General features: G+C 40.4%; 7 protein-coding genes across 9 annotated transcripts; 5 read left to right on the top strand and 2 right to left on the bottom strand.

Annotated features, from left to right (window-relative positions):
* The first annotated feature begins 23,506 nt into the window (after positions 1-23,506).
* On the top strand, positions 23,507-46,730 carry SSX2IP (SSX family member 2 interacting protein). Of its 2 annotated transcripts, XM_005151026.3 has the most exons (15): positions 23,507-23,604; positions 23,925-24,051; positions 31,482-31,615; positions 32,224-32,390; positions 32,649-32,849; positions 34,657-34,767; positions 35,756-35,891; positions 37,517-37,592; positions 37,670-37,841; positions 40,034-40,184; positions 41,668-41,804; positions 42,243-42,416; positions 43,941-44,052; positions 46,102-46,222; positions 46,424-46,730. In XM_005151026.3, the coding sequence occupies exons 3-15, from the start codon at positions 31,573-31,575 to the stop codon at positions 46,500-46,502; spliced, it is 1,680 nt and encodes a 559-aa protein (XP_005151083.1). In that variant the 5' UTR covers positions 23,507-23,604; positions 23,925-24,051; positions 31,482-31,572; the 3' UTR covers positions 46,503-46,730. The 2 variants fall into 2 exon arrangements, with proteins under 2 accessions (XP_005151083.1, XP_030906648.1); XM_031050788.2 differs by lacking the exon at positions 32,649-32,849 and having other exon boundaries at positions 46,424-46,665.
* A 4,665-nt stretch (positions 46,731-51,395) lies between these two features.
* LOC101869887 (vitellogenin-2-like) lies at positions 51,396-75,185 on the top strand. The gene is made up of 35 exons (XM_013129546.3): positions 51,396-51,465; positions 51,577-51,597; positions 51,705-51,856; positions 53,526-53,777; positions 54,316-54,477; positions 54,568-54,716; positions 55,227-55,377; positions 55,500-55,657; positions 55,737-55,902; positions 56,795-56,920; positions 57,246-57,464; positions 58,421-58,638; positions 58,798-58,895; positions 59,175-59,299; positions 59,410-59,511; positions 60,168-60,287; positions 60,374-60,563; positions 63,031-63,124; positions 63,234-63,419; positions 63,932-64,076; positions 64,198-64,420; positions 64,495-64,670; positions 65,060-65,761; positions 66,251-66,301; positions 67,195-67,284; positions 68,301-68,513; positions 68,608-68,750; positions 69,153-69,291; positions 69,822-69,957; positions 70,371-70,557; positions 70,873-70,964; positions 71,293-71,390; positions 72,134-72,293; positions 73,767-73,928; positions 74,845-75,185. Exons 1-35 carry the CDS (start codon positions 51,396-51,398, stop codon positions 74,961-74,963), a joined length of 5,595 nt encoding a protein of 1,864 aa, XP_012985000.3. The 3' UTR covers positions 74,964-75,185.
* Positions 75,186-80,123: 4,938 nt separating this feature from the next.
* LOC101870055 (vitellogenin-2-like) lies at positions 80,124-103,957 on the top strand. Its single transcript, XM_005151028.3, has 35 exons — positions 80,124-80,163; positions 80,519-80,539; positions 80,731-80,882; positions 82,762-83,013; positions 83,161-83,322; positions 83,499-83,647; positions 84,066-84,216; positions 84,323-84,480; positions 84,560-84,725; positions 85,458-85,583; positions 86,664-86,882; positions 87,270-87,487; positions 87,605-87,702; positions 88,126-88,250; positions 88,912-89,013; positions 89,614-89,733; positions 89,833-90,022; positions 90,363-90,456; positions 91,240-91,425; positions 91,620-91,761; positions 92,529-92,751; positions 92,844-93,019; positions 93,280-93,606; positions 93,980-94,027; positions 94,189-94,275; positions 95,338-95,550; positions 95,643-95,785; positions 96,836-96,974; positions 97,684-97,819; positions 99,170-99,356; positions 101,321-101,412; positions 101,879-101,976; positions 102,060-102,219; positions 103,361-103,522; positions 103,645-103,957. The coding sequence occupies exons 1-35, from the start codon at positions 80,124-80,126 to the stop codon at positions 103,758-103,760; spliced, it is 5,178 nt and encodes a 1,725-aa protein (XP_005151085.2). The 3' UTR covers positions 103,761-103,957.
* Positions 103,958-104,169: 212 nt separating this feature from the next.
* Positions 104,170-109,330, top strand: CTBS (chitobiase). The gene is made up of 7 exons (XM_005151240.3): positions 104,170-104,362; positions 104,723-104,861; positions 105,859-106,067; positions 106,686-106,857; positions 107,392-107,489; positions 107,943-108,104; positions 109,027-109,330. The coding sequence occupies exons 1-7, from the start codon at positions 104,231-104,233 to the stop codon at positions 109,210-109,212; spliced, it is 1,098 nt and encodes a 365-aa protein (XP_005151297.1). The 5' UTR covers positions 104,170-104,230; the 3' UTR covers positions 109,213-109,330.
* A 2,031-nt stretch (positions 109,331-111,361) lies between these two features.
* SPATA1 (spermatogenesis associated 1) lies at positions 111,362-128,932 on the bottom strand. 2 transcript variants are annotated; one of them, XM_031050780.2, is made up of 13 exons: positions 127,603-128,932; positions 126,583-126,689; positions 123,029-123,146; positions 120,943-120,996; positions 120,522-120,849; positions 120,159-120,410; positions 118,752-118,878; positions 118,549-118,609; positions 117,838-117,955; positions 116,749-116,874; positions 114,760-114,929; positions 112,740-112,838; positions 111,362-111,904 (listed from the first exon to the last, which is right to left on the bottom strand). In XM_031050780.2, the coding sequence occupies exons 1-13, from the start codon at positions 127,636-127,638 to the stop codon at positions 111,809-111,811; spliced, it is 1,692 nt and encodes a 563-aa protein (XP_030906640.1). In that variant the 5' UTR covers positions 127,639-128,932; the 3' UTR covers positions 111,362-111,808. The 2 variants fall into 2 exon arrangements, with proteins under 2 accessions (XP_030906640.1, XP_030906639.1); XM_031050779.2 differs by lacking the exon at positions 116,749-116,874.
* Positions 128,933-128,967: 35 nt separating this feature from the next.
* Positions 128,968-132,803, top strand: GNG5 (G protein subunit gamma 5). The gene is made up of 3 exons (XM_005151242.4): positions 128,968-129,237; positions 130,284-130,439; positions 132,561-132,803. Exons 1-2 carry the CDS (start codon positions 129,157-129,159, stop codon positions 130,407-130,409), a joined length of 207 nt encoding a protein of 68 aa, XP_005151299.4. The 5' UTR covers positions 128,968-129,156; the 3' UTR covers positions 130,410-130,439; positions 132,561-132,803.
* Positions 132,804-133,696: 893 nt separating this feature from the next.
* Positions 133,697-139,867, bottom strand: RPF1 (ribosome production factor 1 homolog). The gene is made up of 9 exons (XM_005151029.3): positions 139,582-139,867; positions 139,439-139,495; positions 138,411-138,491; positions 137,874-137,969; positions 137,042-137,195; positions 136,411-136,493; positions 135,308-135,489; positions 134,948-135,074; positions 133,697-134,121 (listed from the first exon to the last, which is right to left on the bottom strand). The coding sequence occupies exons 1-9, from the start codon at positions 139,732-139,734 to the stop codon at positions 134,080-134,082; spliced, it is 975 nt and encodes a 324-aa protein (XP_005151086.1). The 5' UTR covers positions 139,735-139,867; the 3' UTR covers positions 133,697-134,079.
* Positions 139,868-142,157: the final 2,290 nt, after the last annotated feature.

Genomic DNA, 142,157 nt, shown 5'->3' with positions numbered 1-142,157 from the left:
GAAAAGCAATGCAGCTGCACATGTCTTATTCCATTCAGAAATTGGGATACAACTGTCTTCTGGTTCGAGCTATGTAAGTTGTGGATGCAATTTTATACTTGACTCTGCATAGGTGAGAGCTCCCTGGGGGAGGATGAAGGCAATCGCCAAAGGTGCTTCACAGCAAATCTCCAGCACCAAGATATCCCACCACTTCTGTACCTCTACTCATCTTCTCACACAGTCAGTGCCAGGAAAATACCCAAATTTGCCATCTTTACACCATTTTATAGCCAGTAAAATTGTGAAGGACTTACTGAGGTGAAATATGAAATTGTCAGTGTAGAGGGCTACTCTTATTAACTAAACCTGATGCTATCACCTCTTCATTTGTCTGAATGGGAATGGGCCATCCCAGTGGTGCTGTGGTTGTTCACAGCCTCAGCTGCCGTGTTTAGGGGCAGCAAGACCAGGTACTGGCATTCAGCACCCAGGCATGAGGGTAGGAAGCTTATAGAAATAATAAGAGGTGACACCTCAGTATCCTTAGGGATTAAGCTAAGGGTTGCCAGACAGGAGTCTTTTATGGATGACAATTCATTTCTCTCTTGTCTCATCTCCTCTTGCCCTCTGTCCCTTCTCACCCTTTGCAGCAGCAGCAAAAGCTGCAAAGTTGAAATGCAAAGAGCTTTCAGCAAGTAAAGCCAAACGTTGACTAGAAGAGGTGCCAGGGATGAGATAACACTTGGATTTGCTAGGAGCAGTTTGTCCTTCCTTGTGGCAGTCACACCGAATATTTTGACTTGCTACAGTAATTTCCTGTGTGCTGGTATACACTGGTTTGATACAAATGGTAGAAACAGGCTCCATCAGGAGCTGCCCTGAAGGGTTGTTGATTCATTTAGTCCCACAATGGAGATTGAGCGAGCTATTATTTCAGAAGGCAAGCTGGATCCAGCATGTATTTGTATCAACACGCCAAAGATGACACAACCAGTGCCTCACCCAGCCCAGCAAAGTGGGGTTTTGCTAATGCTTTGTTTGGTCTCCATGTTTGGCTGGGAAACAGGCAGTGCTCTTGTCATGTGTTGTCTTTATGAACAGTGAACTAAAAACACGCTGCAAGGAGGTGGCACTGCTCTGTTCTGCTCACTTGGTTTCTGTGCGCTCTCTCCTGCATAGGTTAAAGTGGGAGATGTAGCTGTGAGGATGAAGACCTCAGGCTTGTGGAGATGCCGCAGTGACTGGGGTGCCAGCCCATCAAGTGAAGCTGGGAGCTCTACACAATTCCTGCTGTATTTTGGAAGGAGAGCTGGTGGGTGGCATTGCTGATGGGGTACTGATGGTCCTGGTCAGACAGTGTTCAGTGTCCGGTTCCCACCCACATGTGGGGTCTTCACAGGTTCCACACCAGCACTCTCCTGGAGAGCCCACAGGCACGAACACATCTTTCCAATTAGGAGGTTTTGTGTCTCTTGTTTTTAAGGAACATTTTTGACATTGTCAAAGTTGAGGCAACCGGAGCTTTCTTTGATCCAGGGGTGAAGTTGACTCAGCTCTGCTTTGCCCAGTTTTATTTAAAGACCATGACTACCACTTCTGAAATGTTACTTGTGAATGCTATGTTATTACATTATCTGCTTTTCCATCTGTTAAATGCCATGTTCCAGCAGCAAAAATACCACTGTCTGACAGTAGCAGCTGTCAAAGGTCTTATTTAGTCATCTTCAAAAAGTAGTAAAACCTGATACCATCAAAGATAAGCCAAGTTTGTTACAATAAAATTTTCTTTGGATGTGATGTTAGGAATGTTATTATTTATAGTCACCCTGGCTTTTTACTGCTTAATAGGAGGGAGGTTGTACACATCTATAATTTTAAGTACAATTATTTTCTTATTCCTGGTTTAAACACTGTCACATTATTGTTTATAATGTGTGTACAAAATGTTGTTTGGGTCAAACCCATCTTCCACTGTCTGTGTAACCCAAATGACTTCATGACAGCTTGTGAAGCATGAGATATCCTTAACCAAGTCCTGCGTATCACTTAGAAGTGAAAATTACAGTTGTGTAGTGAATAGTGCACTTAAATATGAGTGATAATTAGGACAACAAACTAAATGGAGTATTGTTTATATTAATTGAGTAGTTCTGAAGACTTCTTGAAGTCAGGGGTCCCATTAATAAGCATCATCTAATGGACTGTATTTCCCTGGGGATTCCCAGCCCCAACCTGACACAAGGAAACAACCAAAGAGGTTCTGCAGTATTGCAGCTCCACAGTGCTGCACACAGACCAGCTGTATGTCTGTAGGAGGCTTGGGCAGCCCCTCCATGCTCGTGGCTGCTCTTGCACCTCTGTTCCCATGGGCTCAGCACCTGCTGGTCCTTCAGCCTGCCTGGAAAACTACTGAAGAGCACAGTTCTGAGCACAGCCCAGCAGGGGCAGGGGTGATGCTGTGGTGCCCACCACCTGCCCTTGGTGCACTCCACATAGAGGCACAGAGGTGAGCGGTGCCTTACAGCAGCTGGAAGACACATCGGCAACACCAGCAGCTCTCCTGGCACTGCACGGGCATCTCACTGCTCAAAATCGGGGATGTATAAACACTGTGTAGAAGAAATACATGCTTTAGAGCTAAAATCCTAAAACATGAGAGGAAGTTTTGCTGGGGTGGTGGCAACAACTGCAATCTGCTGCCAGGTAAGGCACTTTTGTGGTGTGGGGCTTGTTTGTTCTGTCCTTTTCCCCAGTAGCACTAGCACCCTTGCTGCTGCCACGGGGCGGGTGGCAGGAGCCACGCTGGATGGCACAGCACGTTCCCTGCATGGTACACAGCGCTCCTGGGCCACCCAGCGCCCAGGGCCTGCTGGGATGGCCCAGTGCCTTGGCAGTGTCATGGTTTGGTGCCCACTGGCCATGTGCCATCCCAAGGGCTCCCTCTCCACTCTGGGGGCTTCCCCATGCAGTGCTGATTCTGCCCAGTGCCTCAAGCCCCTCAGTGGTGCTGGGCAGGGGGACGATGGGGTGGTTGAGGGGAGGGCAGTCAGAGCAGTGGGAAGATGGGGGCTGTTGATAAAACTTCAACCACCAAACCGGTCTGGAACCATGTGATTTGGCACAGCACAAGGAGCTGTAGCTAACAGCACAAAAGGTGAATAATTGCAGGTCATGGCATTCACCCTCCCTATTTAAAAATAATTAAGCTCTGGGTGAGGGCAGGCAGCTGCAGGTTTGGGCTGCCTTCATCCCCCTGGCAATGGCTAACACAGCACTGACGCCTGGCAGGACGTATCCTCCAGCAGCCCCCTTTGCCCAGGGCGGGGCCACTCCAGGGTGGCCTCACTGTCCCCTGTCCTGATGGTGGGTTTGGAGGGGATAGGTGCACAACATGAATACCAAGGGTCCTTCTTCTCCTGCTGCTCATTTCTCCACCTGAATTGGCAGAGGGGGATGTAAAGCTGCAGTATGGGGTAAGTCACAACCGCTTGTGCCTACCTCAAGGAGATGGTAACCAAAAGGGCAGGAAGAGAGAACAGCAAACTTTGGCTTAAGACAGGCATGCCCAGGCTGGCTTTCTGCTGTGCTGCTGCCTTGATTCACTTCCCAGGCCTTGGGGCCAGAGCTTTAGAGGGGTTTGTGGGCTAATGGACCTGTCTTTAGTTCTGTAATTGAAGATAACAGGTATGTTTAACTAAAATGAAACACCTAAATGCTGGGAGCGGGGAGTTTTTATAATGCTAATGAAGGAGAAAGCAAAAATAAAAGGGCTGGTTTGCAATTAGAAAACTGTAACCTATATAGAACTGTATCTTATCGCGATTGTCTTATCTAATTTTACATTCTCCTTCAGTATTTGTGAGGTGCAGCATGTTCCTACAAGTGAATGTGTCCTTGAAAAAGAAACAGTAGCTACTGCAAGTTATTGCAGAGGGCTTGGACTGAACATGAGATCTCAGGGATATTGCTAGTAAGTCTAGAACTGTTGACTTTGGGACTGCTGCTGTGTGTTTTGAGCGAAGGGTGTGTGTGAGTCTTGCTGTCAGTCGGCAGGGACAATGCTTTGGTACAATTAATGTGGCACCTCAAAGCCTGAATCATATAAGAAGGAGGCTGAAGCTAAAACAGAAAGGAATGAAATCACCAGTGTTTGCTAAATGCTCCTTTCCTCTGACTGCCAAAGGTCTTTTGATTCCTTCCCTATTGGAGTATAAATGTCTACTGGATCTTCTCAGAGCTGCAGCATCATTGGCCGGGAAAACTAATTATTTTCTTTTGTCTTCCGAATTATTTTTTTTTCCATTTCACTGAGCAACTCTTCGCATACCCCCCACTGCCTTTGTGTATGCTTTTAATGTGCCTTTCCTGCACAGCTTGCAGAGGTGCCTCCCCAGCTAATCTTTTACAGCAACCAGTGATGTTGCATAGACCTTCAGCATTGGTAAGCTTGGGGAAGAGGTGAAGTCTGGGATGGTGAGCAAGGCATAAGGTTGCTAAAGCATGGGGGGAGAAAATGCTGCCCAATGGAGCAGCAGTTGAAAGCCAAGGAGTGCATTAGAACAGACCTGGGAAAGGCTGATGTCTCTGTTGCTTCCTTTGTCTGCAGTAGGTGGAGAGGTGAGGGATGCAGCAACCAACAGCTCAAAGCAAGTCCACCGAATACACAGCATCCTCAAAGGCTGCATAAACTACCCAGGCAGGCAAATTGCCTGCTATGAAGAGCAACTCCAGATTAATGGGGAAGCCCAACTAGTGCATGGAGGGGCTGTCCAGAGCTAAAGAGCAAGGCTGATGATAAAGCACATTGCCAGGTCATTTGCTATCCTCTCTTTGCAGGATTAAAATATTGCATACTGAGCTAAGGTTCACAGCTTTGTCATGTAGGTTTGAAAAGTGTTCAATACATCTTATGGTTAGTACTCATTCTACTACCCAGGGCAGGTCACACCTAGCTAGCAGCTGTTTACGGGATATAAGCATTCACTTGGCTTGGAGTTGATTGATGGCAACTTAAAATTAGACAAAGTTCTTATTCTACAAGACTCCATGTTTCCCTTTTTGTCTGCATTGTTCTTTCAAAGATCCCTGTGTAATTTTTCTACATTGTCTTCAGTGTCATTCTCTGTGCCTTTCTTTTATTCATTTCCTTCTCTTCTTTCCCATGACAAGTTTTTAATTTCTTCTATAAGCTTATAGGCTTTCTGTTCCTCTTTCTAATTTCTTTGCATCAGACTGATTCTTCTGTTCCCATCACCATATTTTCATGCAGCCCTTTCTTTCCCCAACACACATCTCTTTGCCTGCCTCAGATTCCTGCCTGTGAATCCCAGTGGCTTTGGGCATCTGGTCCAGGTGGGGATAGTGAAAAGATGAGGGAAGCCTTGCATTTCAAAGAAGAATAAAGTGCAAAAATAGAAAAGGCTATCACAAAGCAAAAAACACCCCAAACCCCAAAGAATAAAACCAGCCCAAACAAAAAAACAAGCAGTGAAAAATGGGTCACAAACCGAATAGAAAACAGTGATGTTGGGCTGTTGCAAGGAGAAAAAAGAAATTACATTTATGGCACAATTGCACCTGCAGCATGGGGTATCTTGTTTTGCTTGACAGTGGGAGGCCACATCCAGGACACTGGGTTGAACTTTCTGGGTAAACTGGCAGGTGCCCACAGGACAGCAACACACCTGGCAGCTGTAGAAAATAGGACCAATGAGGAAGGGCTGAAGGGGTCAAGCTGGGCACTAGAACTGTCCCCCCTCAAGGGAGGATAAGCACCATTACTGAGTGTTTTAAAAGAGATGAGTGTGCACATGGAGCCTCCAGGTATGGTTAGGTATATTGATTTAGACAGAATAATCTTAGTTTTTTTTCCAGTGCTGTGTTCTGAGGCTTTCCTGTGTTATTATTGCAGATACCCAGTTGAGGCTGTAAAACTTTCATCCTTTTTGTTTTGCAGGATGAGGTGGGAGGAAGGTAGGCTGGCAGCCACAGCACAAGCCTTCACAACCACTGTTCCCAAGCTCCACTTCTGGTTCCACTGCCAGCTCTGAGCAGTGTTATCTGCAGGTAATAAGGTTACACTTCCTGTCCTTCTTGAAGGGTTAACAGCTCTCTCTCCTGAAGTGGGCTAAAGTCTCTGTGTGAGTGGGACGAAAGACCTCCAAGTAATGTTCTGTTGCTGTTAAGAAAGCATGAGGAATAAACTATTCTGGCTCACACATAAATATTTGTTGTTACAAACAGGAGCAAGGATAACTGGAGAAAATGTGAAAGACTCATGATTTTACGTTGTCTTTTAAAGTTTGCTTTCCTGGGATGAAATATCTTTTAAACATTTCTATGGCAACCACAGCACTACAAACCCCAAATCCGCTTCCACTCAGTTACTTTGATGAGCTCTGAAATGCTGGTTAGTCATTGAGTTTCAGTGGCTGCCAGTGTTTTAGCCAAAGCACACATCTGCATGAGTTGGTTCTGCTTCTTTCTTTGACCAAGTTAAAAACTAAACCAGACCAAAATGAAAAAGTTATGGAAATGAATGCCAGGCGCTTACAGCAAGGGAGATATAACCTGGTTTATTATTAAAAGATAGCTCCAAGCATCCAGGGAGTGCTAGCCCACTCATCAATTAAAAATCACCTCAGGACCATGAACGATGTTGTGCACTATAAACTCCCATTTCAGGCAGAATGATTATAGAAATCAGCTTAAAACAGATACTAAAAATAGCAGGTTAATAACTATCAGGCTTGGTATATTAGGAAATTAGAGATTTTCCTGCTTGTTTGTAGTTTTTTGACATGAAGAAATGGCATAGTTCACAAATCTCTCTGGGGCTGAGAGCACTGCCAGTGCAAAGCTGTGCTGGAAAATCTGCAGAGATTCATGACTGCCAGTAGCAAATCCTGTAGGAACAGCAAAGGCAGACTTGTGAAGAGTCATCTCCTCAGAACCAGGCCTGGGAGTGGCAAGACCTGGAATGCCCTGGTCTTTCACCCGTACCTTATAGCTGGAGTGAAATGAGATAAAGCTATGAGGAGCATCCTGGAAGAAGAGGGTGCTAGTGCAGGAAACCCTTCCTGCAACCTGGGAGAGCATGGGCACTGTGGTTTTGGTGGTGCAGAGCAGTCTCCTACGGCTTTCTACAGTCCCAGGTGAGGTGTGTCTGGGTTTTCCCACCAAGGGGGACACAAGCTCTTTTGAAGATTAAAGCAAGCAGAAGGTGAAGAGGATCTATGGACCATTGCCACCTCTGAGGCAGAACTGTTCCCAGAAGCATATTTCCAAGCACTTAGTTCGGTTTAATTTTAAATTACTCTCACTGTGGCTTTCCGTTTCCCCCAGAAGTCTTGGTTCATTAGGTCCATTAGTGCAATTAGGGATTCAACACAGCAGGCCACTTAAAAAATATCAGTCCAAAGGGTGTTTCACTGGCAGTTGATGTGACTTTGTGACTACACTCCTATTACATGGGAAAAGCTCCATGCACAAATATGAATGCCGGAGTGTTCTCCCATGAAAAAATGTGAGTCTTGATGTGGCACTGTGGTCTGATGGCAAAGCAGAGCTTGCAAGGCTCTACATTACAGCTGGGCTCTGTGGCAGAGCATCCTGAGTGTCTCCCTGCCACCTCAGGCTCAGCCCTCACACCCTGGGAAGATCATCCACCCCAGAGGAGAAAACATGGTCCCTTATCTGGAGGCAGAACACAAATAATGAAGAAACAGAGGCACTGCCAATTGGTGATCAGCATGGCCCCACATCCCCAGACTGTGCTGCTGAGTTAGTAGCATAACACACAGCTGTCTGCTGGAGGTGGTAGATGTGTACCATGAACCAAATCCTGCCATGGCTGCTCTTGGAGAGCAGGGTGCCTGGGAGTGATGTGGGAAGCAAGTTTCAGCCTTACTTAAACACCAGTTTTCTTCTCTCACCTGGAAGGGAACTGGTCAGGTTGTGAGGCAGTGCTGGCATTGTTTGGACCAAGCTGTAAGCCAGGATTGAGTTATTTCTTGCTGCATGGATTTGGAAGAGGCACATTCTCTATGTTGTCCCACTAATAAACTTCTGCTGAATCAGACAGTGCAATGAGAGGAAAATCGCTTTTCTGGGAAAGATTGATAGCATATGCTACAGTTGTTATGGGAATGTTGCCTTTCTTTGGACAAGTAGTTTTTGTTTGGTAATGTGGGAGATGATCATGTTCCACTTTTAGATTTCAGTATGGAATAAGATAAGACAGCATCTCTTGATATCAGTGGGAAATGAGCCTATTAATGCCAGACAAAATTTGGGCATGGCAAACCATCCATATGCTGCAAAGGATTATACCACCCTCTCTAAGTACTCTTCTAGTTAGTTCCTTATAATCCAACATGCTCAAAGTAGAGGCAGGCTGTGATGTGTTTCTGGCACTCGTGCAAGCAGAAAATCCTGTTAGGAGCTTAAAGCTGCCTAACCCATTGACTGCTTGTTACATGCTCAGCACCATCAATCACTGCCATGCCACAGCAGCTGGGGAAGGTGCAAGTGTGCCAAAAGTGTTTTGGCAAGCAGCAATGCCATCAGGGCTCGTGGCCACAGTTCAGAGGAGGGGGTTTACTGCAGTGGTGAAATCACAGCCCCTGGGCAGCCGCCTCACCCACACCATGGATGAATGCCTTTGCGGGAGATGTGGCTGAAGGGGATGTACAGCTCCACCCTGGCCACCACATTTTACAGCCTGGTGTGTTAACCTAGACCTTGCAGGGTTTCTGCTTGGGTTAATATGCAGGAGCATGAGCTACGGCAGCTGTTTGGCTGTTGGCAAAGGGACAGCACATATCTCTGCAGCAGCTATGGCTCCAAGGGCCCCAGTTATGTCCAGCTGCTCTTCAGTCAGTAACCAGTGTGTGCAGAGTATGCACCTTCACAGGGCTGTACTGACTCTTCAATTAGTTGAACACATAGAAATATTTCAGAGTTTAGAGTATTTTTCTCATACAAACTTTATTAAATGGAAAAAATTCTTCCTTAGACCATCTCACCCATCACATCCTCAGTCTATCCAAACTGCTGTCAGTCACCACATCCCAGTGCATAAACCTGGCCAAACAACTTCACCTTGCACTGTGTATGCACAGTGTTACATGGGCTGTTGCCCCCCTGCCAAAGGCTGGGAGCAAATCAGAGCTAAGGAGAAAGGGATAAAGCACTTCATTAGAAAAAAAAAAAAATCTGGTGAAGTTTCTGACTGCAAAGGCTTCTGCTATAATTAAAATGCAGGTATTGGAATTTCCTATAAACATTCAAAGACACATTTCAATAAACATTCCTTAAAAAGACTTATTTTATAAAATCTTTCAAAAGAGAAATCATGCAACAAAAAATGGCCCACGGTCCATTAACAGGTTATTTATTTTTCTGTTTCATTTAGCTAAAAGCACTGCAGTGTAGACCAGTTCCTAAGAAAGTGTAGACTGTTGCTGTTGGATTGCTGTCAGCCTTGCTGAGCACAGGAACTGAACGTCACAGCCTTCTGACAGCTTTGCAAATGGATGCATCTCCTGTTGCCATGGAAATGGACCTGAGCTCACTGAAAGCTGGATATCGGCTCTAAAGTCATCACTCCTTATACTGAAAATATGTTGGGGTGATATCAGTTAGTAGTAGTAATAATAACAGCTTGTGGAATATAGTCTTTGCCAGTTTTATTTTACGGTAGTGTTATGTTCCTGTTTGTATGTGAATTATCTGGTGAAATATAACCCTCCCATTTATTTTGTACTTACTGACCACAGTGTTGCAGCTGTTAGATACCACCCAGACCCAGCAACACTAAGAAAATGGATTTGAGGAGCAGGATTGTTTATTTTAACTATCCAGGCATATGAACACAACTGACCATTTCTTTTATCATCAGTGTGTTGTTGCACAACCATTTTCCATTAGTCCTGAAGTGTTTGCTTGATCCATTGCCATTACAATATATGCTAAAGTTCGATATAATTATGTCCCACATTAACGTCCTTTCATTTTGCTGTGTTCAGCAATCTCCAGCTTTGCCCTAGTTTCACAGAGTTCTTAGTTGTGATTAAAATGTTTGCCTCTAGCTTCATAGTAACATCTTGCTAATCAAACAATACTGGCAAAGAAAATTATGCTATGCAGATAAACTTGACCATGAGAATTTATACTGTAAAAAAAATCAGGATTTTAGGGAATAACTGTGGCTGTAGTCACAGGGTGAATGCAGGGCTGCAAACAAAGAAAATAAGAGATAAAAGTAATCTTCTCAGCCTATGGTTTTGTGGAAAAACCTACACTTATCAAGAATCCTGCAAAAACAATATGCCAGTATTCACCTTGTGATATTTTAATAGGCTGCTTTTTAATTGTTTACCTTCATCAAATTAGCAGGAGAGTAATTTTTTTACTGTAATATCAGCTCTTGAGAAACAGTATTGTACACCAGAAACTATTGTGATTTTTTTATTACTGTGGCACATTAAAATATGATCTTGAAATGCTTTTAAATCTGAGCAGCAGTCATATTGATATATTATAGGAAAATGAGATGTATGCTTTTAATTCCTGGGAAAATCTGCTCCTCTTAAGAGTTTGTGCAAATATTTTAGGCTTAAATAATGCTGAAATGAGCAGTCTGTTCATTCAAACTGTCCACCTTAATTTCTATACTTACGGTGTGCTTATTTTTATTTACCCATCAGCTGTTTTCTAGGTAGATAAAGGGGATTTGGGGCTATTTGCTTTCAAAATGTCCTTTGTCAATCCTCTGTCAAGTTAAAGAGAAAATTTGGGAACCATTTTAATCCATTTCCCAAAATCTGGCTTGTCTTCTTCTGGTGCCTAGCAGCACTAAATTATTCCAGAGGAGGGCCAAGAAGGTGATCAGGGGACTGGAGCACCTCCCATATGAAGACAGGCTGAGAGAGCTGTGGCTGTTCAGCCTGGAGAAGAGAAGGGTGCGTGGAGACCTCATAGCAGCCTTCCAGTATCTGAAGGGGGCCTACAGGGATGCTGGGGAGGGACTATTCATTAGGGACTGTAGTGATAGGACAAGGGGTAATGGGTTGAAACTTAAACAGCAGAGGTTTAGACTGGATATAAGGAAGAAGTTCTTTACTGTTAGGGTGGTGAGGCACTGGAATGTGTTGCCCAGGGAGGCTGTGAATGCTCCATCCCTGGCAGTGTTCAAGACCAGGTTGGATGAAGCCTTGGGTGATATGGTTTAGTGTGAGGTGTCTCCGCCCATGGCAGGGGGGTTGGAACTAGATGATCTTGAGGTCCTTTCCAACCCTAACTATTCTATGATTCTATGATTCTATGCAGAGTGTCCTGCTATATTTGTTTTAAAAGGTGCCTAAACTTTGTCCGTTATAGCTAAAAGGAGCTCGGTGGAAGAGATCAGGTTTGCACATTCAGAAAAGATGCTGGTAATGAAGGAAGATACTGCTTCAGTAGTAAAAGTCTTTAGGCATGCAGCCAAATTCAGGTCTTACATTCTTCCTTCAGGCCATGCTTGTGAGACTCAGGGTTATTTTAATTATATTGTTTCTTTCCAATAGATTTGAAAGCACTGCTCTCAGTGACAACTCTTTTCAGTCTCAGAGGCTAAGTAAAGGATCTGATGGTTAGCTCATTTCTGAAGAATCTTCTCACAGCCACTTTTGTATGGGAATTGTATTTTAGAGTCAGAATTGCAGTTTAGAGATCTGAGCTGGTGCAGACTGCCAGTCGCAGAGTAGGGTTAGAGTTCTCCAAGCCAATGCCAAATCAGCACAGTCACTTTAGGTACTATTTACAGGCACCACCAAACTAACATACGGTCTTTGGATGCTTAGAAGACATTGAGGAATACAGCAGAAAGAGTGATCTCCAGAAAAGAGAGTCAGTACAGAGCTCTGGGAAGAGTCTTTCACAGGACTTGTCTCTTTTTCAGAATTATCTGAAACCTGCATCCTTTTCCTCACATTATCTCCCAGTTTCAGTTTGAATTAAGTCAATGGAAGATCCCCCACCGACTTCAAAGCATCAAAGTTTTGGTATTTAGATGAAAATCACCATGAAGGATAACAATGCAATATAAACACTCCTGTTATAAATGCAAATGTAAATAACACTCTTTTATAGCATTTATTTAAATCCCTGGGCACTGGTGGAAAATAGGTCTCCAAATAACCTAAATAGTTTGGCACATTAAACTCTCAGCCTTTGCAAATATTGGTAGTGTTTCAAAGAATGCATTTTTAAGTGAGCAGTAAAAAGCAATTAGGCATGTAATTGTTGTTTTAGTGATTTAAGCCAATTCCCACTGCAGTCAGTGGGAGTCTACATTTACATCAATGGGGACTGAGTTGGAACCTTATACATTTGAAGAAAGGTAAGGAAAAAGAAGGGAGGATCAAAATTGTACAAAATCAGAATTGGGAATTTCATAAGTCTATATAAAACACACAAAACATTTTACATGGCAGACATCTTTTGCTAGGCAGAAAGCAACTACTAACCACAACTATTAGAACAGGCAGATGGAAAGCTTTGATATATATTTTATGGTGTTACTTTGATTGAAAGTAAAAGCTGTATTTTTTTTGTGGAATTTGGAAAGAGAAACTACTCAGAACATTTCCAATTACTTGTGAGAATGATGGATGGTGTACCTATCTACACTGCGGAGATCTGAATTCATAGAATCATAGAATCATAGAATAGTTAGGGTTGGAAAGGACCTCAAGATCATCTAGTTCCAACCCCCCTGCCATGGGCAGGGACACCTCACACTAAACCATATCACCCAAGGCTTCATCCAACCTGGTCTTGAACACTGCCAGGGATGGAGCATTCACAGCCTCCCTGGGCAACACATTCCAGTGCCTCACCACCCTAACAGTAAAGAACTTCTTCCTTATATCCAGTCTAAACCTCTGCTGTTTAAGTTTCAACCCATTACCCCTTGTCCTATCACTACAGTCCCTAATGAATAGTCCCTCCCCAGCATCCCTGTAGGCCCCCTTCAGATACTGGAAGGCTGCTATGAGATCTCCATGCAGTCTTCTCCAGGCTGAACAGCCACAGCTCTCTCAGCCTGTCTTCATATGGGATGTGCTCCAGTCCCCTGATCATCCTCGTGGCCCTCCTCTGGACTTGTTCTAACAGTTCCATGTCCTTTTTATGTTGAGGACACCAGAACTGCACACAATACTCCAAGTGAGGTCTCACGAGAGCAGAGTAGAGGGGCAGGATCACCTCCTTTGACCTGCTGGTCACGCTCCTTTTGATGCAGCCCAGGATACGGTTGGCTTTCTGGGCTGTGAGTGCACACTGCTGGCTCATGTTCATTTTCTCATTGACTAACACCCCCAAGTCCTTCTCCGCAGGACTACCATGAATTTCCTTTTTGCCCAACCTGTAGCTGTGCCTGGGATTGCTCCGACCCAGGTGTAGGACCTTGCACTTCGCATGGTTAAACTTCATGAAGCTGGCATCAGCCCACCTCACAAGTGTGTCAAGGTCCCTCTGGATGGCATTCCTTCCCTCTAGCGTACCAACAGAACCACACAGCTTGGTGTCATCGGCAAACTTGCTGAGGGATTCAGGATTCTAAGTATTTAGTTTCCCCCTTTGTTGATGTGCAAATACATAATGACTGTGAAGATGTACAATTCAAAACCAAGTGACTTGGATGAATTTTTAAAGTTTTAAGGTGTCAAGAGTATATATAGTATGTCTGAAGGGAAACACTACTATTCTTGTTACAAGATTATAGTGTAATTTTACTGCATTATTTTTTCCCCTGAGGTATCGCAGCATCTCATTTACAGTATTTTGTTTCCTGCAGAAATGAGAATGCAGCAGATACTTTAGTCATTATCAAGTCAGGGTTAGGTTCATTGCTTCAGCTAAAATCTAAATGGAATAGCAGAATATGGATGCAAATTAAATACTCAGAGGTCTGGTGGAGTAAACACTCTCTTTCTTTTCAGTGCAGGAGAGGCAGTGGGCATTAAGATGACCAGCCTGGTGTGAATGTGTGAATGGAAGCTCTCCATCTACAATATAAAGGTGAGACTAAACTGAAATATTTCAAATCATATTCTCCTCTCAAAATGCAATATTTTCAAAATATAAATCATGGCTAGTAAGGAGACGTGATGCAGCTCACTTCAGTGACATAGGTAAAATAAGCTTCCAAGGATTTATAGCAACCTAAGTATTACTTCTGGTGATATATAAAGCCACACACAGATCTTCCTCTAGACAATCAGAGAAACCAAGCAGAACATAGCTGAAAGGATGTATTAGGAAACAAAACAGCATAGCTGCAATGATGTATTACAGTTGGTTTGTCCTCTTTCATCACAAGAACAGGGCCTTTAGATCAAATGTGTTTGCACCAAGGCCAACTATGCCCTTCATAGAATTACTTGCCAACTGCAGTAGGGCCTCAGAAAATTAACTTTTTAATTATTGGACATTACAAAATGTATTTTACTCTCTCCACTGAAGTAAAAATACACCCCATTTTCAAAAAGTATTATTTCCCACCACCCCGCCAAAAAAAGGCAATGAACAGAGCATGAGGTGCCCGAGCAGATCACACTATCCCCCTCAAACCCTGGGGAAGCAGCGCTTTGAATTTTGCTGACTGACCACTGGATGCCACTATTGTTCCACTTAAATTAAGTGTAGCGTTACCATCTTCCGATTCGTTTACTACCCGTGAAGACAGGAGCATAAATAGCACCAGTATACGCAATTTTCTGCAGAAAATAAGCGGTAAGATTTGAAATGATTAATGGCTTTTACTGTGTTTAGGCATTTGACTTTCCTCCTTGCTCAGAGCCCATTCTCAGCAGGAATCACAGCACCAGTCTCTCCCTTCAAAGTCTTTGGCTGGCTACCCCCATCTTTTGTCTCAAGAGAAGCAATTTCAAATCCACATTCTGGTCATGTAGAATATTTAGGCATTATTCAGGAAAAGAGAAGACATTAATGACATAACACTGGCTCCCAACAAATCGAGACAAGATCTGGGCAGCTGATTGGGCAAACAGCTAGTGAGTGGCTCATTCTCCCTCTGGCCCACAGTACTGTGCTCCCCAGCTGACGGAGGCTGCAGCGGAGCTCAGAGCCTCTTTCAGTAGTAACCTTGGAGTTGAATGTCAAGATGACCTTAAGACTGGAAGAAAGCAATTTGAAAAAGCAAAATTTAATACAAATAGGTGTTTTTACCTTGCTTTTAAAAGGTTTTACTGTTTTTAACATGATCCGGTCTGAAAAGAGACCAGTTCTGCCTCTGCTGAATCATGGGACATGGATTGCAGTATTTCTCACCATCTTCAGGTGTGGCTGTGCAGCTCCTCAAGATCTATGATCTGAAGCTCACAGGAAAACCCTGTGGTGCTCAGTACATGGTGCAGTGCTGAGGTGTTCCCGGGACTGCACTATGGTTTCGCAGCCTTCCCTCCTGTAAGGAAAGGGCTTTCCATTCACCTTTGTGCAGCACTGTCCCAGTGCTTCCACCCACATCCTGTGACACTGGATGTGGTATTATTTCATGGTGGTACTTTCCGTGGTTAAATTACCACTTGGCACTGTCACTGAGCCCTGCTCTAGTTAATAGAAAGTGTGAGCAACGATGATGCTTATGAGTCCATCTCAGCTTTTCTTCAGGCGTTCTTCTGTGTGAGCTCTCTACACACCAACACTATTCGTGCTTGCTGTCTGTGTCATGCAGCCACACAGTGTTTTTTTCCTTTCCAGGAGACAACTCTGTTAGGAAGGAATAGATGTTCTCCTCTTAGCTGCTGTAGTTGATATTCCAGAGGCAGTCACCTCCAGCCAGAGGTGAAGACAAAAACTGTTGGTAGTAATGTCTTAAGTCCTCTCATCTAAAACTTCACAGTAAATCTTATAATTATGTTACATACTGGCACCTAACTGTAGCACTAAAAAGTTTTTCCCTTTTCTATAGACTGTATCAATGGGAAATATAGGCACTTTTTTCCTATGAAACACATATATTCCAACTTCTATTGGCAATTTCACACACACACACACACAATACTGGATGTTACCAATTAAAATCAAGATTGCTTTATTCTAGCTGAGGGATCCCTAACCTAATTTTGTAACTGCCTTTCAAAATCACCAGGGACAGGTGACATTTATGTGGATATGGAAACAAAAATGACAGTGTAATTTATGATCGTACCTAAATCAACTTTTCCCTGTGGCTCATATTTTTTCTTTTGCAATTTTCAGCAGTTGGAGTGATTTTATTTTTTTACTATGGGTTCCTCTGTGCTCCATCCCAGTTTCTAAAAAGATTTCGGCTTCATTTCAAAAAGGCACTCTAAGATCTTGTATATCCAAGCACACAATGTAGAATAACAGTTTTCATTTAAAATGGACCTGATATACTAGTAATCTAAGTGTGCTAGTAGCACAAGTCACAGCCTGTACAGTGACTGAAGACATACACACATTAAGTGTTGTTTCTATAGACATTCAAAAAATTAACCTAAGCTAACAGAAAGGGATGTTCAGGTGTTTGCTGGAATGCAATCCCTGATAATACTATGCAAAAATTATTTCACATAAGGATATTTTTAAAGATCCATTTGCTGGCGTCAATCTGTTTTAAAAGCAGCTCACTTTATTTCTTCAAGTAACAGAAAACCTTTCTTAAACTATTACCCAAGAGACCACTAAGAACAAGTTACTCATCGTGGTCTTTCCCGTTCTGGACAGAGAGCTATTATGCTAGCTGTATTTCTCATGTTTAAACTGTGTGTGTGAGTGAATGAGAAGTTTCTTTGTGCAGGTTTCAGATTAAGAAATAAGGAGAAAGCAGTTCACGTTACCAAAATCTTATTATCTTTAAACATGTAGGGTTTAAAATATGTTCTTTTCTTTTTTTGGTTTTGTCTTTGCTTTTTTCTTGGAGGCATAGTGTGAAGGAGGTATGCCAGCTATCTGCAGAGACAGCATGTCTTGGCAGAGCCGAGATACTGCTCACTTCCATACTGTTGCCCTTAAAATTTATTTTAAACAGGGATTTTGTTTTTAAGATACTAACGTGAATATTGAATTTTTGCAAAATTATTTCTTTTCAGCTGGTAATCTGTCTTGACACTTTTTTCTATCAGGTTATGGTACTTGTGCACATGAAGTTTAAATTGTATGTTGGCACTCGTGCGTCATGAGCCCCACTGGGAGTGATGTAGAATCACATACACAATTGTTTCCTTACACTTTTGCTGAGCTAGTCCTTAACCAAGAAAATAAAGGATTTCAATGTGTCTTTCAGCAGTAAACTCACCCTAGCTCAGACTATACTCAAGCGACATTACATGAAGCACCTCTCTTGGAAGAGGCATTGTTTGAAACCTAGTTACAGCTGGGGATGCTTAAAACCCAGAGTATCAGCTGTGTTCACCATGGATAACTGTATTTTAATTGCTCTGCAAGCTAGTTACAGACAAGCTAAAGAGAGATTGTTAGGTTATGTTCATTTTCTGACTTTCAGTGTTACCTCGTGAGTCTCAGACTGAAAGGACTGTGCTGTGGTAAACTATAATTCTAGAAATTTTATTTCCCTAAATATTTTACTGTATGGCTGAGAATGGCACTACACAAAAAGCTTTAATTTGAGTCTTCTGATGTGTATAATTCTTTTTACAGTCAATAAATGATGCTGCAGTAAATTTTCTCATGGAAGAAGACTATACTTGCACACAGCGTCACTCTGAGTAACTCCAAGGCCTGTTCTGGTCCATAGGATTGCAAAATATATGGCAAACTCCTGTGAGAGTGTCAGGAGCATATTTCTATTGAAATTCGATGTCCTAATGACCTGAAATTTGAGCTAAAAAATAAATTACAGTCCTTGGCTGTGGAATGGGCTTTCCTGAAAACATATTTAACACTTTGACGCCTCAGTTCCCATGTTTAAAATTATAACACCACTCCTTCTCCTTGTTATGTGATAACCCTTCAGAGTTTGGGATTTTCTGAGTTATTTTGAGATGCGGAACAATGGCACAGATGTGTTTATTTGCTGACAATGAAAAAAGGTCCTATTTTCATGACTGGGGAGAGGTCAGGTAAACCAGAGACTGTTCCTGCGGACACCATACTAACATTCTTCATACACCACTTTCACCTGAAATGCTATTTTGCTGCTTTTCGCAAGCTGTGGGACCTTTCTTCACTTCCCTGATGCTACTTTTTGCTCTTCCCTCCTTTAAAAGCATATTACAATAATTGCAAACATTTTTGAGTGCCTTAGTGTTTGGTAACGCCACTTACCCAACTATCTCAGCAGCTGTCCAAATGAAGAACAGTTAAATGCAAGAGATTCAGTGACATTTAGCCCAGCCTGTAGTGATATTTCATGCGTGTGCGATGTTGAACAGATTTTTGTGAAGTTTTTTCAGATGAAGATTGAAGCAGACATGCAAAATATTGCACATATTCTCTGATGATGGTGTATGTGTAGCACAGGACAGGGTGGGAAGAAGAACAACTGTTTCATGGCACAAGTTGCTATAGCTACTAAGATCAAAATTTTCATGAAGTATCTGCATCACTAAAACCCTTGAACACAGATGAATTAAATGGCATTGTCTACGCTGCTTCATGAAAGTAGAAACAGTGTGAAAACGGTTAAGCAGTGAACCTGAATTGCTGCAGGCATTGTAGCCATCTGATAACCTTCTCCAAAGGTATTTGGGTAAATACAATAAAAGCTTACCTGGTGCCTGCCTCCCAGAATGGAAAGGAAAATTTGGGTGCTATATTGTGTGGAAATAGTTAAATGAGTTATCTGCTCCCATCTTTAACCAGAAATGAAGTTGCAGAGACACAAATGTGAGGGTGTAGCACCATGAAAGGGATAAATGATCTTACACTTACTTCACCAATACTAAAATTGGGAAGTCCCATTCCTCCCCCCATTCTTTCTTTTCCCTCTCTCCTGCCCTGGATTGTCTGGTACTGGCTCTAGCATATGTTGGACTTACTCACTTTTCCAGATCATAAGGACTTTTATTCACACAATTCACTTGCTAAGCTGTTGAAACACTAGCCCAACAACAAAAAAAAAAAATAGTAAGCTGAACTGACTCAGATGAGGCCAATAAAAACCAGTGCCTGTGCAAAAGCATGTAGACATGTATGGGGAGGAGCAGTGAAACAGTGATAGCCTGTGGTTTAGTTGGCATCTTGTCACTCACCCTGAGGCACTCTTGTTCAAAAGTTCTGTCTATAGTTTCTTTGCTGCAGAGTCAGCATCCTTTTTGTGTTACATTGCTTTGGATCCCCAAAGCTTTGTTTGCTTTCTGTGGAAGTGGTCTGGCACAAAGCCTTGGGTGGGGGATGCTCTGACCAGACAGCAAAACCATCTCATCCCAGGGATATTTCTGTGACTGTTGATGTGCTTGGTCAAACCCGTGGAGAAAGATAGCCACCTTTTCTCTACATTTTTGTAACCTAATAGGAATTAGCCTGAAATCTCACAGTCCAAGTGTAAAAGCAGAGGGAACTCTGGATGTCTTTTAGATACTGATCCAAGTGACTCCCATGTAGTAATGCAAAAGAGGAAAGGAGGGACATGACCACACAGGTGGGCTCAAATATGTAAAGCCTACCTAAATTCTGCTGTAGATTCCTGTGTCTTTGGAGTCTCCAATGGGCTCTGGAGGTATCTGTTAAGATCACCACACAACTGGAGCTTCTAATGTATGAGCTGGAACTGAGAACAGACATTAAAGAACAGACCTTACCAGTGCTCCGCACAACCCACAAACTGGCTTATGAGGTTATTTTTCTGCATCTCCACAAAGAGATGTGAAAACTCTATGAGCTGGGCTTTGCTGAGATGCAGTTCTTACATCAAGAGACAATAAAGGAGTCACCGGCTGCCACTGGCCTACTGCATAACAGGATCAGACATTTTAATGAGCTTTTGCTAGTCCATGGTTCATCAGCCCTGCTGATTTGTAATGAAGCAGGACACTGCTATAGAAACCATGCCAACAAAAAGCATTTTTGAATGTACTTAAGAAGATGAGTTTGAATTGAAATGCAAACAAACTGTGGATCAGTCCACCTCTTCCTGAATTGTAGGAGCCTGTTTGCCCTCCTGTCCATTTTACAGTTTAATCCATCCTGAATGTAAGTTTTAAGAGGTATTCTGTATATTTCATTTCCCAAAGCAATGCATTTCCTCTGGTTCTTTAATATTTTCCCATTATAATACTTAATCCCACTTTTTAGCAAAGAATTACAAAGAAGAGTTTATAAATACATCTTCAAAAATTCTCTAATAATTTATTCTACAGTTTATAAAGGAAATGGGACTAAAATTAATTTTAAGGATAATAGTTTATATCACATAGAGGAAAGGCTATGAAATAACACACACACACACCCCTTTTTTTTCCTCCTATAGTGCTAAATCCTAAAGCAAAATAAAGTGAGTCTCCAGACAGCTCCATCAAATAGATATAAGTAAACCCAGGTAAAGAAGGAAAACACTGTTTAAGGAGTTGAACTTTTAAGGCTGGGTTAGTGTCAAAGACCTGATATCCATTACAGGATCTTTATGACGTTACTCAAGAGAGCACAAGATATTATCCTCTACTGTATCGCTCAGGAACCAAAACTTCTAATGACACTACCCTTTCCCAGCACCAAAAATCCTACCTATATGCCACCTTGTTATGAACCACTTTGGAAAAGTGCATTTTAATTCTCACTGTGCTTTGTGGAAGACTGTTATACCAAATTTGTGCATTATCAACAAATAACTGTCTTGGGCTACAGTTTTTCTTAAGGTAGAATTTCCTCTGTCACTTGCTTGAATGTATCCCACAAAGACTTCCCCTTTCCTGGCCAGCCCTTAAAAAGAAAACATAAACAAAACCCAACCTATGATGCACAGCAAAGTGCTTGGGGAGTTCTCTTTTGAATCAACTTCATGAACAGCTGTTAAGATCAAATGGACAAAGGGAATTCAGCACCACCCACTCCATGTATTATCTTTTAAAGCCCCAGGACCTTAATCCTTCCCATGAACAAAGTCTGTTGTCCCATTTGCCATTACCACTAACGTATTCTGTGTGAGTCTGTTTCCTCTTGCAGAGTGCACCTGCAGCAAAGCTAGAGTATAAAGGGCCAAAGCCTCTGCTATTAACCTGAGTCATAAAATGAAACATTCTGTGCTACAAGGACTTATTTCCCATGACCTAAACAACTCTAAAAAGAATGTAGTTATCAAAAATATTTATTACTGATCTTGCAAAAGTACTAAAAGCCCAAACAATAATCACTATTTCTGCAAGCTGCTGGAGTCTGCTTCCTACACAGCAAGTGCCAGACACTTTACTAAACATATATATGTCTTCTGGGGAGATGTCTGCCCATAAACAAGAGAAATAACTTCCAATCTTGATGTCAAAAATATATTTCATTCCCGGAAGTTAAATTCTGTGAGAATTTTGAAAGGCTGTTTTTGACTTTGTTCAGTGTTTTTCCATTCTCAAGCTGACCTTTGAAAATCAGGAATGATGAATGAAAAAGAATCCAGAAGCAGAGCAAGCATCATGTAAGAGATGTAAGAGGTTTATCACAGCGACATTAGTGGCAGGAAAACCTACAAGACTCATTTTCTTTCACTATTCCATTTCTTCTTGAATGTCACAGAGCATCACTGTCCACTTGGTGATGGTAACAGTGAAAATGCGGCCTGTATCTTGTGTTACCATCTTCTTCCACTGAAAATACAGAAAAATAATCAAAATTTGCTGACTTAGGTGAATAACTGAATTTATGAAAGGGTATATAAATATATAATCTATGAAAAATAAATATGTAATATTCCAGTTGCTGCTGTTTATCTGTGATGGTGGCTTTCCAGTCATAACAGCCAATCCATCTACTGCATTTTCAGCCTCTTTTCTGTCAATAATTGTTTTGTTATTTCTTGCCCTGTAACATCCTAGCTTTTGAAATATTGACAAAAATATTCCTCAATCTCTTCACTTCACCTGTGGTTAGATGTTTGCGGTTATTTGCACTGGGTCCTCCAAAGGGATACTCTCCTAAAAGCTAGATGTAAAGAGAACACTGGACCAATAAAGGTTATTAGAGAAAATGTAAAGAAATGTAAAGAAATATATAGAGAATTGAGCTGAATATTCTTTAAAGACTCATTAGTCATTAGAAATTAAAATGTAGTAAAAATGTTATTTTACTCAGCAGAACCTGTTCTGGTAACCTCATCTTAAAAAAAAATAAAAAACAAACAAAAAACCCAAACAAACAAACAAAAAAAAACACAAAACCAAACAGGATAAGGTTGATTTTATTGAAAGCTAGTATTAACCTGGAAAGAGATTAGGATTAAAATTTCAGATTGGGAAAGGCAATTTAAAAACTGACCTCTTCTGCACCAAAATATAGAGACATGTGAGATGTCAACAAACTTACATCAACACAGAAGACTGAGAATCTTGTATTCTGGGTACACATACATATGATTGCAGAATTTGGTGTACATGGCTATGAAGGTGGTAGGTGTCAACCAAAACCAATGAGGATGTCATTGACTCAGTGAAGGCTGCAGTCTTGCAAACCCCAGTAGTGAAAGTAGCCAAATCCTATGGGTCATGATTACTCAGTTGATTTTAATGAGTTCTATTGGGTAATTTTATAAGAAGCCTCACATATTAATTGAGGTAATGCTAGACAATTTAACAGGTGTTACTGGGGCAATAAGGCATGTTCCAGACAGCGTGTCTTGGTGCTCCTTCACCACCACTGCATGCCACAGAGGGCTCTCAGGCACATGAGGTCTCCCACACGGAGCCATTTTTACGATGTCTGGGCACAGCTTGCTCTGGGTGAGTGCCAGGGATTCCTGGTGTGAGCTGATTGCTCAAATCAGCAACACCTTTGTTTCAGACAGCACCGAACAACCCTCCACATCAGCTGTGAAGGTGTCTTCTTTAGACTGTTTTACAGGAATGTTGTTTTCGAATAACAACATGACACAGAGAAGGACTTCTTAAGCTTTTATCTGCAGGCACTGAAACTCCCTGCGGGGAGAAAAAAAATGCAGCAACAAACAGTCAAACGTAGGGGCTAATCTTTAATGGCAGATTCTTTCAGAACTTGTGACCAGTCTGTCCTCTGTGACAGGCGATGTCATTCTGAGCAGAGCATTAGGTAAGGAGACATCCCTCCATGTACTCGCCGGGCAGCAGAGGGCCCAGGCCCCATGGGGACTTCTCGCCGCCAGCCCCTGCAGGCTCCCACCTTCTCCTCCCCTCACCGTCGACTGATGGCGGGGCAGGTGCGGCCATAGCGGCGCCACAGCCCGCCGGGGCGGTGCGGGCCCTTGTTGATGGTCTCCTAGCAACTGCTCTGCCAATGGGGGCAGCGCTGGGGCGGGGTCACGCTGGGGCAGGGGGTTAACCCCGCGGGGCCCGGCGAGGGGCCGGCGTGGTGGTCGTGGCAGCTGTGGAGCGGAGCCGAGCAAGGCAGAGTGGAACCCGCTCGGAGCCGCCGCTGTGCTCCTCCCCGTGGTGTCGGCAGCAGCCGCAGCCGCAGCAGGTGGTGCTCCGCGGATGGGTGCGCGGATCTACTGCTCACCGGTGCCTCGTCAGGAGGGTTCCGCGGGGCTGCGTCCCGCCCGTGAGGCGTGGCGGGTAACGGGCGCTCTGCGGCGAGCCACGAGCGGCAGGAGCCGGAGTTACCGGCGCTGCGCTAGGCTCAGCTCTCCCGGCCTTGTGGCAGCCCGGAGAGGGCCGGCTGAGGGAAACGCCGGTTCCGCGGTCTGTGCTCGCCCGGGCCGGGGAAGAGCTGCGTGCGGCTGGGGAGCCTTTCTGGCTGCGGCGAGGGGCTGGATTTTGACGTGTGCTCCTTCTTACTAGGCTCCGGCTGATCGCAGGGACGAGTGAGAGCTGGGTTAGCTGCTTGGGTTTGCCGGCTGTCTGCCCGCTGGAAGGCCTAGCGATTTGTTGATCTCTGTGGAGCTACAAGCGTCAGATGTTCTAAGAGGTGAGAGCTATAAAGCTTTCTACTGAGTTAGTGAATGTATGATTGCTCGGGTTGAACTGGTAGTTTCACGTCAGAGTAGAGGTTCTGTAAAGAATTCTGTGTCTCGTCTGTTTAAGAATATTTTTTCTTAATTACATCAAAGCCTTTTTCAATTTGACAATCAAATCACAGTACAAGGTCTGTTTGTATTATTATTGCACTCCCTATTTATGTAAAGCACTACTGCTTTCTGTGCTGTCAATGAAATAGTTACATGGGGCTCCATATGCTACAGAGGCGTGGTAAGAATTTTAGGGCAATAATTTAAAAATGGAGGCATGCAAAGTAAAATGTGAATGTATTAGGTAAATTTTGATAATGAAGGTGGGAAACCTGAAGACACGATTTCATAACATTGTTGGAGATTTGAGAGTGTTTCTGGGGAGAAGATGGTTCATGTGGTTTTGCGAGGAGAAAACGGTGGTACTAATACAGAATTATGGAGTGGTTATCCTTTGGTCTTGAGAGAGCATAGGAGAGTAATAGGCTCATGGGGGTCAACATCTTATCTGGAAGTGCATGGCAGCAGATGTAAAGAAAAAGATTGTAAGTACAGGTTTGTTGTGCTGTGATGTTTTTATCCATCTATCCTTTTAGTATATCACAGTTTGGAGCTAAAAGATTTCTGAGCAGAGGTTGCATCTCTTTAATAGCTGCTGATAGGTGGTTTTCAATGAGTTGGAGACAGTTTATGTTTAGCATTCACAGCACTTCATGGTGATTTAAGTCCACAGTTTAACTGTTTTATATGGAAAAAAGCTCTTATTTTCCAGTTGTTGCACTGAATGTTTCCTTTCATTCTGCTTAACAGTTGTGTTATAAGAAGCAATGGATAATTATTTTCTGTATGTTTGGCCTATTTATCTAGCTGCTTTCTCTTGTAGCTGAAAAGTTGTAGCTTACTAGTTTCTTGCATGAAAGCATTGGTTGACCTTCTTGCACCATTTTCAGGTCTATTATACAGGGAAGGCTGTACCAGTGTGTGATATTTTGGCTGGGGAAGCTTAGTATTCTTAGAGACATCATGGTGATCTCTTTCTGTTCTCTGTTCCAGTGTTCTTTAGCTGTTATTTCCAGAGGGCTAATCGTAGTGACCCTGGGATCTCTTCCTGTATGATAATACTTAACTGGGGCTGTTGGTTTAAGTAGCTAACAGAGTTGTCTTTTTTATTGTTTGTGCTTATGAACATGGAATTTCAACTGCTGATTTTATTGTCTGTTTGCTTAGTCTGCAGTTCTTGTCACTCAGTCTGGCTTTTATTTTTCTGCATAACTCTGTACAGTACATGAGCTTTCTTACTAATCTACTCATCACCTTTTTAAATTTACTGAACAACAGAGATGCCTGCACAGGCCCCTCTGTCTCATTGGAACTTGCAGATTACATATTTCCATACCCTTTCCTTGCTCTTCTTTAACTTATTCTTACACTTTGCCCTTCCCCATCCATAACTGATCATTAATAAAAATCCCTTGACCTCTTAGCTTAAGAGGTTTTGGTAGGAAACTCTGTGAAAAGCTTTTTGGAAATTCCTTTATGCTGCTTTGCCCAGGTATGTCGGCTCTTTTTTTCTTCCAGAGCACTGTGGTGGATGTGCTAGTGTGTGTGCATTCCAGAGAGGGTATGTTGACCACCAGTCCTATTTGTTTGCAGTTTACTAAGTCTGTTCTGTGATGCTTCTGTTTTGCTCAATAGAAATCTAGAATTTACATGAAAGCCTTTCCTTGAATTCCCTGGCAATCTTTATAGAGAAATTAATTGCAGATTAGTTAATCTTCCATTCTATGCCTGATTTAACCTACAGGCTATATGCTACTGAAACATGAGTTTCACAATGTCTCAGATCTGGAATAGTAATTTGGGGCTCTGCCCAGTAACTGTTATGAACTTTAGGAACTAAGGTTGTGGTTTGTTTTGTTGGTTATTGTTTGTGGAGCTCTTTTGCTTGTTTGAGTTTTTTTTTCCCCTTCTAAAAACCTCCTCTGCTTGCAGAGACATCCAAGCTTTTAAAGTTTGTCCAGAGTTAATCCTGGTGCAGGGGAAAGGAAGAGGAACCACAGAAGACAGTTCCTGAGGTTTTTCTTGTGGGTAGCAAAATGTTCTGGTCCAGCTACTTGTAGTAAGTGGTTTGTGAACGCAAACAGAGTAATGCAGTTCTGAATATTAACAAAAATAGTGCTGTTGTTTAGTAATAAGGAAATGCCATGTGTTAGTTCAAAATGGGGTAGGAATTTGGGAGCCACATGAAATGTTTTCATGTGTTTCAACTGTTCCCGTGATTGTATTAACAGGATTTCAGTCATCTGTGTTTGTAAAAGATAGAGTTGAATCTTGAGGTAGTAGATCAGATTATGTGCCTTGCAATCTGAGTATCTGAGCCAATGACAGGACAGGCATTGAACACTGGCTTTTATCAGATGTGAGAGTATATTCTTGTGTGGTTATATATGTTGAGATGATCAAATAAGATTTTATATTCTTAATCTTTATTTTTTATTTTGCTTTGTAAGTAAAACAGAAATATAGTTGGGATTTTCTGAGTATGATATGCTCAGAATGCAGCAGAGACTCAGTACCCACAGGCTGGGTGGTTGACTTGCCTTTTCACATTACTTCTGGCAGCATGAGAAGTTTAGCTGGAAATTTGAGACTACTGAAAGTTCCCATTGAATGTGGCTAAGTGGAGGGATTTCCCCCACCCTCATTTTGCAGTTAATATAATAACAATGAAATTGCCACAGTCTTGTAAATGTGGAAGGAAAGATCCAGGGTCTTGCTTGGATTCCAACACCCATCATTAAAATTACAATGTTAAATAAAGGTCACTAAAAGTCTAATAAATTTTTAGAGGAAGATATTCTTTCAACTATAGTTATCACTGGATATAAGCCTATTTTAGTGCCAAATGTAAACTGTGTTATTAAAACAGCTGTAGAGAGAGTGAATGTCAACTCTAGGGAGGAAATGCATGGACTTTTATGGTGATCACATGAATTAAAGCAAGTATATATCTTATGACTTTGTCAGGGATAATATCTGTAAGCCTACAGTGTCATGACTGGAGTGTACCCTAAATTTACATAGACTGATATGCCTTTGTCTACCCAGATAAAAGCCATCTGTAAAAGGTATCTGGATTACTAGACAAATGTAAAAGCTTTAAGCAGATTCACAGCTCTTTTTGGGATATAATTTTTAGTAGAAGGAATCATATCACCTTTTAAGTAAATGCTAACTATGCCACCTCCCACCCCCAAATTTTCCAAGTTGAGATGTATACATGTGTCAGCTTGTAGTACTATTTGAAATATGCAGAGAAGGAATATTTGACAATTTGGTACTTTTTACATTTTTTTTCAAAGATATTGCACTGTTGGGGGAAGGTAGAAACCACCTCTCTAAAAATTATCTTTCCCTATCTTCTCTGCACTGGGGGGTGAAAAGTTTTCTGGGTTACCAGATACTGCATTCCCCATTTGTGTCACACCCTGTGTAGGTTCCAGATGATCAGATGGTGTAACATGATCACAGCACAATGCTGTGACAAGGGATTCTCTTCTGATTGTCTGAATGAGTTTTTACAAACCCAGTTACAACTACTCCTTTTCAAGTTCAAGCATGATATCGAGAAACTCTTAAGTATGCTGCATTGTGTAAAGTGTATAATCCTACTTCTTACTGCTAGTGATACCCGAGTTGTGATACGGTCTAAACTCAGGCTTACTTAATCATATTTCTGTCTGGAATCTTGGTACATTCATTGTCAACCCCTCCCCTGTCCCCCAAACCACAAACCAGTAATTTTAAGAACAGCTCCTTTCAGCTCTCTGGGTTTGTGAAATGTACTGTTTTTGAAGTTTAATCTACACTTGTTCCCCAAAAGAAAGATGTATCTGTTAGTGAATCATGTAGGAGTTTGGAATTATTCCTGTAGGCTTGTGTCAAAAAATTCCCCAGGTGTCTTTCTAAGAATCAATTTCTAGTATGCTATTACCAAGAGTTCTGTGTGTTTTGTGTTTTTTTTTTTTGTTGTTGTTTTGGGCTTTTTTTTTTTTGTTGTACTTCACTTGTTCCAAGAATCATTTGAATGCCTTGGTTTGATTACTGCTTCCTTGGTGTGAATCAAGCTCTGTTATTACTGGAAGTACTTTGGGGAGGCCTGTGTTCATGGTTTTAGATTTCTGTTAGATTTTTTTTTTTACATTAGCGTGAGATGCTGGGAAAGTGCTTCCTGCTTCATGTTTTCCCAACCAGGATTTGAGGAGGGGAAAACACAAACAGAACAACACAAAACCCCTCAAACAAACCCACCCCATAAAACCCCCACAAAGCTTTACTGGTTTTGTTTGAAGTTTTTCTATATTAACTAAGATAGCCTTGGAGATCCCTAAAGTACTTCTCAATTTTATGTGTTTCATTATCCCATAATTTCACAAAATACTGCTTCAGAGTAACACATTTTCCTCTTCTACATGAGTATGTTCCCTGGTACATTACCGTGGTTAAAGAGAGTGCTGTAGGGTACTAAAGGTTCAGGGTCCCTTCTGAATACAGTGTATCTAAATTAATTTTGCATCCAGGCTGTCTTCATCAGGAATGCTTGTCTTCAGTTCTTGCATACTTCAGTGAGGCTATATTGAGCTGTGTTGCTACAGAGGAACTGCCTAAGCTGGGAAGGAAATATAGCTAGTGGATCTTAATCACTAGATAGCTTTAGAGGTCATTGCCAAGGTCCTGAACTGGCAGTAGAAGTCATGTGGAACTGATGAGATGATCTTGGCATGGGACTAAATGCTTGTAGCATTCCCTTTTGTGTCTGACATGGGATTATCTTGTTCTGCACATCTGAGCTTAATTTTAAATACAGTATATAAAGATGATTCAAGTACAGAATGCAGACTACTCTCTGAAATGATTACTGCTTCAAAGCTCCTGTGCTTATTTGACACAGAACAACTTCAGGCACTTTAGGTAGTGGGTTAACAGTTGAAGGAAGCTTGAGTTTGTCACTTTCAAATAAAAAAAAAAGAAATTGTTGAGGGTGATTTTTAATCTGATGTATTTTAAAACACTGTGCAGTGTACTGCAGGGGTCTTTTCAAGACAAAAGGCTCTAGAACTTTCAAGACTGTAAGAAGAATATATTTGCATTATCTGGATTTTGTTGTGCTGCCTATGTGTTCTTGCTTACTCTATCTTCACTAGACATGTTTCTGAACCTGCGTTTGTGTGTTAATTTTCTTTGTCCTCTTGTTGTGGACCTAGAAGCAGCATGTCACTTGAGAGGAATCTTGATAAAGCATCTGAATGAATTTGCATGTGGCTTGTAGGGTTCAACCTAGGTGTGGGAACACAATAATCCTTTAGTTTCGTTTCTACTTCCAGTCAAACATTGTTTGGTGTTATAGATGCTGTGTCAGAATAGTGTTGTCAATGTAGAGAGGCCTGTGGGTTGATAATACCATATGTTGAGGGAATCTGGGTGGTAAGATCTCATGATGGGCATGCAGTCTATTAAAGAATAGAAGCCAGTTGGCTTGAAAGTTACAGTGTATCTGAACTGTGAGTAGTATTTTTGTGCACTTTCCAGCAGTCCTTAATGGAATTTGTATCTTGAGTTTCTCCACAATCTTTTAAAATACTTCACTGACATCACAATCCTGCATTCTAATAATAAGAATATACTTGTAGTTTAATTTGCTGCCTTTTCCCCTTACATTTGCAGGTTTCTCTAATAGATCCAACAGAAATGAAACTACTATGTAAGATGTGTGTTCTCTTAATTCATAGTTTAACTTTGAATTCCATGTTTAAAAGCATAGCTGTTCTGGATGGATGTAAAAAAAAAAAAAACAACCCAACCACCACCAGCCTACTGCTACCCCATCCCACCTTGCCTCCCTCCCCCCAAACCAACCCAAACAACACTACCACCACAAACAAAACAAATGAACATTGGGCATCTTGGTTTTACAGGGGGAAAAAGATTGAGAAATTTGCATAAATGAATATGGGCAGAGAGCAGAAAAATCTGTTTCTAAAGAACAGCCATTAGATTGTCACATTGACTATGTTTTCTTGGTGCTTTAACCTGTAGTTTCTGATATGTAATTTAGCAGTTCCTGCAAGCTTTCAACTTATCTAAGGAACATATGTTTACAACTTATGAACCTGGAAGAATATCCAGCTGCTCATTTTATTTGCCAGTGCTGAGCATACTGTCCACCAGTATGATTTCTTAAAAACCTGGTGTTACTTTGGGCACTGTGTTCTTCACTTTAAAATATTGATAAGGATTCTCACTGTCTCTGTTTTCAAGAGGTCTTATGGCTAACAGAGCACACTTTTTTCCCCTTTTCCTTTCCTTTCTGCTCCCTTCCAGAGATAATATTTTTTTCCGCAGTGATAAAAATACAAGGTTTTGGTGTCAGAAACTTAAAAGTTGCTTATCCAGAGTGTATTTGTTGGAACATTAGTGGGAGGGCAGGGAAAAGATCCCTATGCTCTAGAAGTCTAGAGTCCATCTAAAACTGATGTGAGAGTTTGTTCCAAAGTGCTAATTGAAAAAAGAAGTCCTTTTTTCCTGCTAGGTGAAGAGTTTGTTTCCGTGAAGTATCATTGTTCATGTAACAGGTGATGGGTTGTGCTGTCTGAATCTTAAATATCCAAGCTGGATTTTAAGTTTCCAGCAGTGTGGTGACTAATGCTATTACATGTCACCCTACTGTGCAGTAGAGGTAGGGTGAGGGGGCAATCTGTTCTTTCTTATGACTGTGTGGCTTTCCTTTAGGGTAAGTCTTCTTCTGTTTGTGTTCTTTAATGGTTTTGGAGATTCTGCAAAAGAGAAAGCCAGAGAAAAGCAATATGGAATCCTAGAATAAACCAAGTGTATAAGCTAAGTTAAATTTAAATGGCTAAATACCTAGTGGAAGCTAATTTGTGATCTCTCTGTCAATATATCTTCTCTTTATTATCCTTCTAGTTAAGTAATAATCCCACTCACGCAGATTTATGTTAAAACTTCGCATAAGTGTACCTTAATAAAATCACTTCCTAGCCATATGGCAGGAAAATATTTAGCTTGCTGTGTTTCCTCTGAGGTACATCAACAGAAGTAACTGAGTTATATATAGCGTGAGTCTTTATTTTCATGTGTGCATGGCATTCTAGCTTTAGTTAATGGCTTACAAGACTTGGTTAAGTTTAAGGCTAAATACAGATATGCATGTTTTATGATGTAATATTTACTGTACTTACTGTGTTCCAAATGTTGTGTGAAGAAGTAGAAAAATTTCATGTGGCTTAAGTCCAGTAATCATTCCTTATGCCTACTTTAATCTTCTAGCTGTATTAGCTGCTATTGTTAATCTAAAATGCTCTTGCTATTTTAGGAGATGCCTACGTAACACACGTTGCCAGCAATTGTACTAAGTACTTCACTGCTGAACCAGTTGCTCAGGTACCCTGCCTGTCTTTGTTGCTATGGGAGACTGGAAGACTATTACTGTGCCAGTGCTGTCATCAGGTAAACTGGTAATATTCTTGAATTTATTGGATTTGGTGTCTATACTGGTGATGTTATAGCACTTAAGAGAGAGATTGGAGTTTCATGCATGACATTTGACTACTAAAGTAGACTATTTAAATAACATGTAGTACTTGCAGTGCTTTTTTCTGTTTTTTTGTTTTGGATTGTCTGTACAGATATGCTGCTGTAATATGCTGTCCTTAACATATGGTCACACCTTTCAGGATATGTTGTATTTTTAGAGGTTTCTTATTCTATATTCTTTTGCCTCATAAATTGATTACAGAAGTATCAAAGGAGTAAATGGTTTCTTTTACTTCTATTTAGTGGAATAGTAAAATTTGTGGATCATGGCAAATGAGTAAAATTTGAAAGGATGTAGTACTTTAAGATGATATTAAGTCTTTCAATCTTTGGTGGAAGCTTATGCCTTTTATTTTATTTTTTTTAAACTGTGGATTGTTCAGTATGTAGTTCCAAGTAATGTTTTTAAGCTCTAGAATTGTAAATTTCTGTAAAGAAGAATTTGGGTGGTAAGGGACTTGACTTTTTGTGTGTCTTAAACTGTTAGCCCTGACTTGTTTCTTAATGTTTTTACCTTATAGATAGCAAAAATATTTTTGAATATACCTCAGATAAAAGTATTTCTTCCCTAAGTATGAACTCACAAGTGCTACGTTTGTCACTGCCTTCAGCCAAAAACATGCACGGCTTTTTCAGTGCCTTCTGCACAGAAGAGAATATTGAACAGAGTGTATCCTATCTTGATAGGGTGAGTTCTTGCTGTTTATTGGTGATTTTGTGAAGGTGACATTACACCATTTGTGGTAGTATAGATTCACTGGATTAAGAAGGCTTTTTTCTCAATGTTCAGAAGCTGAATTTAGTGAGAAATAGGTTTTTCTGGGGAGATGGTGTGGGAATATAGGGAAAGATTAATATAGAATTGCACATGATACTGTTTCTCTCTTTTGGAGAACTGTGGAAGATTGTTAGTTATTTATTCTCCACCCACCTTGTCTTTTGCCAGGAACTAACAACACTGGGCTTTCCCTCTATTTATGCTGAGTCCAAAGGAAAGGAATTAAACTTAGTATCTGTCATAAATTGCATGAATGAATTGCTTGTACTGCAGCACAAGAACCTTCGAGCTCAGGAAGAAGTAGAAATGCAGCATCTAAAACTGGGTAGTGATATGGATCACTTACAGAACTGCTATGCTAAATTAAAGGTAAAACTAAGATAGTTCCACAATTATTATGCAGTGCTTCTGTTTAACAGATTGTAACATTCTTAACAGTGAATGCTTTTTTATTTTTTCTCCCCAGTACTAATGGGGAGTTGTATTTTAATGTGCAGTTTGGGTTGGCTTTGGGAAGTTTATTTCCAGTTGAAAGATCCATAAAGTTAATAAGTTCAGTTCTAATTCATATTTAGAATTATGGCCTCTTTAATCAAGGAAGAGGAGAGACTGTTCAGATTAGAAGTGTTAATGCATAGTGTGGGTGAAAGTGTTAAATAGGTCAGGTAACCATTGAGTACCACTTAAAGGAATTATGCCCAGCTGTAAAAGTTGATTTCCTAATATAATTGTAACCAGTAAAACTGTAGTTAGCATTTCTCTTCTGTGTCACAGAGTTAATTATCAGTCTTTCCCCATATCTGTAGCTTTCCGTGTGTGGGTGGGTGTTTTTGTTTCTATTGTATTCCCTGGATAGCCAACTACAAGTTCTCTTCATATGAATTGCTCAGAAGATCTTGTCAAGCCTGAAGTTACTAAGCTTCATTTTATCACAAGATAAACACATGCACAAGGCAAATCACTGTGGAGTAGCTCATAAATTGGAAGTTCAAATGCTACTTCATGGGCACTTGCATGTGTGGTCATGTTAGTGTTGTCTTTCCCTTGATTCTGTCAGGAAAATCAAAGCCATCAGTATAGGTTTCAGAGCTTTTCAGACTAGTTTTTCACTGGAGCTGGCCAGCACTATCTCCTTCATAAATACTGCTGTAGATTCTCTCTCATAGTATGTCATCCACATAGAAGGATTTCTATAAGATGTCAAAAAATTGTAACTACACTCAATTTTTATACCAATACTATATAATGGTAGCTTCTGGGTAACCGCTCCAGTTACTTTCCCTAGACAAATGGCATTAAGGTAATGGTGTTGGGATGGGTACCTTGTTAGTACAACTTCAATCCCGGGGCATTTAATTTAGCTGTCAGCTTGCAAAGTTTCTTGTGTAAATTCTTTCAGATACCATGCAGCAAATGACTTACGCTATTTTGTGACCTGTGTTCCAGTGTGGTTTGCATAGAAATTCTTGTTGCTTAAATATCTGCACATTCATAGCTCAATACTATACATATAAAGAAAAAGAGCTTGTTTGTAGTATTTGGCTCTGTCAATTAAGTTGGCATTTTTGGGTTTGAGTTCCATATTTGTGGAAAAAAATCCAAAATTCTAGTTTTGCATAATGTTGTTATAATGAGATTGCCCCTCTAGCCTTACTCTGTATATGTGAAATAGCTTGTTTTGCCATGGTCACAGGCTGCATGTCTGTGTTAATTGTTCTCTTGATTATTTAACTGAAATACTCCAGTGAGACCATAGTCCAAGTTCATACAGGTTGTTCAGTATCACTCTCCCAGTATAGAAATGCTTACAGAATCGCAACTTAAAAGTTTTCATTAAGTAATTAATAAGATTATTAATCAATATGAGATAATTCCTGTTAAATACCAAGCCAAATTTTTTACTTGTGAGCAGGAGTGTTACTTGTACTGGGGAATCGTATTTCTTGCTCCAGAAAATAGAACTAAGTTGTCATTGAGAATGCAAGGTCACCCCCAAAACATTAGAGAAATATATAGGAAAACTTACTTCAAATGAGGTGGTTTGGCACTCTGGTTTGTATGTTCTGTTGTTTAATTTGTGGGTTTTCTTGATTTACTTTTGTTTTTTGTTAGTGTTTTTTGTTAATCCTTTGCTGTTAATTCTTACTGATACTGAGCTATCAACACTCTTTCATAGGAACAGCTGGAATTATCTAAAAGGGAGATAGTCGGACTTCAGGAAAGAGACAGACAACTGCAAAACAAGAACAGAAATTTGCACCAGTTACTTAAAAATGAAAAGGATGAAGTGAGTTGATGTGTACATTAACACAAATCATTACCTAGATATTCAGTAATATATTTTTATTTTAGTGAGTCTTATAATTGTTCACATTGAATTCTTATTTTCCTGGTAAATGTTGCCTGTCACCAAAGTGAAATTGGCATGTTGCATGTGGATACATAAGTTATGTTAGGGATAGGTCCAAGTTATAATAGCAGAGAGTAGTGCAGAAATCCATATGTACCATTTTCTGAGGCTTTCTGTACTTCTGAGCATAGCTTTATCTTAGAAGTTAAAAAGAAGAACAAAGATCAGAAGGAACTTTGAAATTCAAGGTGCTGTTTAGTTTAGGATTTGTGTCCAGTGTGCTTCCCTCCCTCCCATCCCCTCTTCTGTACCACCTCCTGCACCCCCCCCTTGTTTATATGGCTCCTAAGTTTCTGTGAGGGTTCTCTGTGATCATAAACCTATCCATGCAATTAGTGATCACAGCACTATCTGTATATAGTGAACATTCTGAAGTTGCAGCTTAAAATATTCAATGTGATATATGTTTGTAAGCTTAAAACTGATAAATGAGGGGAGAAAAAAATACAAACCCAAGAAAAAAACCAAAATCAAAACCCAAGCCCAGGTATTGATAGTACTGGCCAAAAATTTGGTTTATTATATGTTTTTATGTTCTTTTAGACCAAATAGAATAGTCTGTCTTGTGGCATCCTGCTGCCCAGAAGATTAGTACTTTATTATTTTTAGTGTAAACTTAACAAGTATTATAATAGGTTGCTTGTGATATTGGTTTCTGCAGAAAAGACACCAAATCCCCTGAGAAGTCTGAGGTCAGAATCCATGGGCTGGGAGAGTTTTTCTGATTCCTTTTGTCACTTCCTTTCACCAGAAAGACAGTTTTAATTAGAAGTATCATTTTGCTTCTTGTGTTTTGGTTTTCTGAAGAAATCTGTTGTAGTTATGCTTTAGTTGAAGAAAATAGTTTTTGTGGGGTTGCTTTTAGGTACAGAAGTTGCAGAACATAATCTCAAGCAGAGCTACACAGTACAATCATGATATGAAGAGGAAAGAAAGAGAATATAACAAATTGAAAGAGCGTTTACATCAACTAGTCATGAACAAAAAGGACAAAAAGATAGGTAAGTAGCTCTGAATTTTACTACAGTAAACCAGTGTATTCAATATGTTAAAAATGCTTTTATGTTCTGGGTATCTTTAAAATCAGTATGGCCATCTTTTAGGTCTTTAGATGTTAGAACATTATGTAAAAGATGTAATATTTCAAGTCAGCTGACTCTGTAAGGCTAACTTGCATTGTTCTATAAGGTTTTTTACCAAGCACAAACCAAATGGAGAACTTTACAAAATGAAATGTTTTTTTACTAGGAGGAATTGATTCCAGATAATTCCCAAGATAGAGCTGTCTCTCCTATACTTTAGAATTGCTGCTGCTATCACAAGACCTTAGTGTCATAAATATTGTATTGGGCTCACCAGTTGAAATCAGGAAGGAACACTACATGACATTTTCTTCCACCCTTAAGATACTACAGTCTAATTGTGTTAGGGACAAGCCTTGAGAAATTTTGGAGAGGAAGCTACATGACATATGTAGCACCTAGTGTTTTGTGAAATGAGGAGAAAAGAAATCTCCTTTATTATATGAGCACTCATATGTCCTGCTGCCTAAAAATTGTGTTCAAAGCATCAGTGCTATTTAACATGAGTATGGTTTTTGTGGTGTGCTGCTGAAAATGGGTATCAGTGTTACGTATGAAGGAAAATATCTGCATGTTTTGTTTCATATATCATACCTTAGCGTATTTGTATCATTTATCTCCAATGGAAGTCCTGTGCTTCTTGTCTTATCCTTCCTGCCAGCCCCAAAACACTTAGCTGTTCTCCAGCTGTAGTGCATGTTGTGTTTTAGTAAGCTGGTTTAATTCACTAAGCCAGAAGAAAACTATTCATGTTGTTGCCAAGCTGGTTTTCTGCTGGTTTAGTCTGCTCAAAGTGCTTGAGAGTAAGCTAAACCAGATTAGGACACTAGCAGGAACACTTATTCTGGTTTCAGAAAATCTTTAGGTAGAAGCCTCACCCTGTTGTCAGCAAAATTTACCTGTGGCATGTTCTTGACTGCAGTTGGCTAGTACTAGCTCAACTGTCAGTGAAGTCAAAATAGATGGGGTTTAAATCCAGTTACTCTTTGCTTGATAGCAAACTAGAATTGTGCTTGGACCACTCATCTGTAGTGATGAGTCTGGGGTTTTGTTTTTCATGTGTTTTTTGGGTTGTTGCATTTTGTGTGTGTGTGTTATTTGGATTTTTTTCTTTAAATGTGGAACGAGGCTTCTTTGTTTTAAGGCTTCTTTGTTTTAAGGAACATCTTGTGGCACATTAGGAAGTTGCTTACTCTAAACTGCAGGTATAAGTGGCATTACTGGCAGAAGAGAGGTTAGAGTTGGTAAGCCTCTGATGAAGGTTGAAATAGGGATGAAGATGTCATTAAGAAATGCATAAGAAAGTATAAAACAGGATGAGAATACATCCCTCCATGAATTTTCAAACACAAAAAAAACATTTTCTTGGCTGTCTTGTTCAGTTACTTTAAGCAGGGCAGTGTGGTTTCATATGGGTTGGAGAATTGAGGGGAATATTTGGGTAATGTGGTCTCTTGACAATAACTACATGTAAATGCAATGTTGTGTGAATGTTTATGTATTTGCATGTTGTTCACACTTTGAAATATCCTTTTCATTTGTAGCTATGGAAGTTCTAAATTATGTTGGTAGAGCTGATGGGAAGAGAGGTGCATGGAGGACTGATAAGACAGAAGCCAGGTAGTTGTCTTAGAACAACATTAATTGAAGTTAATGTTATGGCTGTTATGTTGTTACTGTAAGATTTTTTCCTTCAGAAATGAAGAAGAAATGTACAAAGTTCTGTTAAGCGATTACGAACAACGCCAAAAACAACTTTTAGTGGAAAATGCTGAGCTGAAAAAAGTTCTTCAGCAAATGAAGAAAGAGATTATTTCACTTCTCCCACCGCAGAAACAGAAACTTAAAGAACGGTCTGAAGATGGGCCAGTAAGTATTCTTCAGTTAAAATTAAATCTGTGTGGTGGTTTAGTGCTGGAGTCTTTTCACAATTATAAAAAGATGACGTAAAAGTAAACTTTCATGTTTGTTGTGGCTTGCACATCAGTTTAAACAAATCACTTAAACAAGTAACCTACTATCTGTTAATGGTACACAGTGTATTCTTCCCAGTCAGTCAATGGAAAGCTTGAAAGTATACTCCAAGCGAACTGTAAATGCAGTAGCTACCTGTATGTGTTTTATGTAATGATGCATTTGGGATTTTCTTTGCCTTCCATACAAAGATGTTGATGCCAGCTTTCAAGGTGCTTATGCAAAGAAACCAGGCTTTCCATAAGATCTGTGGGGGTGAAGGATATGTAATTATGGTGTACTCCTATATGGATTAGAGTAGTTGTTGGTTCCTTTTACAGAGCTGCTGGTAATTTCAAGGAAGATGTTCTGTGGGGTATTGTGTTTTCAGGCTTTAAGTATTTCTTTGTTTACAGAGTGTGTATATATGTATATATTTATTTTTTTATGGAACAGTATGGGGCACATTCATTGTTTATCATTCAGTTTGCTGATTCCCTGCTAGAAGTTGAAGTTATGTCTTGATGTCAGAATGAAGTGGGGAATAATCTAGAAAGTTAACTGAGCTTTTGCTTAGCTAAGTCCCTCAGCATAAAAAAAGAGTTGAAACATGGCAAATGTGCATAAAAGCTAGATTCTAAGAATCACTCAAGACTGATGTACTGGTAATAGGGTATTAAGAGAATACAGATAATCCACAGAACAAAGTATGAAGCATTTTATATTACAAATAATACATGTTCATAAGAGAATATGTGTAGATAGAGCCTGTCAGAGTGTGCTCTTTTTTGGGATCTAGTGCTTTCTGTTTGAGAAGATCTGCTGCCTTGCTCAAGTTGCTATACCATTCCTTTCTTTCTGAACTATCTCAGGTGCATTTATCCAGTCTCAGAATGCACTGTGTAGAAAAGCACTAGAGACTCTGGCCGCACCTTTGTAAGGTGTGAATAAACCCTCTTTAACTTCACTGGATGACTTGCCCCTTATACCACACAGAGTGACTCCCATGTGTATTTAGTACAGTAGTCAGTAATGTGCTGTGTTAACCTTTACCGTAGAAGTTGATTATGTAGCTCTAATTATTACTATAGCTCAGCAATGAGAAGTTGATCTTCTATAATGGGTATTTGGTATAACTTGTAGTATAAAGCATAATTGGGTATCTGTTCTGTGAATGTTCCTGCTTTTAGGATTCTAGTGAGGCCAAGAGGATTTGGAGCAATCTGGAGTACACTGGTGAAAATCTGGCTGTGGGAATGGGGTCCTTATGAACTTGTGTATTGAAACAAATTTGAGGAAAAAACAGACTTAGTGCTCTAAAATCAACTACTGATTAGACAAGTGTCTGCTAACTGTTGTAGCTAACCCATTAATGGGTTACTATGGTTTTGTACTTCCCATCCAACATTTCTTACCTACTTGTAGATAAAGGGCATTGTATAGAATGGCTTAGATGCTTAAGAGTGGAATACTCATGCCAGTTATTCAAATGACTATAGTTTTTCAACTTGGATCTACTGAACTATCCTGGGCTAGTTTTCTCTTTGCTGTTTAGACTTTTATATGCTAGCTCTTCACTATAGCGTTCAGGTTTGATGTTTGAACTGTAGCAAAAAATGGAAGTGGGAGAGGGAGGTGCTAGCTCCACTACTGTCAGTGTGGTGGTTTGGTTGGTTGGTTGGGGTTTTATCGTGGAGAAAAATGAGGCAGGAACAAACTACTTAATTCTCAGCAGGCAAAAATCTTTGTCTTTAAATCCTGTTTGTGCTGCATAGTGAGATTATGGGCAGCTCCGTTTAAATTTGACTGCATAAATTGGCAGTCTGAACTCCTAGTTTGAAGATGTGTGAGAGTAAGTCTTGTTAGCTGATACACTCCCTCTGTGGTGGGATTCTGGGGACTGCCAGGCCACTTCTGTCTCTTCAACATTATGCTGTCAAGGAACTGAACTCCCTGACAGTCACATTTCCCTGACTGGAAAAATCATTCCTGTATTAGAAGCGTTTTCTTCCCTTCAGTAAATTAAATCCATATACATATTTAAATTAATGAATGCATGTATTTGAAATAGCGGTGTGGTTTATACCTTCTTGTTTCTGCTTCTACAGGTGCTGTCAGACTTGGAAGAAGATATTGGAGAGTTAAATAAAGAGAATATGTGGGAACTGTCTTGTGAAACTGTACGAGAGCAGCTTACCAACAGCATTAGAAAACAATGGAGAATGTTGAAAAATCATGTTGAAAAGCTAGATAACCAAGGTGAAGTTTGTTTGTATTACATTTTCATGTAGAATACTACAAATAATTCCATTTGGTATCATGCTCTGAAGACGTATTGTCAACCTAAAGTGGAAGGAACTACCTGGTAGCCTTTCTGAAAGGGCTTGTGATATTTTATAGTGTTTCTGTGTGAATTTCAATTGTAGGGAAATGATTGCATACCAAGCCTGTTATGAGAAAGGACATGATTATATTTTGACATAATAAACAGCAACTTTATGAAGGCATAATTGTTTTTCTTTTGAATGTCCATGCCCTGTAGTACAGTTTGTTGCCTTTCCCCAGCTTTTTGGGGTGTTCAAGTAATGCAGATGTAATTTGAAGTAATTGGAGGGAAAATATGTAAATCCATCTTGGGAGTCTAGGCTTGCCATAACCACACCTCTGAGGCTTCTTCTGGCATTCTGAAGTGAACAGGCTGCTGGTGTGGTGATGGACCCTCCTTGTTTCCAGCTGTTAAACAGCATTAAAAGACAGCTAAAAATATATAAAATTCTTTCCTAGTATTATTTTCCCATGCAAGCAAATGCTGCTGCTATCACAGGGATATCTGCAGTCAAGAATAAGACTGAGAAGGTCATGCATGCAATTGCAAATAAGAGCAGATGGTCTATGTGAGAATATGTTTATGCCATAGGAAGGATTTTAAGAATGCTTGTTTTAGGTAATACTTAATTTGTTGTAGCTAACTGAAAAAAACAGTTGTAAGCACCAGGAAAAATGTTTTGAGCATTTGCTGTTTTCTTGGAGTCACCTTTTGGTTTTTTTTTTTTTGATTTATAAAAATGACCATAGTGTAGCCCACCAGGATTAAATTAATATTCAAACACTGACATCAGGGAATTGAATTTTGGTGTATTATAATCACTGTGGTAGCTATGCATGAAATTAAAGCAGTATGTAGTTACACAAAATACATCTTATTCTTCTCTACCTTTGTTCCCTTACTGGGATGAAAATGTGCCTGTGATGTTTGTTAGCTCCTTTTCTCCTTCACAGGACTTGAAGGAAAAGGCTATCTTTTTATATATGTGATAAATATAGTTGCTGTTATATTTTTGTGAACACACAAGCCCTTCAAAAGTGGGCTTGGAAGAACAGGCTAACAGCATGTTACTGAAAAGAAATCTTCACTTGCTTTCTTTTAAATAACTGCTGAAACAAGTGGGGGGGTTTGTATGACACTTATTGCAGTGCAGATGCTTGGTTTTCCTTTAGGGGTGTGAAATGGCTGTTTTCATTGCTTTCTTTTTTTGAACTGGATTTTGTGCATAGCTATATGCGTAGCACCAATTCTGGATCTCGTCTCCAGTAGCGCTTTTGAATACACTGTGTATATATCTTTCAGGATGAAACAAATAGTCTAAATTCTTTTGGTATTGCTTTAAGTCCCTGGTATGAAGGATCTTTGTTTTGTTTTTTGTATTTTTTCTCTTAAGTAGCTTTCTTCTCTTCCCCTTAGTATCGCGTGTACATTCAGGAGCTTTGAATGAGGAAGATGTCATTTCGAGAGAAGACCATGAGATGGAAACTGAAAAGCTAGAGTTGGAGATCCAGCAATGTAAAGAAATGATCAAAACTCAGCAACAGCTTTTACAGGTAGTAGACTTTATTTTTTTCTTATTTTTTCTCAGCTGAATCTAAGGTGTTTTTTTAACTTGTCACTTTTCTCACCTCTAAGTCTTTCTCCAATTTTTTTTTTTTAATAATGCTTTTAAAATAAAACATCTTAATGGCTGGTCTGAGTATAGGTGTGCTAGTGGGCTGGTTAGTACTTTAAAGAGCTTGTAATCCTGGTAGGAATAATTTGGGGGGATAAAGGTGAAGAAGGCTGATGAGGTCAGCTGACTGACCAGGGACTTTCTGCTTGCTATCTGGAACTCCGCCCTCACCAGCCACCAACTTGATACGTACTACTTAGCTTTATTTTAAACTCCAGTCATTTTTCTTTATAAAATTGAAAATCCATGGAAATCCTGCTCCTCTTAAAAGTCACTCCCAAATCAATGTTTGTATCTCTTTGCTTTATATCTGCAGCAGCAGCTCATGTGTCCATGTGATGATGACACCACTGTGTTACTACAGGACTGCTATTTACTGGAAGAAAGAGAGCGTCTTCAGGAAGAATGGAGACTATTTCGAGAACAAAGAAAGAATTTTGAGAAGGAACGAAGGAGTTTTACAGAAGCTGCTATTAGATTAGGACTTGAGGTATTAAAGAAGTGGGAAGGTGTTAGAAAAGGAAACTGCTATGGAAGATGAGTCATGATTAAGTAATTTTACTGCTATTCGCACCAAAGTGCAGCCATCCAACAGTATCTGTTTGCTAACATCTACAGAGAAAGATTATTCCCATACTATATGAATCACATCTTTGGTCATTGTAGGAGATCATTCTGTTGGCATAAAAAAAAAAAAACAACCCTAAAAAGTCCTCCCCAAAAAACCCAAAACTAAAAAAGTAGGATTTTTTTGTGTAATAGAAAATACAGCTGCTGCAATTGGAAAGACTAATTTTTTTTTTTTTTTAGCAATATCTAAGTACTTCCAAAAATCAGTCCACTTAATCACAAAATCCTTTTGTAGATAATGCTTAAGCTTGGTTTCCTACAAAAGCAAGGTTTATGCAAATTTTGGTGAGATTTGGCTGCATACTCTTGAGTTCTCAAAGGTACTAGATTCCTAAACCGACTATTTCAGAAATGCAAAGTAACTGCTGCCTTTCCCTTAAGGTTATCTGTTCCTTTCATGTAGTGAAGTTGGCCATATACTGAGCACACATACTGGAACATGGTTGGGGTAGGTGTGTTTCTAAATGAGCTCTAGCATGTGTGTTCTTTGGTCCAGCCAGCAGTTAGGGCTGAGTGCATGAGGTGGCTTACAAGTTTAGCAGGGAAAGGAGGCCACGATGATGTGTGTGGTCATGAAACTATGATGGTACAGTTATGGCAGAAAAATACTGAAGGAAAAAAGAAATGGACCTTAGATTTACTACTTGGAGAACTGCTTGCTTTGACATGCAGAGCAAGAAGTTGGAGTTGGGATGTGATTAAAATTTATAGAACTGTAGATTCAGTTGGTAGGATGAAAGCAGTACTGTTCACCTTATCTCTCAAGGTTAGGACTAGAATGAACTTGTAGGACCTGTTTTACTGATGTTTTTTATTGAGAGAAAATAGCTTGTTGCTTGATTCCAGAGCCATTGGATCTTTTTGGAGTTTGTCTTTTGCCATTATTTTCCTCTGCTTTTTTATGCTCAGTGATGAAAATAAAACAACCCATTTCTGCCACAGTTTCAGATGGAATGAATCAGTGCTATTTTCAGTATCACTTTTACCATGGAAAAGGCTCAGGGTTGAAGTTTAAGCAGTAATCCTTACTGGCAGCTGGGCAGAAATGGGGGCTACCTCCAAGAGGTAGTGTTACATTGAAGGAGAAGGGGAGCATTGGAGGCAGTGATAGGAGATGGTATCGCTGGAATGGAGAACAGTAAAATGAAAGGATTAGTCAGACTTAAGTGAAACAAACCATGGGAGTTAGCTTGAGAATAAATACCTTTTCAGCTAATCCTTGTTGGATTCAAAAACTTGTTCACATGACTATAATTCTGTGTTAAACGGCCATCTCTCCTGAATTACATGGACATGTTACAACTTTTTCTTAGCTGGAATAGCATGAATGTGGAGTAAGCCTATTCCTGTGGTTGTAAATGTAAATTGTCATTTCTTTTCTTAGAGAAAGGCATTTGAAGAAGATAGAGGAGCATGGCTGAAGCAACAGTTCTTAAGTATTTCTACTGATTACAAGCACTCTGAAAATGTGACAACTCCAAGTGCCTTCTTAGGAAGCAAGTATTTGGTTCAAACTATGTTCTTGTAATGTGCTTTTTCTCTCCCTTCCTCCTCCCTTCTATTAGAAGATGTAAATATAAGCAAAACTATTAAAAAAAACCAAACAGCAACACCTCCCCCCCAAAAAACAAAACAAAACAAAAAACCCAGCAACAAATCCCAACCTAACACTTCATAAGACAAATTTTACCAGGTATCTGTGCCTCTGCCTATCAGAGTAACTGGTGGTTCAAAATCTCCTTTTAAAAAGGGAATCGTGATAACTCCTTTGCTGATAATTATTTATGTAATGGTTTTGTATTTGTGAGGTGATCTGGTAAATGTCAAGTACCTGACAGTACAGCTGTTATGAACAGGGAGCTTCTAGAGTTACGAACCTAAATTAAATGTAAGCATAATAATTGCCAAGGCAGTTGAAGAAATCATGACCTATAAAGATCTATATAGATAAGCAACAAGCTTTGGGAACAAGAACATCATAATGTGGAAGTGGCAGCATTAATTGTTTGAGATGAAGTAATGTTAAACATGTATACATACATATTCAGTAAGAAAAGAATCCTTTGGAAAAAGAAATAGCAAAAAGAATGTAATGATTACATATTTGAGCAATAAACAATTTTAAGATTTGTATCTCCATAAAGGAGTAATTTTAGGGAAAAAAAAAGACAAAATGGCTATGTTAGGTATAGTTTAGAATACCTATTGAAAGTATTTTTTTCTTTCAGATTGGTATGCTCATTTCCGATGCCCTCATTTCTTGAATATGCACATGCAATGTTTTGGTCTTCACCACTGAGTCTTCGATACTTTCTAAGGGCTGTATGGTGGGGTTGAGACAAAAAATAAAGGAATGGGGGAGGAAAAAGTAACAACAATCTGTTAAAAAGATTCTTGTTACGGCAGCCAGCAAGTACTCTAGGTTTCCCTGCTCTTGCAGACACTAGATGATCTTTTGAGGTCCCTTCCAAGCCTTGGGATTCTGTGATTCTGTGATAAATGTGTGAAACATCTATCAAGTGAAGATGGCTTAAATTTGTTTCCTTGTTAGATAAACTAGTCTGCCTCATGTTCTGGGCTTTCCTTGTTTCTTCTCTATGCAATTCTTTCTGTAAGTGTGAAATGGTCTTCCACAGTAGAACTTTTATTTTTAGGAATAGAGCTAAAATTGTTTGGCTGTTGCTCATGAAGAATGACTTGATTAGTGATCTGTGAGCAACTTGAGATCTGTTTAACATTCATTGTACACTGAAACTTTTGATTTGTAATTGCCTTTTTTCAAACCGTATTGTTTCTGGACATATTTAATGTCATTTTCTCTTCTAAATGGGATTCTTTGGTCTTTTATATATGCTAATCTTAAGCTACTGGGTAACAGCCATAAAACCAAAAGTGTCTGCCACAGAGTCAAGACTCCATTTGGGTATTATTCCACAGTTCATTAGAGTTGTTTTCATGATAGATTTTTGGTTTTCACAGCACTTGTCCAAAAGCTCTTAAATCTGTAGTGCTGTGATGGATACTGCAGAATACAGAACCATTCTATTTTTCCACATCATATGAAAGCTTTGGAATCTAAGTGTGAGGCAGAGTTAGCAAGGATTGATCTGGCCCTGGCAAGTTTGGCCATTGTCTTTCCATCAACTTTAGTGATAATTAAGTTCAGTAAATGCTAAGGCATTTAACTTGGTGCTTTTACTTTATCCCTGTACTCTGACAAGATTGTATTTTTTTTCATGGCGGTGTTGATTACTGTATCCATCATATGCTGGAAGAAACTTTTTGAACTTGACTTCAATATGACTATGTGCAGTGATGGTTGTATATGTAAATGCTTTGCGTTCAAGCATGGAATCCTAATCCGAGCATAACTTCATTACATGTACTTATAAAATTTTATAGAGATCTGTAGCAATAAGATTTATTATTATAGATATCCTGCAAGATATTTGGTGGTTTTTTTGAAATAGAACATATAAAGAAGCGAGTCCTTCAAATGTTTTCGATTACACTGTAGTTTAACTGTTGCTGTGTATCTCTCTTAGGTTCTGACCAAGACAATCGATTACCGAAATCTACATCTCAGCAAAGAAAACCTCACTGTATGTTGGGTGGTCCTGTTTCAGCAGAACCTTACCAGATATCTCAGTATATTGCACGTAACAGGTATCTGAAATGAGGTTGGTTTTATAGTGCTAAACTCTATGTAGAGACTGAGTTGTGATAACTTACGGAAAGCCTAATCTGAAGTTTATGATTGTTACATTGCAAAATATATTAAATATCATAAAAGTCTCTCCTAAGCATAATTTATTTGCATTATAATCTTCTTTTTTTTTTTTCTTACCCCCCTTCCCTCCCCCCCAGTTCCAGTGCTGCATTAAGAAAACCTGCTGGAGATAGCAAACCAAATCAGTGGGTGGAAAGTGACAAAGAAACAGAGTAATGCACAAAGTCATGGGAAGAATCTGGAGCTGGCACTCTGCTATGTAGAAACTTGCACATAGAACAACTGCCTTAGACTTCCTAGGGTTGCTAGCTGGGTTTTTTGTTGGAGATTGGTTCATAAACTTTTCATTCTAAAGTGAAACAATGCTGTGAGTTTGATTGTTCTTCTAGAGGATTATGTGGTGATCTGAATTGTGGTGTGTATGTATGTGTGTGCACATGGCTTTTATTTTTAGACCATTTTTGCTTCATTTTCTTGCAACTCTGAAAGAAGATAATTTAAAATATATAAAAGCTTTGATATTTTTTTAGTAACAAAGCCTGATTCTGTGAATGAAGCAATAGTCTGACACTTTGACTGTAACAAAATACTGGATCCTTGTGTTCCTTTTCATCACAGGCAGAGATAGCACTTTTAGAAGTTGTTTAATTATTGGAAACCTTCAGTTATGTCTCAAGTGTAACTGGCATTAGAACTTCTTTTGCCTCAACTTGAATGTACAGTATACTGTAGATTTTTAACACAACAGGTTCTATATTTATTGTGTGATTTGAAAATACCTCTTTGATATTTCAGATGACTTAAAAGTGCAGAATCTTTATATATTTGTAAATAGACAAAGTGATTATGCTGAGAAACCATGAAACAAAACACATACATACATAGTATTATTTTACATGGCATTTTAAATTTGTTTTATAGTGATACTGAGTTTACAGATGCATTAGAACTTTCAGTGGTTCAGTGAGGAACCAGATTATTCCAAATGTGAACAATAAATGTGTAATTTTATTCTAAGAAACCTTGGTTCTCTCTTTTGTATGCACTAAGCTATTGTGGATGTCAGGCTGTCTACTGACAACAAATCCAATGCTGCTTTGGAATTTTTAGTTTTACCTTTTAATCAATTCCAGATTTTTTTTCTGGTAGCCTTTGGGGAAATCTGTTGGTTTGTTTTTTTTTTTTTCTAATGTAATAAAAATAGCCAAGTTGGGGGTAAGATGCTTCAATCTCCTTCACTTGACTCCATGCATGCAGTTTTTCCTTGCCCATTACAAATCAATCTTGTCTTTATTGGATTTTCATGTGCCTGTGAATGCATGTGCATAGCTCTGATGCTTTTGGAAGATGCCTAAGAACCTTGTGTGTTTCTTACGTTCATAGGAAGGAAATTAACTCTGAAGCTTATAATCCTTTACTGAAAACACACTGGTGCTCTGCCTGTTATCTTCAGAATTGGATGTAATGGAGTGATTGGGCCACCTGGACAAATAGGAATTGAGTAACATAGGAAAGAGAAGAAAGAGGGGATCTCCAGGAAGCTAAGACAGACAACTGCAGTTTCTGCTGATTAGCTCTGCGTATTGAGTGAGATGAAGTAGTGGTCAATGCAATCTGCACAGGATACTTATATGGTTCTTGCAGAGCACCCTTAAGGAAGCAGGGATGTATATAATGTTCTTGGTCAGCTTTCAGCTGCAGAGGTAATCAGGTTGGAAAGACAATACAAATATCATATTTCTTATTTTTTAGTTCTTCTCCAGTTCCTTGTCAATAAATGATTATAGCAATGTCATCTGCTGAAAGCATTTAGTAGCATATAGTTACTGTTAGGCTTGCACCTTCTCCACAATGTCCTGGACAACTCTTGCCTGAGTTTTAGTCGTGGAAGAATAAATATACATATTCAAAAGGTGTATTTAAAGATGTAATGTGGAAAGCTTAATATATTGACAGTACTTTACATGTAGAATTCTTACTTCCAAGTTGGTATGTTATTCCAGGTTTATAAATCTGTAGATGATTGCAGTATCAGGATGCCACTAGGGGCTGCTGCTACTCTGAAGTATTACTTTGTGCTGGTTGGGGCTGTGTTGAACACTTAAGAGGCATTCAGTTTAGTGGGACTCTTACTAGACAGTTTTTCTTCACGACAGTAAGTTTTAGGATAATAATGCATTTGAAGAACTAAATAACTTACCTCTTTAATCTTTTGTGCCTATTGGATTGTTAGTACAAAATGTTTGTTAATTGCTAGTTTTTTATGTAATATGTCTGATATAAGTGGAAAATTGTTTAAATGCCTTGATGGAAGAATCAGCAGTGCTAGGTCTGTGCATGCAGTTGAGCCCTGAGCTGCCTCCTCAGACCTGGTCTGGAAGGCTGAGGTATAGATTCTGTTCATAACCCTGTCCCTGTAAAGAAAAAAGATATGCCTGAGTATTTGGATTGTTCTCTGCAGTGATAAGGAAGCTTCTTAAATCTGAAGCTACTGCTCATAATGGTAAGAACACTACAGATGGTCTGGTTGGTGGTGACACTGCAATGCTTCACTGTGGTGGAAATTACTTTGGCATTTTTCTTAACGTGTAGAATATGGAAGAGGGAAGGGAATTCACTGCTTGCAATAATGTAATACAGGTGTGTTACTGTGCACAGGTGCACATGGCCTGCTTCAGAAGGAACAAGAAGTACTGACTACTAGTGACTGATAGGCATGCAGCTATTGTTAGCTAACTATGCGTGACATTGGAAAGATGAGTGGTTCTCTTAAACCACCATATTTCATGTCACAAAATCTTTAAACATCATATGCATTGCTGCTTTTTCAGTCTACATAATGAGAGAGTGCTTTTACCATAAATACCATACTTAAAGCTTTCTTCCTCTAAAACAGCCCTCCTCCTGGTTTGAAGAACTGCTTCCACCAGCTTCTGCAGACCTGCAGAAGGACAAAAATTGCAGTTGGAGCAGGACAAAACTATTTCCATGTTTATGGAAAAAACACAAACCATATCCTAGATTTTCCTTAGGGTTTATTGTATGTCCACTTTATACAGGCCAAGGTAACTAATACATTCACAAGATCTATCAATTTAAGCAGGTAATTCTTAAAAGGAAAATAAAAATATATGCAGAGTAATGGCAATGCTGTGTATGTTGAATTAGCTTAGCTGCTCCTTGTGCTGCTGGTTTATTTTTGTAATTTGCAGTTACTACAAAGTTTTTGTGTGTGAAGACATGGAAGACATCTACTTTCATCCCTTCTACTACCCTCCATTGTGAGAGAAGTAGATGGCAAAACATGAAAGGTTGATCTAGTTACATGCAAAAACCGATCCTCAAAGAAGTTCGACCATCAGATGATTTATTTTTTGCATTCAGGTGCTATCTTTGACTTCTGTTCACAGTTGCACTGTAATTAAAATAATGAAAATCCCACAGTCTGCATTTTGTTGTAGTTTTCAGACTGATGCAGTGCCCATGTTCCTTTTTTTGTACAAGTTTTGACTTGTACAAGATGTACAGCTAAATGGCATGTGTAACAGATAAGCTTGGTTTAATGAAGCCTTTAATGAAAAAAGTTAACAGTTCTATGGAAGAGCTTGACAACATCGTAAAGAAAAGCTTGTCACCTGAGATGCATAATAACTTCATAATCATGAAAAAGAAGTTATTTCTTGATAATATCACCCCAAAAATGTGGTTTTCTGCAGTGAGCTGGATGGCAGTTCCCAGATGAAAGGTTGTGCAGCCCTGTATGGGCTTACAGCCCAGATGATAGCTGTTTGAAAAGAGGAGCAGTTACTAGTGGGAGACTGTAGAAACTGCTGGAATAAAAAATAAAGGTTAATTTGTGGTCATTAAAATAGTATTTGCCATGAGTCACACTCCAGTAGTTAATTATCTGAACACAGGTGTTATGGAAGCAGAAATAAAATGACTGAATAAATGCGAGGTTGTAGATGTCAAACTAGAAATATCCACCAACTTGGAAGCCTCTGTGTGGTTTTTCTTGCCTCCCCTAGCCCACCCTCTGTGTGTGTCCCTATTGATGCAGTTGATACTCGGCCCCTTTTGGAAGACTGTGTAACTTTTTGGAGGGAGGGGACACACTAGAACTAACTTCTCCTTTTTTTTTTTTTTTTTGCATTATTGTTGAATTACCATACTCAAAAAGGACAAATGTGTTTTGTGCATCTCTGCTTGCCTCCATGCCCCTGACATTTCTAAACCAAAACACTTGTGTGACTCTGTTCCTGGCCTGTCACTCTGAATCAGTGATGGCTGCCTGCCTGCCTATGTCAGGCACTTGGCTACATTTTGAACTTGGCTCCTTAGCAAATGTAAAAGATCTAGCTGACCTACACCCCTGTTTCCCTGCTGCTGCTCTCTGCAGCTTTTCATTGTTCATGTTTAGCTGTCATTTGCCTTGGAAGATAAAATGTTTACAGATTGCTTATGAAATCTTTGTTCATTTAAAAAATATTCGTGGTCAGTGTGACCAGAGCTGAAAGGGCACACTGATCCCTGGGTTTGTTATTTTTAATGCATCTATGTATTTTCCATATATACAAATTTTCAGTAGGATGTTAAATCTGCTTTGGTGCAGATTATATGTAAAACTAGCAAAGGTTCTTGTCTCCTGGCTACAGTGGTGACTGTAAACCAATGCTGAGTGAAGAGAAAAGGCATTCTTAATGCATGTGACACTGATACTACTTTGTTAATTGGGCACTATCAGTGAGATAACAGTTTGGGTCAAATGCCAGGTCAGCATAACCAGAGCAAAATCAACCTGATCTGTGACTGAGTACCAGCAGCCAGCTGGTGACACAATCTAGGAAATTAAGTAATGTGTTTATTATTAATTTATTGTAAACAACCTGGTAAAATTGTTTAACTGGGATAAGCAGAAACTTTTAAACAATCTAGCAAAGGGCTTATATGAGAAAATCAGTAAGATGCCAAGGTATGACTTGGTTTCCATTATTCCATCTGAAGAGAAAGTATGATTGCGGGAAGTGTTTACATAAACTGATAAAAAACTTGAGAATTCAGCAGAACCTGGCCACGTGTTCCTGAGCTTTCTTCCATAAAAGTCTCACCATGACAAACAGAGCCTCATTCACCTTCACTATGAGGGGAATCGTACTTGCACTAGCGCTCACCTTTGTAGGTAAGCTTACATATCCCTTCATCTCTTTTTCCCCCAAATTTCCTCAAGTCTAATGGCAACAATTTGATCTAGACTGACAGTTACTCATTAGTCCTCTGTCTGTTTTTGCAGGTAGCCAGAAGGTTGATATTGGTAAGTAAATTTCCTTTTATGGCCTTCTTTTGGTGACTTTGTTGTAATTTCTACTCCCTGGAACGTGCTTGCAAGTATTGTGAAAAATTGTTCTCATTTCCCCACAGACCCTGCATTCAGTAGCAGAAAGAGCCACTTGTACAGCTATGAAGGCTGGGTGTTGAATGGGCTTCAACAAAAAGGTTTAGCCAAAGCTGGTGTGCGCTTGAGCAGCAAACTAGAGATCAGTGAGCTGTCAGAGAACACTTACCTCCTCAAGGTACTGTGTCTACTACCAAATGTATTGTACGACAGCAGACTATAAATCACAGTTATAACTGCACCATGCTAATCTGTGGTTTAGGAAAGCTATTGGAAATACAAGTAGAGCCTTAGTGCTGTAGATAATGTCATAGAATAGTTAGGGTTGGAAGGGACCTTAAGATCATCTAGTTCTAACCCCCCCTGCCATGGGCAGGGACACCTCACACTAAGCCATGTCACCCAAGGCTTCATCCAACCTGGCCTTGAACACTGCCAGGGATGGAGTATTCACAGTTTCCCTGGGCAACCCATTCCAGTGCCTCAAATACCCTTACAGTAAAGAATTTCTTCCTTATATCCAATCTAAACTTCCCCTGTTTAAGTTTTAACCTATTATCTCTTGTCCTATCACTACAGTCCCTAATAAGAAGTCCTTCTCTAGCATCCTTACAGGCCCCCTTCAGATACTGGAAGGCTGCTGTGAGGTCTCCATGCAGCCTTCTCCAGGCTGAACAGCCCCAACTTTCTCAGCCTGCCTTCTTACAGGAGGTGCTCCAGCCCCCTGATCATCCTCAAGACACCCTCAATGTCAGGGAATGATCTCAAGCTAAACTCTTGGAAGTGACAAGTGATTTAGCATCTAGTCACCAGTGTTTGTTGTGGAAATTGTTTGTAGCAGATGTTCCTCAAGACTTTATGAGGGAAATAGAGGTACCAAAATCAGGGGTTCTGCTAGAAAATCACTGTTTCTAACTCAAAGCACTCAAGCCTGCTCTGTGTTCAAGATTTGATTCTAATCTCAACACACATTTCCAGTCTCTGTGGGAAGCCAGACTTGGGTATGCAGATTTACTGTCATACAGAAAATTACTAAATGTAGACTTAAAAAATGATACAAGCTAAAAATAAAAAGTGATAGGTGATGAAAGATTTAAAAATGAAAGGCATTAAAAAGGAGCATGTAATAACATGTAGTGTTTGGATAATGCAGTGAGAGATCTGTACGTGTGCAATCATGCCTCTGCCAGCCTCAATAGAGACAGGACCTGACCCATCTGAAATAAATATTTTTCAGAAAAAATACTTTTATTTTTCTGTTCGATTTAGTTACAAATCAGAGTTTCTTTTCTGAGCACTGAGTTCAGTGACAGAGCCCTTGCTGGTTGTAGCTGAGTGGTAGATCGTTCACTGACGAGGGCAACATGTCAAAATTATGGGCTAGGCATTGCAACCAGTTTAGTAAAAACAAATAAATTTGGAAAATGAAATGTTCTCAAATTTTCTTTTTTTACATTTGGAATGCCATAGATCTTTTAAATACTAAATTTCACCTAAAGCAAAATATTTATTTTAAGGTTGAATTGAAATTTTTAAATTATTTTTTGAATCAGTCTTTCTCTGTATAGAGCTAATGCAAGTAAAATGTTTAAAAGGTCCCTATGAGATAATAGCAATATGTCAGCTGCATCTGTAAGCTGAAATACCACTGCTGATCCCACAGGGTTTGTGCTGGTTTTATAATAGTGTAAGCAAGAGACAAAAGAATAAACTGCTGAATGAATTCCTAAGCCTACATCTGGAAGGAAAGAGTATATAACTAGTGATTATGTTAATTTCTTCCAATCTATTTGCATATATAGTACCAAAGTAACTTTATTCACTTACATAACTTTATTTCCTCCTAGATCCGCTCTCCACAATTCGAGGAATACAATGGCGTCTGGCCCAGGGACCCATTTACTCGGTCTTCCAAAATCACCCAGATGGTTTCTTCATGTTTTAGCCGCCCCTTCAAGTTTGAATACGATAGTGGACGGGTTGGAAACATTTATGGCCCAGAAGACTGCCCCAGTTTATGTATTAACATAGTGAGAGGAATACTGAACATGATACAGATAACCATTAAAAAGTCACAGAATGTGTATGAATTGCAAGAGGTTTGTTTTTCCATTCTAAAACTCCTTTACTGAATGTATTTGTTCTCTTCAGGTGCTCTTCCTAGAAGTTTCTATTTGTTTGCATCTACTTTCAAATGTTCATCATCAAAAAAAGGATAATTTTCAGTCACACAGAAGAAAATGTGTGCATATGTGTTGAACAAAGTTTCAGGGCTGGATTCTTTTTAAGACTTAACAAACAGTTCTGTCAAGAAAAAGGAATGATTAGCTATGGATGTATCTGTTATATGGCTTCCCTGAGTCAGCTACTTGATCCATTTTACTTGCTCATTGTCAATATTAGTTAATTGATTACTTGTTCATTTTTAACTCTATCCCCTGAGTATTTTTCATGTTTATTGTTTAGTTCAATAGGATTAAATGTGTGTGATGGTTAAAGGTTTCAAAACATAATTAAATCAGTTCAGTAGGTCCTTACCCTCATGCTGCTCCTTCAGAATCATTGTTCAGTAAAATTTCTCACACAGTGAAATACTGGCATAATTGGGAGGTCTCATTATCTGTATTGATCTGCTAGGCTGGAATTGGAGGTGTTTGCCATACAAGGTACATCATCCAGGAAGACAGGAAGAATGGCCGAGTCTCTGTTACCAAAACCGTGGACCAAAATAACTGCCAGGAAAAAGTCACCAAGAGTGTTGGACTGGCTTACATCTATCCTTGTCCTGTTGATGCGATGGTATGTGAGACATGAAAACATCTTCTTAATTACAAGCCTGGCCATTCTGCTCCTGTTCACTCTTTGGATCTCTCTGTCCTCCTCCTCCAGAAAGCAAGGCTCATAAAGGGGACTGCAGCTTTCTCCTACAAACTGAAGCAGTCAGACAGTGGCACCCTGATCACAGAAGTGGTCTCACAGCAGGTCTATCAGATCTCACCATTCAGTGAACCTACTGGTGTTGCTGTCATGGAAGCAAGGTAGGCAGGACATGGGCTTGCTTCAGAGTGAGAATTCTGGCAGTCCCTTTCACCCCCAGTGGAAGTGAAATGAGAACTGAGTTCCACAGCAGTTGGGTAAAGCTGTGAGTACTCATACTTAGGGTTTCTACACTTTAAAAATTCAGTGAACCATTCTTTATTTGTGCCCTGGTGAACTTGGCACTGCAAGTACATGGAAGAAAAGGAGAAAACCTCTTTTGTTTGCTTATGCCATAAGAATGCAACTTTACTACTCTGTCATAAAAAAGGTCTAATTTTTAGTGTCAGGAGGAAGATGTTGCATGTAGAAATAAGATCATTGATTACAGAACTATTTTGTTCCAATTGAGAGGCTTTGTCCATTAGCAAACTGTAATATTTTACTGTGATAAGAATAATTATTAAAGAGTAAAACTGATACTGTCACAGTATTGCTGAACCAACAAACAGCCAAGGCAGATGGAGGAAGAGAGCTAATTCATTCCTCTGGCGACACTTGTCTCTTGACAGACAACAACTCACCTTGCTTGAAGTGAGAAGTGAACGGGGGAGTACTCCAGACATTTCCATGCAGAGCTATGGAGGCCTTCGTTACGACTTCTCCTCAGCACTGCCACAGATGCCACTGCAGCTGATCAAGATGAAGAACCCTGAGCAACGGGTATAGTATTTTTAGGTCTTCAAATTGCTTCACTAATTGTGAAAAAATAATAGAAGAATAATGATCATAAATTCTAAAAGATTTAATTACACATGCCCTCTCTCTTTCATGTTTTGTAACAGATAGTAGAAACACTACAACACATAGTCCAGAATAACCAACAAGATTTCCACGATGATGTTCCATACAGATTCTCGGAGCTTGTCCAGCTCTGCCGGATAGCAAGCACTGATACTCTTGAATCCACCTGGAAGCAATTTTCAGATAAACCCCGCTACAGGTATTTCATTGTATTAACTTTTCCATTTTTGGAGAATGAAGAGCTAACACTAAGGTGGGTTTTTTTAACCTGCTTTCAGGCGATGGCTGCTGAGTGCAGTTTCTGTAACAGGCACTGCAGAAGCACTCAAATTCATTAAGACCAGAATTCGCAACGATGACCTTAACTACATTCAGACTCTTCTCAGTGTTTCTTTTGCTCTTCATTTAATAAAAGCTGATGAAAACACCGTTCCAATAGCAGCAGTGAGTAAATCTGTGTGAATCTTCACTATCTGATTATAAAAGGAATGAAAATTGATAACAGCCTTTGATTGTTCAGTACAGCAGAGACTGGATACTCCTCTCATGTACACTAGTTTTATGCAAATGTTGAGCCATAGATTTCTTTTGGCATTGCATATGAGAGGGGAGTTCAGTTTTGTGTCTTCACTTTGCTACATGGATACGCAAGTCTTTTTCCCATAACAGCATCAGAGAATAGCTCCCATTTTAGTTTGCTGGGATCACATCATGCCTTCTGCAGACTACATTTTGTCCACTTCAGTTGCTTACTTCTGAAACAAACGGTGATTTGTTTGTAATTTCATTTAAAAAGAATAGCTCTTTTAATTGCAAGCTATTCCTACGAACTAGAAGTGCAAGTAGTAGTGCAAACATCAACTATTTTGATACAATAATGAATCATGTATTCTGAACAGGATTTTGCCACCTCTAGTCAATGTTATTCTTTTTAAATAGGAAAAAAATGATATGATATGAGAATGCATCATTAATGTAATCTATCCATCTCCATTATAATCTCCATTAATATAATGGAGTTGCACATTTTTCTAAGGATGTTCCATTTATACACTGATGTTCACCCATAATCTTTGTATTTTCAGTGATAGGCTCAGTTGAGGAAAATCAAGATGGTGCTTTGAAAACCTATATATACATTGAGAATAATGGGGAATTAAGCTCCTAAGTGAAGCTTGCAAATATGACATGCTGATTTAATTTGTTTGGATATGAACAATAATCATTCTGAATTGCTCCCCTTAGATAAGCTCTGATGATTTTCCTGCTCTGAAAGATATATGAAGCACCATATTAAATAGCAATTTTTTTTTCCCCTCACTTTTTTCCCCCATAGGATTTAATAACCAGTTCTCGAATCCAGAAAAGTCCCATGCTTCAGCAAGTTGCCTGCTTGGGATACAGTTCTGTGGTCAATAAATACTGCTCTCAGGCCTCATCTTGTCCTAAAGAAGTTCTTCAGGTAGGCTTCTTTTTGTCAGGTTGCTCTTAATAGCTCAGTAATGTTCATTACATTAGCCCAGATCTTTTAGGATAGAGAATAAAAATAGCAATTGGGATCACAAATACACATTTCATAGGTCTCCTTCAGAACAAAGGCAACTAATTAATTAATTTGCTTCATCACTGAAAACACAGTTTTCACATTGTAAGGTAAAATCCTGAGAAAAGCCATCACTGAATGATATTAAATCCACTAGCTTTATTGTGATAGGCTTTTCAGTGGGGAAGGGGAACACTGTGGATAATCTGTATATTAGGAAGACTGAACTGTGCTGTGTTTATAGCCCATCCATGATCTGGCAGATGAAGCAATCAGCAGGGGCCGTGAAGACAAAATGAAATTAGCTCTGAAATGCATTGGCAACATGGGAGAACCAGCCAGCATGAAGCGCATCCAGAAGTTCCTTCCCATATCTTCATCAAGTGCTTCTGACATCCCCATCCACATTCAGATTGATGCCATAATGGCTTTGAGAAAAATAGCTTGGAAAGACTCCAAAACAGTAAGTAAAATCTGCCAGGGATTTCTTTACTAAGTGAATTAGAGACTATATACTGTAAGGGTAATGAGCTTAATGGTGTCATGTGCAGGGATTCAGCCCAGTTAAAAAAAAAAAAAAACCCAAAAAACATTATTTTTAAGACCAACACAGTACAGTTTTATATTTAAACCGGTGTTTTCTGCTAAGCTGTAGTAATTATTAGTAGGAAGCTTCTAGTAAGATAACAGCAGTGTTTCTTTAGTCATCTATCATAACCAACTAAGGCCTACGCTATGGTGGAAATTTAGCCACCTAAAAGTCAGACATTTAATTTAAACTGCCTTGATAGTCAGGAGGAGAGAGAGAGACACTTCCTATTGAACACCTGGGCAAAATGTTGACATTGCTCTGCCTCTTCTAGACCTTTCCCGCTGACCTCCTGTGGAGGTTGCTTATATGTTGAGCATGAGCAAGACTGCTGCCTTTCAGATGGCTTAGATATAGGAGATGTATGAGACAGCAGATAGCATCCACTCAGACAGTCTTTGGTGAGCTGCTGAAGCTCCCCTTTTAAAAGTAATCTAAAAAATAGTGAGGCATGCTCACCAAATCAGTGGAGCTACTCCAAAAAATGAATCTGCCTTACCATTTACAGTTGTTTCTTCCAAAGTTATTCACTACTCTTAAATGTAATGCAAAAATCTATGCTGATGTGTTTCTGGTTGTGGTGAGTTGACCTAATACATTCATACATGGATGTTTATTTCAGATTCAGTGCCAGCTGTTCTCCATGGGGCTGTTCCTCCATGGCCTCCTCTTAATAAAATTATGTGGAACCATGCAGTAAAAAAGATCAGGAAACCTTTCTGCAGGGATAATGATCCCCTTTCCCATATTTCTTGTGGGTTATGTGTGGATCCAGTTTGCAAAAAAAGTCTCGATTATTGGTAATTTCAGTCACTGTTTTCTCTCTGAAGGTGCAGGGACATCTCATCCAGATCCTTGCAGACCAGTCGCTTCCTCCGGAAGTGCGAATGATGGCTTGTGCTATTATCTTTGAGACAAGGCCTGCCCTTCCTTTAATAACAACAATAGCTAATGTGGCCATGAAAGAGCGCAATTTGCAAGTGGCCAGTTTTGTGTATTCCCACATGAAGGCTTTGTCGAAGAGTAGACTGCCGTACTTGTACAACATGTAAGTAGAGACAGGAGCAAAGTGGGCAATCTGCAAATAATAAGTTCTGTTATGTTCCTGTTGGTGAGCACTGCATGTGCTGACAAACTGAATTCAGTTCATATCCTGATGGGGGTGCATCTTATTTTTTAATGTTATTACCTTTCCCATTTTGTTTAGATCTTCAGCTTGCAATATTGCCCTTAAGCTGCTGGCCCCCAAACTGGACAGGCTCAGCTATCGGTATAGCAAGGTTGTGCGTATTGGTGGTTACTTTGGTGAGTAAAATCATTTCATTGACCATTTCAGGAACCCATTCTTAACAGACATTAAGTCCTTGGAGAAATATGTCATTCTTCATTTCAATAAGATACTGAATTAAATGTGACAGTCATATATTTGAAAACACACGAGTAGCCATTTATTAATTTGTGCCTAAAAAGATTTATGTAATGATACATCAGAGTTGGCAATGGAAAAAGCTGCAGAAATCTGATCTTGAGTGATAAACGGAATGGTTAGAAAAAAAAGATGTCTTTTCTTTACTTCTGCCATAGATAACTATAAATTTGGTGCTGCCGGAGAAGTCTTTGTTATGAACAGCCCAGGAACGATGTTCCCATCAGCAACAATTTCCAAGCTGATGGCATATTTTGCAGGCTCAGTGGCTGATTTGGTGGAGGTAAATATTTACCTGAATTATTAATCAGACAAATTGAAATTAAAATTGACCACAAAGTTTCATCTCTGTAAGTATGTTTCAGACTGCTCTTTCTTGTGTTGTTTTGGTAGGCTGGTGTCCGTGTGGAAGGCCTCACAGATGTTATCACAAAGCAGAATATCCCATTTGCTGAATATCCTGCATACAAAAAGATAAAGGAGATTGGAAAAGCTGTAGGTATTTTTAGTAATGCAATGTGTGCATTATATGAAGGGATATTTAGTGAGGTTTCTCATATTAGTTAAGCCCTGTCTCAGAAGGTAAATACCTGCCTAGAAGTCAGCTCAAGTATTTCTGTGAAAACAAAATCTGCAGTGGAACTGCTGGGGACATCGCTCCTGTGATGTTTGCAATAGCTTCTGCAAAGTCTTGCTCTGGCCCAGCCTCTGCCCAACTTCATGTATGGCTGCACAAGGAGCATTGGGAGGAGACAGGAAAGGCAGGCGTCACGTGTGTTTCATGGCTGGCAGGCTTCCCCATCCTTCCCTTCAGCTACCTCACTTAGTTTACAAGAACATACTTTTGGCTTCAGAGAAAAAGTGATTTGTTGCTGTGCTTTCAAACTGGGTTTGGTGGTACTAGTGGCCCAGGCCTTCTCTGTAAATGTTACTGCATCAGAATACTAAACACATGAAGATATTCATGGGCACCTTGATGAGAGGGGAAAGTCTGAATTTGTGGCACTGTGCTACCTACAAAACAGCAAACAAACACCAGTAGCAGTGGAAGACTGCAACTTGGTCAGTGATGGCTTTGATCACCTTGCTGAAATACCATTTGTAAAGTGTTGCATTAAGGAAGTTTGCTTATTTCTTTATCTGTTCCTTAGCTGCTGGGATGGAAAGAGCTGCCAACAGAAACCCCCTTGATATCAGCCTACTTGAAACTATTTGGCCAAGAGCTGGCCTATGTCAACATCAATAAGGAAGTCCTGCATCAGATTATGAAGGTAACAGGGACCCCTACTTCTCTTTGCAAGATTTGACACCATTGTACTTTTATATCTCAGCCTCTTGGATCTCTGTTTTACTGCAGGCTGTGCTAGAACCAGCTGACAGGAGCACCACGATAAAGAAAGTCGCCAGCCAAATCCGCAATGGTATTGCAGGACAATGGACACAGCCATTGTGGCTTGGAGAGCTGCGCTACATCGTTCCTACCTGCACTGGCCTGCCACTGGAGTACGGGTCATACACAACTGCTCTGGCACGAGCAGCAGCCAATGGTGAGTGGGAAGTACAGGATCAGCCATGTGAGCTCTGAGCGGGGGCTGAGAGGGAGAGGCCAAGGTGGGCTGGAGAAAGAAATGGAAAAACAGGAAGTTAGAAAAAGAACTAATTTTTGTAGTGGAGAGGAAGCAGTGAATATGCTTAAAGAGAGGCTGGACACACCTGATTTCTGACTCATCCTTGGGTAGGCTGGAGACAGAGAAGTTGAGGTGGAAATCTAAGAAATCAGAGAGAAAGATCACAGTGTTCAAAGGCAGAGATAAACATGGAGAGCTGAGATAAACATGGGCAGAAGGGGGTGTCTCCCGAGAGATGCACACACAGGCTAAGCAGGATTCAATGGTGATTTGAGCAGAGGAAAAATAGAAGACAATCAAAAGGGAACTATCAATAATGTTAGAGAAGGCATGAAGAGAAGAAGGCTTCTGAAAAGAGACAGAGAGCTCTGTTTTAAAACACTAAATATGCAAGTACAAATACTTATCAAGAAATTAATTCAGCGATCATACTGTGTTGTGCAGCAGACTTTTAGTCTAGGCAAAACTGACCCTTGCTTCTGCTGACACCACATGGAGTCTCTTTACACAGAAGTCTTGTATATGCCCACTCTTCACTGCTCTTAGTGTTTGGTTTATTAGTCTGTTTTAATAACAGCTTTGAATACCTGCCTCTTGTTTTGTGGATATTTTTATTTATCTATTTTTGTTTAAATAACATCCTTGTAGCCGAGCTGGGAAGGTATGGATGAGGGAACTGAGTGTACCCTCAGCAAGTTCACTGATGACACTAAACTGGGAGGAGTGGCTGACACACCAGAAGGCTGTGTTGCTATTCAGCGAGACCTGGACAGGCTGGAGAGTTGGGCAGGGAGAAACTTGATGAAATTCAACAAGGGCAAGTATAGAGTCTTGCATCTGGGGAAGAACAACCTCATGTACCAGTACAGGTTGGGGGTTGACCTGCTGGAAAGTAGTGAAGGGGAAAGGGACCTGGGGGTCCTGGTGGATAGGAGGATGACCATGAGCCAGCAATGTGCCCTTGTGGCCAAGAAGGCAAATGGCATCCTAGGGTGCATTAGAAAGGGTGTGGTTAGTAGGTCAAGAGAGGTTCTCCTCCCCCTCTACTCTGCCTTGGTGAGGCTGCAGCTGGAATATTGCATACAGTTCTGGGCCCTTCCGTTCAAGAAGGACAGGGAATTGCTTGAAAGAGTCCAGCGCAGAACCACAAAGATGATGAAGGGAGTGGAACACCTCCCTTATGAGGAGAGGCTGAGGGAGCTGGGTCTCTTTAGCTTGGAGAAGAGGAGACTGAGGGGTGACCTCATCAGTGTTTACAAATATGTAAAGGGTGGGTGTCAGGATGATGGAGCTAGGCTTTTTTCAGTGATATCCAGTGATAGGACAAGGGGCAATGGGTGTAAACTGGAGCATAGGAGGTTCCACGTTAACATCAGGAAGAACTTTACTGTAAGAGTGACAGCACTGGAACAGGTTGCTCAGGGGGGTTGTGGAGTCTCCTAGGTTGGAGATATTCAAGGCCCGCCTGGACAAGTTCCTGTGTGATGTACTCTAGGCTACCCTGCTCTTGCAGGGGAGTTGGACTAGATGATCTTTCAAGGTCCCTTCCAACCCTTGGGATTCTGTGATTTTGTGAATGGATGGGTTACAAAATGAGTGAAGGCTGTATGGATTGCTGATTCTCCAAGAGTAGTCAACAGATGAAAGTCTAATTGGTGGCTTGTTGTGAGTTACTCATGATAAGCTTCTCAGCGTTTGTTAATTGTCTCTTCTGACAATATGAACTTTGGAAAAGTAGGCTCCCTCAGCAAATCTGTGTCAATGATAACACTGAATTGGTGAGAGCAGTCACTGCACTGAAGGGTCAGGCTGTCATCCTAGGGGTCCCTGACAGGCTGGAGGGGATGGCCTGACAAATGTATGATGAAATTCAGCAAAGGCAATGCAAAGTTCTTCACCTGGGATGAAGTAACCCATGCAAGTGTATAGGCTGGGCATCACCCGGACAAAGCAGCTTTGCAGAAAAGGGCTGGGGAGGCCTAGAGGACAAGCTAGTATAATGAATCAACAGTGTGCTCTTGTGGTGATGAAGGCCAACTGCACTATTGGCTGCAACAGCGAGAGCAGTCTGAAAATTATTCTTCCCCTCTATTTAGCACATCTGAGGCTGCATCTGGATTTCAATACCCAGTTTTGTGTCTGCAGTACAAGAAAGATATTCACACTTGATATGAGTAAAGATTGGAAAGCAGGGTTTGTTTAGCCTGATTGCCTGCCATTCACTCTGTCTTCTGGCTCCTTGCATTTCTGGAATTTTAATGTGATACTGATTAACAAACTTTCAACTTGTGTCAGCTCCTTTTTTCTTCCTATATTTTCATTTCCACTTTCAGTGTGTTGCATCATAACCTTTTACCATGTTCAAATGTTGTCCTGTCATTTGCAGTTGATGGAAAGATAACCCCCCCTTTAACTGGAGACTTTAGACCTTCTCAGTTGCTTGAATCCACCGTGCAGATTCGAGCAGACATAAGCCCAAGGTATGGCAGGTTTTTAAGGCTTTACATGTGGTGGAGTTCTATGAAAAGGTGGAACCACATGTTGAAAAGGAGCACCTTTCTTACACCTGACTGCTTCACTCTGTTTCAGCTTATACATGCATACAGTCGCAACAATGGGTGTCAACACAGAATACTTTCAACAGGCTGTTGAAATTCAAGGCAAGGTCGTGGCAAGAGTGCCAATCAAGTTTGATGCCAAGATAGATGTGAAACAGAAAAACATCAAGATTGAAACAAATCCATGCCTTGAGGAAACTGAGATAGTGGCTGGAAGGTATGGTAGTTGCTGAAACCTTACAAGTTTGCAGTTTGCTGATGTCCTACAGAGGTTTCTAGACAGGCAGAGTGACTTTTCATTGTGTAGCAGAACTTTTGGGATAAAGAGCAAGGAAGAGGAATAGAGGAGTTAGAAGTCAAAAGATACCTAAATTATTTAGAAATTTAATTTTTATTTTAATTTGCCTGTTATTGTGTGGGTTTATTTTTTTATTATTATTTTATTGACTTGGTGGGGGGTAATTTTTGCTTTTAAATAAACGCCTTTTGTGTTTTGGAAATTTGTTTAAATTCATCCTGATTTTGAAAATTTCCTGTGATACAAGAAACTGGTATTTGTCAGGAACTCTTATTTGTCTTTAATATTTTTGTTTATAGTTGCATCTAAAATCTCTGTGTTCAAACATCATATCTCTGTGCTGTCACATGATACTGACAGGGATGTATTTCATGTAATCTAAAGACAAGGGGTCAGAATAATTCACCATTTGTTTACACCTATCTCAACAGACATAAAGCTTTTGCTGTATCAAGAAATATAGGAGAACTAGGTGTTGAAAAGAGGACCTCAATTCTTCCAGAAGATGCTTCATCGGATATTGTGGAAGAACCTTTCAAACCAGCAGAGAGTGCTTCCAGAGAAGGTTTCACAATGGTAACTTATTCTTTTTTGCTTATATAGTAATATTTATCCTCTCCATGATGCACATGTGTGCAGTTTTACTCTTGCCTATGGTATGTTCCCAATGGTATTCACATACTCATCTCCAATGCAGCAAGAAGCTGACAGCATGCCAAGGAAACATGCCTATAGCTCTCAAGAGGATCTTCGCCATGGCATAGGAAGAAAAATTCGTAAACAAGATATTTGCATCAAACTGTATCGCCTTGGTTGTCAGCTCTGCTTTTCCGGAAGGTCACAAGATGCCAGCTTCCTAAAAAACACATATTTGCACAGATTAATTGGAGAACACGAAGCTAAAATAGTCTTGCTGCCAGGTACAATGTGATCTTAGGTTTGTCTGTGCTGTTTGAAGCAGTATAGCCTTCTCATGTGTGCAATTGGTGTGTAGTTCGAACAGATGCTGATATTGACAAAATTCAGCTGGAGATTCAGGCAGGATCCAGAGCAGCTTCCAAAATAATTCATGAGGTAAACTCGGATTCTGAGGAAGCGGATGAATCATCTCCATATGAGGACATTAAAGCTAAGCTGAAGAAGATTCTAGGCATTGAAAAGGTGTTCAAGGTAAGGGGCTTTGAGCAGGGGAGAGGGGAATATTTTCCCGTAGATGAAGCCAAGAATTTGAAGTTCTGTGTGGAAAGCTGATGTGTGAAAGCAGGGACGGGGTTAGTTTGAAAGGTGCCAGTGCCAGGCCTGTAAGCCAAAGCCACATCTGGAAGGATTGATGCTACGGAGGGCATCCAGCTTGGGCTAGTCCTCTGTGCTGAGATATATTTCAGCTGGGCAGAGTTGATATAAGGGGTTCTGCAGCTTCTGCAGTGAGTGAAGAAGGGAAGTTGTTCCTTGAAAGGCTGATGTGAGCAGCTTGTCTGATGCCCAGGGAAGTTCTACTTTGTAAATACAGAACCAGATGTATCACATCTCTTGCACTTCTCTTTGAACTGTTTTTGCAGGTTGCAAATAAAACACGACATCAGAAGAAGCAACCTTCTAAGAAAGGAAACACTATGCTAACAGAGCTTGAGATAGACTCGAAGGCAAAAAATCCCTCCAGTTCATCTTCTGCCTCCTCAGCTGTCTCCTCTTCCTCATCATCTGCTGCTTCTCCTGATCATAAAAAGGCTGTGGATGAAGATGAGAATGATGAAGTAAAGCAAGCAAGAAACAAAGATGCAAGCAGCAAGAGCAGCAGCAGCAAGAGTAGCGGCAAGAGCAGTAGCGGCAAGAGCAGCAGTAGCAAGAGCAGCAGCAGCAAGAGCAGCAGCAGCAAGAGCAGCAGCAGCAAGAGCAGCAGTAGCAAGAGCAGTAGCAGCAAGAGCAGTAGCAGTAGCAGCAAGAGCAGTAGCAGCAGTAGCAGCAGCAGGAAGAGTAGTAGCAGCAGCAGTAGTAAGAGTAGTAGCAGCCGCAGTAGTAAGAGCAGTAGCAGCAGCAGTAGTAAGAGGAGCAGCAGCAGCAGTAGTAAGAGTAGGAGCAGTGGCAGCAGCAGCAAGTCATCAAGTCACCATAGCCACAGGCATCACTCAAGGTATCTGAATGGCAGCAGCAGTAGCAGCAGCAGCAGTAGCAGCAGCAGCGAGTCATCAAGTCACCACAGTCATAAGCATCATTCAGGACATCTGGAAGATGGCAGCAGCAGCAGATATTCCAAAATATGGGTAACTTTGCCAGTAAATTGACTGATGCTGCTAATGTTTGTTAATCTTGCTCCTGATGGAGCATAATCCTGAAATGCTCCTGATGGAGCATAATCCTGAAATTATGAATGAACACGGTAAATTTTAGCAACATAATATCCCAATATTTATTCTGCAAGCACACCTGCAAGCACTTGCTCAGATGTCTAGTTCAGACCACCTCAAATATGTGAAACTTTTGCTATAGGCATGGAACCAGTTTTTTGCTAACTTATTGCTTTCTGTGAGTATATATTGCATGTTTCTGTCTTAATTTTGCAGTAGGAACATGTTTTATATAAACTACTTCAAATCTTGCGTTATGCGCTTGTGACTAAGCATATAGAACTACATATGAATAATTAGTCAAATCCTTACTTAATTCCCAGTGCTCAGATTTCAATGTAATTACAGCATTTCTTTTCTTCTAAGACTTTTCATCTTCTTGTGTTGTTTTTTTTTTTTTCAAAGGAAGATGATGAGATCTATATGTATCGCTTTAAATCAGCGGATAGACAAGAGGTGAGATTTTCTTTCCACAGTAAATTAAGTATGGAGTTTGTTGTGAGTCAAATGGAAACCTTAAAGGCAACTTACTGTCTTTCTTGAGGAAAATTACAGTACTGATAACATTTAGAACACCAAATCAACTGTGGTGGTTCTTCTAAGCTGCATAAAGACAAAGAGCTGTGTTCTCCTTTATGCTCTCCACATGATGCAATTTATGGCTCTGCAAACTAGATGCAAAGTTCTATCAAAGCAATACAAGGGACTGGGGATGCCCACTTTGGAGGAGCAAAGATTCTACCATCAGAGCTTGGGTCATTCAACTGGCTTTGATCATTTTGTTTCTTGGGCTGGAATCACTGGGATAGTGGTGTTGAAAAACACAGGAGGATACCATATTTTAGGGTACTTCAGTATAGCAGAAGTTTCTTCCTAGGGTGTGGGCCAACCAGGAGCAGTATGCTTGATATTAGTGTTTCTCAGAAAGTAGGGAAGTTCAGCTGTGTGTCCATTCAGTTGGTCCATTCAGTGTGTCTTCCAGTTGATTAGGCCCTTCCATAAGCAAAATGAATCAGTTCTAGTCTTTCATGTTGAATACAGAGGCTGGTTCAATTTGACTCCCTCTGGTCATCATTTTTTGACACAGGGAATTCTCATCTAGACACTTTCCTTATATGTCTCTTCTGAGGGGTGAGATATATTTGGGTAAAGAAGATTTTTCAGAGTTAGATCACATGTACTAAGCAGGACAAAGCATATTCCAAGTCATTGAGCTGCTCAGGGTTGGAACGCAAGTTTACCAACACCAAGTGCCAGGACAGAGAGTATTCTGCAGCACTGCCTTGTGCAATTTGTACAAACATGCTTTTAAATTACCCTCTACAGCATGATGTGTTTTCTTCTTGCAGTTCCCAAAAATGAAACTCCCAGCTGAACAATTTAGCAGCAAGTATGCCTCTACCAGATCCAGTCATGCATCATCTCGAGCTGCTTCCCAGGTTAGTTACATCATTTCTAGGGGATTTTGTCAGCTTGGAAGAATGGCAGAGGGGCCTTGTGCTTGCAGTAATCGTACAGCTAGGATAATGCAAAGAGAGACATAACAACCTCTCAAGTCTCACCTATCAGTTAAGAGTGAGACACACATCTTAGTTCCCATGTGCACTTTCCTCAGCAATGAGGTGAGAATCCTTCTTACTGGCACCACAATCCTTCCCTCGTGGTACTCCTAGCCAACAGAAGCTGCAGAAACTGATCCTGTGACCTCTGCAACAAGGAGGGAAGTTGAGGTGCTGCGTTGCCAGTGCAAGGATGGTGGCGGAGGCTGAGGCTAAGAAGAGCCTCAGTGGAAGACATGCTCCAGAAGCGACATGTAGCACTTTGGCTCCTCAGCACCACTCAGCCTGATGCATGCAGGCTTCCTCACTGGGAAAAGTGATGAAGTCTTAACAATGGAGTGAAGGAATTACAGGTCACAGCATGGTCTCAAGGGGGGAGGTTCTTGATGATGAAGGCTTTGTCCTGGAGGATTATATTTTGTGCTAGGGTGCTGCACAAACACAATAGCTGCCCGCCCCACTGAACTCACAGCTGAAGTGGGAGATGAAAGCCAACAGACCAGGCAGACAGGCAAAAAGCTGAGAGATGTTATTGTTGGGAGGATGAGTGATGAGTACAACTGTCAGCCGATGTTGTTAGTCAAATTGAACTACTTTCTTTCACAGGTGAATATATGAAGCCCAAACCATATAGTCATTACTGTAATCTAATAATATGAATATTTCCACAGCAAGAACTGTAGCTTGGGAAATGGCAAAAATTTTAGCTCATATAGAATGAGCCATGCATGTTAAAGACATATGTGTTATAGGCATGTATTTATGCGTGGTACATACACTGGTGCATATTTACAATTCAGTTGCTTATTTTTCGTTTAGCCGTCTAGATCTTGCATCTAAAATGTTAACTCTTTTATAATTCTGTTCTTTGCATACTTTCTCTCCCTTCTTCTTAGCCTAAGTTTTTGGGAGATGTTAAAACACCAGTATTAGCTGTTTTTCTTCATGGCATTCATAATGGTGAAAAGATAGGAGGCCTTCAGCTTGTGGTGTATACTGATATTGACTCCGTCAGGCCCAGAATGCAGCTATTTGTGTCAAACCTCACAGATTCAAGCAAGTGGAAACTCTGTGCCGATGCTTCAGTCCTCAATGCTCACAAGGCAGTGGTAAGACTCAAAAATAGTTATATACAGCTGTATGCATCATAGAAAAAACATGTTCCATGCATTTAAAAATGGATCGTTTCTCTCTCCATTATAGGCTTATCTGAAATGGGGCCGGAATTGCCAGGACTACAAGATTTCAACTGAGCTGGTAACTGGGCGGTTTGCTGCCCACCCTGCTGCACAAGTAAAAGTGGAGTGGCCTAAAGTTCCTTCAAGTGTCAGATCCATAGCAGAATGGTGAGGTTTTAGTCTTTAATGACACTCATCTGTTGTATCAGTCAGCTGGGAAAAATCAGCATCCACTCATGAGGATTAAAGTGAATGGTTAAATTACTGGCTATTATTTTATTCTTTGATCTGCCTGAATACTGCACTTGGACATAAAAGCTGAGTGGGAGATCATAGCCATGCTACTGTAATGTACACTAATCTTTATTTTGGGCATAATTGCTGAAAACTGAAGAACAGATCCTTCCTTTCATTGAAGATTTAATAAGGAAAGCAGAATAGTCATGGGGACCTCATCAGTTACCCTGAAGACTCCCTATGCTACTTACAGATGTGAGGCAATCTGGTTGGGATGTGTGCTGGTTTTTGCTTCTCTGTTTCACCAGATCTTTCTGATCTGAATTTTTGAAGGTTTTACAAGTTTGTTCCTGGGGCTGCGTTTATGTTGGGCTTCTCTGAAAAAGCAGACAAGAATCCTTCTCGACAAGCCAGGGTGATCGTGGCTCTAACTTCTCCAAGGACGTGTGATGTTGTTGTCAAACTTCCTGATGTAATTGCAAAATATTATCACTTTCCTATTTTTTCCTATTAGAAAAGTGACACTTGCATTTTTATTACAGTGGATCAGTTCTAAGAAAAAAAAATTAAGTAAGCATCAGGTTGGGTGCAAATGATTAAAACAACTTTTGGTTATTTTCAACCTTTTAATATTACATCCAAGAATATTTACAGAATTATTTTGCTCATGGAAAAGGGAGAGTGTTGTGGGTACTTATAATGACATGTTTCCATCTGTAGTACCTCCGTAAGTGTTCACCTAACCACCTCTGAAGTGTCACCTCTGAATAATTCTTTCCCTAATAATATCTGACTGACAACCCACACTATGAGAGAAAACTGTAAGCAGAAGCAAAAGAACTCATGGTCAGATGAGTTGTGTTCACACAGTCTTTGTCAGCCAAAATAGAAGAAATTGAAATAAAATTCCAAGTAGGAGAAAAAGCTGATCTCAGCAGTTTGCTGAATATGAATTGTGAATACCTGGCACAATTCTGAGTGTGGTTTTGAATTCTTTTTCAGATAATCCTCTACGAAAAAGCCATGAGGCTTCCCCTGCCACTCCCTGTAGGTCCGAAGATACCAGCTTCAGAGCTGCAGCCTCCCATATGGGATGTCTTTGCTAATGCCCCCTCTGCAGTGCTGGAGAATTTGAAAGGTCAGGGTTTAATTGGTTTCAGAAGCATGTCATCCTCTGTCTCCTGAATGACTTGAGCATCTTCGGAATTTTTCTGGGATTATTTGTCTCCAGTTAATTAGGACATATGATATAATAATGTGAGGGTGGTTCAATTGGGAGAGAATATTATGCATAGAGCACAGAAATCATAAACATTTCAGGGACCAAGGTACAATAAACTTTCTGGAACTATTTTCTGACAGAGGAGTATATTTTCCATGCTTTTTTTAGAATTTATGGGTGCTTAATAGCCAAAAGCCCCTGTAGTCGATGCAAAAATATCACATAGTGGAAAAAAATATAAAGCTAAAATAATATAGCACTAAAAATAAAATATTTCATTTAATGACTTTATGGAAAAGCAAATATTCACTGGCATTTTATTTAACCAGCTCGCTGCTCAGTTTCCTACAACAAGATAACAACCTTTAACGAAGTTCAGTTTAACTACACAATGCCAGCAAACTGCTACCACATCTTGGCTCAGGATTGCAGCGCTGACCTGAAGTTCCTAGTGATGATGAGGAATGTTGAAGAAGCTGTGGACTTGAAAGCAATTAACATCAAGCTTGGCAGTCAGTAAGTAACTCCTGCCAGATGCTGGGAGCATGAGGGACTATGTTGTCCATACTTAACATCAGAGGAGCTTAGATCTGAGCTTTACGGTTATGGTTAACAGCCCATGGGATTTCAACATCTCCCTTATTCACTTTCCATGTGATGCTGATGATGTTATCCTGCATCTTATGTGACAGGAATACCCCGATGTAATTTAAGTAGTTGAAATGAGGTTATACTGTGACCAGTGATACTCAGTGGGCAGGAAAATGTCTTTGTCATTGTAAGCATGTGAATATCATACAAACAGGGTATGAACACTCTTCTTGTTAACAGTGAAATTGATATGCGCCCTGTGAGAGGACAAGTGAAACTGCTGGTAGATGGGGTTGAAAGCCCCACGACAAATGTTTCATATGCATCTGCTGGTAAGTGAAGCAGCACCTGTTGTTTCATTTTCACGTGTTTTAGGAAAAAGAGAAAAAAGTACAGGAGGACTTTGTTTCATTTTGTGCTATGTAGTCAGTGACTATATACAGTGCAGGTATTTCCTGTAGAGCTGTAGTATTTGAACTAGGCTAAATCTTACTGTGTTAGCAACTGGCAGTGCTGAGCTCTGTCCTATTTCTTAAGTACTAGGGAAGTTATAATTGTGGTACATGACAACATGACAGTTGCTTTCTTTTTTTCTTGAAGAAGCTAAGTTGGGTCTGTTTTGGATTTGGTTTTGCTTCGTTTAATATTGCTTTCTTCCAGGTGCTCCTCTGTGGATCTACAGTGAAAATCAATGGCTTGTACTTGTTGCCCCAGCCTATGGCATTGACAAATTGTACTTTGATGGATACACATTCAAGGTATCTTTCTACCTATTCATAAGCTTGTGTGTTGAGAAATTTCCATAGATTCCCTTAAATCTGTATGTATGAGTGCAAGAGTGTACAGTGGCAAAGCCAAATATGTGCAGGGCCCAAAAAAAGACCCAAAGGGAAGATAACACTACAGGTCTGCACAGTCCTGTGCTTTATTTCTGAGCAGAAGTAAGAATCTTTCACCAACAAAAATACCTTATTCTTGCAGTACAGGTGTGTGTTGGGAAATGGGTGTGTGAGTGCACATACACTGAGTCAGCATTGCATTTGCAATAAAGATGAGTTTCAGCCCCTGTCCACTGTTCTTACAGCTGTTTAGATCTTCAGATCAGCAAAAATGAAGCCCTTCTTTAAGACGAATGAATGCTTTAAAGGCTGCACTAAAAACAATGTGAAAATGGAATGTAAGAAATCAGTAAACCATACTAGATCTATCGCCTGTACTATGAAAACATCCATCAAGCAAAAGCTTCAGCCTATTAATAGTCTAGATTATTAATAACTTAACACACCAGAATGGCACAGTAGGTTTTAAAGGCTGGAGCAGTTAAAGACACTGCAGCACCACAGGGCTTTGGCATCTGACAGTCAGATCTTTTGGATTCTTACCAAAGAGATTTTAAATGTTCGTTTATTTGCTTATACTGGAAGAGACCTGATAGCAAAAATCTGCTCCATAGGTGTTACTTTTTTCTAACTTGAAATGGTTCTTACTATTTTTCTCACAGATTCAAGTTGCTTTATGGATGGCAGGGAAAACATGTGGGATATGTGGAAAATATGATGCAGAATGTGAAGAAGAATATCGGATGCCCAATGGATATCTAGCTAAAGACGCAGTGAGCTTTGCACATTCTTGGATTTTGGAGGAAAAGCCGTGTACAGGAGGTATGCAAGCTCTAATAAATTTAATATAATATTTTTACAGTTGTTTAGAAAATGCAGAATCTCTTTATAAAATATCAAATCTGTAAACATTTTGGAAATAAAAAACTTTTTATAACAATTCATTATTGACTAATATATTAAGTATTAAAATTTCTTGCTAGTTTAGAAAGAAGTAAGAAATCTCAAGTTAAATAAATGAGGCAAAATACACCAGTCAGCTGACATCTTTGTTTCAGTTTTGAAGTATTTTAGAAGATCACGAAAAGAAATATAAGAGGATAAACTCCCATGGAATGCTTTGATTTAGGCATAACAGCGTTTTCCAGACATCAGTTTCCAGCATTTGACTCATCAAAAAGTCAGATGGAGATTAGTAATGATTACCATGTCTGACCACCTGATTTTTGGACTAGTGCAACCTGTCAAGCAAAGCATTCAAGTGCATGAGCAGCTCCAGGGAGTTACTTACATTGCTGAAATAAAAAAGCTGTCTTTTAAGTGTTTCAGTAGATTAGGATCTTATGGTGTGCTGATACTGTCAGCTGAGGTTCTGATGCAACAGCATTCCATAGTGCTGCAAGGAGAACCAGCATGTTCTGTTTGTGAAGACTTGTCCTGGTCAGAAGGATTTCCTTGATCCCTGGAGATGGCTTTTATATGTTTAGCTGTGCATTAACTCTTACCCTTCTATGTCTTTGTCACTTATACTGGGCATAAAACTTGCTATAGATGGCTACGGAATCCACATGCAAGTACACAGTAACAATACCATGGTTGGTAGTGACCACATACTGTGTTTCCTTTTAACATATGACAAAAATGGATGGAATTTTAGAGACTAAAGCTTATAATCAGGAATAAATTGTGGTCAATTTAGTTTCACACACACACGTCACTGCTTGTCTTGGGAATCCAAAATGAGCTCAGTATTACTGGCTGGGAGCAATGACTTTTGATCTCTCTCAGCAGCAATTCTGTGTCTGAATGACAGCAGTAATAGTGTAATTCTTTAGTGATTACTTTTATTTGGTCAGAAATCCTTTATTTCCACTGCTGAGTACTCAATATTCTCAAACTCTTTTGCAGCTATTCAGTAAGCCAGTTTACTTTGAAATATGTTTATTATAAAGTACATTAGACTTCGTTTCTACATGCTAATCTAGAACTAAACCAGTTGCATTTGAAATTAACTTTACGTAGCTTTTTAAATCAGCTAATTCAATAGGGAGCTACAAAAAGTTAATGTCAAATGCAACTGATTTATTTCTAGATTAGCATGTAGGAACGAAGTCCAATGTATTTTATAATAAACATTTTCCAAAGTCAGCTACGCTGCTTCACTTCTGATCAAAATACAGTTTTCACAGAGGCAAGTTGTTTGCAAATCACCAGCTTTGGCAAATGGGTCCTTCTGGGGAGTTCTGAAGATTTTGAATGTAAGCACATAAACTATCACCAATGATTGTGTTACAGTCTGCAAACTGCGGCGCTCATTTGTGAAGCTTGAGAAGACCGTTCAGCTTGCGGGTGTAGAGTCCAAATGCTATTCTACAGAGCCTGTGCTGCGCTGTATGAAAGGATGCTCTGCCACTAAGACTACTCCTGTCACTGTTGGTTTCCACTGTCTCCCAGCAGGTAAATCAACAGAAATCCTACTGAATAGGAGCTGCAGAAAATACTTAATAGATTGTGCCTTGGCTCAGTTATTGCTCTGTAAATGTATGAATAATCTAATACATTCACAGCTAGAGACTTACTGCAATATTGACTGAAGACCTTTCCTGTTTTCATTAATATGTAAAGCTTCATTTAGTGAGAGAGGTGGCTTTTTGTTGTAATTTTACAGTGGTTTTCATTATACCAAAATTTAAAATACAAACTGAACTCCCCTTCACGGTGCTTTGAGCTACCAAGGTAAGGTCAGTGTAACAGTACAGCTGTGTGTTACAGCCTGTGATGATTCAGCCATATCTGATCATGTGCAGCACCCTGAAGCAGGGATCCTCATTGTCTTACAGCCTGTGAGGATTCAGCCACATCTGATCATGTGCAGCACCCTGTAACAGGGATCCTCACCTTGTATATTTTTATATATCACACTTCGGGTGTGATCCTATTTCACTGAACTGATTTAGGCAATAGAAAGGCAGGTGTGGACAAGATTCCTGCATACAGGTACAGCGATATAGGAGGATGTCCTTTTTATAGGTATGCAGTAGATTATAAGAGATTAGATAAGGTAGATACAGATTATATAGATGATAGGTTCGTGCCTGTGTCCCAGGTTTCCTTTAAGACCATAATATCCTTCCCTAAATGTATGATTAATAAAATTCTGCATGGAAGTAGTAGTTTTAAAGGTAGAACTGGCTTATTAATTAAGTGGGTTTCCTGGATCATCGCTGTGTGACTTCTTAAACAAATATAAATATGTGAGCCAGCGAGGAGAAGCCAAGCTGCTGTAATTAATGACTAGGGTATGGTAAATACTGTACTTTGCAAAACGACTTCTGAGGTAAACTGCCCATTTGTATTTCTTGTTGCCCATCAGATTCTGCTACCAGTCTGACAGACAAACAGGCGAAGTTCGACCAGAAGTCAGAAGATATTCAGGACGCTATTGATGCACACATAGCATGTTCTTGTGAGAACGAAGACTGCAGTGCATGAAGCTGTACATTGCAACACAGGAAAAAACAGAAACACTTTAGTATTTTTATTGTGTGGTGTAAGAAAACTCATCCTAAGGAAAATAGAGATAACTAAATTAAGTGTTAAGGATATGTGGAATCTTCCCAAGTAATTTAAAGTATTAAACTTTATTATTGTAGAAACTGTTATGATTTCCTATAAATACCTGATTTGGTAATAAATCCATGCATGGACAAATGATGAAGGCTTCCTTATTTCGCTGGTTATGGAAGCAGAGTTCTGTATTGCTTCTCTTCATCCCCAGTTTCATTGACTTTTAGTCTGTGACTGTCTTCTGTGCACCACGCATGTGTCTGTGCCAGGCCCCATCACAGATATGGGTTGGGTAGCTGCCATAGCAGGTTGCTGCTTGTGTCTCCCAGTGCTTGCCTCCCTGGTGCTAGGATCCTGTGCACTCAGAGCAGCAACTTCTCACTTCTGTGTGGTGCAGCAGCCACACAGCTGTGGTACTCTGCAATAACTACATGTGTGCCACTGCTGCCAGTGGGAACAAGATCAGGGACTAAGCCTGAATGTCATGCCACTGAACAAGGCTGCTCTAAGAGTTAAGAAGATATTATGCTTCTGATGCACCACATGCAGAAGCTAGTGCAAATTAGGGGACTTTGGACAGGACATGGTGGAGATACCCAAATATACCACCTGCCAAAGGGTCCAAAGCAGAGCCAGACCTTTGTGTTTTAGGTGAGACGCCCCAGCCCCTGTGCCCAGCACAAGCCATTGCTGCATCCACCATCAGCCTCCTACCTACCCGCTGCAGGGCTCTACAGGTACTGGTGAGGGACATGCTCATCTGCTGTAAGTGCTGGAGCCCAAAGGACTCCAGTGGATTTGTGAAAGTGTTTTCTGCTTCCTTAAGTCACCATTTTTGCACAATTTTCAATAGAAATGGTATTGTATTTTCTTAAGTTTATCTGCCTTAATTCATCCTCATTCTTCTAATTAATACACATCCAGTCCAGACATTTTAGTTACTGACTGGACACACATTCATTTCCTATATTGAAGTCTGTTAATGTAAAGCAGAACGTGATCCTACCGAATAGGTAAAAGTGGAGCTCTTCAGTATATTACTGGGGAAAAGAAAAGAAAGAAAAAATTGAAGCAAGTTATTTGATTCTTAAAACCAGTAGAAACCAATGAAGAAAAGTGGCACTTACCTATGACCATGTGGGGTGAAAAGGTAATCACTGGCTAGTTCTTGAAAACACTTGAGAACATTCTGTAAAAATTGTGTCATTCTGATTTCCCCAGCACCTTTTGTACCTTCAATGGATGTGAGTTTCATTGTTTGGTTGTGAGTTTTATAGTTTGGAAGTTAGTGTCCTTTGTACCAAAAGAAGTAGTTTTGAGAGACAGGCATAAATATACATTGACATACAGTTTAAATGCTGTCATGGTGCCTTGCACTGCAACGTGATGGGGAGCTAAAGGCAGGCAGTGTTTGGGCCCTACCTGGCACCAGTATAGCAATGAGTTGGTGGGTTTGCTGGTTGCCTGGAAGTCACAGTGATGGGGTACAGGCCAGTGGTGGGAAGTACAGTGCAGTGATGGGAAGTCACATAGAGCACAGACATTCCAGGTAACCCCTGAGGCTTAATCCAGAGGAAGACAGGGCTTTGCATGACCCCCGGGGAATGGGCTCTAGGGGACTCTGGCATGACCTCCCAGCTCCAGTGGGGCCAGCCCACACTGCTCCCCTCTTCCCAGCCTGCCGAGGCTGGAGCACAGTTTTGGGTATCTTCCTCCCCCTGTGCTCAGGTGTGAGGGGTGCAATGAGCTTGGCAGGAGACCTGTGGGTGAGCATCGCCCAGCCACCATGGCAGTCAGCACACCCATGGGGCAGTGGGGGAACACAGACTGAGGGTGTCCACCTTGCAAAGGGCTGTGGGGAGGCCCCAGCCAGCCTCTGCCCCTCTCCTCCACTGCCATTGCACAAAGAGCTGAGTACAGGAAATGCTGTCCAGGGCAGCTCCTGGGCACAGCAAAGTGGTTCATCACCCTCACAATTTTCTTAGGATTTCCTTTTTTTTTCTTTCTTAATTCAGGCTATATCCTTTGGAGAAATGTGAAAGGGCTATGAGTGTGTGGGCAGACAGCCTGGGTGCTGAAGTTGTTATCGATGTTCAAAATGTTTTAATCATAGAATCATAGAATAGTTAGGATTGGAAAGGACCTCAAGATCATCTAGTTCCAACCCCCCTGCCATGGGCGGAGACACCTCACACTAAACCATATCACCCAAGGCTTCATCCAACCTGGTCTTGAGCACTGCCAAGGATGGAGCATTCACTACCTCCCTGGGCAACCCATTCCAGTACCTCACCACCCTTACAGTAAAGATTTTCTTCCTTATATCCAGTCTAAACCTCTGCTGTTTAAGTTTCAACCTGTTACCCCTTGTCCTATCACTACAGTCCCTAATGAATAGTCCCTCCCCAGCATCCCTGTAGGCCCCCTTCAGATACTGGAAGGCTGCTATGAGGTCTCCACGCACCCTTCTCTTCTCCAGGCTGAACAGACCCAACTTTCTCAGCCTGTCTTCATATGGGAGGTGCTCCAGTCCCCTGATCAACCTCGTGGCCCTCCTCTGGACTTGTTCTAACAGTTCCATGTCCTTTTTATGTTGAGGACACCAGAACTGCACACAAGACTCCAAGTGAGGTCTCATGAGAGCAGAGTAGAGGGGCAGGATCACCTCCTTCAACCTGCTGGTCACGCTCCTTTTGATGCAGCCCAGGATACGGTTGGCTTTCTGGGCTGTGAGTGCACACTGCAGCCGGCTCATGTTCATTTTCTCATTGACTAACACCCCCAAGTCCTTCTCCACAGGACTACCATGAATTTCCATTTTGCCCAACCTGTAGTTGTGCCTGGGATTGCTCCGACCCAGGTGTAGGACCTTGCACTTGGCATGGTTAAACTTCATGTGGTTGGCATCAGCCCACCTCACAAGTGTGTCAAGGTCCCTCTGAATGGCATTCCTTCCCTCTAGCGTATCAACAGACCCACACAGCTTGGTGTCATCGGCAAACTTGCTGAGGGCACACTCAATTCCATTGTCCATGTCAGCAACAAAAATATTAAACAAGACCGGTCCCAACACCGATCCCTGAGGGACACCACTTGTTACTGATCTCCAGCCAGACACTGAGCCATTGACCACAGCTCTCTGAGTTTTCATAGAACTTGACTTTCAGTTCTATGAAGAAACCCCCAGAGGTGAAGACCTCACCAACAGGTTTTGGCCTACACCTGGAGGCATAGATGATGCCATGCCATGGCAGCAGCATGGCCAGGGATAAAATGTTTGTTGCCCAGAATGTGGGATGAGGTGGGATGGGGGTGAGACTCCACAAGCCCTGGGCTGGAGGATGTGGGGATTCTGGGAAGAGCCTGCCCTTGCAGCCAGGCACAGCCTGTACAGTCCCCTTGGAGGACCCTTATTTCATGCACACTTCTCAGTGTCACTGTTGTGGTGTTTCAGTGGTAGAGTGTTATAATTTCGAGACACTGAATACAAGCATTGTTGCATTAAATCTGCCATCACAGCAGATCACATCAAGCTCTTCTGCTTGTGTTGCCCCAGACCTCAAGTCCTCGCTGCCTGCAAGGTGGGTTTTTGTTTACAATAAAACCTGCAGATGCTCATAGTTACACCATAATACATTAGCTTTTGAGCCTTAATTACCAGTCACCACTAGCTATGTGCTCACATCCTTTAGCTACATTTACCATATACTAAATCTGCAAAGACATGACACAATTCATTAATGAATAGCTTGACTTCTAACATGGGCCATCAGCTTTACATGAGAAGGGGCTAAACCAAGTGGGGCCAGATTATAGTGCTGGTAAAAACATGGTGAAGTATTTGCCATGCTTGAAAATTATTTTTTCTACCCTATAGATGTAATCTTTGTTCTGGAACCAAACCCACAGTCTGTCAGACATAAATTATACCCTAACTGCCAGTCATTAAAGCCCCCATCAGCTAAAGAGCATTGTGAAAACTAAGCTGCCTTGGATAGCAGCCACTGATGTGCTGATGAGAACCTGCATTCAAGTCCCTTCCCACAGTGACCTGGGCAGCAGCTTCAGTTCTCCACCCACAGAGGAAAAGGTTGGTGAGCAATGTGAACCCCTCAGTCCTGAAGCTGCCGGAACCCTTGTCCTGCAGGTTCCTGATGGGAATGGTCCAGGAGGCTCTGGCTGAGCCCATCTCCATGCATCTGCTGTAAGAGATACAGAGACTAGACCAAACCCCAGCACCAGGAGCAGCCTGAGGGACCTGTGGGTCTGCTCCAAAGGGACAGGGTAAAGGCCTACCGATGGGAGAGGGGAGCTCCACAATGGGGTGAAGATGCTGCCCCTTGCTGTGTGATGTGAAATGAGTTTGGGTGAGCTGCACTTTGTGCACCTTTGTAAACCAAGAGGCTTGTGTCTGTAAGGCCCATTCAGCCTCACCTGTTTCACCTCGCATGGCTAATCCCAATTGTGAAAGGGGCTGATGCCTTAGCCCTGTAAGAGAAGGCAGGTGAAGGAAGCATGAGCTTCAGTGGTTTAGCCATGGCCTTGTGACAATGACGGGAGGTTTGTGTTACAGGGTGAGGCCACTGTCCCCTGAGAGCAGCACTGTGGTGACAGCCTGCCCTGCTTGCAGCAGTGGGTCTGTCCCGGTGTCACAGGAGGGCTGCCTGGGCATTTTGCACAATCCTGCTGGGGATATCAGTTAGATAAGCTGTGTGCCTTACGGTCAGGTCAGGGTAACCTGGGCAAAGTCAGCACCGACTGCAATAGCACTGGCTGCTTCCAGTGAATAAGGATAATCAGTAGTTTTTCTTGCATAAATATTTTGACTTTAACCATACCTCAATACTTTCAAGCACTTGTTTCTAAAGGTATTTTCAGTGCATTCAGTTGGTGAAGTAAGAACAAAAGTGCCTGTGATGGTTTTGGCTCATAAAAACAGCTGGCACCTTGTCCCCGACCCCCTCTCCCTCAAAGGGCTTGAGTGGTTGATAAAAAGTTGATAACTCGACAAAATTCACTGTGCCTGTTAATAATTCTTCTATAAAAGCCACACATTTTCTTCTGCAGTCTTCAGTTGCTTTTAGCATGAAGGCACTCATCCTGGCCCTGGTGCTCACCCTCGTGGGTAAGTTGAAGCTTTCCCAGCACTGATGATGGCCACTGCAATCCTGAGCAAACTGCATCTCCTCGGGGCCTTTTAGAGAGATTTACAGCTAAATTTGCTGAGGCCCTTTTATGACTTTACTGCAACCTATTAGATTTCTGTGCCTAAGATTAACAGCAGAGGAAAAACCAAGCAAGGAGCAGCCAGTGAGTGAGGCTGCCATGGGTTTTGTGTCCCCGGGGTGTGGGGTGCACCTCGGGAGCCCGTTACTGGTTGTTTGCCAACCACTAGCATACTGAGTAAATGAATCATAAATTAAAGGATCCACAGAGATGGGGTTTTTTTCTCATGCATCCTTCTCTTTCCTCCCACACAGGGGCCCAGAAGCAGGACCTTGGTAAGTGCGCTCCCACCACCAGTGAGCAGCTCCCACTCTGCCCTCCCCTGCGGCCATGCTTTGCCCACTGCTCTCATCTATTTTTTGGCAGTAGCAGCCTCACCCTTCTTTGCTGGGATGGTTCTTGCAACTTACATCACAACAGCCATAGCAAAGGACATGTTTCTGTTATATCTTTTGGTTTTGAATAGGGCCCATTTTTCATACTGGCAAGACTTACCTGTATAGCTATGAGAGCTTCATCCTGCACGGGCTGCCCAACAGAGGTATGGCAATGGCTGGAGTGAAGCTGACCTGCAGGGTGGAGATCAGCCATGTGTCTCACAGAGACCACCTTCTCCAGGTAAACCACCATGGATGGGGAAACCCACCCTCCCACCTGCATCAGGTGGTGGTTCTTACCTCCGGGCTGGTAAAATAAACAACAAAGGATGCAGAGCTCACATGAAAGCTTAGGGCCCTGCCCAGTGCCAAGATGACCCCATAAGCTGAATGTCAGACCAAGCAGCTTTGCCCAGGCAGTTATGATATCCCCAGCACAAGGAGAGGTGTGGGCATGGGCACTGAGCTTCGTACCCATACCCCTGACTCATGCTGGGGGAGAGCTGAGGGCATCACTGAAGTGTCTACAGGTGCAGCCAAACTGCTTTTGGTCACTGGTAGTGACCTACAGACAGTACCACAGGCTTCCTTGCAGTACCCACTTCTGGGGGGGGGGGGGGGGGGGGGGGGAGGGAGGGGGCTGGAAGCCAGAGCTGCTCCAGCTCTGCAGCCATCAGCACTTTTCCTTGACAAAACCTGTCTTAGGTTCATCTCTATATGGAGCTACAGCAGGCAGCGGCTTTGAAGAAATGTCCTTAATATACAGTATATACATTAATATAATTTAATTAAGGCAATATGAAGCTTGAGTATGAAAATGAGAATTCATGCTTGAAATACACATGTTTTTCAACCTGGTCTATAGCCTGAGAAAAGCTCGGTGCTGGAATTCAGATATCACATGAGGAAGTCTCATCTGTCTCCATTATCTTCCTTTTGATATTCTTCACATAGGCATTAAATCAAATGTGAAGGATTGTAAGGGTAATGCTTGTGTCTGGCATAATGAAATCAGATCTGGAAGCACTGTTACTCATCAAAAAGATTAAACCAAACAGTTTAAAATACTAGCACAGAATGAAAGGCAACAGAAAAAGGGATCCAGAAGACACCACATGAGGAGAAAGCTGTAAGGGGTGCCCTTAGCATTTATCCTTGGAGTTTACTCAATCTATATTCCTTGTATATATTACTGAAACAGCTTGAAGGAATACTTATTATCACACTTTACACACTGCTGCAATTGCAGGCTCCATGTACCTTGCTAGAGTTGCTATAACTTTAGCAATTGCAGACAATAGTCTTGAGTAGGATTTAATTTGAGAAAGGTGTCAAGAGGCAAGACACCCTTGCAGCACTGACTATAAATGCCTAGAATAAATCAGAGCACTAAATCTACACCATTTCCCTCTGTGCAGGAACATGTACTTTTATATACATGTGACAGGTGATGGGTGATGTGTGTGTATGTGACTAGATATGTATGTGACTAGATATGTACGTGCATGCAGGCATGTGTTTCCCACTAGGTAGCAGTCAAGGACTTGTGTGCAAGCTTTTACAGCTTGGTAAGCTTAAAAGGATGACAGCTGCATCCAAAGAGACAGCTCCCACTGGCCCATCTCCCATGCGAGATCTGCTGTCAACTCTGCTTCTTCATCCACTGTGCCACAGCTCTGGAGCTCTAGGACACACTAGACCTAAAGCAGCAACCAAAATAGTCCCCACACGTTTAAGTAAGCAGCTTGAGCAATGGCTTGGCTGCCTTGCAGACTGAAGGGAGATCTCACTGGACATGTGGGGAAAATGGGTGAGTATCCTTTCCATACAGACTGCTGGCAGCTGGTGGTTCACTCACCCAGCAAGCTTCACCAGACTTGCTGAAGTGCTGAATGCTGTTTGCATAATCCTGCTTTTCTGGCAGATATCCTTCATGAAAACTGTGGTTTCAAGGAAACTTCCTATGCCCAGCACAGGAGTCTGAGGAGGAAAACATTTCCTGTGGTACTGGACAAGTGGTTCGTGCCTGGCTGTGGACTGAAAACGTGCAATTTCCCTGTTATTGCACTGTTTCAGACTGATGGTGAACAGGATAAATGTTTTCCTAATTTTGTTTACAGATTCAGTCACCGAAGCTGGAGGAATACAATGGCTTCTGGCCCACAGACTCCTTCACCCCGTCTTCAAGGCTCTCAGAGATCCTTGCTACATGCTTCAGCCAAGCCTTTAAGTTTGAATACACTGAAGGAAGGGTTGGAAGTATTTTTGCTCCTGAGGACTGTCCCATCCTGTGCACTAACCTAGTGAGAGGGATTCTGAACATGGTGCAGATAACCATCAAAAAGTCACAAAATGCGTATGAACTACAGGAGGTTTGTTTTCCATTCTAATTTTACTTTAATTCTCATTTTACTGTTAAATAGTAACTTGCCTGTACATACACCTCCCAGGCAATTTTCTTTAACCTATTTATTGGTGTTTCAAGTGGAAAGTTCATTGTGTTTAATCAATATTCACAGGCTGGGATTGAAGGCATCTGCCAAACCAGATACATTATCCAGGATGACAGCAAGAATAACCGTGCCATCATTTACAAAAGCAAGGACCTGACAGACTGCCAGGAGAAAGCAGTGAAGAACACGGGAATGTCATACATCCGCCCCTGCCCCACCTGCCCCCTGGTACGAGCAGTACACAGCTCTGCTCTCATGCCTGGGCATAAGCCACTGTTAAACACTCATGCATCATGATGCATGCTAGTATAGAGTTTGACTCATCTGTGATGTGTGAGTAGTTAACCCAAGACAGTTGACTACTGCCTGTTCATATTTCTGAGTGGGTCTCTTTGCACTTCTAGAAAATCAGAAACATGAAGGGCACGGTGATGTTCACCTACATGATGAAGTATGATGACAATGAGACATCGTTGACATCTGCTGCATCTCAGCAGGTGTACCAGATCTCTCCCTTCAATGAACGCAATGGGGCAACAGCTATGGAGGCAAGGTAAGCACTATGTGTATCTTTATGTTAGCTGTGATTATCAGAATCAGGAGATGCCTACAACATATTTAATGTTGATCTGTGAGTTAACAAGAAGCATCTGGCCTGTAGGCTGCAAAAAGCCAAGGCATCATACCTCCCTTGGAATGCTGAGCCAGGTCCCATGCCCTACTGCCTGGGGGGTTTGCTGGGCCACCTGAAACATTTACCCAACCTCCCAGAGACCTTAACAAACTCCAACGAAAGCTCTCACCAGTCCTATGACTGATAATCCTGAGCAAACAGAGAAGTCCACAATCCATTTGCAGTCAAAGCAATGGTCCTGCTGTGAGCCCCTCAGTCTGCTGCAACTGCTGTACATGTCCTCCATGCACACAACATAGTTAAAGGCTACTGATGAATTTCCTTCTTTCCCTTGAAGACAAGAACTGTCTTTGGTCAGCATTAAAAGGACTTCTCTCAGTGCACCAAAAATTCAGCTGCAAAACCAGGGGAGTCTTCGTTATCATTTCTCAGAAGAGCTACTCCAGATGCCAATTCCTCTAATAAGGATTAAAAATCCAGATTTACAGGTATTAGAGGCTTACTTTTCATGCTCTTTCATTATTTCTAAGGCTAACATGTCAGCACATCACTATTTTAGACATGGAACCTTCCAATTGTTTGTTTTTTCCACAGTTAACAGAAACACTGCGACAATTAGTTCAGAATAATGAGGAAGGAGCAACTACAGAAGCTTCAGCCAAATTCTTACAAATGATCCAGCTTTTTCGTATAGTGACCTTTAATCAAATTGAGTCTTTGTGGATGCTGTTTGGCAGCAACCCTTCCTACAGGTAACTGTATTGCCTTCAGACAGGATTTCCAATCATAGGCACACTGTGCAATGGAGATAATAAATCCTCTCTGTGGCAGGCACTGGTTCCTGAGCGCCATCTGTGCTGCTGGAACTACTGACACATTCAGATTCCTGAAGCAAAAAATTCACGATGAGAAGCTGAACATCTGGGAAGCAGCTGTTACACTCCCTCTTGCCTTCCATTTTGTTTCAATCAACAAGCAAACCCTAGAAATTGCCTCAGTGAGTACACATCATTCTTCCTATTTCCATCTTACTCCTTTTTAAAGGTAAATTCACAGGATTATAAGTGAAAGATGCAACATATTTCCATCTCAACTTGTAAAATGCAAGGTAGTAACAAAAATGGGGAATGCTGTAGAAAATGTTTCAAAACTCTTGTTGCCAAAATTTTTAATGGCTTTCATATTTTACATTAAAACCCTAAAATCCTAAAGAAGTTGCTATTGAGAAATATATATATATTTAATAGACAAACTCATAAAATCAGAGAATGGTTAAGGCTGGAAAAGACCTTGGGATCATCCAGCTCCAACCCCCTGCCATGGGCAGGGATGCCTCACACTAGACCATGCCGCCCAAGGCCCTCTCCAGCCTGGCCTTAAACACTGCCAGGGATGGAGCATTTACGAGCCCTTTGGGCAACCTGTGCCAGTGCCTCACCACCCTCACAGTCAAGAAAATCACGTCATGTAACCAAAATCTGAATACGTACGGTATAACTAAAGTGAGTCCATTTACTTATATTGTACCTAAATGACTAAAGTTTGATTTAACTTCTGAAAATGTTTAGGAAAAATCCAAAGAAATTCTATCTATTCTCCAATCATTTCGATGGCATGGTTCTGAGTTACCAGCTGGGCTTAAACCACGACAATTTCTCAAATGCAGTTTTCACTAAATACCACTCTAATTACTAGAGATATTAAAGACTACTACTTCTTTCTCCTGCAGACTTTTCTGACCTGTCCCCAAATCCAGAAACTGCCAATGCATCGAGTAATTGTTTACCTGGGATATGGTAGCATGGTAAATAAATACTGTGCTCAAACATCAGTTTGTCCAGATGAACTTCTTCGGGTAGGTGACTCTCATTTCTTATTCATAAGGGGTAAAGAAATTGTTAAAATTACTCTAATTTAGCTCTCACTATGCTGGCAATTAGGAAACTCGCTGTTTACAGTGAGATAACTCACCTCACTCTTAGCTGTGACTGCCTGCAAAATTGCAAAGACAAAATGAAACCCCAAGATGGTGCCTTTGAAAAGATCTGGTCTTAACAGTTCAGAATTTCAAATGTAAGTGGTAGAAGTCTGTGGGGACAATTGATATTAGAGAGTACCTGAAACTGAGTTTAAGTATGACAGATTCAGGAGTTGAGAAAAATAATTATGATTCTTACCTCTACTTTTAGATTAGGCAGAGTGTACTTTAAAAATTCATTAAAAAAGCAGTGTGAATATAAGCAAAGCTCTAGCTATGCCATAAGTTAGGGCTTCCAAAGAGGCCCTGCTACATAATTACATATCACTGTCAGAAATATTTAGGACATTGTCTTCAGACTATGCTGCTCTGGCTCCCTACTCAGAAGTACCACAGCACTGAGATGGCCTGTTGGTGTTTGATGTGTTGAAATCTCCCAAAAGAGTGAAACAAAGCCAAGCCACCAGAAGGGTAATTTGTCTGCTCAGGACAGCAAAGCTGTTTAAGTAAACTTGCTATCGCTATAGGAAGTGAAAAATACACAAGTGTAATCCTGCAGCTGCATAGACCCTGGAGGCTGCAGTCTGGCAGGGCCCATGGAGGTGCCACAGGGAACCACTGAACCCAGCAACAGCTTGGGGCTGCTCTTGAGCTGGGAACAGACTCTTTGGTGCAGGCATTCACCTACTATTGGCTCCCATGCTCAGGCTCAGGCAAAATTTAAAGTCAATTACAACACTGTGGAAGGAGAAGCCCAGGTTTGCTTGTATGTTCTGCATTTGGCATCCTGACAATGATCATAATGAGATTTTACTGGAAGAAAAACTTATTCTGGGCTTTGTATCAGTTGTAGTAGTTTCAATTGCTATGGCAATGCATATATTGTCATATTACAATAATATGCGCTATTACGAGGTCGTTACCCAGAAAGATTAACACAGTCTGCTCTGTTTGCAGCCACTCCACGACCTTGCTACAGAAGCCACCAGCAAAGGTGATGCCAAAGACATGGCATTGGCCCTGAAAGCCACCGGCAATGCAGGAGAGCCGGCCAGTATCAAACACATCCTGAAGTTTTTGCCAACATTCTCCCAGGCTGCAGCTTCATTACCAAACAGAATTCATGCTGATGCCGTATTGGCCTTGAGGAAAATTGCCAGAAAAGCTCCTGCAAAAGTAACTGAAATTATCACTTAAAAGAATATCTTATAGGGTATGATTTGCGTTGACTTAGTGATTCGGGAATAACAAAGCCATCAGGTTATTTTAGCAACTCTGGACAGATTTCTCAGCTGCCCACACTGCAGTTTCCTGGTATCCTCGCTAATATTCCAGGAAAGAGGTTGCTTTGGTCACTGTAACACCAGGCCCACTACTAATTGTTGTTTCTTCCAGCCCTGTTCACTGTGCACCCAACAATATCTTCATTTTCTGTGATATGTCTCATGCTCTAACCTCTAGGATTTGGTTCTCCACTCATTGCAGTTCACACATGCACAGTTCAGGAACCACTCATCAATGAGAAATTATAAGGTACTCACAAGCTGTATTTTCCTCCTCTAGGTAAGGGAGATCACTCTCCAGGTCTTTATGGACAACGCACTTGCTCCTAATGTCCGAATGGTGGCTTGTATTGTCCTCTTTGAAACTAAGCCTGCTCTTCCAACTGTAACAGCAATGGCCAGCTCGCTGCTGACGGAGACCAGTTTACAAGTAGCCAGTTTCACATATTCGCACATGAAGGCTTTGGCAGCAGGAAGGATCCCACAGCTCTATAGTCTGTAAGGAGAGGAAGAAATGCATTTCTCAGTAGCAAATGGTGATTCTTTTCTTGCAGTTTTCTAGGAATTTGGTCCCAGTCGACTAACTTCATATGATCTTAACTCTTTATTACTCAGATCTGCTTCTTGCAACATTGCCATCAAACTACTGAGTCCCAGACTTGACAGGCTGAGCTATCGCTACAGCAAGGTCATTCATGTTGGTGATTATTCCTGTGAGTACCAGGTGCCTTGTTCACTGCTTCAGCTAACACAGCCAAATGCCTCTTACTGTGTTCCATGGTTTTTATCTAAAATCTAATCACAACCTGTGAGCTTAATGTACTCTTGGGATAGAAAAAGCACAAGAGCCTCCTAACATAAAAAATCCCCTGAGGGTGTTCTACCACTCTCTGGGTGTCTGCTGCAGAAAGGGGTGCCTGCACATGGATTGAGGCCTCCTTCTTCAGTCACTGTGGTTGAGTTGACTCTGCCCTAGAACACAGTTCTCCTTTTGAGGTTGCAAACTAGAGGACCTGCGGGACTGAATTCTTGAAGTATTTGTGATCTACTACAGCATGTACCTGAGGTGGCTTATGTGCACCAGGCACCACAGAAACCCTAACCAAAACCTCTGCTGCTTTTTATTCCTGTCACAGCTAAATACCAGGCTGGTGCGATTTGGAGGATCTATCTCATGAACAGTCCCAACAGCATATTTCCATCTGATATAATCACAAAAGTAAGAGCATATTATGCAAATACTGCAACAGATATTATTGAGGTAAGTATTACATTAAAACAGCCAGCTAGATGCAAGCCAGCCACAGATAGTATTACTCGTTAAGCCATTTGGACTGTGATGTAGTGTTTAATTCCATCTCTGGCTGTGAGGGTGGATGTGAAAGACAATTTAGATAATGATTATGATTTTACTTAAGTTTCTTTTATTTGGGCTTCTTGACACATACATTCATCAATGAACACATTCAGTATAGGCATAAAAATCTAAGAGAGCAGAGGAGAGCTTACGCAGCAGGACACTCATCTGCCAACCTACAGTCACGTGGCATCTGGGGTATTTTGCATAAGTACAGGGAACTAGCATCTGAAATTAAATTTCAGCCAGAAGTGCAGCCAGGGAGGCACGAAGCTCCGTGTGACAGCAGGCAGGTATTTACACAGCTTCTTGAGCAAGCTTTGCAGCCTTGAGCTCTTGTGCTGCCCTAAAATTATCTCTGCTGACTAACTCAAAGCTGGTTCAGCACATCCTCAGCACCTGCAGGCATAGCCTGCAGTCATCTGCCAGGTAGACACAGCCTTATAAGTGCAATGGCTTCACATAGTATGTATTTAGAGCAGCCTCAGTGAGTGTAATATTAGGTACAAAATTTTCCTCTGCTCTCCTATACTTGGTCTGTGACACCTGACTCTGTTTCCTACAGGTGGCTCTCCGGTCACAAAGCCTAACCAAGTTTATCAACAATCAGAATATTCCTTTTGCTGAGTATGATACACACAAGACCCTGAAGGAACTTGGTAAAACAGTATGTCTCTACACTCCCTTCTGACCTGTTTGCAACACAGAATTCCTGCCAGCTCCAGGGTTGCCTCACACCCCACACACCAAGACGTCCCTTTGATGTTTCAGTGAGAAAGGAGTCTGGCATTCTGTTTGGTCATGGAAAGATACACTTACACTGTACTTACGCTGTCAAGAGATGCCATCTTTTTACTCAACCTGTGTCAGCCCTTAATGTACAGTACAAAAGATGATGATGGTGCTGGTAGCCAAAATTTATCTGTTTTAAAACATATGTTAAAACCCAGTTAGTGCTTGCTCTTCTTTAAAGTTACTATTAAACAAGATTTTTGTTCATGAGTTCTTGGGTGTCACCCACTACTTACAGCAGCAGAAATTACCAAGTCCTTACCTCAACCTTACATAGGGAAACGCCCACTGATGTCAGATCTGCAACCTGAGAAAGGCCACATTGGGTCAGACCTGTAGTTGTCTAATAGTTTTTTGGCAAAGGAACCATGGTTAGCATCCTTCAGATGGGATTTACTCTTCACTAATACATTACTGTATTCTAATGACATCATCTGCTTCTTCCCTTTCTCCTCATCCCTCCTTAACACCACAGCTTCTGGGATGGAAAGAACTGCCGCCTGAGAACCCTCTGGTGTCTGCTTACATCAAAATACTGGGGCAAGAGATTGCATTTGTTGACATCGATAAAAATGCCATTGAGCAGACCATGACGGTACTGATACGGCTATTGTCTTTTCTGTCTGCGATGCTCAATAATTTCCCTTCCCCGTTTCTTCTTACTTCTTAACCCAACCCATTTCTCTGTTTTCAGAGTCTAACTGGATCATCAAACTGGCAGATGGTGGTGAAAAAAGTGGTGGAAGAGGTCCAGCGAGGCATTTCAGCCCAATGGACCCTGCCGGTGATGGTAGGCGAGCTGCGGCACATTGTCCCCACGGTGGTCGGCGTCCCACTGGAGCTCAGTCTGTGTGGTGCCACCTTGGCCCAGGCTGTGGCCGATGGTGAGCTTGGGACACCCAACTGAGCAGTCTCCCCACAATAATTGTGTGTCCTGTCCCTCTGCTGACACTGAATCCCTCTATAATCTTGAAAAATACTCTTGTAATGTGGAAACATTAGTGTTTGGCTACCTCCAAAGGGTGTGACAAGTAATTAGCATATTTCACCTGGGACGTATTTGTATAACTCTGGTTTGGGGTAGCAATCTTTAAATAATCATGTAAAGCATTTAAAAATGTAAAAGCACTGCTCTCATGTGTTAACTACTATGCTTATTGAAAACACTGCATCTCCAGCATTTACTCTTTCTCTGTTCATATAACTCCTGTCTGTCTTTTGCAGTGGATATACATATATCACCACAATTATCTGACGACTTCAGACCTTCACAGCTGTTGGAAACCAACATAGATATTCATGCTGACATCAAGCCAAAGTAAAAATGACATATAGTTTCACATATACACAAAGGCATTAATATTAATGATTATGTTTGTGTTTTTATTTCTATTTATTTACATTTACATTTATACTTGAAATAGATATGTGATCTATATATGTTGTCATATATGGGTCCTACTTGGTCCCAGATTTGGGATGGCTGTGCTAATCCAGAGCAGTGAAGTTGTGAGAAAGCAGTACAATCACTTGATGCTTCACGATCCTGCAAAAGCAGCAGTGTGCACTATACCCCACAGGATGCTGTGCTGTTCTGCCATTGCTAAAAATGCTCACATTTATACCTGTCCCGTGATTGAAGATACTAAGCTGTGAAGATAGATACATTTGCTTATGTATGAACAGATTTTTACACATGCAACATAGAATCGCATCACCACCTGGCACAAGCTGGGGGGAACTCAGGAGGAAAAGGGAGGTACTTCTTCATCTGCAAAAGCAAAACCAACAATGCTAATAATAGTTATAATAATAGTAAAATAGGGACAATCTGAAGCTAGAAGATTCTGGCATTGACTTGTCCTTAGGCCATGTATCAGTGACAAAGTGGTAAGAGGGTCTGCTAGCGTTGTTAATCAGATAAATCCCTTCACTTCTTCCAGCGGCACTTCAGCTTTTTTTTTATCCTGTTACATCTCTTCACCCATCAGTGGTGGCTCTTACAATAAAGAGAAAGCATGAAAATGCAATTTTGCATTTCAAAGTAAAATATGTGCATATTAATCTGTAATTATGCATGTTTTTGTTTCCACTCCTTCAGGGCATATTTTCATATGATTGCAATGATGGGGATTAATACACAATACTTTCAGAGTGGTCTTGAATTTCATGCAGAGTTCAGTGCCAACACTACAATGAAATTTGATGCCAGGATCAATATGAAAGAGAATAATCTGAAGATTGAAACCCTTCCCTGCCGTCAGAAGGTTGAGCTCGCAGCTGTGAGGTACACAGCTTGTGGCATTTTGCTTGTTATGTGTTACTGATTGTAAATTATAAAACCATGAACATACAACTCCTTGTTAGGGTCTGCTCACACCTTGCAGCCACAGAAAGCTTAGTATTGTCTTTTTTGCACCAGCAAAGTCAGGTAAGCTAAATCAGATTATGTCACTTGTGTGCCATTTATCATCTCCACAGGAGTGAAGTTTATGCTATTTCAAGGAACATGGAAGAAGATTCTGAAAAGAAATCCCAGATTCTTCCTGAAGGAGAACTACCAAGTATCTCCAACCAGCCATTTCAGCCACCAGAAAGGTCTCCAAGACCTAGCAGCTGGAAGGTAAGGAGGCCTCTCACCATCTGTATTGCAGACAGGCAGAGAACAGACAGATCTTCAGAGGGGTTGGGCATCCCCAATATAGCATCTGGCTAACCAGATCACAAACACAGAAACAGAGATTAAACAGGTGCCTGGCATATCCCATACCAAGCCTAACGTAAGTCCTAGTGGATTCAGGACATGATAATTCACATTCTACTCACTATCATCATATCATGCAGGTAGGGTTGCTTTGACAACATGCCTTCATATTTCTTTGCAGTCATGGGGAGGGTGAATGAAATTCATAATCTTTGTACAATATCCATTTTTCTCTGAGCCAGAGCAATGTGGAAAAGATGGCTCTTGGGCAGAATATACGATTTTCTTCCCAAATCCAGAGGTAATCCCTGCAGTGCGTTGCAGAAACCTATGTGTTCTTCAGCTTCTGAGGCTGGCATGGGAAACTTAGGTTGATTTGCAACAGGAGGGCTAGTAGCCCAAAACTGATGCAGAGAGATAGCCCTTCCAAAGAGCCCTCAGAATCTCATGGGGAAGTGTGTTTGTGAAACACTGCCTGGGAAAGGCTGGGCAGGAGAGCTGCCCTCTTCCACAGAGCACTTTGGAGGAACCCCACTGCTTCCAGTCCTTGGTTCCCCAATTTCAAGCACTGCTTCCTTACTTAAGCAGGATTGTCATCATTCTCTTCATTAATAGGAGGAAATATTTTAGGAGTGTGACTTTTTTTGTGGAAAATATCTCTATTTGCCATATTTTGTTTAATGCAGCAAAGCAATATTCCTAATGTGATATCCAAAGGCTATCCAAAGGAAGAAGCACATCATCCCAGCGTAGGAGGAAGATTTTACACACACACCCTCTGTAGAAAACTTGAGAGTTTGGGATGTTCTGCTTGTCTCAGCCTAAAGTCACAAAATTCTGCTTTCCAACGAACTAGCCATCTGCACAAACTGCTTGGAGACTTTGAAGCCAAAATAATTTTGAAGCCAGGTACAGCCACCACAACAAGCTTTTCTGTCAATCTCTGTGAATGCTGCTCAAGCAGCACAACCCTGGGATATAAGTATCTTTACTTTATTTAGTTCACACAGATGCTGATATCGAAAAAATTCAGCTGGAGATTCAGGCAGGATCCAAAGCAGCTTCCAAAATAATTGATGTAGCAAGCTCAGGGTCTAAGGAAGAGGATGAGACAACCCCGTACAAGGATATTCAGGCTAAACTAAAGAAGATTCTAGGCACTGAAAATGTGTTCAAGGTAAGAGGCTCTGAGCATGGGAGGGGGAAATATTTTCCTATAAATGAAGTCAAGGGTTTCCAGTGTGGAGGAATGGCCTGGGAAAGCAAGGATTTTAGCTTGGAGGAATGGGCTTAGCTAAGTTCTGGTGCACCTTCTGCAGTGTGCAGGGTCAGGAAGCTGTATTTCTTTGAAAGCCTGTGGTGAGCAGCTTGTCTGACACCCAGAGGAATGTTACAGAACAAGCTATAAACACATAATGCTTTGAACTGTTTTTGGAGGTCTCAAATAAAACACGGCGCCATAGGAAACGTGTTCACAGAACTGAAGAGGCTGCAAATAGAAACCTCTGGGCAGACCCCAGTGCACCGCCCCTCTCCAGTTCATCCTCTTCGTCCACTGATTCCTCTGCTGATGGTAAAGAGCCTGGAAATGAACACAGGAAAGATGAAACAAGGCAATCTGGGAAGAAGCGTGGCAGCAGCAGCAAAAGCAGCAGCAGAAGCAGCAGTGGCAGGTCTGCTAGCAGTAAAAGCTGTAGCAGCAGCAGAGAAGGCAGCTCTGGAGACAGGCACTGCAGTGGGGACAGTAAATATTCCAACCAGCAGGTAATTCACACAGGCTGTACCTTTTTCTATTTCTTGTGGTGAATGTTTCATACATCAGGAAATTGTGCCCATAGACATAGACCAAAGAAAGAAAACCAGACCAGACTGTTGAGGGTGGCTGCTTGCTGCAGGGTAGATGCAGTAACCACCTGCCAGAGCTTTTCCCCCTTTTTAACCTGTCTGCTTCTCTGCAGCATTTCAATTCACACGTTTCACATTTCAGAAGGTTTCAGCTTAAAATATTAAAAAAAAAAAGAATTTTGTTTTGCTTTTTTTTTCTCCTATACTCAATACTGGACTTTTTAATACATTTGTCAAATGTTAGCTCTTCATCTTCTTTTACATAGTTCTTACATTCTATCTATTTTCACAGGCAAGTCTACCTATTTACCAGTTTTGGTTCAAACCAGCAGATGACCAGGTACATTCACTGTTTATACTGTGAGCAGGGCCTACAACTGCTCTCACTAGCTTTGCTGCTGTTAGAACTTACTTCTCTGAGAATAAAAGTACAAGAAATTAATTCTGCAACAACTTCTAATGGTAAGCAACCTGCTTCAAGGTGATTCTCTGTTTTTGCAGGAGCCAGGAAGGGAAGCCCTGAACAACAGCACGGGCTCCTCTTCTTCTTCAGCTAGTGATGAAAGCATCTTTAGAGCTCAGGTGAGTGTCTTAGCCTACAGCAACAACAAAAAAAAATTTTTCCTTTGGATTTCCAGTTATTCTATGTTTATAACAGAATAGGAAAAATATGGTGATTTAGCATATTAGATAATGTCTAGAAATTAAATTGTTTCCTTTCTTGTAAAGATGAGCACATTGGATAGCCATGGAATGCTTTTTTTTAATATTCACCCAATACAGGCTGTGTTTTCTAATAAAACTGGAAAATATTGGCATTTATGTTGAAATCTGTGTTAATCAGCAATTCTCTATAACAATAAGAACACATCAGATGCACTGACCTACTTGATCAGAAGCTATTTTCAGGTGTTGAAGTTTTTTTGCATATCTCTCTGTAAAAGTTCAGGAATTGGCTTTGCCACTCTTTAGGTTTTCACTGCCAAGCACTTCTGTGCATGTTACTAGGACCATATAAGGCTTTTGAAAAGACCCTGATTTTTGCAGTAAGGCTCCAACTTTGGAGCAATTCAGGTGTTTATTCAGGAATGACTGCATGGCACATAGTTAATGGTACCTAGTCCTTCTTTAAGAACTATTGTAAGAACAGATGGAATCTGCAGCAGATTTCATCAAACAAAATTTTCACACATTTCAGACACAAACCTACAGGTCTACAAAATAGTAAACATTACTTTGCAGAGGCACCCCTTCTGCACCAGCAGCTCACAGCTGTTAGTGCAAGCAGCTTGCAGAATAAAAGCAACCAGATCTACCTTTTCCTCCTTTGTCTTCGTGTCCCATTTCCATGTAACTTGAATTCACCTTTCTTGGCCATCTTTCACGACATTACTATTTTCCTGAACTCTTCCCAACACTACTGCTTTACTTACACAGGTCATGACAGCTCTCCCTTGAAAGACTGTGGCAAAACTACATATGAACTGAATAGATCAAGTGATGATCTATTACGCTGTCCCATACTTCACATAAAATGACTTTTTGAATTAAACTTTTCCTTTTAAATACTTTTTTGTCTGTGGTTTTAATATAGAAATTTTAATGCTTTGTTTATATCTTTGGTCTCTACTTTCTTTCTATTGACTTAAGCCTAAATTCTTGGGAGACAGTAAACCACCAATACTGGCTGCAGTCCTTCGTGCCATCCACAGAAAAAAGCAGCCAACAGGATTACAGCTTGTACTGTACACTGACACACAACGCAGGAGATGGAGGGTACAGATGTTCATTTCAAGCATCACAGTATCAAACAGATGGAAAGTCTGTGCTGACGCTTCAGTAATAAATGCCCATAAAGTATTTGTAAGTTTAAAATAACAATCAGCTCAAATGTAAATGAAATAGAATGATCTTCCTATCTTTTATACTAGTACATATATATTCCCCTCTACTAGGGTTTTCTTAAATGGGGTAAAGATTGCCAGGAGTACTGGATTACTACTCATATTGCAACAGGACTATTTGCTACTTATCCAGCTATGCAGATGAAGCTGGAGTGGCCTAAAGTACCTTCAACAGTTCGAACAACAGCAAGATGGTGAGATTTTACTTTAATTTTTGAAATATTCACCTGTGTCAATGCTCTGGATAATTACAGATTCAGTTCTGGAAAATTTCCTCTTAATCAGTATGATATTATAAAATAAGTCTGTTCTTTCTGCATATTCATTCTCTCAAAGCATATGCATTTCTGTTTGCTGAAAACCACACGAAACAAAGGGGATGATGGGGTTCACCTAATCTATTCTAGACTCTTAAAGTGCCTGAATTAGGAAACTGGTCTCCTGATGCTTCCTAATTAATGGAGGCTCAAAGCAGAAGCCTAACCTTGGTTCTCTGAAGGAGTCAGTCTCTTACTGACTATGCAGGAAGAGTAATTTCCTAATGTAGGCACCTTCTCTCAGCTTCTGAAGAAGGTGATACAAATACTTCCCATAAGGTTTAATGCACACTAAATAGCAAATATTGTGTGACATGGAGTGTAAAGAAGCTGTAACTGCTGGATTCAGTTCTGTCTACCCATATACATGTATCTATTGTATTAATTCATTCATTGTATTCATACATGTATTTGCTCACGATAATATATAAACCCATATCAAAGCCTGGTCTTTTTTCATATTGCTGCCAAAATATGGACAGACTCAACAACTCAGTTATCTAAATATGTATGCAAGACAAGCTTTCCCGTTAAAGACATACGAATGATTTTGTTAACAAACATCTACCAAAGGGGGTCATTTTTTATATTAGATTGAATTACCTGAAGTGCTATTATCTGCCCCTATTAGAGTGGATTAAACCATCCAACTGACTATCCTGAAGCAAAGCCACAGAACTCAGCTTTTTCTCAGCTCTGAGACTATGCCTTTTCTTAAAGGAATATTTTGTGTATTTCTCTATTTGAGTCCATGTGCGTAAAGGAGCCCAATTATAGGGAACCTCTGTCAATTCATTGACAATCTTAGTAGGCAAAGGATCCTTGCTAAAATTACCACTGCTTTACAAGGGTATTTTGGTCTGAACAAATAATAGCCAATTTTTTTTCAAAGACAGATCATTTTAATAACTTTATTTCCTTTTCCAGGTTCTACTCATTTCTTCCAGAAGCTGCATATGTGCTTGGGTACTCCCAAAGGCAACAGTATGGTCCCTCTCACCAGGCAACCTTAGTTATGGCTCTGACATCTCCTAGAACCTCCAGTGTGATCCTCAGGCTACCTGAGGTAAATATTTCTGCTGTCTTCCTTCCTGGGGCATTCAGTTCTTACGAAATCAAAGGTTAACAGTTTCTTTAACTCACTGTTTGGGATTTTTTCATTTATTAAGCTATAAAGATGTGCCATCACAAGGACATTACATTCACACAGTTGGTTCCATTGTGAAAATATCTTACAACATATTCCCCTTTATCTTGTAGCACACAAACACATGAAATAAGAAACAGGTTACGAAACAACCATCATGACTGATAGCATGTCAACAATAACTTATTAAAAAGACCACCCTCCCCAAATCTTCAGGAAGATGATAGGTTTTCCTGTGTTCTGGAAAAGATATTAAGACCATGCTGTAAAGAAGCATGATGGCCAAATAGCAGCCCTCAATGTATAGGCAAGGAAAGGGTGTGCATCTCAGGTAAGGAAACTGTTCAGACTGTGAGCAAATGTGATGTACAACTCCACAGAAAGCAACAAAATAGTGAATATCAAACATAATTTATAACACTGCTATTCTATAGATAGCAGATGTGTCAAACTGCTGTTTCATGCTGTACACAGAGGATTTGATTTAATTTTAGCTCTCATCTAAATCTAGATTCTAATTTAGATCTCAGTCAGTATAGTCCTCTTTGACCATTATAGGAAAATGCTATCTTATCTCTACACCATATTTTGCATTTACATTGATGTTTGTTTTCTAACTGATTTTCAGCTCACAATCTATGACAGCGCCATCAGGCTTCCCCTGCCATTCCCTTCAAGTCCAGGTACACCGATTGCAACAGTACCATCCCCTGACCAGAATGTCTTTATCCAAGCAACACTTCTAATCACTGAAAAGCTTAAAGGTCAGCAATTAACTACCTGCACAAGCATTGATTGACTTTGCAGATTTTGTAAACATGATTTATACTTTGACATAACTTGAAATTATGTTACATTCACTTGAAAAATGAGTTGGACTTCAGACAGAAATAAACAAATCTGTATGAAAATCTGTGAGGCTGCAAAGATGCAAAGGAAAGGAAAATTGTACTAGTAAGATTAAATATTCAGTTGCCTGCCAAACAGTGATTCCAATGTATCCATTCCCAAATGCATCCATTTCATCTTCACTGCAGAGATTGCTTGTGAGGAATAAACATTACAAATCTGTGAGAGAGACATCTAAGTGACCCCAGATTTGGGATGCTCTGCTTGATTAGTGCTGATAGTGCAGATGCTTCAATAGTATACACATTAATTTCACCTCCTGCACTTGATTTTGAAGGGATTATAGTTTCATTAATGCTGTATTAAGAGCTAATCACATTATACTTACTTTAGGGAAAAGCTTCATGTAATCCTGGGATAACGAGTCACATTTTGCTTGAAATCAGTGGGCTAATGTCATGCCTATGCATATTTAATTGATAAACACCAAAACTGTTGATTAATTAAATCTGTATTAATCAAAATTGATGTCAAATAATTTCCAATCAGAGAGGGTAGGATTTCCAGCAAAATACCATTACAGTGGAAAAGGGAGAAGTTTACTCTAGTGTGGCTTTTTTTTCCTTCCCATTTTCTAACTACTTCTAATCCTTATTAGGACTCAATAAAGATAGCAGCATTTTAGTAACTGTCCTCTAGTGTTAGTCATAGAATCACAGAATGTTTTGGGTTGGAAAGTACCTTAAAGCTCATCCAGTTCCAACTGCCCTGCCACAGGCAGGGACACCTTTCTCTAGACCAGGTTGCTCCAAGCCCCATGCAACCTGGCCTTGAACACTGCCAGGGATGGGGCAGCCACAGCTTCTCTGGGCAACCTGTGCCAGGGCCTCAGCACCTTCACCCTCTTGGTGAAGAATGATTTGTGAATTGTTAACATTTGTGAAATTCTTTTGACTACAATAAAATTACAAAAGCCAAAAGCCCACAGAGGGTTGCACCAGCTGGGAGCACAATTCATCTCACATAATGCTTGAATCAGGAGTGGATTGCCTGGCTCTCTGGGGCTAGCAAAGTTCTACTTTTGCATTACGGCAAATATAGTATTTCTTCTGAAAGAATCAGATTGGTTTTATATAGGAATAGGTAAAACCAGAAAATGTGTCTTTTTTATTATTACTATTTAAATTATAACTCTAAAATAGAATAACTGTCTTATATGAATTATACAAGGCTTGCTTTTGACTGGTTGGGGTTTTTTTTTTCAGCTCGTTGTTCAGTTTTCCAAAATGTGATCACAACCTTCAATGGCATTAAATTCAACTATTCAATGCCTGCAAATTGCTACCATGTCTTGGCGCAGGACTGTAGTCCAGAACTGAAATTCCTGGTCATGATGAAAAGACTTGAAGAGTCTGCTGACTTTACAGCAATAAATGTCAGGCTTGCCAGCCAGTAAGTAACTGCAAAATTAATGACAAATAGATGCTAAGCTGAATATGCCATAAATGTAAAAACCAGATTGTTAGAGCAGATTGGTGCTAGTGTAAGACTCATGCAAAAATTACTAATGTCAATGGAATGATTTCTAGGAGTGCCACTGGGATTTGGGACTTTGCCTTTCAAAAGTGCTTCTAAAATGTATCTGGGGTTTTACTGCCCAAAATTCATCATTAATTTGCTAGCATTTAACCATCTCTTTTCATAATTTTCATAATTCATAATTATGTAGACATATAAACTATAAATCCAAAAGAGACTATTGTAATCATTTAGTCTGGCCTCCTACACTAAGTAATAATTAGAACTGATTAGCACCCACAATCATGTCAGCAGAGATGTTGAGAAGTGGACATGCCTAAAAAGGAAATTACTTATTCCAGATTAGAGGCACTCTCTTAGGCCATCCCTTAGCCGGTGCATAATGTTCTAATCTATTTCAAATTAACTTAAGACACATTTTGTTTCATCTTGGAGCCATCACCTCTGCCATCATAGGTTCTTTACAATCTGATACTCTAAATTGCATAGGATTGTGCTTACCAAAATCATTGTAGTGAGTGTTCTTCAAAGCACATAAATAGGCTTTGATCTGTAAAGTTTCATTACAAGTAATTATTTCTGTAAATTATGTGCCTAACTGTGCCATAATGTTGGAGAAACAGAAACTAGTATTCTCTGCACCTGTTTTGTGGAAGAATGAAGGATGCTTGTTTCATAGACTATCTTTCATGCTAAAGACATTCCTTGTCACTTTATCATTCCCGATTGTTTCATACAACCCTATGGATGTGCTTTCGATATGTCTGAGCTTCATATTTCTTCATTAGATCAAACACTGCTCTGAAGAAAATACTATAATGCACAGACTATTCAGGCTGTAAGAGAACTGCCATAGGGAATCCAATCTTCCTTTGAAATGTAAAGCACCTTCAATTTATGCAAATGTAATAGCAATTACACTGTTCCACAGCAAGGGTCCCTGTAGCCTGCCTGAACCATGGCCACAAGCAGACACTCCAAGATGAGTAAAGGTGTATTGCAAGCATTCTTGGCATGCTTTCCAGGGGTTTCTCTATCTTCCTCCCAATACGTAGCACGTGATTCATAGAATCATAGCATAGTTAAGGTTGGAAAGGACCTCAAGATCATCTAGTTCCAACCCCCCTGCCATGGGCAGGGACACCTCACACTAAACCATGTCACCCAAGGCTTCATCCAACCTGGCCTTGAACCCTGCCAGGGATGGAGCATTCACAACCTCCCTGGGCAACCCATTCCAGTGCCTCAGCACCCTAACAGTAAAGAATTTCTTCCTTATATCCAGTCTAAACTTCCCCTGTTTTAAGTTTTAACCCATTACCCCTTGTCCTATCACTACAGTCCCTAATGAATAGTCCCTCCCCAGCATCCTTACAGGCCCCCTTCAAATACTGGAAGGCTTCTATGAGGTCTCCACGCAGCCTTCTCTCCTCCAGGCTGAACAGCCCCAACTTTCTCAGCCTGTCTTCGTACAGGAGGTGCTCCAGTCCCCTGATCATCCTCATGGTCCTCCTCTGGACTTGTTCCAACAGTTCCATGTCCTTTCTATGTTGAGGACACCAGCACTGCCCACAATACTCCAAGTGAGGTCTCACAGGAGCAGAGAGTAGAGGGGCAGGATCACCTCCTTTGACCTGCTGGTCACGCTTCTTTTGATGCAGCCCAGAATATGGTTGGCTTTCTGGGCTGTAAGCACACACTGAAGCTGGCTCATGTTCATTTTCTCATTGACCAACACCCCCAAGTCCTTCTCTGCAGGGCTGATTCATACCAGAATGATATGAACATCCTTCAGTGTTGGTTCTATCAGGACTAGAAATTGAGCTGAGTAGAGCAAAGGAGAAGCATTTGCTTATATTCATTTCCTTTACTTAAAGTGAGATTGACATGTATGTTTCCAATGGACTCATTCAGCTGAAGATTAATGGTGTTCAAGCCCCAACAAACGTTCCATACACATCTAATTCCGGTAAGAGACCCATCTTTGTATTTCACTTCATCTTTTCTGAGCTTTTAAAGAAGGAGTGAACACGATCCTGCAAACACCTCCTACGATAAAGATTGCTCTAATTTGAGAAACAATGTGATGATGTTAATATACCTTCATGCTAGCTTTCATAAGGGGTGGCAAAAAAGGTGAGCAAAGAAGATGCTGATCCTGTGCATCTTTGCACAAGCCAAACCATGCAGGCTCATACATAGTACCTTGTGCTGGTCACAAAACCCACGGAACAAGTATCTAGACGTCCCCTGGCCGTGGCCACCCTTGTCACAGGGCTTCAGGGCAGGGGCAGTACAGTCCTTTTCATTTCACCCATCTCTTTCACGATACATTACACATGCATTAAGTTCCCAGGAATTTAACAAGTGGTTCAGTTAGACCCTAAACCAGTAACTTCCTTTTAAAAGAAATCCCTTTTTACTTTTCGTTGCAGATGCAAACATGCTGATTAGCAGTGAAAACGAAGGCCTGTCACTAACAGCTCCGGATTATGGCATAGATAAAATATATTATGATGGCCATAGACTTGAGGTATTTTTTTATATTATTAATTTCAGTAGGTTTATTTTTAGAAGAAAACCAATTAAGTGCAGCTTTTCTTTATTTCCACAAAGATTCAGGTTGCTTTCTGGATGGCTGGAAAAACATGCGGTATCTGTGGAAAATATGATGCTGAGAAGGAAAGGGAATATCAAATGCCCAGTGGATATTTAGCTAAAGATGCAGTGAGTTTTGGTCAGTCCTGGATTATCTCAGAAGACCCTTGTGCTGGAGGTACTAATATATATTAATGTCATTGCCTTTGACTAATTAATTAGTCACACGAATAGACGATTTATATTAATTGTAGCTCAATCATCTTATGTTTTACTATTTTTGTAATTAATGGGTAAAATTAACAGATTAAATTAATTAATTTAATTAATATAATTAATGGCAAAATTAATAGACTAAAAAAGAAAAATCTGTTCTTCCTGAGTTTTGTAGTTCAATGCAAGTTCTGTTTTTGTTGCATTTTTATATCAACTTCTTATGCACTACGTAGTTACCTGAAGTTTGTGTGTTCCAGATAAAATTATAAACTCAGAACTCCCTAAGATGACAAATTAGTATGAAAAGCAGGTAGTTTGACTGGACAAAAGATGTTTCGTGACATCCTTAATAATTTCATACTTTATTTCCATTCTGCTATTTCCAGACTTTTAGTTTCTCAGAAAAATAAAAAATACAAAAATCTGGCCCTGGCTATCAAACTTGAGGGCATTTGAGGTGGAAAATACCTGATTTATTTCCTTAGTTCTGAAGATGAACTTTATTTGAAACCTTCAGCCCACAAATGATTGTTCTTACCATCCAGTTCCTATATAAAACCAACATGAACATTTTGATAACATTAGGGTCCACAGCATCTTATGTGAAACCCACCTCGCTGGGTACGTGGTGGCCTTTTTTGGAATATATTCTATATTCTTAGATCAAGCTCTTTGGTGGGACTGTTTCAGGAAAGCCTGGATCACAGAAGCTTAAGGACTAAGCTACTCAGCCATGGCAAAGAAGGTGTGATGCTAGGCATAGCACAGAAGTGGATATACAGATGTCTAGGAGCCACTGCTGCCCCAAAATGAAGTGCTGTCATAGTATGGCCAAAGTTTTCACATGTATCTTGCTGGATTCGGACACCTGTGTCCTACCTAAATCTTATTTGGCAAGCCTCTGTCCATGGGACTGCCCCACATGCCTGATTTTCTCAGTCTAAGCCACTGACAGAAAATTGACTCACTTTAATGACGTTACTTTCAAGTTGGTTCATCCCTTCGTCCTAGCTGTTGCTAACTCTACAGATTATGTCCAGAAAGGAATTGATATAAACTTACACAAATTATGTAGGTGCTTTAAGAGAATTCATGTTTTATAGCTTGCAAGCTGCAGCGCAGATTTGTCAAAATTGACAAGCCCATTGCATATGAGAAGGCGGCAGCAAAATGCTTCTCCGTGGAGCCTGTTCTACGCTGCGTAGAAGGCTGTTCAGCAACCAGGACTGTTCCCGTCTCCGTGGGCTTCCACTGTGTGCCAGCTGGTGAGTGCAGAACGGGTACTAGTGCACAGCACAGCCACCGTGACCGACTGTAAGAAGCCTGAGGGCTGACAGTACACAAGTACCCCAATGGATAACCACCCCCTCACACGACCCCTTTACAGGCTCCGCTGTCAGCCTGGAAGGGCAGAAGAGGCTAGACGAGAAACCCGAGGACGCCGTGAGCACGGTTTCTGCTCACACAGCGTGTTCCTGCCAGCAGCAGTCCTGCCCGGCGTGAGGCCCCGCTCCACTGGTTCCTCTCGCTACTGGGTGTCGGTGTGAGCCCGCACCGCCTGTGGCCCTGCGGCACGGCTGGTTTGGGCAGCGAGGACAAGCTGTCCTCTTCAGGAGACCGCTCTTCTCTAGTTCTTCTAGAGATCGTGACAGTAAACCTGGACACCCTTCGCCGGGCTTGATCCTTTAATAAAACGTTGGTCTGACAAACGGGTCGGTCAAGATGTCTTCTCTCAGTCCAAGCAGTCCTCCCAGGCTGGAAAGACCAGGGCCCTGCCGGGGCACGTTGAGCCACCCATGGCCACCACCCTACGAGGTCTCCTGCCCGCCCCTCGCTCCGGGAGCCGCCGCAAGCTTACCCCGCCCCTCGGCGGGGGTTCCCGGGTCGCTGCCCCGCGGGGCGGAGCTCCGAGGCCGGGCGGTAACCAGCGCGCCCGGCCTGCTGGGACTGCTGCCGGAGTCGGAAGCTCGGCCATGGGGCGGCCGTGGGGCCGGTGGCTGCTGGCGCTCGGCCTCGTGCAGGCGCTGGGCCGCCCCGCCGCCGGTGCGTGCCCCTGCCAGGACCCCCGTCTCTGCCACCCCGTGACGGGCACCGGCGGCTTCGAGGTGCGCGCTCCCGGCAGCTCTGGGCCCCCGCGCCGCGGCGAGGCTGGGGAGGGCGGCCCGGGAGAGGTGCGGTTAGCGCCTGAGGTTGATGGTCTGCGTTAGTGTAAAGGATGAGTGCATGTGGTTCACAGGAAGCGTCAGCGTTTGGCTTTGCAGGGTTAAATGTTGCTCCCAGCTGCTGCGAATCCCTGCCATTCCCGGCCCGGCTGCTAGGCCACTGCTCCCTGCCCTGGGAAGCTGTTCCGGCAAGCTGGTTTCCAGAAACACAAGTCATGTACCATTTTAATAGGCATGGTCCTATTAAATCGTCCTGCTGAGCATTGTTAGGAGCTGATGAAGGTGCTTTCTACCCGTTTCCAGGTCTTCGTGTTTGATGTGGGAAAGGAAACCTGGAAATCCTACGACTGGTCAAAAATTACAACTGTGGCAGCTTTTGGAAAGTATGATCCTGAGCTCATGTGCTATGCTCATTCTAAAGGCTCCAGGATTGTGCTGAAAGGTTGGTTACACTGTGAATATGCAGACATTTATGTGTTACGTGAATAAGAACATGATATACAAAGGGCTATAACACCTTGACATTCCACATTCACTTGTATGCAGAGTCTTACAAATCAGTAAGAGGATTGATTAATAAGGGGATAACATGCACAGGACTGTAATACCTTCACATTTTTCATGTGCTGGTATGGAGGGTATTAAAACCAGCCTGAGGCTTCTGCCACAGTGCTAAAAAAACATTGCAATAACAGATCATTGCAGTGACATGCCAGTTATCTAACATCAATCACAGCTACCGAGGAACAGGGAGGAAGGGAGAAAAGTAAAAGCCTGCATAAGATACTTATTTAGGTCTGTATTCTGGATATTAGGCGGAGTACTCATATGACAGGGGAAGGGAAGGGAGTTTAAGTAATTCTTAGTGGTTTTGACTTAAATCAATCTCTCTGTATTAGGAAGCGGCTGAGTTTTAAAACATGAATACAAGGAACTCTGTGCAGCTACAAATGCTTGTTAGACAAATTCCGCAACAGCTTCCATAGTGTAATCAAGTTTAGGCTCTGTTGAGGCAAAGACTGAATCCAAGACCACAATGTGGAAAGCGACAAGGGTTAAACATAAAAGTATGTTTATCTAAACAGTAAAATACAGTCCCTCTGACTCCATGGAAATACTGAAAGTATGTTGATTTCAAGAAAGGGAGTTGACAGTGACTGGCAGAATATTAAGCAGAAATAAAGCAATTAAAATGATAGAAAATGAAAATCCCAAAGGAATTTAAACATCACTCTGTCATTGAAGAAGCTTGGTAATCTCCTCTGGGGTCCATTCTCAAAATTATGCTTGGGAAAAGAAGTTAAGTCCTTTGCATTTTGCCAGTATGGGGGTGGGGATTTTTTAATTGTGGTCAGTTGTTGGTTTAGTAAAGACAAACCTTTCCTCCTTACTGTTACTGTGTGCAAATATGTGTTAACTCTTGAAGGCCTCTTGTCTAGGTGATGTACCTCTGCAGGAAATTGTTGATCCTGCTAGAAGAGCAGCGTGGATATCCCAACAGGTGGACCTTGCAAAAACACAGTATATGGATGGGATTAACATAGATATAGAGCAAGAAGTTAACGAAACCTCTCCTGAGTATTATGCATTAACAGATCTTGTTAAAGAAACTACAGATGCTTTTCACAGAGAAATACCAGGATCACAGGTAATAATAATGTACTTTTCACAAACATTAACTTCATGAAATGTGAGCAGTTTTCAGAGTGCTGTTTAATGTAAGAATATGAAAAATTTTGTGCAGATCTAAAGTGTGATATTCTTAAGAATGGTCAATTAGAAAGTTAGCTGTGATACTGTCATAAGAATTGCGCTTTTTGATCTGTATGAATTGAAAATGAGTAAGGATTTCACTGAGATTTGTAGATAAGAATGCTATTGCCCTGTGGAGCTGGCAGTTATTAGTGTGGCTTAGTGAATCTTTGAAAGTAGGGCACATACAGCCTTCTGGTCCAAAAGCTTGACAGTGTTTTGGTAAACCCATCACTGAAGTTTTAAGGATTTGTATCATGCTTCAGATTTTTGATCAGATGGTTTTCATGCTATAATTTCGTTGGTGTTGGGAATCACTGGCAGGGCACTCACTGTTTTGTTACCTATTTTTTTATCACCTGAGCAGCTGGCTCTGTAGTTCATTAGTATCATGGTGTGTTAAACACTTAGCAACATGGTAGAAACAGTCTTTAGAAGTTATAGGGGTTTTTAAAGAGAAAAGAAGAGCGCCCAAGTGCCATGCATGGTACTGACTTGTGCCTTTTTTCTGCAGGTAACATTTGATGTGGCTTGGTCTCCTGCATGCATAGATAGAAGGTGCTACAACTATACTGGGATTGCAGATGCCTGTGACTTTTTATTTGTGATGTCATATGATGAACAGAGCCAGATCTGGACAGACTGTATTGCAAAAGCCAATGCTCCTTACCTGCAGACTTTGGTTGGTGAGGATAAAACACCTCCCTGGGAGTCAGGACATTTCGACTTGTTCACATGAATAGATAGCAAAGATTGCCTTTTCTTTTTTGGCTGTGTAAGGTTTTCAAGTGTGCTCAAATATGTGTTGTTCTAATCCAAAATAGTATCTCAGACCCTTATGACACTACAGATAAACCTTTAGTAGTTGTGTGTTGTTACTTGTAATTGTCTAGGTCTTAATTGTTAGGAACACATTTAGAATGACAAACGGCAGCCCGAGCAATGGTGTCTGCCTCGGCTTGCAAAGACCTGGAAACATGTCTCTCATCCTTGTAAACTGCTGCTATGGGCAGCTGGTTTTAAGTGTCAACAGCTAGAGCAGTAACTAAAATCTGAATCGAACTAGGAATATGCAGGTGGCAGGTACAGCAGAGCTTGCACCTTAGCCTCTGTCTGGGATCAGCCAAGTCCTATCTTGACTCTGGCTTTAGATTAGTTTTAGGAATAAAAAACGTGGAAATGCAGTAGTGCATCTGAATTTGTATTTCTTTCAAACCTAGGATACGAAGAGTACATTAGTATGGGCATTGATCCTAAGAAGCTTGTGATGGGAGTCCCCTGGTATGGCTATGACTATGTCTGCCAAAACATATCTAAGGTAAGATGGTTATTCATTTGCAATCATACTGTTAATTTTTCGAAAAGAGATACCTAGAATTTGGTGGTACGGTTTTTGGATTAAGAAATAACTGTGGTCTGATGAGTAAGAGTATAAAGCTGGGGCTCAGGACAGAGACTTTTGATGGGCTGATAACTGATAAGCAGTGTGGTACCAAACAAGGCATTTTATCTCTCCCTAGGCAACCTGAACCCCATGATACCCAAGTGCCATGTTTGACTAAGGAGATACAGATGTTATCTGTAGAAGAGGTGATGTCCAAAGGCACCACAATGCTTGTATCTGTCTGCCTTCTCAACACAGTCACTAAACTCACTGCTTAAAGGCTAGGGTGCAACAAACCCATTTGTGATTTTGTTTTTGTCTGTACTGCTATTTTGGAGTTCAGTAAATCTATGTAAGGTGAAACTCATATCTTCTGTTTTTTTTCAGGATCATGTTTGTTCACTTTCCAAAGTACCTTTCCGTGGGGCTCCTTGCAGTGATGCTGCTGGGAGTCAGGTGCCCTACAGAGCAATCATGAAGCAGGTGAACAGTTCCGTGTCAGGGATGCTATGGGATGAGGTACAGAAGTCTCCATTTTATGAGTACAAGGTAAGAGTCTTTTTATAAGACACCATGTTGTGGAGTAAACGTTCATGAACCATAGTTCTTTGATTATGAAGTGCTCAGGGTTAGATTCTCCTGTTTGTTTTCTACATTTTTTGTGTGTAGTAAAGGTTATCTGAATTGCTGTCTCTTAAATTTCTGTTCTGAAAGAGGGATGCAGTGACTGAAGACTACAGGAGTAATAAAAATCTTTATCACTGTGCAGTTTTCTCAAGAGATTCTATCGCGTCAAAAAAGATGTTTTGGCACAAAGAAATCTGTCGTTTACTGCTACAGCTACTTTTATTAAGTTGATGACTTTAAAACAGATTCTGAGATACTCTTAAGTTTTTCCAACCCAGTGGCTTGCATGCATGTTCTCAAATGATTGTGCTTACATGAACTACATTTCATCTTGTTTCTTTAGACATAATTTGAAGTTTCACATGTAGATGATTAAAAGGTGTTGTAAGCAATGACCATGTCAAAGCAACATTACTTTTATGAAATTCTGTAATCTCCTCTAAAACTATTTATTGCTGGAAAAAAAGCACTGAATCTCTTAACTAAATTCACCTGTTAGGCTAGGTAGTGCGTCTGGGATTTTAGCTTATTTGAAAATCATATTAAAATACGAATTAGCTCAGTCTTTTCATTTAACTTCAGTAAGATGTGACACTGTTTCATAAGTTAGATTCTACAAATAAAAAAATAGCCACATATTTTACTTCTAATTTTGAATTGTGTGTAAAAAAATCATTTGTAAATCAGGAAAGCGTCATTATGGAAATCTGCACAGCTTGTGTATCTCAGTTTTTAATCCTACTTTTCACTGCATTCAACAGAAAATGCAGTCAAAATTCAATGGACTTTATCATGTTTATGTAGATAAATAGATACTGACAAGAGTGTTTAAATGTTTTCCTAGGATTCTCTTGGTCACTTCCACCAAGTATGGTATGATGACCCTCGCAGCATCTCTCTAAAAGCAGCATATGCAAAGAATCGAGGTTTAAGAGGCATTGGCATGTGGAATGGAAATAGTCTTGACTATTCCGGAGAAGCTGTAGCAGAACAACAAACTGAAGCAATGTGGCAGGCCCTGACATCATAAGAACTATTTGAACCCTTGATTTAAAATGGTGAAAACTGGTAATTTTTTATTATGGCTTATACTGTCATAATTTTGACTTTATATAAATGTATCATGATTAAAAAAAAATGGAGAACTAGCCCAGTTCGTCTTGTTATTTTGTAAGCAAAGCTGTATTTTCATGCTTGCAAAAGTTCCAGTGTTGCTTTAGCAGTATGCTTTTTTTAAAGCCTGCTCAACCTTTTAATTTTTCACAACTACTGTAAGTTGGTTGAAGCTTGAACCCAGTGTGTACCTATTAACAAGTAAATCCAAGTGGTGGATTTATAGTGGCAATCTCCTAAAGATGCTTTGCTAAGGCTGCCTGTTGCAGCAAGTATTCATTCTGGAGTCGCATGGTGCAGCTTTCTGACTTCCCACCCCAACCCATATTTTACACAAGTAAGTCACTTGCAGATCAGATTAAACTCAGAATACTGGAGACATAGACTGTTGCTTACATGCAACTTGGTGAAACTTGTGCTTGTACTTGGTTGCTTTTCTAGAGATTAAAATATTTTATGGACTGAAGAAATTATATAACGTGAAGTAGTTGCCATTAAGGTTTCTATCAGGCTTGTTACTGGAAAAGAATGCTCAGTAAACTCCAGTTTCACCATGTTTATGTATCACTAAATTCCTTAGTTTCAAAAGCCAAAAATCTTGGACTTTATCATGAAGAAGGAGCATTAATAGGGAGAGGACTTGGATGATGTCTTCTTCCATTTCAAACTTCTTTACTTCCTGAAAACTAGAACTCAGAAGCTTATTTAATGAGCTGCTAATTTCCACACTTTAAACTTCATTCAGTAGCCTGATACTTTTTTTTGTGCAGTGTTGCCTCTGTATTTTCTTTCTAGTTCATATTTTTCTTAAAATAATTAACCTAGAGAAATTGGGTAACTTTTTAAAATATATGTAGTGGTAGAAAGATTGGTGTTTACAGGATTTTTTTTCTAAGTAAAATGCTTTATTCACTAAGATTGGTAAACAGCATTGGCTGTTTATGCTTAACTTGTTCCACAGCTTACAGCCCACACTGCTTCTCTGCTTCTCAGGACTCTTTCACAACCAGATTAAAGTGCCCTGCTTAAGTTGACTCCATTAATTAAACATTTTATTTAATTAGATATATGTTGGCAGTTGTGGGTTGGTTTGGCGTTTTTTTTTTGGCTGGTTGGGTTCAGCTTTTTCCCCTTGGTGAATATTTACACCATAGCGTAGCAGCATTACCATAATGGCTACTGAGGAGAAGACTGGAAGACTTCATGTGACTGTCTGACCAGTTGATATTACTGATAATGGAAAGCAGACCATGAAGCATACTGCTCTCATATGAGGAAAAGCAATCTCCTGGAAAATCAGAGGGCTCTCCGCTAGAACTAGTTAGGAGAAACTGTTAAGTTTACTTGACATACAGACACTTTGGAATTTGTATTACTATTTATATTCATATGCTAACATGCTGAGAGAGAGATACTTTTGAATCTGAGAAGTCTTCTAGAGTGGATCATCTGACCTACAAATTCCTAACTGAAGGCCAAATGACTTTAGAGATTTAATACTTTGCCACTAAAATATTTGGTAAATCCTGTCTTGAAGAAGATAAATTGGATAAAGGGTGGTTTGACTAAGACATTCGAAATTAGTCCTTTTGAGAGTTGCATAATTTTCTTGGTTTATTACTGATTTCCCATTGGTGTTTCACTTCCACTAATAAATACAGCTTTTTATGTGACATTAATTCCTAGCATATTATTTGTTCTGCTTAAGATACTAGCACCAGGCACTGCAAAGAGGCAAAGACGAGAGCTAGAAAAAGAGAACTGTTATCTAAGCACATGCATGAGCTTGAGTTTAAAGAAGGTCAGAATATGCAATACTGTAAATTGGGCCAGGATCATCATCATAGTTTGTACAAGACATAGCTTGCCGCCTCTATTAACTACATAAGATGGTTAATGTCCATGTAGCTTTCCTAATTAGAAAGGGAACAAAAATTATTAGATACGAAAATAAAGTAAGATTATCTGAGATTTTGTTCATACTTCATATGGCAATTTATACATAAGCATACTTACAGAGACAAAAATGTACTTCAGTAAATAGCTAAATAAAGGATTCCTGATGCTATAGTTCTACAGAAGATTTATTTTAATCATTTTCCAAAAATGTAATGTGCATGCCTGAAAATAAGAACAGGAGGTTATAGATTATAGGTTTATTTTCTGAGTAGGTATTTTATTAATGAAAGAACATCAGAAAGAACAGCATACCAATGTGATGTTACACAATTCACTAATTGGCACTTTTAAGATCACTTTGATTTAGACATGTTACTAGGGTAAACTGTATATTTAAGTAGTTAACTAATATTAAAAGTGAGATGTAAAAAGTGAGCCGCAGTACCTCAGTACCCTAGAATACAAATTCCACAACATTTATATAGTTGGTGTCTTTTTACAAGATAATTTCAAGAACATACAGGCAAATATTCTGTAATTCTGATCTTCTATAAGCATTACAGAGCTTCTGGAGACTATATGGCTGTTAAAGTCATGTCATCCTCTTAAATTCTTCATTTTCTGGACCGGCGAATTAAAATTGAATTAATCTTCTTCTGTGTCAGTTCTGCTCTCAGCACTCGTAAATCAGATGCTGCCTGCTTTCTCATCTGCAGAAGAACCAGTAGTTTAAGGAACTGCAATTTAAGGAAATTTTTGGAGTTGACATGCGCATGGGTTTATATAACTAAGACTGAATTTTATACAGGATGGCTGAATACAGGATACGTCTTTCATCCTTAAAATTTTACATGTCTAATTAGGTAGCCTAGTTCTAGCAATACTTTCTTCTGTAATGGTCTGGTGTTTTTAAGAGACACTGTGTAACATTGTTCTTTCCACTCCTTGTTATACAATGGAGGAGGCATAACGACTACATCCAGCCTACATTACACAGGGGTATGGGCAGCTCCTGTGATGTAGAGACCTCCTATTTCAAGTACTCAAAGCTGAAAAGCTGTCCAGTATGAAGGTCTATACCATTGTTTTCCTTCCAAAGGGAGTCATAGGCAGCACCGGTATGGAATAAAGCAGATGAAGAAGACTGCTGTCTGATTTGAGAGATATTCTCTTTTTTAATTATAATTTATTTATACCACTTTACTTTTTTATTCTTAGCCCCAGTCTATTACTGACCAGTGCCTCATCAATAAGTTCCTTCAGTTACCTCTTAAGTGAAATGGCATTTTATGAAAAACTGTGAAGTTTAGCCTACATAGTAACTTGAAAGTCTAAGTTGCTTGAATGCTAAACATTCAAAGTCATTTAATAACCTGGTGTTCTGGAGAAATTTGGCTCAAGTGATAAAGTTACAATGGCAATTAACACCATAAAGCTAACTCATAAAACAAAAACTCTTTAGGAAATCATTTAATGGTTGGGAAGATCTAAGGGTTTTCTTATACATAGTAACATTTTGACTGTTTTAATTAAAAGGCAGAGTACCTTAATTTCTATTAAAAGTTTCATTTTTGTATCACCCAGCTTCCTCCTCAGTAGATCAAGTTCGTGCTGCACTGTAGTAATCTGGATGATTGTGTAATTCTGTATTGAAAAGAACAGAAATAACAAAAGGTAAAAGTACAGCATTAGTGCATTTCACCACTCAGAAACAATCCTCTAAACTCATTCCAGCTCCCCTACTTTCTTCAGTCGTCAAAGTGTACTGGACTGTCTCTGGTCTGTAAGCAGTCAGCTCTCCAAGAGGGGGCAGCTTCCTTCTGCTGCCAGCCCTTCACCTGGGTGCAGAGGTTTTTCCACTCCCTTTTGCTTTAGGAAGTTAAGATCCAGATCAGTTCTCCTGAGTAACAGCACGCTGTTTTGCAATTATCTTTTATGGCTACTCCCCATTTATAATAAAAAGGCATACTTCAAATAATTTCTTTCACAGGCTTAGCATCGCTCTGTCACTGTATATTTGTTGATGAGATTACTACACTCATGTAATGTTTAGTGCAGATGATCTCCAGGTTATACAGCACATAATTTCAGCAGTAGGTGTGGGTGGGCCTATCACTGAATTAACCTGTAAAACTGAAATTCATGTTCTCAAATGTAGGTTCTGATACTCAGCTCATCTAAGTCAACCATGGTCCCTTGATGTCAGTAACATGGAGTGGTGGGTGTGGATGTGTATGTGGTAATTTCTTGATGTTCCAAGCCATTAAAAATTCCATTAAAGGGCCAGCTGAAGCAAATAATGCAATCAAGTTACCATACAAGGAATCATTAAGTGGTTTCTGCAGCTTCTCATCTGTGAGCTCCTGCTGGAAGTTTCTTCCCACCCAAGGGTGTAGCTGCCTGCATGCAAGGGTCCAAGTCCCAGCTCTGACACCACACGGCTGTGTAACCCTGGCCCAGACTACTGAGAAAGCATGAAAGGTACACTGTCATGCAGGAGGAAACCAGGCAGGGCTGTCAGACTAGTTGGGGGCTACTGAGGAATCACCCCGGTGTTAGGTTGAGTCACCAGTGAAGACAAAGCTGCTAGAAGAGGGGAAACCACCAACAGTGGGATATATTCCCCAGATCCAAACTCCCCCCACCTGACTGATGCCTGGCTGCCCAGCACGTAGCTTACAAGGGGTGGAGAGTATACTTGTGCTTAGCCTAATAGCTAATTAAATCATTGCTATCTATCTTCTGTGTGCCAGCCAATAAATAACCACTGTAGACATGTTAATTTGTGCATGTCCTCCACATAAGGACTCTTTGTGCCTAGCCAGAGAGACCTAAAAAACCCCTGGTATCTCCCCCCAAAAGGAGCAATAAAACATCTGAACATAGTTGATTATATAATGTAATACCATATTGTATAAATACCTACTGTATATTGTAGGTATTTATGTTCACATAGGTCAAATAATACACATTTGCATATAATATATACTCTTAGATTGCATATACACTCTCCAACTTTTCAGATACAAGAAAGGGACTGATTTTTCCTAGTCTAGCTTCAGATTTGCCAAGACTTGATTTCATTAACACATTTAGAAAATGTACAGATACAACTGTTGTGAATTGTGTTTCCCCCTCTTTTTTTAATTCCTTTCTGAACATCCTGTGATTTGGCACCAAGATAATGTGAGACTCGATTGCACAATAGTTCAGGTGCAACAACCATAAAAGCCTCAGACACGTCTCATCCTCACAAACAGAATTCACTATCTCTGTAAGTGAAATCTGGGATGAAAACAATATAGAACTGAACAATTTTTTAATCATACTGAATGAAAGGTATTTATTTACAAGAAGGTATTGTGGAAGCACAAATCATAAAGAATCGAATGCTCAGACTCAAGAACTTTTTAAGAAGTGTGGGCTGAAGGAATTCTATATATTCTATATTTGGCTGTTAAAGCTAGTTTACAACTCATTGTTTGGTGATCAATTTCTTACTTTATAGGAAAAAAAACCGAACAGGCTGTGTAAAAAGAGAGATTAAAATAACACAAGCAAATACCTTGGAGTTTCTCGTATTATTTGGTCGTTTTGGGCTATCTCTGGCTTCCAGTTGCAAGAGTAGTTTCTGGTGGTAAAGCACTAAATCTTGCTGCAGTTTGTTTAAAGCATCCTCCAGGGGAACTGTAGCTTTCTTAGTTTCTAAGTACTGCTTTTTCCATTCCTCACAAGCTACACAGGAAAACAGTAATACTGTTTGGTCTTGTTCATCTTATCATACGGCTTGCTGACAACAGTAATGACCAACTGATCTAAAAATATGCAGTTGGCCAATGAACATATTAAAAGATGGCAGTAGGTTTCTTTTTAAAATAGCATTTAGTGAAAAATCTTCATTGAAATTACACTCACTGTAAATGCAACTGACTTTCTGCACAAACACCTGCAACAAAAGGCTCTCGCTGTCCATCAAGATACCACACAAGGTCCAACCCCAAAATTTCATTCAGCTTGGGTGTTCTGCAGGTTTCAGCTGCCTAGTAGGTGCTCCTGACCTGTGAGGACCTGATGCCCCCCACAGCCTGAAGTTCATGCCTTTACTGTAGCAGGATATTTAGCACTGTAGACTTACACAAAATTTGAGCTCTGCAGGGCCAGAGAGTTTGAACAGTACAAAAGCCCAGAGATTATGGGAAACAGTTATTTACCTGTACACTTACCTATGATTCCTTCTATGTTGATAATGTGCTGTCTACAGCTAGCACACAATTTCCCCTGTATTTAGTTTGGCAGTCTTACAGCCACATATATCTGCTAGTCTGCAGTGTCTTAAATGATTCCTTATTTCAAGGTGTAGTTTAGGAAATCAGGACAGCTGCTGCTCAGAAACTTACCTAAAAGAACCCAGCTCCTGGAGGACTATACAGTATGTAACTGAGCATGTCAGCATGGCAGCCTTGGGAGGGTATTAAATATAGACAAGACAGCTGCTCCTACAGAACATGCCCTTCCCTTCATACCTTGTGAAGAGGCATGTTTGCAAATGCACACACTTATGAAACTCTACAGGTCTGATAAAAGTATTTCAGAGGTAGAGACACTTCTTCAAAAATCTGCAGAAGCTGTTTGAATACATGTGAAATAACCTTTATTTTACCTAACTGTATAATATAATTTAAGACAATACAGGAGCAATTTAGGGCTTATCTCAACGGGGTAAATTAGCTTGCCTTGCGGCTCCATAATACTACAGATTCACTGCTTCAAGTACTGAAGTTTTTGTAGTGTTTTCTTTCAACCTCATAATGCGGGAGAGTGCAGTGTAAAACCATGCCCTTAGAAAATAACTGGAAGAATTGTCTTGTCTTCTTCTTTCAACAAAGCTACAAATAATAATGTTGAGACTCCTAGTGATTTAGCTGTACTTAAATACAAGGAGAATGCTCTCAAACATCCAAGTGATTAAACCTCATCTCTGGTTAACTGGAATGTGACTTAGGGAGGATAGCTTAAGTATAAACTTGAAAATAATTTTACAAAGAAAATTTGGGTGGGATTTAAATGAGATTTTAACTTATAAAAAAACCTAAAGGTTTGTCAAGCTTGTCACGACAGGTTTGTAACTTCCATGCCATAAGCTAAATACTATGAGATAGGAGGAACAAAATGTATTATGCTGGCCATTTAACTAGAAGCTCTATCAGCACAGTAAAAACCTCTGTAAGGACCAGCTACAGGCAGGTTTAGAATATGTCAGCTGCCCTGGGCCTCAAAGAGTGAAGTGGCCTGGAGTAGATTTCCAGGCACTGTATGACCTGGGATAAAAAGCAGGATATTTTCAGGTTTATAAGACTATCACAAAAGTGGAAGGAAACATTGCAACCTTCAATCTTTTCAACATGCTGTTACACAAGTGAGCCTTGTTGGAGCTATTGGTTAGCAAACTGCTCTCTCTGCGATTAAACTCACTGATAAGGAGACAAATATTTTCATATTGGTTTCAGTGTCATTTCTCTATCATTCCAAATTACAAAATAAATTAAAAGCATACCGTGGTATCTTTTCAGCTTATATTGTTCCAGTAGCCCTTTAACTTTTCTGATCAGTTCTTCTCTATTTTTTTCCATGTGCATTCTGTCTTTCTTCATTTGTTGCAATTGTTCTACCATCTTGTTTTCTAAAGATACTATATTTAGTAAGCACCAGGATACTATCAATGAGGATTTTTGTAATACACCAACCATAACCATATGAAGCCAAAAAAGCCTCCAAAAGACTATTATCTGCTCAAAATATGTTGTGATAGAAACTGTAGTGAAATCTTGCCTTAAACTCCAGGTGGTCATAGGCAGAACAGACTTCCACTAGTCACAACAGGTCAGTAACTTACCTTCTCACTATCCTCCTACTTCACCACCACAGCAGAGGATCCTCAGCAATACTGCTATTGGTTTTCTTTGCTACATTCTCACTTAAGTGAACAGCATTTCATTTGATCTCCCCACTTTTCTCCTTTCATCTCCAAGTCCACAAACTGGGTTTTCTAGTGCTGGGAAGCTGCCATGCTGTATGAGCAGCCCAAAATGGCTGGAACCTTCCCACCACAAACTAAAATTTGTAACAATACTGTGAATGAATTAATGTACAAATTCTTTCACAAACCAGGTATTTCTGTCTTCATTAACTATTCAGTCTTGATTGATATTATAGAATCATAGAATAGTTTGGGTTGGAAGGAATCTTAAAGCTCATCCAATTCCAACCCCCTGCCACGGGCAGGGTCACCTTCCACTAGACCAGGTTGCTCCAAGCTCTGTTCAATCTGCCCTGAGCACTGCTAGGGATGAGGCAGCCACAGCTTCTCAGGGCAACCTGTGCCAGGGACTCACCACCCTCACAGGGAAGAATTTCTTCCCTAATAGCTAATATAAATCTACCTTATACCAGTTTAAAGCCATTCCCCCTTGTCCTATTACTTTGTGTCCTTGTAAAAAGTCCCTCCAGCTTTCTTGTCAGCCCCTTTAGGTACTGAAAGGCTGCTGTAAGGTTTTCCCTGGAGCCTTCTCTTCTTTAGGCTGAACATTCCCAATTCTCTCAGCCTATTTTCACTCTATGCAATTTCTTGGAATCATATACTCACCTGCTGTCTGAATTGCAGGAATTTGATCTGGATTTACATAAAATGGCAGGAAAGGTAGATTAGGAGGTGAAATATATTCTTTTGGACAACTAAGAGGATTTTGCTTGTTTTCACCAGCCTAGAGTCAAAAGACACAACTGTAAGTACATAACCCATAATCCTGAATAGCTCCATTAGACATATGCTCTGAAAGTGGTCTGACTGAACATGAGGAATGAATTTAAATTCTGCATATAAGCTTTTTTATTCTGTTACCAGTACAAATTATTACTAAATTACAAACAAATGGACCTCTGCAAATAAAACCAGAACACTGAACACTTGCATCACAGAGAACACGCGGACAAAAACACAGACAATGGCTAATTGTTCTTGTCCATGTCCACAACCCCACAAGTCATTGACACTCCCATGCAAAACAAGGAATAACAGACTAACATTAATAAGACTGAGATAGTTACTCTATATGTAGTTCCTGTTAAATTATGACTAGAGGTATAACCTCTGATAATTTCATTGTTGAGACATATAGTTGATTTTTCTTTACCAAAAAGTAGCAGCGTATGAATTGATTTTTCTCAGTTACTCTGAAATCTACATTTGAGAATTTAATATCTCTAGTGAGTTACCTCTCTTACAAAATATGTCTAGGTGGAGGACTTATGTTTATTGCTCAATATTACTAAGAATATGTTACCTTGAAAAACATACCTGATTATCCAGTTTTTCACCAAGCTCAGCTATAGACTTGCTAGTTCTGTACTGCAACAAGCTAAAATTAAATCAAAGCAGCAAGTGAAAATTTGTGTAATTAATTCCACCACACCACACCCCCCCCATTTTCCTTCATTTATCTGAAGTCTGGTTATAAATTAATATTATCCAATGTTTTAGCAGAATCATTATTTACTAACCTTTGTTTTTTACATGCATATTCTGTGGCTTGGTCTTCCACTGTTTTAAGAATTCCAGCATCCTGTGTTCTATGTTTTCTTAGTTTGGTATGTTTTAAGTGGTCATTATTATCCATGTTTGTTAGTTCTGTGACAGGATAGTGATGATCAAAATATATAGATTACATTCATAAAATTCAAGATGTTTTGACTGTCAATGCCTGGGCTTTCCAACCTGTATTAGAAATTCAGTGAATTGATCCAATAAATAATGTTATCTCTGGGGTTTGGAAATGGGTGAATAACAGAAGAAAGAAATAAAGGGAAGAAAAAAAAATAAAAACGAAGGTAGTTTTGTTTGGAGAATTTGTATCTAATTAGTTGTGGTAACCAGTACAAAAAACATTATGACAGATAAGGAAACCACTAGGTTATTTCACCTTCCCTACACTAATTCCTTATCTAATGCTTTCTGCCTTTTAGAGACTGAAGATCCCCTACAGACTGGAGCCAGCGTAGAAAGGGAGAGCAAAATGTTTTGAATTTAAATGTTAAAGAATAAATGTTTTTTGCTTTAAAATACATACAATAAGTATTTAAAAATAAAATTGCTGACAGACTTTACCTTTATTACTACAAAATCCTATATCCTTCATCATTCAAAGTAAAGTTATGGAAAACTTTTCAGTTATACCTTTACATATATAGATTTGTGTATTAAGCAGTCTCATACATAATATGAGTTAACGTGATGATGGATAGAGCTATTTTTAACACATTATGATTGGAAACTGAAATTACTGATAATTCATCCATAAAAACCTTTTTTGAATTAACTCTCTACATATATCTCAAAGAATATGTCATTTAAGTAATATTACTATATTACTTATTATATTATTTTAATATAATTAGATACTATCAATTATAGTGGTGTTTCCCTATATCAATACACAGTGATAAAGAAGGACTGTAGTGGCAGGACAAGGGGTAGTGCGTTAAAGCTTAAACAGGGGAAGTTTAGATTGGATATAAGGAAGAAATTGTTTACTGTTAGGGTGGTGAGGCACTGGAAGGGGTTGCCCAGGGAAGTTGTGAATGCTCCATCCCTGGCAGTGTCCAAGGCCAGGTTGGACAGAGCCTTGGGTGAGATGGTTTAGTGTGAGGTGTCCCTGCCCATGGCAGGGGTGTTAGAATTTGATGATCGTAAGTTCTTTTCCAACCTTAACTACTCTATGATTCTAGGACTTATCCAATTTAAAACTATACCTCTTTGGAAGTCATTATTATTATTTTAAAAATCAGAATATTGTTCTGATAGCAATATTGCAACCCATGCTTTAATTATAGATTTCTTAAAACTAAGCTTTACTCTGTCAACTTTCTGAACACATGCTTGAGCAGAAGGATGACAATAAACAGTTGTACCCTTTTGGTACTTGATGTGATTTTGGGGTGTTTGTTTATTCTGGCCTTGTTCATCACTGTGGTTTACATGAAGAATAAGAGTGGTTCCTTTGGCTTCGTCATTCCACTTAGGAGTGTTATTCTCTTTTTGATCTTTGCTAAGATGATTTTGCTGAGAGGTCCGTAATACCATATCACTCTTTCCAGACTCCAAATCATCTGCAGGATTTGAGTGATTTGGTGTGATGAGAGATCCATTGAATCCATTTTGATCTGCATAATAATTGATATTAGAAAACAGAAATGTTATTTTATTGTAAATGTTAAGCATAATATTTATTCTTCTCATTCATCATCCTCGTTCACTACACTGGTTAAACTTACCTTCCCTAAGCAGTATATGATTTTCTTGAATCCTGTTGTTATGGTCTTGCTTATTATTTGGGTTCAAAACTGGAACAGGTTCTTTCTCACCCCATTCCACAGGATTGTGCACTTCTTTATTTTCTAGCTGATGACTGCTTTGTATGCTTTCTAAAAACTGTTTGCTCGTTTCAGGTTCTTGTTGGGGAAGACTGGATAATCCTGATTTATGATCAAGCCTATTAGCTTCTGCATTAAAGTGACGTCGTTGTTGAGTTGATGCTGATAATGGATAAACACCTTCAAAGTATTCCACTTCAGGTAATAAATATAATTCAGGATAAAGTGCCTAAAATATGCAGTATATTCATCAGACATGAGATGAAATGTACAATGTAAGAAGTTTCTGAAAATGATACCTTAAAAGCCATTCAATACATACATAAGGCGGAGCAAACGACTTCAGTTCCAGTTCTGTTTCTTGGTTTGCTTTCACCTTGGAAGGTAAAGTATGGAAATGTTACCAATAAAATACTTTATTATCAACAATGTTGCATATCAATTAATTTCTTTATTCTACCACCCTTTTTACATACTACATTTTTTCAGGACCAGCACTATTTATCTTCTGTAATGGCCTCATGGGGAGGAAGGAACACAGACTACTATTGTATTTTCTGACATAGTACTGAAACTTTGTCTGTTTTTCAAAATCTCAGACCCACAAGAGTGCATGGATGTACTGAATATATTTTGCACTTATGGTTCAAGGAACCTGATCCAACAGTTACAGCAGAAGAAAGTCTTTGACTTTCTTTACAAGTAGTTGCTTCAAGATGAATCTGACTAGAAATGTTGACTCTCACATAATTTTCTCTATTCAGCTAGTACAGTACTGCAAAATATTTAATGTATGTAGAAAAAAATATTTATACTATCTATTTATACTCTTCATATGATAGAAACACCCTTTCAGATTTCAACAGTGTCCTAAAAACGAAGTCTAAGATAATCAATGTAAATTTATAAGATGAGCTGAAAAAAAACCAAAAAAACAAACCAATAAATAAAATCTGTGCTTATATTTAAATAATGAAATTGAACTAAACATGGGGCCAGGCAATGCCACTATTAGAGACATGAGATATGTGTAAGAAAAATAAGAGGAAATGAACATGATGTTAGTTTACATTTCTTTTTCACTTAAAGACCCTTACTTGCAAGTTGGGTACAGCTCTTAGTACTGCTTACATTGTTACTGTTGTGAAACAGAAGACTGGGGGGTAAGAAACCAGTCAACAAATATTTGATCATGGAGATATGATTCAATGAGGTTACCATGACCCTAAATAACAAACAAACCAGTTAGTTGGTTTATTGCTTTCCACTTTGTTATAATGTTAAACTTCAAGCAACAGTAAATACACCAACTTAAAATTATATGTCTAATTCATCACTAAAAATCTTCACTTGTATCTACCAATATCTTTCATTCTCTATTAAAGTAAAATATTTTATTAATTTGCTTAGATTTTAAAAGAAGCTGGAAAATTTCTCCATTTATCTCAGAACTATCAGTGGGAAAGAAAATCTTACTTACAGTCATCCAGTTTAAAAGACCTGAACTCTTTGAAGACATATGCACATTTTCAGATTCAGATTGTGTCCCAGTCTTTTAAGTTTTTTCTTATGTTTTTCCACCTATTCTTTTGCATATTACTTAATATCTATTCTAGTCTTCTGTGTGAGTAATTTTAGTGGTAACTAAAAGAATGACACCGAATTTCCAGCTTGTAATTAATTTACAGGTTCATGAGAGACAGGTGAAATGAGAGGAAAAAGAAGTATTCTATACTTGCACGCATGACTTAAGTCTTTGTGTGTTACAAGAACAAACCTTCAGCTGGACTGATTTTCAAGGGTATTTAATCTTTAGCTATAGTTTGTAAGGTATAAATATACAGAGAATCAATGTGAGGAATAGCTATGATTCAGAACTTTAGGGGTTTGATTACATGCATCTCAGGCTGTATTACTGGACTAATTAGTGGAACACATGTACATCCAGAGACTCATATTTTAAAGGCTTTTGGGCAGGTCACAGCAGGAACCATTAGAGGAACTCTGACTTACTCAGCTTCCCTTGTAAATACTTCAACTGCCATCTTCCCAAACATGTACTGGTAATAACGACCTTAACGGGATTTTTTTTAATGCAACAAGATTTGTCATATTTAATCCACTGACTTACCAAAACTAACATGTTTTCACTGGATGGCAACTAATTACATATGATGGTTTAAAGGGTGTTTCTAATATACCTGTCCAGCTGTGCCTTTGTACTTGGGGAAGTAGATGTGTTCTTACAAGAACTTACGCTCTGGCATGTTTAAGAAAAAAGAAATGCTAACAGTGCTCCTGAGGTTATCTCCTTTTTATGTATTTTTTTTATCTAATCTGCAGGAATGAAATCTGTGGTTAACATTGTAAAACAAAAGAGCGTTAAAGAAAAAAAAGTATTAACTTACCACTGCTAGTCTTTTCCCAATGCATTTTAAAAATCTGAATTTATCTTCAGCTGAAACTCCACCCAGGTACTCTCCAAGCTTCTCCCGTAGCACTCTTAATGTGATATGAGGAGATACCCTAGAATGTTGTTATGCATTAATACATCTGTAAGATCAAATAATGATGGCTAGTTAGTAAGAGGGGGAAGATAATGCTGCATACATAGTGGCTTGCATGGACAGAATGACCAAAAATGGGAACTATGTCTTAGAACTGACTACTGTCCAACTACATATAGACATATTGGCCAGAGAGTCTTGGTGTGCTAGAGTCAGAACATCATATCAGGTTATGGTAGACTGTATTACAAAGGCTGTCATGACATTAACTAGCAATATTCATATTTTAGGAACCCCATAAAAAGGGATAATATGGAAATAGATGAAATTTGAAAACTACTCCTTCAGAATGCTCTTGCTCATCTGCAGATGAGTAATAGAAACATTAGAGACTACAATCATGCATTTCCATATAGGTGATGATGTTCCATGGGGCCAGTCTAGAACATACTCCTTCAAGCACTAAGGGCTAAAGAAGACTACATTACTGTCCACTTTCAGTAGCAGGCACAGTTCTTTCATTTTGTCTTCTCCAACACAAATTTACAGTTGGGTGTGTGCCTGTGTACATGCAAATGAATTTTAAATCAAAACCAAACACTGCAGTGTGAACATTTCCACCATAATTTGAGGATGAAAGAGCTGATGCAAATATGAATTGCATCATTTAATGTACTACTGGAAACCATGCAAATATCAAAGCAATGAGGTCAATATAAAAATCGCTGTAGAATAAAAAGCTCCCCAGAATAAAATCAAATGTGCAAGAGGCACGCAAAAGCTCTCTAGGATATCAGAAGTAATTCTAATTGCTCCTGTCATAAACTAGGGAACAAATTCAGGCCTGAGACTGTTAATCACCCATGCTGATTGTTAGTATAATACCTAGGCATGATTTTAGCTCAAGCAGCTATCACTCTTCAAGCAATGCACAGACATAGCTTGGAGGATAGCACATGCCATTCTCACTAAACAGTATGGACAAGAACATGCCATCCCTTCAACTTCAGTCTTCAACTTTAACCTATTAGGGTTTATTTCCACTTTCAAACAGACCTATTTGCTTTCATTTCACACCCTATGTATGTAAAAGTACCGTCAGTTTCACATCATAAACACAGTACTTCAGTGGGCTACAATGCTTCCCTTGCATGATTTAAAACATCTTGGACTTAGAGCACCTCCCCAAGGTGATAAATCTGCCTTGTAGCACAGGCATGCAGCAGAGGAGACCAAGGTTTGCAGAGAGGACACATTGAGGCCACACTGCTTGGTGCCTCCCTCTACATTAGCTCCTGTTTATTTCTTCCCCAGCCATTTTTTGCCCACACTTGCTACAGATATTAGCCCTAATGTCAATTATTTCAAATGTATAAAGAAATATGTGATAGATGCATAACTCAATACACATTCTTTCAGGGTCTTATCTGAGACCACATATGATCTGTAATTCAAGTATCTTTCATGCACTATCCTTTCTTCAAGCTGATGTCTCAGAGAAGACATACTCCTTCAATTGTCTTCCAAAAAATAATAAATGCAAGCTCTTTCAGAGGCAATTCTATCACTGCACATCCTTCACTGATAATGCCTGTCCAAAACAGCATGGAAATCTTTATCTATGTTTTTACGAACAGCAGGGAAAACATCTAAGTAACTACAATGTACCCTGTGAGAAAACTATCTAGGTACATCGCACCTCAGATATAGGACAGCAATTTATCTGCAAATTATTTGCCTGTGCAACTCCTAGGAGCATATTATATTTCTTACTCTCTACCACTGGTTAACAGAAGACTAGTCCTTTGCTTCAGGATGTCCCTTTAAAGATAATGCAAACTAGAGTTCATTGCAGCCATTTCATCTAGAAACAGCAAATGTATGGCTTCTGTAGTGAGGAATGAGGAATAAATAAAAGATCACAGAGGCTGAGAAATCAAGTTCATGGGAACAATTGCTCAGGGCCATAGACAATTACACACTTAATACTTTCCTCTAATTTCATAGTTAATGGAAGTGGCCTGTACTTAGACCTAGGAATCCTTTGTTAAGCTGACTCAGACAGTACTAGGATTGTGAAGCTGACTGGACAGTGCTATCAACAATGTCCAAAAAGCATTTGTACCAGCAAGGCTGTTCTCTCCCCCTCTCCATAGTAAGTTTTTTAAACTAACTTTGTTTTTAAAGACAGTGATACAGTGGCCAGGTGCTAGTTATTGCTAATGCAATGTACTGCAGCACCGTATCCATAGCATAATTAACTAGCAATTATTTAAAACTCATTAGAAAACAACAAATACCCCATCAGCCTCAGAACTGAGCCTCAGGGAAATAAATTTACACTAGAGAACAGAGGGCAGTGACAGATGTGCAATCATGTGAAATAATCTGAAGTTAACACTCCATCTGTAGGCATTTTGCACCTCTGCTGGAGACTAGAACAGCAAACGAAACAGATACATACACTTATTTCCTCTGGTTTTGAGCAGCCTTTCAACAAAAGAAGCTGTGAGAATGATTACATTCTGCCCTACATGCTCATACCTGACTGCTGTCGATCTTCTCAGCTACACAATGTATTAAGTAGACAATACAACCCTAATTTAAAGTAGCTAAAACTCAGGTTTGTTTTTTTTTTTAAACTGCAGTTTAAGCTAAATTGTCAGGTTTTGCTCAGGAGCAGACAAGGTGCATCTAAAAGCCTGCTTCAATACTCATCTTTACGTTATTTGATTTTCTACAACTTCTTACCACACTAGATACACACAGAATTTATGAGTAAAGTGTTTGGGGGTACAAAATAAACTTTCAAAGCTGGTAAAGATTACAGTTGCAGCATTTTGTGCAAGGTTTGGGCCTACAACATGGGGTATTCTTTCAGTAATTCCTCTAAACAACTACTTGAAAGCACACATGACACATGGTGTTATGAGAAATCTTTCAAAAATACTACTGAAGAAGAAAGAAGATGTGCTAGTAGTTGTATGGGATGTGATGCTTCCCCTTGAGAAACATGGCTCTTTTGGACTGAGAGAGCTCAGATCATCATATCCCTGTTCCTGGGAACTAACAGGCTATCCTATCTTCATCAAGCCACTCTGTCTTCAGGCTGGTCCATACCCAAAGAGAACTCAAGACTTTGATAAGCAGGCTCAAGTAGACAGAAATAATGTAAGACTGTGATTTAACAACATAAATTATTCTGCAGAAATACTAGCACTGCTCTGGAAGTATGTTTCAATGGTTTACACCAAGGGCTGCAATGGAGCTAAGCCAGATACAAATCCAAATAAATCTAACACTAGTCATGGGCATCACTTACCCTCCAGAAATTATTAAAGAACAAGTCTCTTCTGACAGATATAATTGTGTTTCACAGAGCAACAGCTCAACTAAATTATTAAAGGACAATGTAAAGGACCTACCATGTACATGAAGCCTAAGACTATACGCACCTTATAAATCCAGCTGAGATGAATTTGCTAGTAAGAGCTACAGGAACTGTATTCAGCTTGAAGTTCCACACTTCTTCTGGGACATAGAAAACATGGAACTCCACCAACTAAATAAAGAACATATAATCATAACTGTAGATATATTATAACCCTCTTATTTTGCCTTATTTTGCTTAGGTGGACTTTCAGATTCTGGAGGCAGGTATGGTTTCTTTGATGGACTAGAAGAGTGAACATCCAACAGTGATGACTAAATAGTGAGAACAGCAATGAGTAGAGCAGTTTGTGACTGAATGATAGCTGACAACATCAAACTAAGTCACATTAGAAATGCTCAACACTGGAAATCAGAGAAAAGAGAGCCTGTGCTATTGCTGTATGTCACTATGACAGCAATGGACAGAGCTTACCAAAAAACACTTGATACTCTGGAGCATGTCCTGGTTACATAAATACTTCAGCTGAAATCCTGCCTTTGTTCTTCTCATAAATAATGCAAAGTCCTGAAAGCTGGATCCAAATAGCACCACAACTTGACCTTGCCAGAAGAAAAAGAATTCGAAATATTTCTGGCAGTTCTTAATAATATTAGTTACCTTGGAAGCACAGAAATGCTCCTGGTGATGGCTGCAAAAAGAGTAACTAAGCACGCTCTGAACAAGGTTCACTTAGACTGCATTCAAACCTGTGGCAGTTGTGAGACTGTTAATGTCCAGATCTTGATATTTTTTACCAAAAATTAGACAGTATTGATAAGGATGAAACATTTCCCATAACTAGAAGCCATGCAAATAAGCTGTATTACATATTCCAGCAATTGTTGTGTTATTAAACTTGACTAGAAAATTAGAAAATGTTACTAAATGTACTAGAAAATAATACTTTCTATATATGCTATGTTAAAAGCACTTTTTTCCCCTCAGGTTTCCTAGAAATGGTGCAGTGTTGCTTCTTGTAATATTTTATATTTTAAAATGTGAAATCAAAAAACACTTCATGGAAAAGTACAAAACCTCTCACCTGGGATGTCTGAGGTCTCCTTTGACTAAACGACATGTTGCTCCCTGTACTTGATCACGGCAAATGACAGGTGGGCTTTATAATTTTCTTTTTGAGTTAAATATTCTTTAAGAATGAGTTTCATGATTGATGATGTTACAAGAGCAGTTATTCCATTAATATCCTTTATTTTCACTTACTGTTCTTCTTTCCATTTATGAAAATGGTGAAAGTAGTTTCTGTGCTGAAACAGAAAGTTCCAGCTAACTGCAGACAAACAAGACTTAACCACACCTTCTACACAATGAGTATCACCTAAGTAACTGGGGGGAATCACTAATCACAGCCCTGCAGCTCCCAGAGATCTGTGCTGAAGTGTTTTCTCTTACCATTTTCTCCCCTTTCATAAAGACTCTTTGATCACATATAGGTTTCTACACATTGTACTGCTTTCCTAAAGACACAGCCCTAAATCCCTACAAAATGGGATTCTTGCACAGTCTGGGTTTTTCTCTGATAAAGGGACAAGTACTGTGAACTGCAGCCAAGCCACATGCACAGCATATTGTGCTGGCCAAACACAGTAGTCCAAGCAAACCTGATTGTTCTGGGTGACCATGTCAGAAAAATCCTTCCATAAACTACAAACCATGGTTCTGCCTTCACCTTTTATGAGTTTCCTCTCTTTGGAGGCTCTTCCAGCACCTCAGAGGCTACACACCACCTGATTTTCAGCCTACTGAATGCCACATTGTTGTCCTGATCATCTTGCAGCTCTTCCTCATACTCCTATTTCTAATTCACCTTTTCTTGGGTGCATGTGACCAGACCTTCCAGACAACCTTCCAAGTTTTACCCTGGCTCCATGAGGTGGAAATAAGATTTCCCCGTGTCAGCAGAAAGCACCTGCTTACAAAGGTCTTTACTTGCCCCTTCACAAGTACACCACACAAGCTCTAACAAACAACCCATCTCTGTAACATCCCATCTCTTCCCCAGTTATTCCCAACCAAAACACAGCAGGTTACAGCACATGTTCCTCCTATTAGTCCCTGTATACATGTAAGTTATTGCACTTTGCATGACAACATGTTTTGCCCCATGCCATTAGCCCAGGCTACTCAGTCACTCCAGGGCACATTCTGTGGTGAACACCCTTCACCTCTAGACTTCAGTCAAGACCCGAATGTGCTGACAGCAGCAAAGTTGATAACTCCATTGCATCTCAAAATAAGCTCCAAACTAGTAACTCACTGGATATTATCACCAAGATTTCCCACCTTGGTCTTAACAGTCTTATTTTAAATCCACTTTATAGATACATGGATACACAGATAAAGGAGGCGTTTTACTGCTGTTTCCAGGCGGTACCCCCTCCCGGACACACGGAGCTCGCACCCAACAGCCCCTGCCCAGAGGCCATCACACCCGCCCGCCAGCAGTCCCGCAGCGCCCCCCGCGGCCGCGGCACCCCCGGCCCTGGGCGCGGCGGCGCTTGCGCAGGCGCCGCCGGGCCGGAGAGTTTGAGACGCGCCGAGAAGTTGTGCTGAGTGTGCAGCTGGTGCCGCTCCCACCATGTCGGGCTCCTCCAACGTGGCGGCCATGAAGAAGGTGGTGCAACAGCTGCGCCTGGAGGCCAGCGTGACTCGTGTTAAGGTGAGGAGCGGAGCTGGGACGGGGCGGACGTGCCGCCATTACACCGCCCCTGGGGCGCGCCCCACGGCGGTCCTCGGAGGACAGCCGGGCTGCTCAGCGGGGCAGGGTCAGGACCGCCTGCCCCCACCTACCTCACCCCATCACAGCTTATAGCCCACGGCTCCGTCGGGCCGAGCAGAGGTCCGCGGGGCTGCGCAGCCTCCTCTCCTGCTGCTGCCGCCGCCCCGGAGCTCGGCCCGTGCGGGGCCCGCCTCGCCCTCTCGCTTCCTGCAGCCTCCCGGGTACCCGGAGGCCGGTGTCCGGCCGGAGCGCACACCGGGATGATGCCCGTGCCCTTCCATTTAATTTCCTTTCTCTGAGATGTGTCTTCCATTGTTCGCCGGTGGAAAGGGCCGCTAGAGAGGGGTTCACAACAGGTTGGCCCGGCTAGCCTGGCACTGTAAAATGGAGACTTATCTGCAAAACGTACTGAGTACATTTAACTCGTGCGGTTTGGGGTTGAGACGGGGCCCTGCCAAATTAAGAGAAGCTCTGGGGAAATTGCAAGTACAAGATACCAGTGAAGATGCTACTTTCTGAAACTTTGATCCGTATTTTTGACAAGTTCAGTTACAAGAGAGGAAAGAATGACAGGGAGTTCTTACTGCCTTGTCTTTAGGTACTACCTACCAAAACCACTATCTCATCATTAGGATGGCTTTCCAATGGAAGATAAACTAGCAGTTAAGTAGAGCATCTTAAACTGTAGGGTGTATTTTGACACAGTTTATGTTAGTACAAGGATCTTCATATATTTAACAAACCCGTCTCCAAGATGTTGCTCATCTTTCACTCTTCAGGCTTAAAAGTTTAATGTGAAGATTTTCCAAATTCTCACTCTATTACTGTGCAAATTCTTAAAAAAAAATATGATAGAAACATTGTATGAAATCTAAACAAGCTGTACTGCAGAACGATTTAGCAGTATTCTTTATACTTTGTGATATAGTTACATCCTCAGTAATGAGTGATCAGTGAATTCTAATGCCAACCTTTATTATGACTAGGTTTCCCAGGCTGCAGCAGACTTGAAGCAGTTCTGCCTGCAAAATGCACAACATGATCCCCTACTGACAGGAGTATCGTCGAGTACAAACCCATTCAGACCCCAGAAAGTTTGTTCATTTTTGTAATTACCTGAACTACTTTGGTATCTTTCAGTGGTAAGTTCTTGAATTAGTATTCATAAATGGTTCTGGCATTAAAAACAGCTGGCTTTAACTGAATGACACTGCCTGTATTAAAAGTATTCAGAAGAGACACCTGACTTCTGCAGCTGGTATTGGTCTAGATCCGCATTTTGTGCTCCGCTATTCTGGTCACAGCTTTATACTGGACACATGCTGTTCATAAGTATTATGAGCAGCATTTATTTTGCAGAGCTTCTACCTGTCTCTGTTGCTGCAGCAAAGTAGTAGTGGGGCCAGCTACTACTGTTAGGACTAACCTGGTTGTACAGCAAATCTGCTGTATTTTCCTTCTTTGTAAGGGTGTTACTTCCCTTTCTGCATGTAGGATTACTCATCTGACAGCATACATGGTGAATCCTGATTGTGACAGATAAAGCAGACTTTCATTCTTAAACTTTTAAAAAGCACTATTAAGATGAGTGGTAGCCTCCAAGAGCACTGTCCCCTTACAGGACATGCCCTCTTAGCCACAAGAAAAAAAGAATTTTGTCAAGGCCCATACTTCACTCATACAAGCTACTACATGGCTAGCAAGTTTAAGTAAGTGGGAACAGTTGAATACCTGTTCAGATTTTCATCCCATAACTTTTATAACTTCAGCAGCAATACTGCTATCACTACGAAGACAAGTCATCTGACATTCCTTGGAAATTCTGATTAGATTTTAGACCAACCTTTTAGGTGAGTTGTAGATCAACAGTAGTCTCACTGAAACTCAAAATAATTTGCTATTTTGCCCTCAGTAAACACATGATAATTTTACCATGTCCCCTCCTCCCCACTGCCCCTTGATTTGGATCTGTTGGTGGTGAGGGCATATACATTACTTCAAAGAATCGGATATGCAGTGAACCACAGTGCACAATCTGTACACCTCTTGTAGTGAGTCTTACCTTAAAGAATTCTGGTTTTGTAGCTGACTTACGTCACCCAAAGAATTGTAATTTGCTAGATATTTAGGCAGTTTTACAGAACAGTGACCACAGTCAGACTGGGTTGTTAGAATTGTTGTTTAAAACTGTTTTCCCCTAAAGCAGATTGTAGAAAACGTCCAGAAAGTTTGTGTATAAAAAAGGTGGTTTGTGCTAGTAATAACAGTGTAGAGACTGATGCTTAACTATATAACAAACAAAACCATTTCCCCCATTGTTTTGAGCAATGAATTACAGCAGTGTAACTGAAGTGTGATTTAGAGTTCTTGCAGCTTTTAAAGTTATTTTTATTGTGAATTTTATCAACTATTCTTATTTAAAAGATTTTATTCTTGGGCACTGACTTGTGTTCATGCTACTGTAGCTTCAACTCCAAGCAGTAATTCAAGGAAGAAATCAGATCATGTGTAAGCATTATAAACTGCTAACCTATAAAAAGACAAACTCTACTTTTATCAGTGACGCATACTTGCCCACTGAGGTTTGCCAAGGTCTAGTAATTCCTGGGTGTGGATGTCAGGAAATAACGTTTCCTCTATCTTGCGCACACAGAGCATAAAAGGCTTAGTACTTTCTTTCTCAACTACAGGCCTTATCTTCCATCTTTCTGAATTTGGAACGGAGCACTTACTTCTGCTGAAGTTACAGGCAAAATTCATAACAGCAGCTTAAGTTACACTACCTATATGGAAAATGTCTTTCACTTTATCTCTTGCAAGCACATCCTCAAAATAGGCAATTTCTTAGTTGTAATCCTGGTGTTTTCACGATGAACCCATGGAGTTCCTGTTTACAGTTAGTACCACCTCTGTGGAGTGAAAAGTGTAATTTGTTAGTTACAGACTTCCCCTGCTTTTCAAAGGCAAAGTAGATGCCTGGCATTTCTATAGGTGCCAAGTGATTTGGAGCACCTTTTTCTGTCCTTCCACTTTTCAGTTCTTTTCCAACAGCTTTGATTATCATTTTGTGCCCTTGGGCTTCATGGTTTTAAAAATTTATTTTATAAACCAATAGTAGTTTCATAAGACAGCTGTGAAAAAAAAAAAGTGGATTTTGTTTTTCCTAAATAGCAGTACATGGCATACTCTGAAGGTGCATGTTCTTAGAGTTGCTTTATTTAGAACTGATACTTTTCTAACTACATTTTGTTTTTTATTTTCAGATCTTTTAGCATCTTTTCCTAGCTGCTGATGTGTGTATGGGCAGAGTGCCTCAAGGAGTGGCCTGGTTTGAAGTCTGTACAAAAGCTTAGCTTTCATGTGCCAAATCTAACTGTAAAATTGCTACTGTCTTCAAACTTCTTACCATCTACCTCTCCAAGTGAACTGTATGCTAGTAAAATACTTCTGTTTCATAAGGGAATCAGTTTTATATGCCAAGCAAAAATAAAAGTGTCTTGACTTAGTCTGGTCTTGAAATTACTGTAAGAAGTTGATTAACACCTGGCTATGTTGACACCTCACTGCTTACTGCATCACTACAGCAGGTAGGGAGTATACAGAGGAGTCTGTCTTTACAAGTTTTCCTGGGGTCTTACAGAACAATGAGTATTCATCAGTACTAATTCAGAAGCATAACAGAAAAAAAATGGCTGTTTATAATTCAGCTATATAGCCTGTCCCATATCATAGACAGGACAGAGTAACTTTATCTTAAACAGCAGTTCTACACTCATAGATGACTGACTTACTCTGTGAGCCATCTGACTCTATAGATGAGTATGATAACGCTCTTACTATAGCTGCATATGAAAAGGCAGTTCAAATAAAACATCTTTTTAGCTGCCAGTGAATGTGTAAAACCTAAGGCAGAAGATTATGCTCATATAATGAGTCTGCAGATAATACCAGCTCGAGTATAGCTGTGAGGCTGAAGAACCATATTTAAGGTTTTAGTGGGGAAAACCCTGCACAGAAACCTGACTGTTCAACTGAGCAGCATTTTTAGATGAGACTGCTTTATGGCCTTACGAATTCTTTCCCAATCTTATGTCTTTGCAATTGCTTTGGGTATACACCTCTTCTAAATAGGACATGTACAGAAGAGATACCTTTAAGAGTCAAATGTATTTTTGTAACTTCAGCAACACAGCTGTCTTATGCAAGATGTTCATGAAATAAAATACCGCAAGACTTCCTCGGTCAGTGCGGGATTGCATACAACCTTCTCAGTGTTCTCTAGACAGGAGACTATTTTTGAAAACCTATCACCATACTGCAAGTCAGAAAGAGGTTTAAAATATTTCTGTCTTACCTCATAAATGAAAGACATCAGGGTTTAGCTGCTGAAGAGAAAAAATAAAAAGCTGTATAACATTTTATTTTGAGAAAATCTTTAAACAAAATATTTACTGTCTTTGATGTTACAAAGTGTAATCTATCTCTACAGCACAGCAGCAGTCATAGCACACCTTCAGTGATAGCCAAATTACAGACTGCTTTGAGACTGCCAGTTTTTCCTGCTAAACTGGAAAAGAGTCACTGTCCTCCTCATGGTGGATTAGGTACAAACATAGGAAGAAAGATGCATCCTACTTGATGTGCTCCTGTAGAGTTTTAATGTTTGCATCCGCAGACAGATATTGTTCAATATCATTATCATTCATTAGGAGTCTTGGATAATCCATAGTTTGAAGCAATTGTTGTATTTCTGGCCACCAGCAATTGGCAGATAGCTGTCCCTCATAAGTGAAATTTTCTTCTATTTGTATCCATTTCTCGTCGCTGAAATTCAAAAGAAAAGTTACCAACCAGCAAATTCATGCAACGGGATACAAACAATGATGATCACTCAAGTTTACAGTGGGGTAGGCAGTGAAATCTGTCACAGTTATACTATAGTTGATCGAATCTTTAATAATCACCTTTTCAAGACTAACAGGGAGAAGAAATAAGAGATTAATGGTTCAGAACTAGCGAACATGCAGCAGTTGTCTGTCCATTACAGTAGACAAAGTGATTTTAAAACAAACAAGCTTATCCATTTCAGGGACTACACCAGGAGTATTAGCTTCTGGTATAGCTTGGACACTCACTTCCAAGTTTTGCCCATCAGCTGTAATTCCATGTCAGAAATTACTGGAAAAGTAATTTATCATTGCCTAGCATAATACTTTCATTTCTTGAAGATGTACAGATGTCAGTGTTAATTTCCACTCACTATGAAGTGACACTTAGTAGCTTAATCATTTTTACATTATGATTCCTGTACTCATCTTGTACAAAACCAGCTCTACTTAAGTTTACCAGGCTTCCAGTAATAGGGAAGCATTTTCACATTTGCTTGTATGGTGTATGTTAAAAAAATTGCACTCTGCAAATAAGCAGTCATGCTACATCGATACTCATCATCTTTGCTATTTTTTTGACTTGCAATATAGCAGAATGCTTCTACTTTGCATATTTCTCTAAATATACCTCTAAATATTTCAGTTAAACACATACTGAGAACTGCATTTATACTGCTTTTTTAGGCTAAGATTTGTGGTTACATTTCATGTCAGATTTAGCCTCTCTCCCCAAGCAGGACTACTTCACTACTTAGACATACCTTATGAATCCATTCATATTCACCAAATTTGGAATCAAAGGTTCCTTTTTGAAGAGACCTCAGCTTTAATGTGAAACGTGGCCCAAGTTCTTGAATTCCTACTTTCTTCTCACTCTTGAAGATATATCTTGGGGAACGGAAAAAAAAAATTAAGAAGCAAGTTACGAGAACATCTGCCCACAGAAGCTGTGGCTGCCCCATCCCTGGCAGTGTTCAAGGCCAGGTTGGACAGGGCTTGAAGCAACCTGGTCTAGTGGAAGGGGGTGGAACTGGATAAGCTTTAAGGTCCCTTCCAACCTAAACCATTCTGTGAATCTGTCTATGAACGTTCTCATTTGTGAGTTTTGTGGAAAGCATCACCTGTGGAATCTGAAAAAGATGTAGTCTCGCTGGTTGTGAAATGTAGCTACTTGTCTTCCAATGAACTGAGGATCATGTGGGAAGAGAGAGGCAAACATGCGACCAATAGAATGGCCGAGTCGTGTTGTAAAATTATTCAGGATTACTTCAGGTACATGTTCTGTGGGCTCTTTCCCTTTTCGCTGAAATGAAAGTAACAAGTAAGAATGCAAAGAACAGATTGAACACAACAGGATTTTAATATATTTTCAAAAAGGAATTTGAAATAAAAGGGGGAAGACAACCATGGCCAGCCTCTTGCAACAGGTCTAATATTATTAAGGCATGTAATTATATGCCTCAAACACAAGTTCCTATACAAGTAAAGGAACAAATAGTAATGTAAGGATCTTCAGTTCAACAATGTAAATTGAATGAAAAAGCACAAATAATCTTACATTTCCACTCTCCTGCACCTATTTCCACTTATGGCAGCACCCATTACAGCAAATAATGCTCTCTACCTATCACAGGACTCTTGTCTGTATTAACGCCAAGTAAGAGTATATAGGATTCTTATTAAAGAAGAACAGATGAAGTTTAAAACTTACTTTTTTCAAACGAGAAAAAAAAAACATTTTACTGCAAATTATTTAGGGCTAAGTAATACTACAGAAGAGGTAACAAGGCTGTAAGAGTAAGAAAAACTAGGTTTACTTTATGATTAAGAACTACATCTATTGATATCTTTTATCCCTTTGTATATTTTTATACATATCCTATTGTGCATATACTTGTATACTTCTAGTATACTTTTATACACACCCCCTATTTGTGTGTATACTATGCATTGCATATTCCCTGTTGATGTAAGGTTATGCATGACTGTAAGAATACTTGGCAGCCAGTTAAAGAAATTCAGCAAGTAACTATGCAAATGGAAGTATTTTGCTTATGGAAGTAGACTATACTAGTCCTTGGCCTCCTGTCAACTTACAAAAAACTGCGTTTACAAGATCAGCTAAATGGTACAACAGCACAGGTTTGACAGTTCAAACAGACTGAACATATTTATTATTAAACAACAGACTACCCTTTTTTTTTAAGTTTTGTTGGAGTCTCACCTTTATTTCTTTACGCAACCGGACACTACTCATTCTGAAATGAGCAGTTGGGCCATCAGGCAGATGACTTAAAACAAGACCATCTGTTCACCGAGTTAAAAAAAAAGAAGGCTGGTAAAATTCAACACATAGTTTATATAAGAACATTAACAGCAAAATGCAGTATTAAAGTACATCCATAATCTATGCCTGATTTACAAGTTTTCATTATATTTTTGAACATAGCTTCATAAACTAGTTAGATGGTGTTCTGAAGGATATCCATTAAATTTTGTTTCAGTAGCTAACCAGTTACCTTTTATAGCTTCTTCACTTATCAATTAATGTTTTATCTAGTCAGCAAAACTAAAGGGAATTTCCTGGTTAGAAAAACTAGTTAATTAAACTCTGAAATTTATCCATGCATTACAAACTAAAAAAGCCAACACACTTTAATAATTTCACATTCCATTAGCCATCAGATACACAAGTTGGCACAGTGATTTGTAACTGTAGACACACTGTAAGCTGCACAGTGAAGAAACAAAAAGCCAGAATAAAGTAGATCTTTGATGCATACCACAGAATTATTTTCCTTCCCTAACAGGCCCAGGGCTAGTATATCTATTTTAATAAATACACAAAAGGATACTTGGTATTTTGCGATCTTCATTAATGACTATTAAATCTGTGAAGTCCCTTGCAATACACTGTGGAATAATTCTTTTCAAAGCCAGTCCTCTTCGATAGTAGACATGTGAGTTAGGTATAACAGTAGACAGCTGTTCACAGAATCTCACAGTTCTCTGCAAAACAGGTAAGTTAAATTGCAATGTGGTAATTAGAGCAGCAAATTGAAGTATTAGGAGAATGGAGGGTTGCTTGTTCCAGCTGCCTGCTGATGGTATGTTACCAGCTTCTCTATAAACATATGAAGACAAGCTATTAAATTACTTCATTCAGTCAGTGGAAAAGAAAATTACTTGCAATAAAGACTGCAGCACACCAAGGACATTTTGGAGGTTTTTTAAAGGAATTTTTTTTCCCTCTCTTCATCACAGTAAAGCAGGAAAATCACAAAAGCAAAAAGTTCACAACATTTCAAAATACGATATATCTATTACATCAGGTTGTAGTGTCTGCCTTTCCAGATAAACTATTTGAAGTGTACTTTTCCTATTTTTAAAACCACTTCTTTTATGATTCTCACAAAATTCAGTAATCTTCCCAATTAGTTATTGCAGGTAATTTGCATACAAAGACATAGGCATGAGGTTTGGATTCTGTTTTTGATGAAACAAGCAGTTCTAGAGAAAATAGATTACCTACATATACAAGGTTATTGATGGTTGCTACATAAAACAGCACAAAAAAGTCCACGTGAAAGCTAATATTTTAAAACTTTCATTTGCCAATCACAGGATGAGAACCTCGACATCTTACAACCAGTTGATTGCTTGGAATGATCGAAGTAAGATACGTACCCCACGAGGTCTGTCTGATGTTGTAATAAGAATTTTGGGAACTGTCTGTCTATTGAAGTATGGTGCAAATTCATCAGTTGCTTCATCAAAAGCAACCTGAAAAAACAGAAGTCTTGTTTATGCACCATATGTGAAATAACTGAAGTGCAATTGTTCAATATGATCTAACTTCTGATGAAACTGAATTTAGTTAAGAAAAACTTCAATTCTTGGAATCTACTCTATAATTAATCATTACAAAGCATGTGAGTTTTGCATTTGTCAGAACCTAATGTGATGAACACTGGCAGGTTATACTATCAATAACAGTAAGTTAAAAGGCAATTATCTCATACAGATAATGAAAGAATGACATCACCTCTTAAGTGAACCCAGCACATGTAAAAAGTAATTTATCAACACCTTAATGGGAAAGTGGTGAACCTTAAGTTTCATCAATCCATTTTATGACCCTTCTTGGAAAATAAACAAGCAAAAAAACCCCACCACCCCAAACAACATTTAACTTAACAGCACATGCAGAAATTAAGCAGTTACCTCTTCATCATTGGGATCTACAGTTGTTTCATCATACACTCTCTGATTTTCAATAGTCTTTGGTATGGCTTTTGGAGGGGCCTAAAACAAGTAAGTTCATTAACACATTCATGTGATTTTTAAGTGTACTGCAAAAAGCATATGCATACTGCCATGATACAGTGTATCTACAGTTCTTTTACACAGAACTAGAAGTATTATTTGTTATATGTCAGCTTTTAAAAAACAAGTTACAATATCACCTTGGTTAAAAATAGGCACTAGTACTGGGACACCAGGGAGCATCACAGAAGTGTTGCTACCATAGTAACAAAAAGAGGGGAACTTTCTATCCACTTTTCTTCTGTGGAAGAAAAAAGCTCTACTTTTCAACAGCAATGCATTTTAGCCTTGACATCTACAACTGAACAACTAGTAGCCTATAATGTTTACCCCATTTACTTACACTACTCTTGGGAGATTATGATAATACAGGAACTTACAACTGTCAACTGTCAAAACACTTTTCGGAAGGAAAGGGAAAGAAGCAAACACCTTGTTAGTGGCTAGGGTTGGAAACAACTTGACAACAGGTCTCGGCAGGGTTTTGGCGAGATCTGATTGTTTTAATTTATATAAAAATTACTGACTAGAATATAATTCTTAACAACATCAACACAGTACCATAACAATTACATTGGCCAGTAATTACTTTTCAGGAAGGGCCTTCTTTTATGCTCTTAGTATGAAACTCACCCTGCCCGCCCACAGCATCATTTAGCACAGTCCCAACAACAATCCCAAGCTCAGCTGTTTGATACTTCCGCTACACAGCACAGTGCCGCCGAAGGCTACTGCTGCCAGCAGGCACTGAGACCCCTTCTCCACTGGAGTCTGTGGAGGTACCGTCTGACTCTGGATACTCAAGAGCCCCATCACAAGGCTGAGATGAAGAATTACCACAGAGGCGAGCTGCCCCCCCGCCGGCGCGGAACACCATGTCCCGCGGCGGGGCGGCCTCACCACGACGCGGGACCCGGAGCCCTTACTTTGTCTCCGAGGGCTTCTCGCTCTTTTCTCCGCTTCTTCTTGGCGGCGAGTTTCTCCTGCCGAGAGAGGGAGCGCGGTCCGTTAGCCAGACAGGCCCGGGCACCCCCCGCCCTCCCGCCGCGACGGGCCCTCCTCCCCCCACCTTCCTCTGCTGCTGCCTCCACCGCAGGTACATGAAGTGCCGCCGCTGCTTGTTCTTGATCTCGGACACGCTGAAAGTCGGCGGGAAGAGAACCCGCGCCGGGGCAGATGATCCCGCATCCTCGGCCACCGCGCCGCTGCCATCACCAGCCATGCTGCCACCGGGAAGGCGCTGACCCTTCACCCTTGACCTCTGCCCCGCCTGCTAGGAGAACATGTCTGCGCCTGCGCTAGGGCTACCGGCCGGAAAGGCCCTACTGCTTCTGCGCATGCGCGGAGGGGGCGGCCTAGGCTGTGGGTGGGAGCGACACGGGCGGGGCGGTGGCTGGCACAGGGCTGCCGGTTTTATCGCTGTGGGGAGGCCGCTCCTTTTTACCCTATTGCCGTCATGTCTCGGCCTCGGTTCGGTCAGGAGGTGTGGCTGGGCCGCGGTGGCAGTCGGATAGCGAGTCAGAGAAGGGCCCAGCCCCGTCCCTCGCTGGCGGCACAGTGGGGCGGTGGCTCTCCTGCCGCTGCGGCGGGCTGAGGTACTTGCACAGCTTGTTGCTTCGCTGCGGGTACCCCAAATGGCTGAGCTGGTTGCTCAGCAGGGAGCAAACCGGGAGATAAGGTGGGGGGGGGTTAGAAGAAATTATTACTAAAGTGTAGCGTATAATCAGGGGTAACAATATTAAGGTTTGAGCAAACATGACACACCGGCGGATTTACATTAATGATAGTAATAGCATTATGACCCAGTAGTGTTTTCCCATGAGCATACGTTTCACATCCAGATGTTTATTTGCTCACAGTGGGTTAAGCTGTGGGAAGCATCTGCTTGAAAGGAACCACATGGGGTTTTGATGGTGACTCTCCTGAAAATCATTTTTATTTCATTAAAGCCTGTTAAAACTTAGGTGAAAATGCAAGAACCCCTACAACTAATGAAAGTGATTTAATTCAAGTAAAGCTAGAAATCAGTTTTTCTGTTCCTGATCTGATGTTCCAGCTTAGAGGTGTGCAGGTGTTGCTGCGTAGTGAGGACTACTCTCTAGTGTATAGAAATTGAGTACTCAGGCATTGGGAGGGTGATGGAGGCTGGGTTGTTAGAGACATTTTCGATCCCAGACTGCAAAATTCTGAGCCTGAGTGAGACTGACTAGTTCTATGTGTCCCAAGGATTGTCTTAAAGCTTTGGAGAACATCTAATTTTATATACAAATACTATTTTGTATTACTAAGTTTCTCTTGCTAGACAAGTGAAAAAGAACTCTGTTAACATAAACGCATGAAGATAGTGGAAAAAGATCTAGAACTTGAGACATTGTCTTAGGCAATGTCTCAAACCTACTCCTGTCCTATAAACAAATTTAGCTCTGTAGATTGCTTCACTACCTACAGGTTATTTCTATTTAACATAGATGTAAATGAAAGATCAAAAGCCTCATTATGCACAATCCCACGTTTTTCTGGCTTCACTCCCACTTTTGTCAAGAGAAAATATTTCAGCTCTCCTTGGTGCCTTAAGGATAAGTAGTTTCCATGGTAATTAAGGCTTGGGGATTTAATTGAGAATATGTTAACCGAGGACTTTCTGTAACTTTATCTCCCTGGCTGATGCAAATATCTGAGGTTGCAAGGGCACCTCCAAAAGTCATTAGCAGAGATGCTCATTGCTGTACGTAGTAGAGCTATTAGGGAGTTCTTTGTAGTTCCACTTGGCAATGGTGTTTTTGTCGGGATGGCTGCAAGCTGATGTGCATTGTAATGGTGTGAAGCTCATTGAGTACTTGTGTCTTGAAAAAAACACATTATGTTCCTCCCTCCCGGCAAAAGAGAAGGCAATCTCCTAGTATGATTCAAAGACTTTTCTCCTAAGGTCTCACAGGAGCAAAATAATGATATGCAATAATACGCGAATGTCCTAGGGCAGGGGAGGGGCAATGAAAAGATGCCAGAAGCACATTGTGGACTTCGTAAAAATAAGATCACTAACAAAGTAGAATTATAACTTCAATAGAAGGCCCAACTAGTAGAGGCATTCATTGCATTATTTCATCACAGAGAAGGTTCCAGGGACTTTTGCTTATTTTAGCTACAAGCTCTGGCTAAAGTTCTACAAGTTCTGCACAAAGTTGTATTTTTTAAAAAATCAGAATCATAGAAAATCATAGAATAGTTAGGGTTGGAAAGGACCTTAAGATCATCTCGTTCCAGCCCCCTGCCATGGGCAGAGACATCTCCTACTAACACCCAAGGTTCTGTCCAACGTGGCCTTGAACAACACCAGGGATGGAGCTTCCTTGGGCAACCCATTCCAATGCCTCACCACCCTTACAGTAAAGATCTTCTTCCTTATATCCAATCTAAACTTCCCCTGTTTAAGCTTGAACCCATTACCCCTTGTCCTATCACTGCAGTCCCTAATGAAGAGTCCTCTAGCATCCTTACAGGCCCCCTTCAGATACTGGAAGGCTGCTATGAGGTCTCCACACAGCCTTCTCCAGGCTGAACAGCCCCAACTTTCTCAGCCTGTCTTCATAAGGAGGTGCTCCAGTCCCCTGAGCATCCTCATGGTCCTCCTCTGGACTTGTTCTA

The sequence above is a fragment of the Melopsittacus undulatus genome, chromosome 6 (assembly GCF_012275295.1).
Source record: "Melopsittacus undulatus isolate bMelUnd1 chromosome 6, bMelUnd1.mat.Z, whole genome shotgun sequence".
In the NCBI taxonomy this organism is placed as follows: Eukaryota; Metazoa; Chordata; class Aves; order Psittaciformes; family Psittaculidae; genus Melopsittacus; species Melopsittacus undulatus.
The sequence above is the reverse complement of the archived record's forward strand: the minus strand, read 5'-3'. Positions and strand labels throughout refer to the sequence as shown.

What these genes read in the sequence shown, in the direction of transcription:
- SSX2IP (XM_005151026.3), top strand. Translation starts at nt 31,573, where the DNA reads ATGGGAGACTGGAAGACTATTACTGTGCCAGTGCTGTCATCAG. An exon ending in CAAAAAGGACAAAAAGATAG is followed by an intron (nt 35,892 to 37,516) that starts GTAAGTAGCTCT and finishes TTTCATTTGTAG; the next exon opens with CTATGGAAGTTCTAAATTAT. An exon ending in CAGTATATTGCACGTAACAG is followed by an intron (nt 46,223 to 46,423) that starts GTATCTGAAATG and finishes CCTCCCCCCCAG; the next exon opens with TTCCAGTGCTGCATTAAGAA.
- LOC101869887 (XM_013129546.3), top strand. Translation starts at nt 51,396, where the DNA reads ATGACAAACAGAGCCTCATTCACCTTCACTATGAGGGGAATCGTACTT. An exon ending in TAAAATAGTCTTGCTGCCAG is followed by an intron (nt 64,421 to 64,494) that starts GTACAATGTGAT and finishes ATTGGTGTGTAG; the next exon opens with TTCGAACAGATGCTGATATT. An exon ending in GGAAAAGCCGTGTACAGGAG is followed by an intron (nt 72,294 to 73,766) that starts GTATGCAAGCTC and finishes ATTGTGTTACAG; the next exon opens with TCTGCAAACTGCGGCGCTCA.
- LOC101870055 (XM_005151028.3), top strand. Translation starts at nt 80,124, where the DNA reads ATGAAGGCACTCATCCTGGCCCTGGTGCTCACCCTCGTGG. An exon ending in GGCAGCAACCCTTCCTACAG is followed by an intron (nt 84,481 to 84,559) that starts GTAACTGTATTG and finishes TCTCTGTGGCAG; the next exon opens with GCACTGGTTCCTGAGCGCCA. An exon ending in CAAAATAATTTTGAAGCCAG is followed by an intron (nt 92,752 to 92,843) that starts GTACAGCCACCA and finishes TACTTTATTTAG; the next exon opens with TTCACACAGATGCTGATATC.
- CTBS (XM_005151240.3), top strand. Translation starts at nt 104,231, where the DNA reads ATGGGGCGGCCGTGGGGCCGGTGGCTGCTGGCGCTCGGCCTCGTGCAG. An exon ending in CTCCAGGATTGTGCTGAAAG is followed by an intron (nt 104,862 to 105,858) that starts GTTGGTTACACT and finishes CCTCTTGTCTAG; the next exon opens with GTGATGTACCTCTGCAGGAA. An exon ending in TCTGCCAAAACATATCTAAG is followed by an intron (nt 107,490 to 107,942) that starts GTAAGATGGTTA and finishes GTTTTTTTTCAG; the next exon opens with GATCATGTTTGTTCACTTTC.
- SPATA1 (XM_031050780.2), bottom strand. Translation starts at nt 127,638, where the DNA reads ATGTCGTTTAGTCAAAGGAGACCTCAGACATCCCAG. An exon ending in GGAGACCTCAGACATCCCAG is followed by an intron (nt 126,690 to 127,602) that starts GTGAGAGGTTTT and finishes TTCTTTATTTAG; the next exon opens with TTGGTGGAGTTCCATGTTTT. An exon ending in TCACATCAAGTACCAAAAGG is followed by an intron (nt 118,879 to 120,158) that starts GTACAACTGTTT and finishes ATCCTGTCACAG; the next exon opens with AACTAACAAACATGGATAAT.
- GNG5 (XM_005151242.4), top strand. Translation starts at nt 129,157, where the DNA reads ATGTCGGGCTCCTCCAACGTGGCGGCCATGAAGAAGGTGGTGCAACAG. An exon ending in CCAGCGTGACTCGTGTTAAG is followed by an intron (nt 129,238 to 130,283) that starts GTGAGGAGCGGA and finishes TATTATGACTAG; the next exon opens with GTTTCCCAGGCTGCAGCAGA.
- RPF1 (XM_005151029.3), bottom strand. Translation starts at nt 139,734, where the DNA reads ATGGCTGGTGATGGCAGCGGCGCGGTGGCCGAGGATGCGGGATCATCT. An exon ending in CATCAGACAGACCTCGTGGG is followed by an intron (nt 137,196 to 137,873) that starts GTACGTATCTTA and finishes CCTGTTTTGCAG; the next exon opens with AGAACTGTGAGATTCTGTGA. An exon ending in GGTTGCGTAAAGAAATAAAG is followed by an intron (nt 135,490 to 136,410) that starts GTGAGACTCCAA and finishes CTTTCATTTCAG; the next exon opens with CGAAAAGGGAAAGAGCCCAC.